Source organism: Haliotis asinina, chromosome 1 (genome assembly GCF_037392515.1).
Source record: "Haliotis asinina isolate JCU_RB_2024 chromosome 1, JCU_Hal_asi_v2, whole genome shotgun sequence".
Classification (NCBI taxonomy): Eukaryota; Metazoa; Mollusca; class Gastropoda; order Lepetellida; family Haliotidae; genus Haliotis; species Haliotis asinina.
Genome location: NC_090280.1, coordinates 8,828,181 through 8,959,975, shown reverse-complemented (window position 1 = coordinate 8,959,975; position 131,795 = coordinate 8,828,181). Strand labels below are relative to the sequence as shown.

General features: G+C 39.7%; 1 protein-coding gene across 1 annotated transcript; it reads left to right on the top strand.

The window, feature by feature from the left end:
• Nucleotides 1–19,014: 19,014 nt before the first annotated feature.
• LOC137288273 (uncharacterized) lies at nucleotides 19,015–109,113 on the top strand. The gene is made up of 8 exons (XM_067820778.1): nucleotides 19,015–19,072; nucleotides 19,237–19,521; nucleotides 42,737–43,020; nucleotides 64,298–64,311; nucleotides 106,805–107,106; nucleotides 107,406–107,518; nucleotides 108,004–108,078; nucleotides 109,024–109,113. Exons 1-8 carry the CDS (start codon nucleotides 19,015–19,017, stop codon nucleotides 109,111–109,113), a joined length of 1,221 nt encoding a protein of 406 aa, XP_067676879.1.
• The last annotated feature ends 22,682 nt before the right edge of the window (nucleotides 109,114–131,795 follow it).

The window sequence follows — 131,795 nt, the reverse complement described above, 5'->3', positions numbered from 1 at the left end:
ACATTAGCTGTATCTCCTTAGCTACAACATCTCTCATATGATGAGGAAGTGGATAGGGCTTGGATCGTATAGGCTCATTACATGTCAGCTTGATCTTATATTCCATACAATCTACCTTCCCTGGTAAATCACTCAGTACATCTTTGAATTCACTTATGAGCTCCTTCACCTCATTTTGTTGCTCCTCTGTCAAATCTTCAGAAATGTCTACATCCTGATACGTTTCCTTAGAAACTAAAGAAGGTGAAGCTATGTCTAACATACTCACCTCTTCAGCCTTGACATCCACCAGACCAGCACTGACATGCACAAGTTGAGCTATGCTGACGTCACATACAGCTGTGTCCTTGACCTCCTCTCTCTCAATGTACCTTTTCAGTAGATTGGCATGATAGGTTTTAATCTTGTTACCAACCTGTATTCTGTAATTGCCAATGCCAAAGGTATCCAGTATTTCATATGGCCCTTTCCACTGCAGCAACAGTTTGTTTGAATCAGTGGGCAACAGAATTAATACTTTATCACCAACCTTCATTTTTCTTGGCTTGGACTTCACATCAAAGAACTTTTTGTATTTACATGCTTTCTTTTGAAGTTCTTGCTGTGCTACGTGAATAGTCTCCTCAAGACGGTTTTGAAGATCTAGCACATACTCATATGTGGTTCTTACCTCTGGATTTGGTATATCTCTTGTCCAGATTTCCCTCAGAATCTGTACTGGTCCTCTCACAGTGCGTCCATATAAGAGTTCAAATGGGGCAAAACCCAAACTCTCTTGAGGTACCTCTCGGTAAGCAAATAACAAAGCAGGTACATACCTGTCCCAGTCATTTGGTCGTTCTGCACACATCCGTTTCAGCATCGTCTTCAGGGTTCCATTGAACTTCTCTACTAGGCCATTGCACATTGGATGATAAGGGGAAGTAGTAAGCTGATGTATGGACAATAGTCTACTTACCTCCTTCATCACGCCTGACGTGAACTGGGCTCCCATGTCTGTTAATATCTCCTTGGGGATACCAACCCTACTGAATATCTCGAACAGAGCTTCGGCAACATATTCCGTCTCTACTCTGGGTAAAGCTACTGCTTCTGGGTATCGTGTTGCATAATCAACCACCGTCAGTATATACCTATTACCCTTGTCTGTGACAGGATACAATGGACCAATCAAATCAACAGCTACCCTCTCAAATGGCACTTCAATTAATGGCATTTGTCCCAGTGGTATTTTCCTTACCTTTCCCTTCGGCATGGTACGTTGACAAATATCACAAGACTGAACATGTCTTCTGACATCACCAATTACTCCTGGCCAATAAAACTGTGAGATTACCCTATCTAGAGTCTTCTTGATTCCAAGATGTCCACCCATCAGTGCTTAATGACATACCTTCATTACCTGTGTGCGCAATCCAACCGGTACTACTGCCTGTACAACTTGTTTACCATTGTCCATTTTATTGGAAGTATGCTTCCTATACAGCATATCATTCTCCACAAAGTAAGAGGAAGTACTATGTCGGGTCTCCCTAATCTTACCTTCTTCCACTAATTTTCTCATTTTGTTCAGACTTGAATCCTGATGTTGTAGGGATACGAACTCACCTCGACTCAGTGTCAACCCAACAGGTTCCAATGTCTTCAAGGGTTCCATGCCTACTTGGCGTACTCTTCTCTGGCTCCTTGTCTCTACAGCACCTACTGTTTTAATGTCCTGCTTATCCCACATCAAGTCTGGATCTCCTGGCTCTCTAACTCCGGGAATATTGCCTAATATTAAGTCACAGATTGGTGTGTCCATACATGCTGCTCTCACCATACCCGTGTAAAAGGGCGTATTTACAGTAATCCATGCTACCGGAAGTGTCAAGATCCTGCTATCTGCTAATTTACAAGATTGTGTTTCTGAAGTCAAACATGCATCTTTTACCATTGACCTCCTCACTATTACACCGTTACATCCCGTGTCTCTAAGCACATCTACTGGAGTGTCGTTTACCTTTCCCTGATAAAATGGCATGCGGTGATCTTTGGTAAGCACACTCCCTGAGGCTACATCTGCGTTAGTAACCTCCTCTGAAGTTGCTGCATCACCATCTAGAACTTCATGTATGCAGGGCTCTACTTTTGTGTTATCTGGATGTATTAGAGACATGTTTGTGTTGTCTTCACTCACCTGGATACTTGCCACTTTAAACTTGGGTTTCTTGCACTGTGCTGCCAAATGCCCAGTTTGATTGCAGTTGTAACATGTCCTTTCCTTAATAGGAACAAATTGTTTGGAACAAGTACCATGTTTACCTGATGCGCTACCCTCGACTATTTTCCCTTTGGAAACCTGCTTGTCAGTTTGACCTGGAATAACTGGTCTATTGTATCTTCCATGACTCGTACCTCTAGCTTCTATAAATTGCTCTGCTAGTCTAGCCATTTCCATCGCGTCTTTTGGCTTTCTCTCTCTCAAGAATATACCCAGATCCCTTCCAGTCACATTCAAAATCTGTTCACGCAGCAGCAAATCTCTCACACCTTCGAACGTCTTTTGTGTACCACTTAGTTCAATCCATCTGTTGAAATAGTTCTCAATTCTAACTACAAATTGTGTGAAAATCTCACCTGTTTCAGTTTTAGCAGTCCTAAATTTCTGATGGAATCCATCCTCAGTCATTTCATAGCGTTTAAGTAATGCAGTTTTAACTGCATTGTAATTTTCAGCCTCAAAGGCATTTAACCGGGAGTATACTTCTAAAGCCTTACCTTTCAGCAGAGTACACAGGTAAGCTGCCCAATGGGACGGGTCCCAGCCTTGCGCTGTAGCTACACGTTCAAACCTTTGCAGATATGCATCAATATTGTCATTGTGGTCGTCAAATGGAGGCATTTTAGGCATCTTGGGAATGGCTGCCGATCTATTCTCTCCTACCTGCCCTTCTTGATTTCCTGCCGCACTCTTTTCTAACTTGGCTAGTTCTATTCTTTCATTTGACTGTATTTTACACTTTTCTTTCTCCAATTCTAATCGTTCTCTCTCTCGTTCCCATTCTAACCTTTCTTTCTCCTTTCTTTCCTCCAGTTCTAACTTTTTAATCTCCCGCTCCCTAGCTCTTTCCTCCCGTTCGAGCCTGTCCTTTTCTTTCTCATTCTCCAACTCCATTTGCTCTTTCACAAACACTCTCAAATCATCTTTCTCATACCCTAAACTCTGACCCAGTTTGATAAGTTTGTCAATGTCCATAATTGTCTGTATGAGGGCAAAGCAGGGTACACAAAAAGTCAAACTGTCTGGAATAAATAGGGATCCTACCAAGAATAAAACCGGAGGTGATTTCCCATATATCCCAATGTTCAAAATGTTCACGACGAACCAATGGCCTTAACTGACCAATAACCACAATACACCCTCCACCCTTGAATTCCAAATCATACACTCAAGGACGCAGAAGTGGTGCCGTATGTTCTAACCCTTCTTTATGGACACAAAGATTCTGCAGCGATATACAATCAACAACGCTACATCAAATGCGCTACAGAACACAACTAGGGTTCCCTTTGATAGTGACAAATAATCTAATTATCCCACCGCTGCCACCAAAATGTCACATACCAAAGTAACCACAACAGAAGAATAGTTTGTTTTGCAAAACTTTATTCCTCCCCTTAAGATATAAGTAACCCCAATACCTATACTAAACTAATTCTACAGGTGCAAATACAACTAACTAATCTAATTACCTAACCTAGCTACATATACAGTTCTGTCTACCACTTATATTGCTAAAGTTCTAATAATACTACTACTACTACTAACTACACTAAAATCCTAATACCCTCACTAATATAGATAATGATTACATATAATCCCAATCAGAAACTAAACAATTGAACTAAATAACAATAAAGGAATTAGCCACTCAGAGAGAACACTTTCTCTTTGCAATGTAATCAGAATGTCAGTGCACTGTGGTTCCACTTGGTGACGTCATGGTATTTGTGTGGTATCCCTCACACCCAGGCGATGGTTTCCCTCACGGAGTTTAAGGGGCCTGTGTAATGGTTGATGGCTGTGCCATCCACATCTCACATTACTAGGAGATACATGCTCCTTGTACAACAGGGAAGACTCTTGTCTGTCTCCTTACAGGCGGAGATAATACCCCTCTCCTTACTTTAAGGATAACCGGCCAGTTCCGGGACACTACAATACAATATAAGTAACTACAGTTACTCAGTAAGACATGTGTCAATGTCTTATACTTTATGCATGTACTTTACTCCGATTTACATATTTGAAAGTGGAACAGTTTTTGTGGAACGATAACATTCAAATTTTGAATGGCTTTGTGGCTATATAGTGTTACAATATGCACATATATCTAGAAATACTACATCAGTAAAACAATTTCTTGCTACATCTACTCAATCAATAAATACAAAAGTAATAATGATAATAAAAACTTACGCCAGCCAGCGTGAGATGCAATCCCATACAAAAGTTGAACCCATACAGGTGAACACAGTGGTGATTCTGGCTGACTGTGCAGATTACTACCCTTCCTCACTATTTATATTGACCTCCCATACCCAAGCTACTCAACACCTCTCTATTGTTTACAAATTAACACCCCAGCTCTCTGGCCATACCTGGTCACGCTTCCCTGAACATAACCCTGTTCCCATAGTATTACCGAACATAATCTAACAACAACTCCCAACAATATATAACACACTCTAACAATACCATACTACATCTATTTACAGTACCATAAACTAATTATATAAACGAAATCATCTGTGATCTTGACACTTAATATTTCAGGAAATTTTTCTCCCCCAATATGATTGTTATTTGTCATCGAAATGATTGCATGAGTTTCCTTATGTACGATAGTCACGCTTAGTTATATGACATAACTTTCGAACAACACAAGCCGCCTTTTCCCTAGTTTTAATGCCACTAAATCTCTCTCTCTCTCGCTCTTTTGTCAAACATCCTCTCTCTCTTCTCTTTGTCGTTGTCTCTCTCGTGGTCTCAACAAAGGTCATGCATAAATATGTATGTAAGAACATCTGGTATTGCGGAGTGCTATACACATCATGTTGACTTTAGTAAGGGAAGAAAAAACAATGTCATATCTCGTGTACAAATACACGTCAATATTGACTCATACCGGACAAGGAAATATGATATGGATACTAAGCGTGTTACGACTGTATAACACATCTGAGAATGATGAATGCATCTGCTCTGTGTCGATGCTTGCTGATACCCACTACATTTTCCCGAACACTGTGTCTCATTAAAGCGATTCATGAACACATACACTTTCATCGTATGACATGGTCACAATCCCATGCAAGTACAGTTGTTTAAGTGTTGTATGGAATAATACTTCACGGCATTCACTGAGAGAAACAACATTCAATCGTGGTATTAATTCATAGTCACTAAACGCCAAGAAGAAACGTTACCCTGAAAATAGGACAATTTAACACTTCTGAAAAAGGTGTACGTCACCATAATATGAATGTTTTTGAAATTGTTTTTTGATTTGCATAAAGCTGTATTGTTCAACTTATAACGTCTAAGATATATTTGATAGTTTTCAGAAATTCAATAGGGTAGGAGGCTAACGTTTCAGTTGACGTTTGGTATACATATGCATTAACACAGCAGATGTGGCGTGTTGCAGTCGGTTGCCGGATTTCTGTTGCCTTGACGGAAATCGCGCAATTACTTATTTGCGCATTCTGTAATCATGCAGCATTTACATGCCTCTTGTCAGCCAATGATGATGTTTTTGTATCACAATATAAACTTTTATTCTGGATACGTTTTTGTCACATTATGAGGATCGGTGTAACCAGATAAGTAATTCTATTTTGAAATCGAAAACTGAGAGTACATCACGTTTTGCTCATAACGGATGCTGAAGCCTGTCAATAATTATACGTCTCCCATTATTGGTGTTAGTAGTTTCAGCTTGTGTTAGATTTTCTTAGTCCAGTGATATCTTCGTGGATAGCGTTTCCGGTAGTTAATTGCGCGTTTCTGGAAACTTCGCATGACTGTGAAGGGGGCAAGATGCCTCTGTGATCCACATTACACTACGGGCACCCGTGAACGGCTACCTCCTCGTGGTGGGTGCTGGGTCACGCCAAGAGCCGTTCAAAGCCCCGTGTGGACCCGGGTCAACTAGGTCCATAGCACCCCATTGCTGGTTGCAAGGAGCAACCGAATTGGGCAACCTGTTTGCCGTGGGTTGCGTCCCGTGTCGGTGGAGGACGGTAGTCTGGTGGTTGAGGGCAGCAGGAGCCTGAACCGTGTTCCTGTTGCCCAACACACCACTTCGGCCCTTACTTCACCTAGACGGGTGGTAGAATCGGCCCGATTCTATCAATCGGCTGGTCACGCCAAGCCCTGTGTGTATGGACTAGACTTATTTGTCATCACACAATTTGGATTTGTTCATGTTAACCATTGGGTCTTGCTGAAATTGTTCATAACAGATGTTTAAACTTTTGAACAATGATGTTTTGCACTTTGCCTAGAGTCCTAAGCCAGAAGGCGGTGGCTCATGGGCCAATCTGGTGGATTTGTTATTTGTAACTCTTCTGCTGGAGTATATCATCCGAGTATCCTTGGTGCTGCAGGCTGGAGATCCGCTTGCTCTAGCATTGTCCCTGTGATACTCCATGGTGGGTGGGGAGCTCGGATGATGAAATGAAAAAACAATAACCATGGCGTATGAAACGCCCTACAAAAAAACAAAACGTCTCCTTGAAGATCATTCTGATACTGACCTTAGACTGTCCAATCCTACTGAATACTGGCCACGTTTTCTAGTTGTTGAGACTGAAGATAGAACACCCTTGAAATTAAACCCTTTTGCTGTGTCGAAGGGTATCCAAGGCATTGCTGGGGACGTAAAAAATATCAGAAGATTACGTTCTGGTGCACTCTTGATTGAGTGTACCAAAAAGCAACAGTCAACAAACCTGTTGAACACTAAGACATATGTCGGCATTCCCGTCACAATCACGGCACACAAAACGCTCAACACGAGTAAGGGAATTGTACGGGACCGCGATAGATTACTCGCTGACATGTCAGAATTAGATATTGCCTCTGAAATGAAAGATCAGGGTGTTCTTTATGTGAAACGATTCTCAACTCGTAAAAATAATGAAACTGTCACAACCAACACTTATCTGTTTTCCTTTTCCCTACCTTCTGCTCCAAGATCACTCAAGGCCGGCTATTGCAATCTAAATGTTGACACGTACATTCCGAATCCTCTCAGATGCTTCAAATGCCAAAAATTCGGACATGGTGTAAATTCTTGTACATTATCCGTTGTGTGTGCTCGCTGTGGTGAAAAGACACACACAACAGAGGATTGTGACAGTTCTGTTACAAAATGCACCAACTGCTCAGGGAATCATCCGTCTTATTCTAAAGAGTGTCCTGTTCAGAAACAGCAACTAGAGTACCTACAGTATCCACTAGCTGTCAGACAAACTTGACTTGGGTCAAAACGGATTCCCCAAACCTTTTCTCACCCGCTACATCTACTCAAACACGAGAATCACTTACTGGTACGTCCCAAATACAATTAGAAACATCCCCTGATCTAGAACCATCTTTTCTGTCATCGACAAAGTCTCAGTAAAATTAAAGGTAAACAGCAAGATTCTTCAAAGAAACTGAGTGGGAGAGCCCCGAAAGGGTCACAAAATAAAATTCAGCTATTCAATAAATACGGATCGCTTGAGGATATGGACGTGTGTGAAAACGTCCATTCTAGGGCTCACAGCTTGTCGCCCACCAAAAAAGTGCGGGGTAGATCCCCAATAAACCCCCCAAAAAGATAGGTTATCAGAATAATCTTTTACAGTGGAATTGTAGAGGTCTAAGGACTAATTTTAATGAGTTGCAGCTCTTAGTCCAGGATTTAACACCATCAGCTTTCTGTCTGCAGGAGACCTATTTAAAACAGACAGATACTTTTGACCTGTGTCATTACAAGGCATATCATTGTTTTTCACCTCCGGGTGACAGGGCCACGGGAGGGTCTTCCATCCTAGTCAAACAGAATATTATCCATAGCCCTGTTTCACTTACTACTGATCTTCAGGCCGTCGCACTGCGACTAACTTTGCATGTTGCATTTACATTATGCTCTCTCTATATTTCTCCGTCATCAACGTTTCACAAAACCGATCTTCAAGTGCTGTATGATCAACTCCCGAAGCCCTGTATCATAATGGGAGATCTGAATGGACACAACCCACTCTGGGGTAGTGTAACTACAAACACTATAGGTAAATTGTTGGAGGACATTTGTTCTGACAATGATTTATGCATTTATAATGATGGTTCCAACACATATTTACACCCTGGGACAGGGACTTATTCTGCTCTCGATTTGTCACTTACAAATTCAGAACTACTAAATGAATTTGAATGGTCAGTCCACGATGACCTCTGTGGAAGTGACCATTTTCCTACTATATTAAAAGCTGTAACTCCATCTGATGTACCTCCATCATCAAGGAGGAATTTTAAAAAGGCTAACTGGACTTTATATGAAACACTGTGTGCTGAAAAACTTCAACCCGAACGTTTTATTGACGCTCCTGATGCTATTCAATGTTTTTCTGAGGCACTGAATTCCATAGCTGATGAGTGTATACCAAAGTCCTCTGCAGCTCCACATATTCGAAAACCATGGTTCAGCGATGACTGCAAACAAGCTAGGAAGGCAAGGAAAAAAGCAGAACATTATTTCCGTCGCCATCCTATGGTACATAATTTAAATAAATTTAAAAATTTAAATGCTAAAGCACGGCGTACTTTTAAACAGAACAAACGCCAATCTTGGCAAAATTATGTATCCAAAATAAATTCTCGGACACCCATGTCCAAGGTATGGAACATGGTCCAGAAAATTAAAGGTAAAGGTACTAAATCTACTGTCCATCATCTTAAACATGGATATCAATTACTTACTGATAAATCAGATATTGCTAATAAACTAGGTGCAACCCTCGCAAAACATTCTTCCTCTTCTAATTATGTACCAAAATTCCAGCAATATCAGAAGCAACAAGAAAAGAAAACTATTACTTTCAATTTAGATAATGGGGAAGATTATAATGAAACATTTTCTATTCATGAACTCCATACTGCTCTTGATCAAGCTCATGACACTGCTACAGGAACTGATAACATACATTATCAACTCCTTAAACACTTACCGGAATCCTGTTTAGAGACGCTCTTATATATTTTTGATGATATTTGGACTTCAGGTAAATTTCCTTCTTCATGGCGTGACGCTATAGTAGTGCCAATACCTAAACCTGGACGTGATCATACGGATCCATCTAATTATCGTCCGATTTCTTTAACTAGCTGTGTTTGCAAGACCATGGAACGCATGATAAATAATCGACTTGTTTGGTACTTGGAAACAAATAACCTTATAACTGTTATACAGTGTGGTTTCCGGAAAAACAGAAGTACTGTCGATCACTTAGTGCGTTTAGAATCATTTGTTAAAAACGCACTAATTAATAAACAACATGCTGTGTCTATCTTTTTTGATCTCGAAAAAGCATATGACACAACCTGGAAATATGGTATTTTACGAGACTTACATGACTTCGGCTTGCGAGGTCGTTTACCTCAATTTATAGCCAACTTTTTAAATGACAGACAGTTTCAAGTTCGAGTGGGTTCTACCCTGTCTGATCATTACAATCAGGATCAGGGTGTTCCACAAGGCAGTATTCTGTCTGTCACACTTTTTAGCATCAAGATAGATAACTTTATCAAAAGTTTTAAACGATTCAATTGATGGATCGTTATTTGTGGATGATTTTAATATTTCTTGTCGTGGGAAAAATATGCATACCATTGCACGGCAACTGCAGCTTTGTTTAAACAAAATAAATAAATGGTGTCTTGAAAACGGCTTTAAATTTTCTAAATCCAAAACAAGTTGTATACATTTTTGCAGCAAATATAAACCACATAAGGACCCTGAACTATCTCTAGATGGCACTCCCATCAAAGTTGTAGAGGAGGCCAAGTTCTTGGGACTTGTTTTTGATTCACATTTGACCTTTTTTGCCACATATTAAATCCCTTCAAACCAAATGCTTGAAGGCACTCGATTTATTAAAGGTTGTTTCTAATTCAAAGTGGGGAGGGGATCAGACTACCCTCCTCCACTTGTATAGATCACTCATCCGCTCAAAACTTGATTATGGCTCAATCGTATACGGTGGAGCCTGTAAAAGCAACCTGAAACTATTAGATTCTGTCCATCACCAATGTCTAAGACTTTGTCTTGGTTCCTTCAGAACTTCACCTATTGACAGTCTCTACGTTGAGGCTGATGAACCATCTCTTGAGCAGCGACGTATTAAGTTAGCTTTACAATACATTACTAAATTATACTCTAATGAATCTAACCCTGCCTATAACTGTGTTTTCAATCCCCTTTACGAGGATGTATACAATAAAAACTCTTCTGTTGTTCCACCTCTAGGACACAGAATTAAACCATTTCTTGCTGCTGCCGGCAATGAGCTGGAAAATATAGCTCCTTCCCGTCTTCTCTCTTCTCCTCCTTGGCAGTTGGTTAGGCCCCAAGTGGACCTAACACTGACCACATTTAAAAAATCAGAAACCAATGAATTACAGTATAAACAAGAATATAATGAATTGAAACATAAATATAGCAGTTATAAATCCTTATTTACAGATGGGTCCAAGGACGGTGGCGCAGTAGCTTGTGCCACTGTCATTGGATCCAGAACAATATCTTCTAGATTACCAGACAACAGTTCTATTTTTACCGCTGAGGCTAACGCCATATTAACAGCTCTTAAATATATTCAAAGACGCCATAAACATAAACAATATATAATCTATTCCGACTCTCTTTCTTGCCTTCAGGCTATTAAAAATCTTTCTTGTAAACATCCACTTTTAATAGAAATTATTGAATTATATAATGATCTTGCTACTGGCCAATACGACATCGTCTTCTGTTGGTTACCCAGCCATGTAGGCATTTCCGGTAACGCAATGGCCGATCTTGCTGCTAAGGCAGCACTCAACAAATCTGTGACACCACTTCTTATTCCTTATTCTGACTACAAGGCTAGCATTAGAGCTTACACTCGTGATCTGATGCAGAAGAAGTGGGACACCCAAGTAGGTATAAATAAACTACATGAAATAAAACCCTACATTGGTTATACATACTTGGGTTGTCAGTCCAGATTTGAAGAAGTCATTTTGCGACGATGTCGTATTGGCCATACAAGATACACTCATGTATACCTTTTAAAAGGTGAGGATCCTCCGTTTTGTATCCCTTGTGATGAGAGAGTCACGGTCAAGCATATTCTGCTTGACTGTGTTGAATTCTCCATCACAAGGGATAAATTTTTCAATGTCAAAACTATCAAGAACCTTTTTAGCACTGTTAGTTGTCATTTAATCATTGGTTTTTAAAAAGAAATTTGGTGGAATTTTGAAAATTATGTTGTGTAAATAGATGCATTTTAATGATTGGTAGTTTGAATTAGTAACTTGAATCGTTGGTGGCAGTACCCTCAAAGGGGGTTGAAGTATTGTAAAATTATTGTCCTCCTGAGAGGTTACGTAAGTCCACAAACATTCACAGTAAATTTAAGTCTACCAGGATTTTAATCGTAGCATTCATGTTCTTTTAATTTCGGCTAACTTTTCATACAATTGCCAGCAGCTGAGGGATGATGTAAATCCAGCTAGGGACCATGCAGGTAGCAGAGGTACTGTAAGTCCCCATGGCCCCTAGTATGGTGATCTACCCTCTGTTGTTGGCGATCTATGGCCTGTTTTTATATTGTACTGTCCAAATAGTGATACTATTATTTTTTAAGTTTCCACACTAGTTGTAATAATAACTGTGATAGTCTAGTGGTTTTACTGTCCTTCGTCGACAGGTCCTTCATAATATGGATATATATTCTTTTTGTCACGTATGTTCTCGTCACGATATGGCTGCAATATTGCCGATGTGACGTTAAATATTAACTCACTCACTCATTACACTAGGACTGTATGCTACAAACGTGGCCACAGTAGCCATTTTCATTGGGGCAAAGTAATCCGTAAGCATTATGTAATGTTATTGAAACGTTTCTTCTCAAGGGTGTTGTCAAGCAAGCCACAGAGACTGTTTGTAAGGCTATGAGAAGAAATTCTAACTCATGCTATAGTAATAAATTCTGCATTGATTATAGGAGCAGATATCCACACTGTATTGCGTAGCGCCGGTTTTGGAGTGAAACGGTATTGTGTTTGGGCGTTTCATCGAGTGATACTTTGCAAACGAGTCGATCTTTCTCTGTTGTGTCCAATCCACCAATCTGGCTATTCATTTAGGTGATGACTTGTTGGCAAGTTTAAGGGTGTACTTTGCACATGAGTCGACCACAGGTGCACACACTCGCAACATTTGCTCTTCGTGCAAGGCATAAAATTGTATTGATACGTGAGACAAATCATGAGCATTACTGATTGATTCAGTTGATTGTATTCTGTACTTTAGAATCCGGTACCCCTTCAAAAAAATTTAAAAGTTGCTGTATTTCTGTAGCATGCTATATTCTGAAGAGTTACCTCCCTTGGGCCATTATAAAATTCATGTTTGTGGCAACTCAGATGTGAGCATGACTTGAACAGGGAAGCAGTTGAATGTCTCTCGTCAATTGGGGACTCTGAGTAGACATCACGTGAGTCAAACCGAGAATTTCACCGTTTCACTGTTGTATTCAAAAGGGACACGTCAGAATATGAGGCAAATTGTGAGGATGGCCACAAAACGAATAGTAATAGGAGAGGGTAAATAGGATGCAAGTTCCTTGGAAGTCATGACTCAGGTAAGCATATTATGTCAAATATCGTCTCCACCCATGGACGAATATCATGATCCTCTTTTCTGAGTGAATATTGTATAACTCTCCAGTCAGCATTGATTAAGCACCTGTATGAAATAGAAGCGTGACCTTCTAAACATATGTTTGGCAACACGTAGACAATCTTCAATTCAGAAATGAAGTAACTATTTGGACAATTTTAGTCATATGATATAAGTGAAGTACAAGTACATTCATATTACCTTCAAAATGTTCTACTACTGTAATTGTGCACAGTGTCAAAAATGTATATTTGAACAACGTCAAGAGTCATTAATTGTGGTTCAGTTGTGCACTTTGCATAAGATGTATGGCACCCGTGTATGGCACCCGTGGCGAGCCACCTCCTCTTGGTGGGTGCTGGGTAACGCCAAGAGCTCGCCGACACCCCCGTAGTGGACCCGGGGGGATATTTGGTACACCAACCCGTTTGCCGTGGGTTGCGTCCCGTGTCGATGAAGGACGGTAGTCTGGTGGTCGAGGGCAGCAGGAGCCTGGAACCGTGCTCCTATTGCTCAACACACCACTTCGGATATTACTTCACCTAGACGGGTGGTAGAATCGGCCCGATTCTATCAATGGTCACGCCAAGCCCTGTGCATGGTGACTGTATTTTGCACATTTTAACTATTATTGGGTATTGGCCGTTTCTACTGTGTTGAGTATTCCATCACAAGGGATGAGTTTTTTAATTCACGAACACTGAAGGGTCTTTTTAATAACACAAGCTCTCATTTAATCATTGCATTTTTAAAAGAATTAGATTTATTGACTGAATTGTAAATAAATATTTTATTATTGGAAGTTTAAATTCATAACTGTGCTTGTTAGTGGCTGTATCCTCAAAGAGGGTTGAAGTACTGTAAAACTATTGTCCCCCGAGAGGGTACGTAAGTCCACAAACATTCAAAGTAAATTCAAAGTTTCCACGTTTTTAATCGTAGCATAAGTGTCTTTTTATTTGCATGGCTAGATTTCCCAAATTGCTGACGGCTGAGGGTATGGTGTAAATCCAGCTAGGGTCCATGCAGGTAGCAAAAGTGTTGTAAGTCCCCATGGTCCCTAGTATGGTGATCTACCTTCAGTTGTTAGCAATCTATAACCCATTGTTATATTGTATTGTCCTCTATAGATAAATTATTTTAGGTGTAGTTACTAGTTTTACATTCATTTCTGTGATATTCTACTGTCCTTTGTTGACAGGTTTTTATAATGTATATATGATCTTTTTCATCGTTGAATGTTCTCGTCACGATATGGCTAAGATATTGCCGATGTGACGTTAAATATGAACTCACTCACTCACTCATTGGCCGTTTCTATGTCAAATATATACACTATTTATTTATTGAACTGCCTAGAGTCTTATGCCAGAAGGCGGTGGCTCATGGGCCAATCTGGCACTATTGACCTCCAGGTTCAAATTGTCATCAAATAAATGTAGGGTCTGAACCAAACTGACTTTTATTTTGTTTGGCAATATTTGCTACCTGTGTTCATATTGCATGAGTATAACATCCTTGTAGCCCTAGTGTTTGTCGTTGGGTTCCACTACAGCACTGTCCTCGTTGACACTCGATGGCGGGTGGGGAGCAGGGATGTCGAATGTTTTACCTTTCAACATGGCTTCCCCTCAAATCACTGGTTTTCGGTACACACCTAAGAGACGGCATATTGATATAGATACTATTTCGTCTTCTGACGATGAAAGCTTGGTCTTAAATGTAGAGTCATGGCCACGATTTCTGATTGTGGAAGTAATTCACAGTCCAGTTTCTCTAAACGCCCCTCTCCAAGCTGTTTCAGTACGTTTGACTCTGAATATTGTTTTCACCTTGTGTTCTTTGTATATCCCACAGTCCTATTCTCTTCACCAGTCTGATCTTCAGGCTCTTTATGACCAACTTCCCAATCCCTGTGTAATAATGGATGATTTGAACGGTCATAACCCACTTTGGGGCGGTAATGACACTAATGGAAAAGGAAAATTACTTGAAGGTTTCTTCTCAAATAACAATTTATGCCTTTTTAACGATGGTACTAAAACCTATCTACACCCTGGAACTGGCTCGTATTCCTGCTTGGACCTATCAGCTGTTGATTCCAGTTTACTAAATGAATTCGAATGGTCAGTTCATGATGACCTTTGTGGTAGCGATCCTACTGTATTCAAGTCAGTTACACCATCTGATGTTCCTCCGTCTTCGAGATGGAATTTTGCTAAAGCAGACTGGGCTCGCTATGAAACTCTTTGTGCAGAAAAGCTAACACCAGATGTTTTCATTGATGTTCCCGACTCTATACAGCTCTTTTCCGATAGGCTTCACAAAATAGCTGATGAATGTATTCCGAAATCCTCTATTATTCCCCACATATGTAAACCTTGGTTTACTGCAGACTGCAAACAAGCTAAGAAGGCACGCAAAAAGGCTGAGCAATATTTCCGTCGTCATCCAATTTTCCATAATTTAAATAAATTTAAAATACTCAATGCAAAAACCCGGCGTACTTTCAAGCAAAACAAGCGTCAATCGTGGCGAAATTATGTTTCGAAGAAAAATTCACGAACGCCAGTGTGAAAGGTATGGAACATTATCCAGAAAATTAAAGGTAAGGGTAGCAAACCAAGCATACACCATCTCAAATGCGGAGATGAACTGCTGACGGATAAATCTGATATCGCAAATAAACTGGGTGAAACACTTGCGAAACATTCTTCCTCAGCTAACTACATTCCTCAATTTCAAACATACCAAAAACAGCAGGAAAAGACAATTCTCAATTTTCATTCAGATAATGGGGAAGATTGTAACGAAATCTTTTCTATTCATGAGCTTCATACTGCTCTTGAACAATCCCATAATACTGCAACAGGAACTGATGGTATACATTATTAGCTCCTAAAACACTTACCAGAGTCCTGTTTAGAGACACTATTGAATATTTTCGATGACATTTGGACATCAGGTAAATTTCCTCCATCCTGGCGTGATGCCATAGTTATACCTATTCCCAAACCTGGACGTGACCATACCGATCCATCAAATTATAGGCCCATTTCATTGACTAGCTGTGTTTGCAAAACCATGGAACGCATGGTCAATAACAGATTAACTTGGTACCTGGAATCTAATAATTTCATCACAAATATCCAATGTCGTTTTCGTAAAACTCGCAGTACCGTTGACCATTTAGTTCGACTGGAGTCATTTGTCAAGAATGCCTTTATCAGCAAGCAACATGCAGTGTCGATCTTTTTCGATTTAGAAAACGTTTATGATACCACCTGGAAGCACGGCATCTTAAAAGACTTACATGACTTTGGTTTACAGGGCCGTATGCCTCAGTTTATATCACACTTTTTAACTGACAGGCAGTTTCAAGTCCGAGTGGATTCTACCCTATCTGATCATTACCATCAGGATCAGGGTGTCCCACAAGGCAGTATTTTGTCAGTCACTTTATTTAGTATCAAGATCAATAGCTTAGCTAAAGTTTTAAATGATTCAGTTCATGGTTCACTTTTTGTGGATGATTTTAATATTTCTTGTCGTGGGAAAAATATGCATTGACCTCATTTAAAAAATCAGACACTAATGAACTACAATATAAACAAGAATGTAATCAATTACATACTAAATGTAAGGCACATAAATCCATATTTACAGATGGGTCCAAGGTCTAGATTGCCATATAACAGCTCTATTTTCACTGCTGAAGCTAACGCCATCTCAGTGGCCCTTAAGTATATCAAAAGACACTATAAACATAAACAGTATATAATCTATTCAGATTTTCTTTCTTGCCTTCAGGCTCTTCAAAATATTTGTTGCAAACATCCACTTTTAATTGAAATTATTGAATTGCATAATGATCTTGCTACTGGCCAATACGACATCGTCTTTTGTTGGTTACCCAGCCACGTGGGCATTTCTGGTAACGCAATGACCGATTTTGCAACCAAGGCAGCACTCAACAAACCTGTGACACCACTGCTTATTCCATACACTGATTATAAAGCTTCCATTAGATCTTATATCCATGATCTGATGCAGAAGAAGTGGGACACCCAAGTGGGTATTAATAAATTACATGCAATAAAAAATTATATTGGTTTTACCTATTTGGGTTGCCAGTCAAGATTTGAAGAGGTCATCATGCGGCGATGTCGTATACTCATGCGGCGATGTCGATATACTCATGAATATTTATAGAAAGGTAAGGATCCTCCATTTTGCATCCCTTGTGATGAAATAATCACACTCATGCATGTCTTGCTTGACTGTATCGAATATTCCATCACAAGGGATAAATATTTCAAATCACCAACTATGAAGGATCTTTTAGTAACATAAATTCTCGTTTAATTTTTGCATTTTTAAAAGAATTGGATTTGCTAACGGATTTGTAAATAGATAAATATTTATGGTTCGAGGTTTAAATTGATAGCAAAGTGGCTGTATCCTCGAGGGGGGTTCAAGTAGTGTAAAATTATTGTCCTCCTGAGAGGGTACGTAAGTCCACAAGCATTCAAACTCTCTGCTATTTTAATCGTAATATATGTGTCCTTTTAAATGCATGGCTAGACGTGCCTAAATTGCTAACAACCGAGGAGATGGTGTAAATCCAGGTAGGAACCATGCAGGTAGCAACAGTACTGTAAGTCCCCATGGTCCCTAGTGTGGTGATCTACCTTCAGTTCTTGGCAATCTATAGTCCATTTTTATATTGTATTGTCCTCTATGATTAAACTGTTTTATAACTACTTACTAGTCTTAGATGGATATCTATGATATATACCAGTGCTTTTACTGTTCTTCGTCAACAGGGTTTTAGTTTCTTATATTCTTTCATTCCACAATGTCGTTCTTACTTGTTCCCGATGTGACGATAAAATTTAACTCACTCACTCACTCCTTGATATATGATCACATGGTAGAAAGTTTACTATGTAGTGTTAGGTGGTCTTTGTTATTAGTTATAAATACCCCCCGACAGACCCTTGTTTCGATTATGTTAGATTCTTGCCTTCACCATCCTTACTTAAGGCATTCCTTCTGGACTCCTGAATTATTTTTCTGCAATAGGACAGTTAATCAGATTTCCTGTACCTATGTCTATGCCCATTACAGTACTTGGATTTGTTTTCCTCTTATAATGTTTTCAGTGCTCTTAAATATCATTGTTGGTCTGCCAATAAACCGAATTGTATTTACCGGGAAGGCTGTCCACACGTCCGAACTCTGAATGTATATATTCATATAACATTGGAAACCACATGAATTGGAAAGATATATGTATCCAAAATGTATACAGATCCCGTCAACTGTTTGAGCATAAATTCACCCTCGAACTAACGGGATGCACTTTCGGAATGCTGTCTTGCAGCAATTGTTACTCCTTGCGCATGCGACAACCTTAGTTGGCTGTATTCCAGCTAAGGGTTAGCAAACTGTGCACTTTAGCCCAAGGTGCTCCATGTCTCTTCAAGTAGCCTGAGGAAAGTTCCGTATGTGCCGTTTGTACAACGTGGATTTGCTTGGCACAACGTACTTCATGTACACGGTCATATCTCCATTCTTTATGGATTGCGATAATCTGTGTATGATATTGGCGACGATCCATTGCACTTTTGTTACATTTTTGGGCGGGTGCACTAAACAATAATGCTGAGCAAATTTTAGCGATTGTCTGTTTGGGTTTACACGTTTGTAGAGTGTTGGTGACATTCTTTAGCACAGTAACGTTTGTAATTTTGAGGTAACGTCCAATATTTAATGGATACATTTCTTTGAGTGTCATTTACAAATAATTCTCATAAGACGAACTATATCACAAAGAATACACAGATCCGGAGAAAAATTATGCTCCGTCATCGGGCTCTTGTTCATTATCAGGTAATGAAGGAGTACCCCAAAACCTTTTTAGATGCTGACATCTTTTTTAGACTACGGCATCATCTACAACAGGTCTATATGTTACGTATTTAATAGTTCATTAGACTACTTTATGTGTCAATTATCCATTCCTAGGATGACAACCAACACAGCAGTGCCCAAGACCTTCCTGTTGCTGACACAATCACTTTACGGTCAGTTCAGTACATTTGGGGAAATCATTTCAGTAAATGACATTTTAACGAGTCCCTTTAAATGAAAATCGATGCAAATGTTATTTTGTATTTACGATACTTGAGTAATACAAAAGGGCTTGACAAACAATCACTAATCCACACTTTTGAAATATTCTCCACAGTATCTGCGTTACTCACCTGCTCACATTCCAACTATCTCGGGTCTTTTGGACAGCTGATATGTGGAGGGGAAGGTCGTGCACACACGTATACTAATCCCAATGGAGATGTCGCTGCTGAATGTGGATTGAAAGATAGATCATGCGACACTCAGGACGTATCAGCGTCTGTCATCAATAACACTCTCTCAGCCCTCAATATATCTCGTGTAGAAACAACAGATGCTGGCGAATGGTCATGTACTGCAGGACTTCATGGTGGCGGCAAGTGTATTCTTACAGTTGTCAGTAAGTATATTGTTACGAGTGTGTATTTTTTGTATATTTTGTTATTAATTAGGTAATAATTATGATGGGTCACATTTTACATAATATACACCTGGAAATTAATCAAGCAACACCCCAATTTTTTCTATTGGAGCAACTTTGAAGTGTTCTGACAATCAAAATATGCCGGGTTGATATAGTTTGACACTTTTTTATTCAACAGACGATCTCTGACAAACAACTTAAAGGGAAAAAGTATCAAGACTTTGCTTTATTGCAACGAAATCCAAATTCTTAAAACTGTCTTAAATTCATGAAAAAATGGACACAATTTACTATTCATCCACAGACGTTGTTGTCAGGTGTATTAACACAAATGTCACATGGAAAGAAAGAACAGTCATCTGAGAGTCTGCACACCGACTTTCATCAATATCTAGTGTGTCCTCCCTGCGCACGCACCACCGATTCCAGACGCCTCCTCATTCCTTGGATGAGTCTCCGGATCTGATTCTGGGGGATCCTGTTCCACTCCTCATGCAGGGCAGCCGTCAATTCGTTGAGATTATGGACTGGTGGGTCTCTCTGCCTCACACGACGGCCAATAAAGTCCCACAAATGTTCAATGGGGTTGAGGTCAGGGCTCATGGCAGGCCATGGAATTCTGTCAATTGCATTTTGCCGCAAAAAATCATTTACAGCATGCGCCCTGTGAGGTCTAGCATTGTCGTCCATAAATATGGGTCTCGTTGCCAGAGGATGGTTCTCAAAATGAGGTACCACAGCCCTGTCAAGAACCTCCTGTTGGTAACGAACACCGTTAAGGTTGCCACGGATGGTAATGATATCCAACTTGCAGTTCATGGAAATGCACCCCCATACCATAACGGAACCTCCCCCAAAGGCCACAGTCTCCTGGATGTTCCGTGGAGCCATTGCTGTGTTCCTCTGCCTCCAGACCCGAGTACGACCGTCCACCATGTGCAGCAAGAACCGGCTCTCATCTGAGAAATGGACCTTCCTCCAAGAGGCAATGTTCCAGTGCAAACGGTCATTACACCAGGCCAGTCGGGCTGCCTTATGGGCTGGAGACAGTCTGGGTCGCTTGATTGGCCTCCTTGCCCGGTATCCTGCAGCTTTCAGACGATTCCGAACAGTCCTGTTCGAGATGGGTCTCCCTGGAAGCCACTCCTGTCTCAACTGAGAGCTCGAGTCGAAGGACCTGCGCCGTACAAGTCTCAGTAAAGCTCTGTCCTCCCGGACTGTGGTCTTCCTGGGTCTTCCTGGTCTAGGCAGGTCTTTAACTTCATTAGTGGCCCGGTATTTTTTCAAAAGTTTTGAAATTATGGAATGATGTCGTCCGATTTGAGTCCCGATTTGTCTTAGAGACATACCAGCATTCCTCATGCCGATTATTTGCCAACGAGTGGCCTCTGATAATTTCCTACGTGCCATGACATTGAAATGAATGAAAAACCGAATGCAATCGACAACCTGCGCTTGTAAACACCCCAGGGAAAAAGTGCATTTTTCGAAAGTTGAGGTTAAAGCAATGCACGTGCGCTGTGCAAGCTTCACGCGCGTCATATCAACCCATGAAAAGCTCATGCTGTATGTCAATACATCAAAATTGAATAATCAATCATCAAAATTACTTCGTTAAACTTTGTTAAGTTTTTATGTGTCTTTGAATTTGGTGTTGCTTAATTAATTTCCATATGTATAGATAATCCGCATTTTTAGAATTCTCGCAGCAGGCTTGTCCGGTAATTATCTGCCCTTGATTTCCTGTTTGTTTACTTCCGGGAGATTGTTTCGAGGGCATTCTACGGCGTTGGCGATGGCCGTAGATGTCCGAACGTTCAGGTAATGACTGAATATATATAAGAAGGCTGGTTGCCGTTTTGCAACACGGACATTCACTGGAGTTTCAGATTTTGAAAAATGTGTTGAATCATTACATTGATGAGGGAGTTTTTGAAGATGATGTTTTGAAAATGGTGCCAGGGGAAGGTTGAAAAATCAACTGAAAATAAAGAAACTTGAAATTCAATTACAAATTCAAAAACAAGAAAATAGAAAAAAAGATGGAAATGAAAACGTTTGAGATGGAGAAGGACACGGAAAGAGAAAGGGAAGGGAAAGGGACAGAGACACAAAGGAATTAGAATTGAAGGAATTGCAAATCGACAAAGGAATTGCAAATCAACAAAGAAACTGCTCTGAAAAAAACTTGAAAACCCTTCTCAACCCAGAGATTCTTCATCATTTGACATTGCAAGGCGTACTAGGCTTGTACCACATTTTAATGAGAACGAGGTAGACAAGTATTTTCTACATTTTGAGAAAGTTGCTGAAAATTTCCAGTGGCCTAGGGAGTAATGGACTATGTTATTGCAAACTGTTTTGAAGGGTAAAGCTCAGTATGCTTATTCAGCTTTGTCAATACAGCAAAGCTCAGATTTTGATCTTGTGAAGAGTACACTTTTGAAAGCTTAAGAGTTAGTACCTGAGGCTTATCGTCAGAAATTCAGAAGTGCTCACAATAGGGATTTTCTATTCTATTTTCAATTCTACCTATTTTGATGGTTTGAGACAGTTAGTGCTGATGGAAGATTCCAAGCACAGTGTTCATGCTGACCTTAAGCCTTATTTGGATGAACAAAAGATTGATGACTTACATAAGGCAGCAATGTTGGCAGATAATTATTGTTTGACTCACAAGAGTTCTTTTAAGTTCTTGTAAGTAATACTAAGTTTTCTGGCCCAAAGGGCTTAAGACTTCAGGACATGCAGGTTACAGTGGTGGTAGAACAGGTTCAAATTCTAGTGGCAAGCAGTCACATACTTTTCAGTCTAAGCCTAAGACTACCAGTGGTTCTGATCCTGTTTGTGCGTATTGTAAGAAGCCAGGTTATTTGATGTCTGCATGTTACAAACTCCAGTTTAGAAATCAGGCTACAGGTTCCCCAAATGCTTTTGTGTCCATCGCACCTACGACTTTCTTTCCAGGTGGTTATGAGGAGAGTTTTGTCTGTGAGAGTATGTCTCCAGATTATGTAGTTCGGAAGGTGTTTTTGCATTTTGTGTATAAAGGTTCTGTGTCACTTATGGGAGATAATTCTACCATTTAGCCCATTATTATCTTGAGGGATACTGGAGCTCTTCAATCTCTGATTTTGAGGGATATTTTGCCTTTTTCTGATGAGTCTTCAGCTAGCTCGGATGTTTTGCTTCAGGGTATAGGTAGCATTTCTTCTGCTCCTCTCCATTTTGTGAATTTGACCTCAGAATTGATTTCAGCTGAGGTGAAAGTTGGTGTTCTTGACTCTCTCCCAGTTCCGGGTGTTGATTTGTTGAGCGGTAATGATCTTATGGGGTCAAAAGTTGGCGCTGATCCAATTGTCACTGTTTTGCCAGAGAGTTCAGTTAGTATTGAAAAGTTGGAGGATGAAATCTCAGGTTTCTTTCCTTGTGCAGTGACTCGTTCAATGTCGAAAGGCATTTCTTCCAAGACTTCTTTGGAGAATGATACCATTTATGATTTGTCAGGTACATTCATGGATCATTCCTTGTGTGAGGTGGAGACAGATGACTTCAAAGAGTAGTAGCTCGTCAGGACGTCTTGATAAGTCAGATAGTTTGTCAGGTGGTGAACACATTCTTTCCAGAGAGCAGTTTATTAGTGCTCAGCGTGAGGATGTTGAGGTGCAGACGTTGGCTGAGAAGGCTGTTTCTTTTGAGGAGGTTAGCAAGGTTCCAGTTTGTTACTACTACAAGGATGGTGTTCTGCGGAGGATGAATAGATTGTGCCATCAAATTGTGATACCAAAATTATTTCGAAAACACGTACTTTCATTATCACATGAAAGTCCCATGGCAGGTCATTTGGGTGTAAACAAAACTTGTGAGAAAAGTTTGGCACATTCCTTTTGGAGAAGTTTGAGACACGATGTGGCTGAATTTTGTAAGACCTGTCATGCATGCCAAAGTGTTGGAAAAAAACATCAGAAAATTCCTTCCGCTCCCTTAAAACCCATACCGGCTTTTGAGGAACCTTTCCGTAGAGTTATTATTGATTGTGTTGGGTTCAGTACCTAAGACTAAATCTGGTAATCAGTATTTACTCACAATCATGTGTGCCTCTACCAGATTTCCTGAAGCAATTCCGCTTCGTAGGATTCTGCGAAACGTTCTTTTCCTGAAGAGGGAGAGTGTTACGAGTGTGTATTTTCTGTATATTTTGTTATTAATTAGGTAATAGTTATGATGGGTCACATTTCGTATAAAAGATGATCCGCATTTTTAGGATTCTCGCAGCAGGCTTGTCCTTGACTTCCTGTTAGTTTACTTCCGGGAGACTTTTTTGAGGGCACTCTATGGTTTTGTCGATGGCCGTAGGTGTCCCAACTTTCAGGAAATGACTGAATATATATATATATAAAGGCTGATTGCCGTGTTGCAACACGGACATTCTCTGGATTTACATCATTGCCAACAATCCGCCAACACCTGAATCCTTGATAATGAAAGTTCACATTCTAAATTCATGTTATATATGTTTGCCTAGAGTCTGATGCCAGAAGGCGGTGGCTCATGGGCCAATCTGGAGATACTGACCTCTAAATTCTGAGCTTCTTAAGGGGAATGGCATGGGCCGGACCAGCCTGACATTTCGTCTTTTAGACATCTTAGCTAAATACGTCTGTATCTCTGGAGTTTAACATCCCTGTAGCTCTGATCGTGAAGTTTGTTTTCCACTGTAGGATCGTCCTTGTTGACACTCGATGGTAAGTGGAAAGAAAAGAAAAATATACGTAGACATCTTTCAACATCATCTGATGATGAAGTGTCTTCCGCAGAAGTGGATACTTGGCCATGAGTCTTGGTCTTTGAAGCAACAGATGGAAGTCCATTGAAACTGAATCCCTTTGCCATTTCTAAGGGCATCAAAGGTGTCTGTAATGAGGTGACAAACGTAACAAGGCTTCGTTCTGGTTCACTCCTTATTGAATGTGCCCGAAGGTGACAGTCTATCAACCTGTTAGGATTAAAACAATTCGCTAACACTCCAGTTGTTGTCTCTACACACAGATCATTGAATACTTGCAAAGGCATTGTCCAACACAGATCTCGTTGTCTGGATTATATGTCGGAGGAAGACATTGTTACAGAACTGAAACATCAAGGAGTGACGTCTGTACAGCGTTTTACGAGAGAAAAAAATGACTAACACAAATACCTACTTGTTTACGTTTGGACTGTCTACTATACCAAAAGCCGTTAAAGCAGGTTATGTCAACATCTACAGCATTTACAAGTACCGTCTACCCCATCTACGTCTGTAACGGATCATAATCCATTTGAACCTCTCGATATGGAGGTTACTCCTTCACAACCAGTACATGGGAGAAGTCGTACTCGATCCCCTGTTGAGCCGCCATTAATAGTACTACCAATTTAATACAATGGAATTGCAGGGGTCTTGGGAACAATTTTAACGATCTACAGTTATTATCTCAAGATTTTAAACCATCAGCTTTTAGTCTACAAGAGACATACCTGAGAAGTACTGATAGCTGAATCGCGTCAGTTCAATTCATATCATTCATTCTCACCCCCAGGAGATAACGCCACTGAAGGTGCCTCTGTTCTGGTGAGGCAGGGTGTTATTCATAGCCCTGTTCGTCTTAAAACCAATCTTCAGGCTGTTGCTGTCCGTCTTACTTTACAGATAACCTTTACACTTTGTTCTTTTATATTTCTCCTTCTTCGGTTATTCAGCAGTCCGATCTTCAGTATCTATTTGATCAGCTCCCAAAGCGCTGTCTCATCATGGGTGATCTTAATGGCCATAACCCTCTGTGGGGAAAGTCTGCAACTAACCATAAAGGTAAACTCCTTGAGGATTTCATTTCAAATAATAACTTATGAATATGTATTGATGGATCAGCCACATACATCTTGGTACAGGAACATAATCTGCACTTGATCTGTCACTAACAGAACCAGATATTTATAACGAATTCGAATGGTCAGTCCACGATGACCTGGGTGGAAGTGACCATTTTCCCACAATACTTTCTGCTATAAACCCTAATGATGATCCTCCCCCAAGAAGGCGGAATTTTAGAAGGGCCAACTGGACTTTATTTCGGACTCTTTGTTCCGACCAATTGAAATATGAATGTTTTGACATTGTTATAGATCCTATTCAGTTGTTTTCGGACAAGTTAAATGAATTAGCTGATGAATCTATTCCTAAGTCCTCTGCAACACCACACATTCGAAAACCATGGTTTACTGATGATTGCAAACAGGCCAGGAAATGTAGGAAGAAGGCAGAGAAATACTTTCGCCGGCATCCTACAGTTCACAATTTCAATAATGTTAAAATAAATAGTGCCAAGGCTCGACGTGTTTTTAAACAGAATAAGTGTCATTCATGGCGAAACTGTGTTTCCCAAATAAATTCTCGTACACCTATTTCAAAGGGGTGGAACATGATTCAAAGAATAAAAGGCAAAGGTTCCAAACCTACTTTTCATCATCTGAAATGGTGACAGTTTATTGACAGATACAGTTGACATTGCCAATAAGCTTGGGGAAACTCTTGCCAAACATTCGTCTTCGTTTAATTACAGTCCAGAATTTCAAGAATATCAGAAACAAGAGGAGAATAAGAGTTTGAATTTTAACTTCATTACATGAACTCCATACTGCACTTGAGCAAGCTCAAGATACAGCAACAGGGGCTGATGAGATCCACTATCAGCTCCTGAAGCATTTGCCCGAATCATGTTTGGGAACACTGCTACATATTTTTCATTCAAAATGGACTTCAGGGAATTTCCCAACTTCCTGGCGTAATGCCATTGTAGTCCCTATTCCAAAACCTGGCCGGGACCATACTGATCCTTCAAATTACAGACCAATCTCTTTAACGAGTTGTGGCTGTAAAACCATGGAACGAATGGTCAACAATAGATTAACTTGGTATCTTGAAACCAGTAACCTTATAACAAATATTCAATGTGGTTTCAGGAAAAATCGTAGTACCCTTGATCATTTGGTACGACTAGAATCGTTTCCTAAAAATGCCATAGTAAATAAACAACATGCGGTATCAATATTCTTTGATCTTGAGAAAGCGTATGATACCACCTGGAAGCATGGCATCTTGAAGGATCTACAAGATTTTGGTTTAAGAGGTCGTTTACGTTTTTTATATCACAGTTTTTAACTGACAGGCAATTTCAAAGTCGAGTGGGTTCTACCCTGTCTGACAATTATAATCAGGATTAGGGTGTCCCACAAGGGAGTATTTTGTCTGTTACTTTATTTAGCATTAAAATCAACAAATTATCAAAAATTTTAAATGATTCGATTGACGGATCACGTTTTGTGGATGATTTTAATATTTCTTGTCGTGGGAAAAATATGCATACTATTGAGAGGCAACTGCAGTTGTGTGTAAACAAAATTAATAAATGGTGTCTTGAGAATGGTTTCAAATTTTCTAAATCCAAAACTAATTGCATACATTTCTGCTGCAAATATAAACCACATAAAGATCCAGAACTGTTTTGAAATGGCACTCCCATCAAAGTTGTCAAGGAGGCCAAGTTCTTAGGTCTGATTTTTGACTCACATTTAACGTTTCTGCCACATATCAAATCCCTAAAAACTAAATGCCTGAAAGCACTTGATTTATTGAAAGTGTCTAATTCAAAGTGGGGAGGTGATCAAGCGACTCTCCTACATTTATATAGATCACTTGTCCGTTCGAAGCTTGACTATGGCTCCATTGTATATGGTGGAGCCTGCAAAAGCAACATAAAGCTGTCCATCATCGAGGTATCATGCTTTGTCTTGGCTCCCTTAGAACTTCTCCTGTTGACAGCCTTTACGTTGAGGCCGATGAGCTTTCTCTCAAATCAACGCCGTATAAAACTATCTTTACAGTACATTACAAAATTATCCTGCATTTGATTGTGTCTTTCGTCCCCTTTGTCCCCTTTATGAGGATCTGTATAACAAAAAGTCTTCCCTTGTTCCGTCCCTTGGAGTCAGAATTAAACCATTCATTGCTGCTGCTGGCATTGACCCGGAAAATATAGCTCCTTGTCGACTTTTTTCTTTTCCTCCTTGGCAGTTGGTTAGGCCACAAGTGGACCTAACATTAACTACGTTTATAAAATCAGAAACTAATGAATTACAATATAAACAAGAATATCATCAAGTAAAAAGTAAATATAGCAATTACAAAACCTTACAGATGGGTCCAAGGACGGTGGTGCAGTAGCTTGTGTCACTGTGATTGGATCCAGAACAATATCTTCTAGAATTCCTGATAACAGCTCTATTTTTACTGCAGAAGCAAACGCCATCTTAACAGCTCTTAAATATATTCAAAGACACCCTAAACATAAACAATATATAATCTTTTCTGACTCTCTTTCTTGCCTTCAGGCAATTAAAAACCTGTCATGTAAACATCCACTTTTAATAGAAATAATTGAATTGCATAATGATCTTGCTACTGGCCAATACGACATCCTCTTTTGTTGGTTACCAAGCCATGTAGGCATTTCTGGTAACACAATGGCCAAGGCAGCACTCAGCAAGTCTGTGACTCCACTTCTTATTCCTTACTCAGACTATAAAACTGTTATTAGATTTTATATCCGTGGTCTGATGCAGAAGAAGTGGGATACCCAGGTAGGTATAAATAAATTACATGCATTAAAACCTTATATCGGTTATACTTACTTGGGTTGTCAGTCTTGATTTGAGGTCATTATGCGACGATGTCGTATTGGCCATACGAGGTATACTCACGAATATTCATTAACAGATGAAGATCCTCCGTTTTGTATCCCTTGTGATGAAAGAATCACAATCAAGCATGTCCTGCTTGACTGTATTGAATATTCCATTAAAAGGGATAAATTTTTTAACTCACGAACTTTAATAATGTTACCTCTCATTTCATTTTTCACAGACTTAAATTTGCTAAATGAATTGTAAATAGATAAATATTTTATTCTTGGAAGTTTGAATTAGTAACTTAGAGTGTAGCAAATGTAAAGTCCCCATGGTCCCTAGTATGGTGATCTACCTTCTGTCGATGGTGATATATAGTACGTGTTTTATATTGTGTTGTCCACATAGTAATATTAGTTTTAACTTTCCACTGTAGTGTTAAATTGTAACTGTGATATTCTAGTTTTTTTACTGTCCTTTGTTGACAGGTTTATTTATGAAATACATATTATCCATTTCCGTGTTAAATGTTCTCGTCATGATATGGCTGAAATATTGCCGATGTGACGTTAAATATTAACTCACTGTCAGACCGATCGCTGTGTTTACATTCTGCACATATTTGATTCTCTCTCGCAGTAAGACTTTGGCGAGTTTACTATATTGCATCTTGTGACCCATTACCTTAGATTTTGTCTCACTTGCACTGTAATTGAGATCAGTGTTGTGAAATTGACTTGTGACTTAGTATACCTTGCTCTCTTTGTTTATTAGTAATACAGAATTTGAATGTTCATGACTTGTCTTTTTCTGATTTGCTGGTTCCTGGTGGATTTCATACATTGTTTGTCACGGCAAATTCTTAATCGTAACAATATTTCAATTTCACATTTCCGACTGTTCAGAAAGAAGTGGTATACGTTCAAATGATGCCAACGGTTTTTATGGATGATGAATGTTTGCACCTGACATCCGCTGAATCAGAGCTGTGTGTTATGAGGCCAGGCACGTTATTATTAACACACAGTCATTCTCCTGTTGATCAATGTTAGCACTGTGTCAATTTATGAAATATTCTGTATTGGATTATTTATTGCGTTTGGTTACCAGAAAGGTTATGTGGAATTGGATATTTAGGTAACCCGTAAAATAACATTCAGTTTGCGGTTTCAAGGTCAGTATGATCATTTTGACACTTTCCACGTAATTCCAAGCTATTGTAAATTCATACCCTTCCAAGACGAGTTAATATTAAAGATTGTTTCGATCGGTAGTGTCTCATTGTTGTATTATCCCCCATCAATAATGTAGCACGATCTGTTGTGATGCACAACAATTACATTGTGTGATGTATTACGTACGTCCCATTGTAGCCAATTCACCAGTGAATTGTTCTATACTTGTCGAATCAATGCTTGTATTTCCTCTTTTATCTCATGATGGCTCTTGGTGCAGTGGTGTGGCGCAATAACCATACGGTCATGTTTCCCCTTGTTAAAGAAGCAAATGGTAAGATAGCAAATGACAATTTGACAACACGACAGCTTTAAAAAAAAATAACATTGTCATGATTTCTTAAACCTAACTTGTATCCTATATAGTCTAAAAGGAGCAGGTCATCACATAAATTTATTCCTGCGATTGTTTGGTATACATTTTCCCTGAATTCGAAATGAATGAAAATTCTAACCGATATGCTCCCTCTTGCACCGGCGCTGAGTGGAATGAACGAGAACATTCCTCGTAGGCCTCTCTTGTCCATGCACGAGTGTTCCTCAGGCTGCCCTCCTTATAGGACTAGTCCCTAGTCCCAAGCTGATCATGCAGCATGCTCCCTTATCTACCCACGTGAGTACCTCAGAGTGATCAGTCTTCTTGTCGCACCACTGTGTTGACGAAATGAACTCAACTGCATGAACGTTAGGGTTTAAAACATACATGCACACGATAAGTTCTCGGCAACATACATTCTTGTCTTAGAAGACAATCAGCAGCACTGATTCGTTAAACTAGACGTACTCGATACTGTCCGAATATGTCTTGATTGATGACGCTACTTGTGTAAATCACTGATCTATCTGTCCTAAACTAGAATTTAAATTTTTTTAAACACAAATGTTGTTGCCTGTGGCGTTCAAGACACAAACGAAGGTTGTAGCAAGGGTTTTGCTGAGCCCATGTGTAACTACTTCGGTGCATGCACAGTTCATATACTTCTGTGAGACATATCAATGAAAGATTTAATTTGTTTACTCTACTTTCATTTATTAAAGCGAGGGTATCATTCTAAAGTTGGTAACGCGTGGTCTACTACTCCGAGGTCGGTCGCCGGTCGATCCCAGCTGATTGTAGCGCCTCCATAAACGGGAAATGGTTGTATGATGAACGTTAAAGTTCCTTGCCATAGATGACTGTGATCCGCCAGTTTCTAGATGTCCGATAGCGATGTTCCTGTCAGCTGCACTTAATCTTGGCATTTTCAATTCGTCGCTGAATGTCGTTGCACGCTAACTGAAAAGTGTTCACTGCCTTCCTTATATATCCTACATTCTGGTGCATAAATACAGCACTTTTCACGTGCTTAGCGCAAAAGGTATAATTTGCATGTGCACATCTCATGAATCATATTCATTTCAAACATCACTATTTCGTGAAAAGATGTGTGTAAGCGATTTTTCATGGACATTACCTAGGTTTGATTTAACAATACAATGCAGTGAATTTGAAGTACTATTATCACCTGTGCGTTTCTTTTTTGACAGAGTATATTTTCTTGTCTCAACAGACGACCAACCGAACCGATTCGTTAAACCTCCTCGTGGTGGGTGCTGGGTAACGCCAAGAGCTCGCCAACACCCCCGTAGTGGATCCGGGGTGGGGGGGGGGGGGGGGATATTTGGTCCACCAACCCGTTTGCCGTGGGTTGCGGCCCTGTGTCGGCGGAGGAGGGGATCCTGGTGGTTGAGGGCAATAGAGGCCTGCAATCGTGTTCCTGTTGCTCAATACACCACTTTGGCCCTGACTTCGCCTAGACGGGTGGTCGAATGGGCCCGGTTCGACCAATCGGCTGGTCATGCCAAGCCCTATGCATGGAGTATTGTTATATTTTTCACTGCACAAATATCATTTAGAATTGTTATAACTTTGGACTTGGCTATATTATCTAAAACATTTTTTATTCTGACATATGTTGTTCTGAAATTTGCCTAGAGTCCTATGCCAGAAGGCGGTGGCTCATGGGCCAATCTGGTGGAACTATTAATCTTTTAATTTTTCTGCTGGAGTATATCATCCGGGTATCCTTGGTGCTGCAAGCTGGAGATCCGCTTGTTTTTAGCATTGTCCTTGTGATACTCCGTGGCGGGTGGGGATCTCGGATGATGAAGTCTCAACCCTTAATATGGCTTATGAAATCCCCACAAAAAAAACAAAACAAACGTCCTCTTGAAAATGATGTTGATGATAATGACCTTCGACCGTCCAGATCAATTGAGTTTTGGCCACGCTTTCTTGTGATCGAATCTGCTGATAAAACGCCTCTAAAATTGAACCCGTTCGCAGTTACCAAAGGTATTCAAGGTATTGCCGGGAAAGTTAAGAACATTAAACGGTTACGTTCAGGTGAACTGCAGGTTGAGTGTGGGAAACGGCAGCAGTCAGTCAATTTGATGAGCATAGAATCGTTTGTTGGAATTCCGGTCACTGTATCTGCTCATAAGACGTTAAACACGAGCAAAGGGATCATCAGAGACCGTGAACGGTTGTTTTCTGACATGACAGAACTTGATATCATGACTGAAATGAAAGATCAAGGTGTGCTCGACGTCAAACCCTTTTCAGTCCGTAAAAACAATGAAAGTGTTCGAACCAATACTTATCTGTTCTCCTTTTCATCTCCGACAGCTCCAAAATCATTGAAGGCTGGTTACTGCAACATCAAGGTTGACGTGTACATTCCGAACCCGCTCAGATGTTTTAAATGTCAGAAGTACGGCCATGGTGTAAATACTTGTACATTGTCCGTTGTGTGTGCCCACTGTGACGAGAAGACACTCACAACAGAAGATTGTACCAGTGATTTTAAAAAATGCACCAACTGCTCAGGCGACCATTCCTCATTTTCGAAACAATGTCCTGTTTGGAAAGAACAAATGGAAATAAATAAAATCAAATTCACTCAAAATATCTCTTTTTCTGAGGCCAAAAATATAGTAAAAAGATCTGATCTTCCAGAAAGTTATGCTGCAGTAGCAAAAACAACACTGGAGTCACGCTCTAAAATAACAAAATCATCCACAGGCTGCCAAACTACCTTGACTTGGGTAAATTGCGATTCTCCACAGCTTTTGTACCCTGCTATATAATCACAGACTGAGGAATCACTCCCTAGTACCTCAAAGTCGACTTCTGATCACAAATCATCATCATCTCAGTCACATTCAAAGTCTCAATCAACATCGGCTAGTCAACAAACGGTGAAAAGTAAACCGAAGCCAAAGCCTGATGCTTCAAAACAACACAGAAGCAGAGCTCCTAAGGGGTCACAAAATAAAATTCAATTGTACAATAAATATGGGTCTCTTGAAGACATGGACGTTTCTGAAAACGTCCATTCTAGGGCACATAGCTTGTCGCCCTCCAAAAGTGCGGGGTAGATCCCCAATAAATCCCCCCAAAAGATAGTTTATTCCAATAATATTGTACAGTGGAACTGCAGAGGATTGAGGACAAATTTACATGAATTACAGCTATTAGTCCAAGATTTCACACCTTCAGCGTTATGTCTCCAGGAGACATATCTAAAACAAACAGATACATTTGACCTTCGTCAATTTAATGCATATCATTGTTTTTCACCTTCGGGTGATAGGGCCACTGGAGGATCATCCATTCTAGTCAAACAAAACGTTATTCAAAGCCCTGTTTCACTTAATACTAATATGCAGGCTGTTGCAGTGAGAATTACTTCACATGTAGCGTTTACGCTATGCTCTCTTTATATTTCACCATCTTCGGCTTTTGCCAAAACTGATCTTCAAGCTCTATATGATAAGCTCCCGAAGCCCTGTATTATAATGGGAGATTTAAATGGGCATAACCCACTCTGGGGTAGTGTAAATACAAACACGAGAGGTAAATTGCTGGAGGACGTTTGTCCTGACAATGACATGTATTTATAATGATGGTTCCAACACATATTTACACCCTGGTACAGGGACTTATTCTGCTCTCGACTTGTCATTGACAAATTCAGAACTATTAAATGAATTCGAATGGTCAGTCCACGAGGACCTGTGTGGAAGTGACCATTTTCCTACTATATTAAAAGCTGTAACTCCATCTGATGTTCCCCCATCATCAAGACGGAATTTTAAAAAGGCTAACTGGGCATTATATGAAACACTGTGTGCTGAAAAACTTAATCCCGAACGTTTTATAGACGTTCCTGATGCTATTAAATGTTTTGGTGAGGAACTGAATTTCATAGCTGATGAGTGTATACCAAATTCCTCTGTAGTTCCACACATAAGAAAACCATGGTTCAACGATGAGTGCAGACAAGCTAGGAAGGCAAGGAAAAAGGCAGAACATTATTTCCGTCGCCATCCTATGGTGCATAATTTAAATAAATTTAAAATTTTAAATGCTAATTGAGTGAGTTAACATTTAACGTCACATCGGCAATATTTCAGCCATATCGTGACGAGAACCATTCATGTCATACATAATAGAGAATGGTTAAAAAAAATCTGTCAACGAAGGACAGTAAAGTAACTAGACTATCACAGAAAAATATTTAAAACTAGTAATGAAAGTTAAAACAATTCAACTATAGAGGACGATACAATATAAAAACAGGCTATAAACTGCCGACAACTGATGGTAGATCACCATACCAGGGTCCATGGGGTCTTACAGTACCTTTGCTACCTGCATGGACCCTAGTTGGATTTACACCATCCCTTCAGCCGCTGGCGATTGTACGAATGTTTAGCCAACTTTAAAAAGAACAAATATACTACGTTTAAAATCGGGTAAGCGGAAATTAAACTGTGAAAGTTTTGGGACTTACGTATCCTCTCAGGAGGACAATAATTTTACGATACTTTAACCCCCTTTGAGGATACAGCCACTAACAATACTAGTTGCTAAATTACACTACCAATCATTAAAATATATCTATCTACAACAGTTATTAATCAAAATTCAATCATGAAATCAATTTCTTTCAAAAAAGCAATAAGTAAATGAGAACTAACACTATTAAAAAGATCCTTGATGGTTTTGACATTGAAATATTTCTGCCTTGTGATGGAGAATTCAACACAGTCAAGCAGGATATGCTTGACCGTGACTCTCTCATCACAAGGGATACAAAACGGAGGATCTTCACCTTTTAACAGGTATGCATGAGTATATCTGGTGTGGCCAATACGGCATCGTCGCAAAATGACCTCTTGAAATCTGGACTGACAGCCCAAGTAGGTGTAACCAATATAGGGTTTTATTTCATGTACTTTATTTATACCTACTTGGGTGTCCCACCTCTTTTGGATAAGGTCACGGATGTAAGATCTAATACTAGCTTTGTAGTCAGAATAAGGAATGAGAAGTGGTGTCACAGATTTGTTGAGTGCTGCCTTGGCGGCACGATCGGCCATTGTGTTCCCAGAAATTCCTACATGGCTGGGTAACCAACAAAAGACAATGTCGTATTGGCCAGTAGCAAGATCATTATACTATTCAATTATTTCTATTAAAAGTGGATGTTTGCAAGAAATGTTTTTAATCGCCTGAAGACAAGAAAGGGAGTCGGAATAGGTTATATATTGTTTATGTTTGGGGTGTCTTTCAATATATTTAAGAGCGGTTAATAGAGCGTTTGCTTCTGCTGTGAAAATAGAGCTGTCAGCCGGTAATCTGGAAGAGATTGTCTTAGACCCAATGACTGTGGCACAAGCCACTGCCCCACCATCCTTGGATCCATCTGTGAATAAGGCTTTATAGGTATTGTATTTACTTTTTAATTGATGGTATTCTTGTTTATATTGTGATTCATTAGTCTCTGATTTTTTAGATGTTGTCAGTGTAAGATCAACTTGTGGCCTAACCAATTGCCAAGGAAAAGAAGAAAGTAAACGAGAAGAAGCTATATTTTCTAGCTCAATGTCAGCAGCAGAAAGGAAAGGTTTCACTCTGATACCAAGAGGCGGAACAAGTGAAGACTTCCTGCTGTACAAATCCTCATACAAGGGATTAAATACACAGTTATATGCAGGGTTTGATTCGTTAGAATATGATTTTGTTACATACTGTAAAGTCAATTTGGCACGGCGTTGGGTAAGAGATGGCTCATCAGCCTCGACATAGAGGCTGTCGACAGGTGATGTTCGAAAGGAGCCAAGGCAAAGTCTGAGACCTTGGTGGTGAACAGAATCCAAAAGTGTTAGGTTGCTCCTACAGGCTCCACCATATACAATTGAACCGTAATCAAGTTTCGAACGGATCAATGATCGATAAAGTTGTAGGAGGGTAGCTTGATCCCCTCCCCACTTACAATTTGAAACGACTTTCAACAGGTCAAGTGCCTTCAGGCATTTAGTTTTGATGGATTTGATATGGGGTAGAATCGTTAAATGTGAGTCAAAAATTAATCCCAAGAATTTGGCCTCCTTGACAACTTTTATGGGAGATCCACTTAGAAACAGTTCAGGATCTTTATGCGGTTTATATTTTCTACAAAAATGTATACAATTAGTCTTGGATTTAGAAAACCTAAAACCGTTTTCGAGACACCATTTATCAATTTTATTTAAACACAATTGTAGTTGCCGTTCAATAGTACGCATGTGTTTTCCACGACAAGAAATATTAAAATCATCCACAAAAAGAGATCCATCAAGTGAATCGTTTAAAACCTTTGACAAACTATTGATCTTAACACTAAACAATGTGACGGACAAAATACTGCCTTGTGGGACACCCTGATCCTGATTGTAATGATCAGACAGGGTAGACCCCACTCGAACTTGAAATTGTCTATCTTCTAAGAATTGTGAAAATTGATATGAAAAGGGGTAAACGACCCCTTTAACCAAAATCATGGAGATCTTTCAAAATGCCATACTTCCATGTAGTATCATATGCCTTTTCAAGATCGAAAAATATTGATACAGTATGTTGTTTATTTAGCATGGAATGTTTGATGAAAGATTCTAAACGTACCAAATGATCGATCGTACTACGATTTTTCCGGAAACCACATTGAATGTCAGTGATGAGGTTGTTGGTTTCCAGGTACCAGACTAGACGATTATTAACCATACGTTCCATTGTCTTGCAAACACAGCTAGTTAAAGAACTTGGTCTGTAATTAGATGGATCGGTATGATCCCGGCCAGGTTTAGGAATAGGAATGATTATGGGAAATTGCCAGATGTCCAGATACTGTCAAAGATATTCAATAATGTTTCTAAACACGATTCAGGGAGATGCTTAAGGAGCTGATAATGAATATTATCGGGTCCTGAAGCAGTGTCATGAGCTTGCCCAAGAGCAGCATTGAGCTCATGAATAGAAAATAGTTCATTATAATCTTCCCCATTATCTGAATTAAAATTAATATTCTTTTTTTCTTGATGGTTTTTAAATTTCTGAAAAGTAGGTGAATAATTGGATGAGGAGGAATGTTTAGCTAACGTTTCACCTAGTTTATTAGCAATATCAGCTTTTTCCGTTAAAAGAGTGTCACCCTCCTTAAGATGGTGCACGCTCCTTTTGGAACCTTTACCTTTTATCTTCTTCACCATATTCCATACCTTAGAAATAGGCGTTCGTGAGTTAATTTTAGAAACATAATCTCGCCATGACTGTCGTTTACTTTGTTTAAATGTACGACGACCCTTTGAAATTTTAAACTCATTTAAGTTGTGGACGGTGGGATGCCGACGGAAATATTTTTCTGCCTTTTTCCTAGCTCTTCTAGCTTGTTTGCAATCAATAGTAAACCATGGCTTCCGAACGTGTGGAACCATAGAGGACTTGGGAATACATTCATCAGCAATCATGTTTAATTCATCAGAAAACATCTGTATAGGATCAGACACATTGAGAAAGAATTCTGGTTTTAATCTGCTTGTACATAAGGTCTCGAAAAAAGACCAATCTGCCTTGTTAAAGTTCCATCTAGACGACGGTGCAGCATCACTGGGGTTTATGGCTGAAAGTAATCAAGACTGGAGTATGAACCAGTCGCAGGATGCAGATATGTGTGAGAATCATCATTAAAAATACATAAATCAGCATTTGTGAAGAAATCCTCAAGAATCTTTCCTTTCCCGTTGGTGTTACTACTGCCCCAAAGTGGGTTATGACCATTGAAGTCTCCCATGATAATACAAGGTTTTGGGAGTTGGTCATAAAGCATCTGAAGATCAGATTGCTGTAGAGACGATGATGGCGGAACATATAAGGAACACAAGGTAACAACAATATGTAGAGTTACACGGACTGCAACGTCCTGAAGAGGGGTCTTGAGAGAAACATGACTGTTGATAGTGCTATGGTTCACTAAAATTGAAGATCCTCCGGTAGCTTTATCTCCTGGAGGTGAGAAACAGTTGTAGGAATCATACTGTTTGATATCAACTATATCCGTTGATTTGAGATAGGTTTCTTGCAAACATAATGCTGTTGGTTTGAAATCTTGAATTAATAATTGTAAGTCGTTGAAATTAGTTCTAAGGCCTCTACAGTTCCACTGAAGAATATTGAAAGAACAGTTCATGGAGGTTGAACTGGAGATATTGGTACTGAGGAAGATCCTCTCCGTTGGATTAGTGGAGATGGACTGACTTCCATGTCTAAAGGTTCAAAGCTGTTATGAACCACTACAGGGAATGTTAAGGGGGAAGGCACCTCTATATGTTGGAGGGTCCTTCACTCTTTCTTCTTCAATTGTTTCCTTTCTTTGCTTGTCAGTTTTACAGTTTGTTGTGATACCTTTGCTGTATTAGTTTCAGATCCAAGCCCTGGTTTAGATGCAGTCTGATGTTCGCTATTAATGTCAGTCTGTGATACAGACGTGGTAGATTTGTTAACTTGTTTAGCAATTGGAGTCAGTGATCGTTTGTCTGTGACCCAGCAGATGTCAGTCTGACATGCTCTGTCCAAAGTGCATTTTGGAGAGGAAATGGCAGCAGAGTACGAGATTGTGGAGGGAGGAGTAGGAGTTTGCTGAGTCAATAGTTTATCTGCTTCAGAAAAAGAAATATTATTGGTATACTTGAGTCTGAGTATTTGTGATTGTTTCTGATAGACTGGACAGGATTTTGATGAAGAGAAGTGCTCACCGTGGCAGTTAGCACGCCTAATGGCATCTGTACAGGTAGTGCCTTCATGATCTTTACTGCAACGGGAGCAAGTTCGGGACTTAGTACACGACCTGGCCCCATGCCCAAACTTCTGACAATTATAACATCGGAGTGGATTTGGTATGTATACATCGACTCCGATGTTGAAACAACCAGCCTTAATTGATGATGGTACTGTGGGAAGTGCAAACGTGAGAAGATAAGTGGTCGTTGGAACAGTTCTGTCCTGATCTTTCCTGGTGAATCTTTTCACAGACGTGACTCCTTGAGATTTGAGCTCTGATGCTATCTCATCCTCGGACATATCAGAAAGACATCTGGCACGATCACGGATGACACCCCTACATGAATTTAGATATTTGTGAACAGTGACTGTGATTTCAGTAGTCCCAAAATGATCAGCTTTGAGGAGATTAATTGACTGTTGACGCCGTGAACATTCGACAAGCAGAGACCCATTTCTGAGACGCGTTACATTCTTGACATCTCCACAAATCCCTTCAACAGCCTTGGACACAACAAAAGGGTTAACCTTGAGAGGTGCTCCATCAACTCCATTAACCACCAGAAACCGTGGCCGTGAGTCGATATTACTTTGAGAGGCACTTTCATCTTCAGAAGAAATGTTATCTGTATCTAAATGTCTTCTTTTATTTTTCGATCTAGAACCAGTGGTGGGTAAGGTTGCCATGATAAGGAAAATCGTTCAACATCCCCGCTCCCCACCCACCATGGAGTGTCAACAAGGACAGTGCTGAAATGGAAGCTGACTACAAACACTAGGGTTACGGGGATGCTATACTCCAGCAAAAGAGACACAGGTAGCTGCCATAGTCAAACAAGAGTAAAAGAAAGGCTGGTTCTGCCCTAGACATTTACCCGAAGACAAAGAGAACCTGGAGGTCAATAATGCCAGATTGGCCCATAAGCCACCGCCTTCTGGCATAGGACTTTAGGCAGAATTAGTTCTAACATGATAGTGTATATTAGAACACATCAAGAAATAACGTAATAGTCAATGGTAACAAAGTTAAATGCGTCCACGCTCAGGGCACGGCGTGACCAGCCGATTCATAGAATCGGGCCGATTCTACCACCCGTCTAGGTGAAGTAAGGGCCGAAGTGGTGTGTTGGGCATTAGGAACACGGTCACAGGCCCGTGGTACCCTCAACCACCTGGATCCCGTCCTCCACCGACACAGGGGCGCAACCCACGGCCAACAGGCTGGTGGACCAAATATTCCCCCGGGTCCACTAGGGGGGTGTTGGCGAGCTCTTAGCGTTATCCAGCACCCTCCACGAGGAGGTGGCTCGCCACGGGTGCCTTTAAATGCTAAAGCACGACGTACTTTTAACAAACAAACGCCAATCTTGGCAAAATTATGCATCCAAAATAAATTCTCGGACACCCATGTCCAAGGTATGGAACATGGTCCAGAAAATCAAAGGTAAAGGTACTAAATCTACTGTCCATCATCTTAAACATGGAGATCAATTGCTTACTGATAAATCAGATATTGCTAATAAACTAGGTGAAACCCTTGCTAAACACTCTTCCTCTTCAAATTATGTACCACAATTCCAGCAATGTCAAAAACAAGAAGAAAAGAAAACCATTAATTTCAATTCTGATAATGGGGAAGATTATAATGAAACGTTTTCTATTCATGAACTCCATACTGCTCTTGATCAAGCTCATGACACTGCTAAAGGAGCTGATAACATACATTATCAACTCCTGAAACATTTACCAGAATCCTGTCTGGAAACTCTCCTAAATATTTTTGATGATATCTGGACATCAGGTAACTTTCCTTCATCATTGCCTGACGCTATAGTAGTACCAGTACCTAAACCTGGACGTGATCATACTGATCCATCCAATTATCGGCCGATTTCGTTAACTAGCTGTGTTTGCAAGACCATGGAACGCATGATAAATAATCGACTTGTTTAGTACTCGGAAACAAATAACCTTATAACTGATATACAGTGTGGTTTCCGTAAAAATAGAAGTACTGTCGATCACTTAGTGCGTTTAGAATCATTTGTTGAAAATGCACTAATTAATAAACAACATGCTGTGTCTATTTTTTTTTATCGCGAAAAAGCATATGACACAACCTGGAAATATGGTATTTTAAGAGACTTACATGACTTCGGCTTTGAAGGTCGTTTGCCTCAATTTATTGCCAACTTTTTAAATAACAGACAGTTTCAAGTTCGAGTGGGTTCTACCCTGTCTGATCATTACAATCAGGATCAGGGTGTTCCACAAGGCAGTATTTTGTCTGTCACACTTTTTAGTATAAAGATAAATCGTTTGTCAAATGTTTAAACGATTCAATTGAGGGATCGTTATTTGTGGACGATTTTAATATTTCTTGTCGTGGTAAAAATATGCATACTATTGAACGGCAAATGCAGTTTTGTTTAAACAAAATAAATAAATTGTGTCTTGAAAACGGCTTTAAATTTTCTAAATCCAAAACTAATTGTATACATTTTTGCAGAAAATATAAACCACATAAGGACCCTAAACTATCTCTAGATGGCACTCCAATCAAAGTTGTAAAGGAGGCCAAGTTCTTGGGCCTAATCTTTGACTCCCATTTAACATTTCTGCCTCATTTCTGCCTGAAGGCTCTTGACTTGTTGAAAGTTGTTTCCAACTCAAAGTGGGGAGGGGATCAAGCAACCCTCTTACACCTATATCGATCACTCGTACGTTCGAAACTCGATTATGGCTCCATCGTATATGGTGGAGCCTGCAAAAGCAACCTTAAACTCCTTGATTCTGTCCACCATCAAGGCTTAAGACTTTGTCTTGGGTCTTTCAGAACTTCACCTATTGATAGTCTCTTCGTTGAGGCCGATGAACCATCTCTTAATCAACGTCGTATAAAAGTGTATTTACAATACATTACTAAATTATATTCTAATGAATCTAACCCTGCCTATAACTGTGTGTTCAATCCCCTTCATGAGGATTTGTATAACAAAAAGTCTTCTCTTGTTCCACCTCTTGGGCTCAGAATTAAACCATTTATTTTTTCTGCCGGTATTGAGTTGGAAAGTATATCGCCTTCCCGTCTCCTTTCTTCTCCTCCTTGGCAATTGGTTAGGCCACAAGTTGACCTAACATTAACATCATTTAAAAAATGGTAACACACTGGCTGACCTTGCTGCTAAAGTAGCACTCAACAAATCTGTGACACCACTTCTTGTTCCTTATAGTGATTACAAAGCCACCATTAGATCTTATATCCGTGATCTGATGCAGAAGAAGTGGGTACCAAGTGGGTATAAATAAATTACGTGAGATAAAACCTTACATTGGTTATACCCACTTGGGTTGTCAGTCCAGATTTGAAGATGTTATTTTACGACGATGTCGTATTGGCCACACTAGATATACTCATGTGTACCTTTTGAAAGGGGAGGATCCTCCGTTTTGTATCCCTTGTGATGAGAGAGTCACGGTCAAGCATTTTCGTACAATCGCCAGCAGCTGAAGGGATGGTTTAAATCCAACTAGGGACCATGCAGGTAGCAAAGGTACTGTAAGTCCCCATGGTTCCTAGTGTGGTGATCTACCTTCCCATGCTAGTTTTATTTGAAATTGTGATATTCTAGTTATTTTACTGTCCTTCGTTGACGGGTTTTTACAATGTCTATATGCTCTTTTTCATTGTTGAATGTTCTTGTCACGATATGGCTGAGATATTGCCGATGTGACGTTAAATATTAACTCAGTCAGTCGTTAAACTCTGTGTCGTACCCGACACTATCCGACATATCTTGATTGATGACGCTACTTGTGTAAATCACTGACCTGTCTTTCCCAAACTAGAATCTAAAAGCTAGCTTTCTTTTAACATAAATACTGTTGTCTGTTGCATCGACGCAACTGAACAAGCGAAGGTTGGAGCATGGGTTTGCTAAGCATATGTTTAAACACTTCTGAATGCACATCTCCTATACATCGTCGGTGAGAAATGTCAATGAAAGATTTGATTTGTTTTCTCAACTTTCATTAATTCAAACTATGTTCTTCTTCCTTCTCTCCTCACATCGCTCTCTCACTGACTTTTCAGAGACACCAACATGTAGCATCACCAGTAAGCAGGACACAAACTCACTTGTCCAGTACCAGGATCTGTCCCTCACGGTGGACGTACGAGACTACTACTGCTCCACCGCCCACAGCATCTCCCTCCAGACCGGAAATGTGACTACCCTGCTGATGGAAGCTGACTCTGTACCAAGTGTCACGGATAACACCTCATTAGTAACACTAAATGTGACCGACTCATTTCTGGGCAAAGTAGCACTGGTGTTTAGATGTGACAGCAGTCAGTGGAGTATAGAGTGTGCTGGTGTGACTAAATTCGGTTAGTTTTCACGCATCCAAATGAAGCAGATACAAAGAGTATATAATCTGTTGTTGATGTAGATTCCAAATATGATATATAAAATAGAATATCGTTTTAAAATAATATGGCACTCATCAAAATTATAGACTTATTAGCCTCTTACTTCAGTCAACTGTTCTAAAGTAGATTGAAAAATATTTCTATTATGTTTAAAGGTATTGTTTAAACATGAACAGATGTATTGTAAAACAAATTCCGGATGTTGAAAAGATAACTGTGATGAGTTCAGTAAATGATGAAAATGAGTTAAAATTGGAAATTTTTCAATGCAACTTGACATCAAAGCGCAGCTTTTACATGCACGATATCTGCACATGCGTTTTAGACATTTGATGCATCGTCCTCATGCAGTTCATATTAATAAAGTTTGCAGTTGATTTCCCCAAATTAGTGGAGAAATTATATACACTCTGAAGATCCTTAGCACACACATAATTTAATCAAATTCGACCGGTTTCACACTGTTGATGTGATCATCATAAGAGTAACTTTAGAGACCACACTTTGTGTGTAACGATATTGCTAAACTATGACGTCACTGAGATATAAAGTCTCACTCCTGAACGCCGGGAATCTCCCGTCTGTCCAATGTAGCCCGATGAATAGGAAGGAGCCATATTTGTGCAGTACCTTTTACTTGTTTGTAATGGGAACCATCAAAATGAAGAGCGTTATTGCTCAGGATGAGCTTTCTGTTTTCGGTAATGAATTTTTTATGTATTCTATCTGGAATCACAGTCGCATATTTTCCTAGCCAATAGCTCATAGCTTATATTCCTAGATCATGTGGACTATAGAAGTAGAGATTAACAATAAAGCTTACAAAGTTTGTACCTTCTTGTACTGATTTGGGGAGACTTATTGAAAGAATCAGTAACTGAAAGGTTTCAGTAGTATACTCTCTCAAAAAGGAAACGCACGGGTAGATGGTAATTTTTCAACGCACTTTAATCCAAGTCAAACTATAAAAATATTATGACAGCAAATTATATTGATTACATGTATAACTAAGTAATCAGTCACCAAAACACATCACTTGGTAAAGACAATAATCATAAATACGTAGGCTGACAGATTTGGATGGAGAAGTGCATCGATGTGGGCGAACATTTCTTATAACCCACGAACTGACTAAGTCCATATAGAGGGGAATCTCACCGCTATTCATTACAGAAACGAAATTCGAGTTTTCGACCCCCAGATAAAAATCTTCAGCCGAATAACGCCACACCCCATACAGTACGCATCACAATGAACTTCTTCACCAGTCAGAATATAACAGTGCTTCTATGATTCTCTGTATCCACAGATTTTAAACCCAATTAAACATCTGTGGGATTATCTCTATCGACGGCTTTAACGACGTCAGACGCTTCACAATGACGTGATTTTTGGAGAATGAGCTTTAGGTGTACTGTTACTTTTGTTCCTAGCGAGCGTCACATCTTCAGTACCTGTCATATTCAAAATGGTATTTATAAAAAATACTATATAAGAAGTAGTTTCCGAAATAATAACACAACTCGGATCTTCACCTACATGTTTCAATCGTGTATCTTAGAGAGAGCTCTAAGTGAGACTAATATTTTGATTGATGGGTTGTAAATTTCCATAATATTTGATTTAATGTTTACATCATTATAGCAACATATACTTTACGCCAATATTATACTACCCTGGCTTCTTAGTTTAGCCCTTTTCATTTAACAGCCCCCAAGAAAACAGAATGCAACATCACCAGTGACAAAGACACAGATATTCTAACCCTGCACGAGGAAGTGTCACTGACCGTGGACATTACTGCGTATTACGATATTCAAGGCTCCTACTGTTCAGCAGATTCAAACTTCACACTGCAGACAGGTGATGTCTCGCAATTACTACATGCTGGTGACCAGGGTCTTTCACCAATAACATTCAATGTCACTGAAACACACTTGGGTGGGGTAAGGCTGGTATTCAACTGTCAAGTGCAACACTGGGATCTCAGCTGCGGCGGTGTGACCCGACTCAACAACAGTGAGTAATGTGTGTTTCTTGAGTGAGTGAGTGAGTGAGTGAGCTAATATTTAACGTCACATCGGCAATATTGCAGCCATATTGTGACGTGAACATGTTACATATTGAAATGAAGACGTGCATATAGTAAAAACCTGTCAACGAAGGACAGTAAAATGACTAGATTATCAACATATTAACATATTAATCAAAATTCAACAAGAAAATCTATTTCTTTTAAAAAAACAATGATTAAAGGACAATTAACTGTGCTAAAAAGATCATGAAGTGTTTTCACATTGAAATATTTATCCCTTGTGATGGAGAATTCAACACAGTCAAGCAGGATATGCTTGACTGTAACTCTCTCATCACAAGGGATAGAAAACGGAGGATCCTCACCTTTCAACAGGTACACATGGGTGTATCTTGTATGGCCAATACGACATCGTCGCATGATGGCCTCTTCAAATCTCGACTGACAACCCAAGTGGGTATATCCAATATACGGTTTTATGGCGTGTAATTTATTTCTTCCCACTTGGGTGTCCCACTTCTTCTGCATCAGATCACGGATGTAAGTTCTAATGCAAGCTTTGAAATCAGAGTAAGGGATAAGAAGAGGTGTAATAGATTTGTTGAGTGCTGCCTTGGCAGCAAGATCGGCCATTGTATTTCCAGAAATGCCCACGTGGCTGGGCAACCAACAAAAGACTATGTTGCATTGGCCAGTAGCAAGATCATTATACAATTCAATAATCTCAATTAAAAGTGGATGTTTACAAGACACATTTTTTATAGCCTGAAGGCAAGAAAGAGAATCAGAATAGATTATATACTGTTTATGTTTAGGATGTCGTTGAATATACTTAAGAGCCGTTAATATCGCGTTTGCTTCTGCAGTAAAAATAGAGCTTTTATCTGGTATTCTAGAAGATATTGTCCTGGAGCCAATGACAGTGGCACAAGCCACTGTGCCACCGTCCTTGGATCCATCAATGTTGAGGTCAATGTTAGGTCGACTTGTGGTCTCACCAACTGCCATGGAGAAGAATGAAGTCGGGAAGGAGCTATATTGTCCAGCTCAATACCAGCAGCAGCAATAAATGGCTTAATTCTGAGCCCAAGAGGCGGGACAAGAGAAGACTTTTTGTTATACATATCCTCATAAAGAGGGTTAAAGACACAGTCAAATGCAGGATTTGACTCAGTAGAAAATAATTTGGTAATATATTGTAAAGAGAGCTTTATACGGCGGTGGTTAAGAGAAGGTTCATCGGCCTCAACGTACAGACTGTCAACAGGAGAAGTTCGAAAAGACCCAAGACAAAGTCTTAGGCCCTGGTGGTGGACGGAATCAAGTAATTGTAGGTTGCTCTGACAGGCTCCACCATAGACGATCGAGCCATAATCAAGTTTCGATCGTACCAACGATCTATATAAGTGAAGGAGGGTCGTTTGATCCCCTCCCCATTTTGAATTAGAAACAACCTTTAACAAGTCTAGTGCCTTCAGGCATTTAGCTTTAAGGGATTTAATGTGTGGTAAGAACGTTAAATGAGAATCGAAAATTAAACCCAAAAACTTGGCCTCCGTTACAACTTTGATGGGAGTGCCATTTAAAAATAGTTCAGGGTCCTTATGTGGGTTATATTTTCTACAAAAGTGTATGCAATTAGTTTTGGATTTAGAAAATTTAAAGCCGTTTTCAAGACACCATTTATTTATTCTGTTGAGACATAACTGCAGTTGTCTCTCAATAGTGTGCATATTTTTCCCACGACAAGAAATATTAAAATCATCCACAAATAATGATCCATCAATGGAATCATTTAAAACCTTGGATAAACTGTTGATCTTAATACTAAATAACGTAACAGACAAAATACTACCTTGAGGGACACCCTGATCCTGATTGTAATGATCAGACAGGGTTGAACCCACTCGGACTTGAAATTGCCGGTCTTTTAAAAACTGTGATATAAAAAGAGGCAAACGGCCTCTCAAACCCAAATCCTGTAAATCCTTTAAAATACCATGCTTCCAGGTCGTATCATAAGCTTTCTCGAGATCAAAGAAAATTGATACAGCATGTTGTTTATTGACGATAGCATTTTTGACAAAGGATTCTAAACGTACCAAATGATCAATGGTACTTCGATTTTTCCTGAAACCACATTGAATATTTGTAATAAGATTGTTGGTTTCAAGATACCAAATTAAACGATTGTTTACCATTCGTTCCATGGTTTTACAGACACAGCTCGTTAAAGAAATGGGTCTGTAATTCGACGGATCAGAGTGATCCCGACCAGGTTTTGGTATAGGGATGACAATGGCATTACGCCACGAAGATGGGAAATTCCCCAAAGTCCATATAGTATCAAAAATGTGTAGAAGTGTTTCCAAACATGATTCCGGTAAATGCTTCAAGAGCTGATAGTGAATATTATCATCTCCTGTTGCTGTATCATGAGCTTGCTCAAGGGCAGTATGTAGCTCATGCAGTGAAAATAGTTCGTTGTAATCCTCACCATTGTCTGAGTTAAAATTAATTCTTTTCTTTTCTTGTTGTTTCTGGTATGTCTGAAACTCAGGGACATAGTTGGTTGAAGAGGAATGCTTAGATAGTGTTTCACCAAGTTTGTTGGCAATGTCAGCCGTTCCTGTCAATAAAGAGTCACCATCCTTGAGATGATGAACAGAAGATTTCGAGCCTTTACCCTTGATACGTTGAATCATATTCCACACTTTTGAAATCGGTGTACGAGAACTGATTTTGGAAACATAGTTGTGCCAAGACTGACGTTTATTTCGTTTGAATGCACGTCGAGCCTTGGCTTTTGAAAGTTTTACTTTGTCTAAATTATGGACTGTGGGATGTCGACGAAAGTATTTTTCAGCTTTCTTCCTACACTTTCTGGCTTGTTTACATTCATTGGTAAACCATGGTTTACGAATGTGAGGATTTGCAGAGGACTTAGGTATTGTGTGATCAGCTATGGCATTGAGCTTATCTGAATTGGATCTTCGGTATTATTAAAATGGTCAGGAGTTAGATTTGAATAACACAATACCTCATACAGGTGCCAGTTTGCATTTTTAAAATTCCACCTAGATGACGATGAAGCAGCATGTGGGCTGGTCGCTGTCAGAACAGTGGGAAAATGATCGCTGCCACAAAGGTCGTCATGAACGGACCATTCAAATTCAGTTAATAAGTTCGCATCTGTAAGAGAAACGTCCAGTGCTGAATACGTTCCAGTGGCAGGATGTAAGTACGTGTTTGAATCGTCATTAAATATGCACAGATTATTGTCATTTATGAATTCCTCGAGTATTCTCCCTTTGGTGTTTGTAGTTATACTTCCCCAAAGAGGGTTGTGTCCATTCAGGTCCCCCATGATAATACAGGGCCTAGGAAGCTGATCGTATAGCTGTTGAAGATCAGATTGTTGCAGTGTCGTAGATGGAGGGATATACAGTGAACACAGAGTAAATACAATGTGCATAGTCAGCCGTACAGCAACAGCTTGGAGATTTGTCTTAAGAGGAATGGAGCTGTTTATGGCATCCTGACGAATCAAAATAGAAGATCCTCCTGAAGCCTTATCTCCGGGTGGAGAGAAGGAATGGTAACAGTTGTATCTTCTTAAAGCAAAGTCGTCGGTAGATTTAAGATACGTCTCTTGGAGACAAACTGCTATGGGCTGAATATCCTGGACTAATAATTGTATCTCATTGAAATTTTTCCTGAGTCCTCTGCAAATCCACTGAATGAGATTTGAGCCACTCATGGGGGCTGAACTGGGGATCTAGGACATGTAGAAGGACCACTCCCAGGCACGATACAGTGCGAGGAAGTGATATCCATCTCAAGCGGTTCAAATGAGTTATGAACCGTCACAGGGGTTTCCAAAGTGGAAGGCAGCTCCAAATGCATTAGCGTTTTACCCTTTTTCTTTGAATGTTTCTTTTTATTTCTTGATAGTTGACTTTTCTCATTTTCTTGGTCACTTGTAGAATGAAGCGTATGGACAGATAGCGGTTCAGGGAGATCGTCCGTCTGAGAGGCTGATGAAATTTCTGCAAAGTTGGAGATGAGATAAAGTTACCAAGGCTGATCTGCTTATCTGTCACCCAAGACAAATCTGTTTGACATGAGACTGATTGTCTTGTGACAACATGTGAAAATTGAGTTTGCTGAGTTAAAGAAACTGCAGCGGAGTAAGTAGAAGCAGTAGACTGTGTGACAGTGGAAACTAATTTTCTTGCTTCACTGAAAGAGATATTGTTTGTGTACTTAATTTTGAGGATTTTAGATTGGGTTTCAAATCTAGGACATGATTTGGATGATGCTAAGTGCTGTCCGTGACAGTTAGCACACTTGATTTCATTATTGCAGTCAGAGCTCTCATGCGCCCCGCTGCAACGGACACAGATAACCTTGTGATTGCAAGTCTTGGTACCATGACCAAATCTTTGGCATTTAAAACATCTCAGTGGTGTTGGTATATACACTTCCACAGCAATGTTATAATACCCGGCCTTTATAGATTTGGGCAAAGAGGACAAGGCAAAGGTAAGGAGGTAAGTGTGTGTTTTGACAATAGTGTTATCCTGTTTCCTAGTGAACCGTTTTACAGATGTAACACCTTGACTTTTTAAAGCAGCTGATATTTCATCTTCTGTCATGTCAGACAGACACTTTGCATAATCCCGCACTATTCCTCTACATGAATTGAGTGACTTGTGCACCGTGACAACAACCTTGGTGTTAACAAATTGCTGAAGGTTCAGCAAATTGACAGATTGTTGCCTCCGTGCACATTCAACAAGCAGTGAACCACTTCGGAGAACAGTGACATTTTTCACCTCTCCACATACACTTTGAATGCCTTTGGACACAGCGAAAGGATTAAGTTTCAGTGGGTTTCCGTCAAAAGAAGAGATAACAATGAACTTTGGCCAAGAATTAGCTACATCTGAAGAAACTTCTTCATCAGAGGATAAAGATTCTACGTGGCGACGTTTATTTGCCTTCAATGAACCAGGATTGGGGTTTTGAGACATGGCGTGTGAGTAATATTCAGCACCCTTGACCCCCACCCGCCATCGAGTGTCAACAAGGACGATGTTGCAGAGGCAACCATCTACAACGCCAGGGCTTCAAGAGTGGTATACTCCAGCAAATACAACGTGAATAGCCATATTTGCCTACCAAAAAGCACAGTCAGGCTGGTTCAGCCCTAAACAGGTAATTGGAGGCATACAGAATTCAGAGGTTGACATTACCAGATTGGCCCGTGAGCCACCGCCTTCTGGCATAGGACTCTAGGCAATTTAAAATCAGGAATAATTTGAAAATATTTGGATAACAGATATCAAAGACACCAATATCCAATGGACTAACTGTGCAAAAAATAGTTCTACGCACAGGGCATGGCGTGACCAGCCGATTGGTTGAATCGGGCCCATTCAACCTCCCGTCTAGGTGAAGTAAGGGTCGAAGGGGTGTGTTGAGCAAAGGGAACGCGGTCACAGGCCCCCAGTGCCCTCAACCACCTGGATCCCGTCCTCCACCGACACAGGGCCGCAACCCACGGCAAACGGGTTGGTGGACCAAATATCCCCCCGGGTCCACAACGGGGGTGTCGGCGAGCTCTTGGCGTTACCCAGCACCCACCACGAGGAGGTGGCTCGCCACGGGTGCCGTTTCTTGAGTGAGAGATCCTAAAACCACAAACATATGTCCCGTGCCAAAACACAATAATGCTTATATGTACCGATATCCTGTCATGGGTTGTCACTGTCCTGTCACTATTTGGTTTGTTCTTAATTGTATTCCATGTGAAGGGTATCCTTACATCATGCCCAGAATCTAAATGCTGAGTTTGCCATTTATGAATAATAAACTGGAGCTATCGATAGAACAACATCTTGTAAAAATGTCATTCCGTAAAAAATAATTCCGTAAATTTATTGTTTATCCAATAAACATTACTGTGTAGGTGTATTGGCATATTGTGAGTGGGCGAGTCTGAGCTTTACGTCGCGTGTATCGATATCACGGCGGAGGGCACCAGAGATGGGCTTCACACATTGTGTCCATTGTGCATTATGAACGTAATTGCACGATATTGAAAAATAATTTATTTATTCAAACCTACATGTCAATATTACCTTTGTGTGAATGATAGAAACTATTTTCAATATCAAACGATGATTTTTTCCTTGCACATAGCAGAAGTATTGTAGGCTCAGAACTGTACGATGCCCACGTACTATAACTGTACTCATTGTGCATGAGTAACACAGTAATCTGATTCAACTTATCCTCGCAACCCTTGGACACGACGCTGCGTGTATTAATTCAAAAATCGCATTTCCATGGTGTGACTTTACTTTCAACAATTCACTGTCACGTTTCATATCAGTCCTTGCCAATTTCCAAAACAATTCATATTTAATACATTGCCCTCATCACAATTTCTTGCCTTCTTTCGATCGACTACACGGTCGCGTGTCCCAATTTCTGCATATGCATATGCAGGAATCATGTCTTTATATGACTACCGCACGATATAAACCTCTCACAAAATGAGTGAGTTTGCCCCAGCTCTAGTTCAGAGAAAACTCGATAACTATTACACTTGAGTTGTACGATTGTACAATTGCACAAGTAGGATCTGAAGATCCACGTGGCTTGTGTTGGTACACAGCTTAGGTATTTGGTGTTTTAAGTAATATTTTACTTTTTATCTGGAAGTGGCGGCTGGTGAGATCAAGGACTTTCAAGTCCTGTCTGTTATAATGATAGGACGCCACAGCCTGTGTGAATATATAAGATACACGGGTATTCTAAGGATACTAATAGGGCTTAGCAGCCATCGACCGTATGGTAACTCAGAGGAAGGAGACTAAGTATGTTGCCATAATTGACAATCCATGAAAACAAGTGTAAAGTGGAAGTGTACACGAAAACTCACGTATCGTCGTATATGAACCAAAATAGATCTTTAACTACTTAATATCAGTGTTTGTAAACTGTATACTATTTTTCTTACAAAAAAATATATAACCTGCACTATAAGTGCTGAAGTTTATGCCGAGCTAAACAGTCGAGAGTTATCGCCCTGTTGATTCTTTCAAATAATTAGAATACGCTTGTGTTTACTGCACTTTTGCTACGATGTTCTTGACATGGATGATATAACACGTATACATCAGCAAGTGTATGCGACGGGTAGATAATCGGATCACTCACAGTATCAGAACAATACACAGTGTAAAAAGGTAATCCGAGATGGGCGTCATTTACATTTGAAAATAGTGGGTCTTTCACCGTGCACCATCTGATATATTTTGCTAGATGTTATTTTTGTACAATGTAACAGCGTGGAACCCACGTGAAATGGGTCCAAGACGTCAATCATAAATAATTTCGGCATCAATGACGTCATTTCCACGGGACATAAGCTATGATGTATTCATTGTGGACACAGAAATCTTGGTTAATGCAGAAACTTAACTTGTAACACCAGACCAAAAGTTAGTTACTTCTGATGTCTGTGTTGCTTTGGCTATAGAACCACCTGTCAAGGATATCTTATGATGAAAACGTGGAAGACAGAACGGTTCATTTTCGTGTAAACTCGCCCTTTAGAGGCATCCGTGGCGAGCCACCTCCTCGTGGTGGGTGCTGGGTACCGCCAAGAGCTCGCCGACACCCCCGTAGTGGACCCGGGAGGGTATTTGGTCCACCAACCCGTTTGCCGTGGGTTGCGGCCCTGTGTCGGTGGAGGAGGGGATCCTGATGGCTGAGGGCAATGGGAGCAAGACCAGTGTTCCTATTGCTCAACACAGAACTTCGGCCCTGACTTCACCTAGACGGGAGGTTGAATGGGCCCGGTTCAACCAATCGGCTGGTCACGCCAAGCCCTGAACATTACTGTATGTAATGTTACACAAAAGTTTGAGAATCGTAAGATGTATAATATTAGGTCTTGGCCGACTTTTGGATCTTCAGAATTTCCAATTTCATGCCCAAAAGGCGGTGGCTCATGGGCCAATCTGGTGGAATTATTAATGTTTTAATTCTTCTGCTGGAGTATGTCATCCGAGTATCCTTGGTGCTGTAAGCTGGAGGCCCGTTTACTTTAGCATTGTCCTTGTGATTCTCCGTGGTGGGTGGGAAGCTCGGGTGATGAACCATTTAAACTAACCATGGCTTATGAGAACCCAACAAAAAAAAACAATACGTCCACTTGATATTGACCCTGTTGATAGTGACCATAGACCGTCTGCATCGATTGAGTATTGGCCGCGTTTCATTGTGATTGAGACTCCTGACAAGACACCATTAAAGTTGAACCCCTTTGCTGTATCCAAGGGTGTTCAAGGTATTGCAGGGGATGTGAAGAACATAAGACGCTTATGTTCAGGTGCCCTGTTAGTAGAGTGCGGAAAAAAGCAACAAGCAACTAATTTGCTGAACATCAAATCTTTCGTGGGTATTCCGGTCACGGTTTCTGCACACAAAACCTTGAATTCAAGCAAAGGTATCGTGAGAGATCGAAACCGATTGTTTGATGATATGTCGGAACTTGATATAGGATCTGAAATGAAGGATCAAGGTGTACTCTACGTCAAGCGCTTTTCAACTCGGAGAAACAGTGAAAGCATTAAAACGAACACCTATCTGTTTACTTTTTCATCCCCAGGTGTTTTAAATGCCAGAAATATGGACAAGGCGTAAATACTTGCACATTGTCTGTTGTGTATGCTCACTGTGGTGAGAAGACACACACAACAGAAGACTGTGACAGTGATTATAAAAAATATACCAATTGCTCAGGCGACCATTCGTCATTTTCTAAACAGTGTCCTATTGGGAAAGAGCAAATGGAGATCAATAAAATGAAATTTACACAAAATATCTCTTTTTCCGAGGCCAAAAAACTGGTAAAGACATCTGAACTTTCGGAAAGTTATGCTACAGTAACAAAAACATCATCGGGGTGTAGCTCTAAAACAACATCAACCACAGGCTGCCAAACTACCTTGACTTGGGTCAATTGTGATTCTCCACAGCCTTTGTGCACTGCTATATCATCACAGACTGAGGAATCACTTCCTAGTACATAAAAGTCTTCTTCTGATCACAAATCATCATCTCAGTCACACTCAAAGTCTCAATCGACAGGTGATAGTCAACACACTGTGAAAAGTAAACCGAAGCCAAAGCCTGATGCTTCAAAACAACAAAGAAGCAGAGCTCCTAAAGGGTCACAGAACAAAATTCAACTGTTTAATAAATATGGGTCTCTTGAGGACATGGGCGTTTCTGAAAACGTCCATTCTAGGGCACATAGCTTGTCGCCCTCCAAAAGAGTGCGGGGTAGATCCCCAATAAATCCCCCTAAAAGATAGTTTATTCCAATAATATTATACAGTGGAACTGCAGAGGATTGAGGACAAATTTACATGAATTACAGCTATTAGTCCAAGATTTCACACCTTCAGCGTCATATCTCCTAGAGACATATTTAAAGCAAACAGATACATTTGACCTTCGTCATTTTGATGCATATCATTGTTTTTCACCTCCGGGTGATAGGGCCACTGGCGGATCATCCATTCTAGTCAAACAAAACGTTATTCAAAGCCCTGTTTCACTTAATACTAATATGCAGGCTGTTGCAGTGATAATTACTTCACATGTAGCGGTTACGCTATGCTGTCTTTATATTTCACCGTCTTCGGCTTTTGCCAAAACCGATCTTCAAGCTCTATATGATCAGCTCCCGAAGCCCTGTATTATAATGGGAGATTTAAATGGGCACAATCCACTCTGGGGTAGTGTAAATACAAACACTCGAGGCAAATGTTTGGAGGACTTTTGTTCTGACAATGATTTATGTATTTATAATGATGGTTCCAACACATAGTTACACCCTGGGACAGGGACTTATTCTGCTCTCGACTTATCATTGACAAATTCAGAACTATTAAATGAATTCGAATGGTCAGTCCACGATGACCTGTGTGGAAGTGACCATTTTCCTACTATATTAAAACCTATTTCCATCTGATGTTCCTCCATCATCACGACAGAATTTTAAAAAGGGTAAGTGGGTTTTATATGAAACACTGTGTGCTGAAAACCCGAACGTTTTATTGACGTTCCTGATGCTATTAAATCTTTTTTCTGATGAACTGAATTCCATAGCTGATGAGTGTATACCAAGTTCCTCTGTAGTTCCACACATAAGAAGTTTCCGTCGCCATCCTATGGTACATAATTTAAATAAATTTAACGTTTTAAATGCTAAAGCACGGCGTACGTTTAAACAGAATAAACGCCAATCTTGGCAAAATTATGTATCCAAAATAAATTCTCGGACACCCATGTCCAAGGTATGGAACATGGTCCAGAAAATCAAAGGTAAAGGTACTAAATCTACTGTCCATCATCTTAAACATGGAGATCAGTCACTTCCTGATAAATCAGATATTGCTAATAAACTAGGTGAAACCCTTGCGAAACACTCTTCCTCTCCAAATTATGTACCAAAATTCCAGCAATATCAAAAACAAGAAGAAAAGAAACTTATTAATTCCAATTCCGATAATGGTTAAGATTATAATGAAACGTTTTCTATTCATGAACTCCATACTGTTCTTGGTCAAACTCATGACACTGCTACTGGAGCTGATAACATACATTATCAACTCCTGAAGCACTTACCGGAATCCTGCCTAGAAACTCTTCTCAATATTTTCGATGATATTTGGACATCGGGTAACTTTCCTCCCTCATGGCGTGACGCCATAGGAGTACCAATACCTAAACCTGGACGTGATCATACGGATCCGTCTAATTATCGACCTATTTCACTAACTAGCTGTGTTTGCAAGACCATGGAACGCATGAAAAATAATCGACTTGTTTGGTACTTGGAAACCAATAACCTTATCGCAGACATAGAATGTGGTTTCCGTAAAAACAGAAGTACTGTCGATCACTTAGTGCGTTTAGAATCATTTGTTGAAAATGCGCTGATTAATAAACAACATGCTGTGTCTATCTTTTTTGATCTTGAGAAAGCATATGACACAACCTGGAAATATGGCATTTTAAGAGATTTACATGATTTTGGTTTGCGAGGTCGTTTGCCTCAATTCATAGCCAACTTTTTAAATGACAGGCAAATTCAAGTCCGTGTGGGTTCTACCCTCGCTGATCATTACAGTCAGGATCAGGGTGTTCCACAAGGTAGTATTTTATCTGTCACTCTTTTTAGCATCACGATCAACAGTTTATCGAAAGTTTTAAGCGATTCAATTGATGGATCGTTTTTCGTGGATGATTTTAATATTTCTTGCCGAGGTAAAAATATGGATACCATTGAGCGGCAACTGCAGTTGTGTTCAAACAGAATAAATAAATGGTGTCTTGAAAATGGCTTCAAATTTTCGAAGTCCAAAACTAATTGTATACATTTTTGGAGAACATATAAACCACATAAGGACCCAGAACTATCTCTAGATGGCACTCCCATCAAAGTTGTAAAGGAGGCCAAGTTCTTGGGATTAATTTTTGACTCACATTTAACGTTTCTACCACATATCAAATCCCTCAAAACTAAATGCCTGAAGGCACTTGTCGTTTCAAATTCTAAATGGGGAGGGGACCAAGCTACCTTCCTGCAACTTTATCGATCACTGATCCGGTCAAAACTTGATTATGGCTCCAGTGTATATGGTGGAGCCTGTAAAAGCAGCCTGAAAGTTTTAGATTCTGTTCACCATCAAGGTCTAAGACTTTGTCTTGGCTCCTTTCGAACTTCACCTGTTGACACCCTGTACGTTGAGGCCGATGAGCCATCTCTTGAGCAGCGATGTATCAAATTAGCTTTACAGTATGTAACAACATTATATTCCGGTGAGTCAAACCCTGCATATAACTGTGTTTTCAGTCCTCTGTGTGAGGACTCATACAATATGAAATCTTTGCTTGTACCGCTTCTTGGTTTAAGAATTAAACCATTTCTTGCTGCTGCCGGCATTGAGCTGGAAAATATAGCTCCTTCCCGTCTTCTTTCTTCTCCTCCCTGGCAGTTGGTTAGGCCACAAGTTGACCTAACATTAACGTCATTTAAAAAATCAGAAACTAATGAATTACAGTATAAACAAGAATATAATGAATTGAAACATAAATATAGCAGTTATAAATCCTTATTTACAGATGGGTCCAAGGACGGTGGCGCAGTAGCTTGTGCCACTGTCATTGGATCCAGAACAATATCTTCTAGATTACCAGACAACAGTTCTATTTTTACCGCTGACGCTAACGCCATACTAACAGCTCTTAAATATATTAAAAGACGCCATAAACATAAACAATCTATAATCTATTCCGACTCTCTTTCTTGTCTTCAGACGATTAAAAATCGTCCTTGTAAACATCCACTTTTAATTGAAATTATTGAATTATATAATGATCTTGCTACTGGCCAGTACGAAATCGTCTTCTGTTGGTTACCCAGCCACGTTGGCATTTCCGGTAACGCAATGGCCGATCTTGCTGCTAAGGCAGCACTCAACAAATCTGTGACACCACTTCTTATTCCTTATTCTGACTACAAAGCTAGCATTAGAGCTTACACTCGTGTTCTGATGCAGAAGAAGTGGGACACCCAAGTAGGTATAAATAAACTACATGAAATAAAACCCTACATTGGTTATACATACTTGGGTTGTCAGTCCAGATTTGAAGAAGTTATTTTGCGACGATGTCGTATTGGCCATACAAGATACACTCATGCATACCTATTAAAAGGTGAGAATCCTCCGTTTTGTATCCCTTGTGATGAGAGAGTCACGGTCAAGCATATCCTGCTTGACTGTGTTGAATTCTCCATCATAAGGGATAAGTATTATTCTGTAAAAACTGTTAAGGATCTTTTTAACACAGTCAGCGCTCATTTAATTATTGTTTTTGTAAAGGAAATTGATTTCTTGGTTGAAGTTTGAGTACTATGTTCTGTATATAAATGTATTTTAATGATTGGTAGTTTAGGTTAGGAACTAGAATTGTTAGTGGCTGTACCCTCAAAGGGGGTTGAAGTATTGTACAATTATTGTCCCCCTGAGAGGGTGTAAGTCCACAAACATTCCATGTAAATTTAAATCTACCAGGTTTTTAATCGTAGTATTCATGTTGTTTTAAGTTTGGCTGGCATATTGTACACTCGCCAGCAGCTGAAGGGATGGTGTAAATCCAACTAGGGTCCATGCAGGTAGCAAAGGTACTGTAAGTCCCCATGGTCCCTAGTTTGGTGATCTACCTTCAGTTGTTGGCGATCAAAAGCCTGATTTTATAGTGTAATATCCTAATGGTGATGTTGTTTTTAACTTTCCATGCTAGTTTTAATTCCATTTGTGAACAAGGGATAAGTATTTTACAGTAAAAACAATGAAGGATCTTTTTACCAACGTTAATTCTCATTTTATTATAGGTTTTTTAAAAGAAATTGATTTTGTGGTTGAATTTTGAATAATATGTTTCTGTAAATAGATGTATTTTAATGATTGGTAGTTTGAATTAGTAACTTGAATTGTTGGTGGCTGTACCCTCAAAGGGGGTTGAAGTATTGTAAGATTATTGTCCTCCTGAGAGGGTACGTAAGTCCACAAACATTCACAGTAAATTAAAGTCTACCAGGTTTTTAATCGTAGTATTCATGTTCTTTTAATTTCGGCTAACCTTTCGTACAATCGCCAGCAGCTGAGGGGATGATGTAAATCCAACTAGGGTCCATGTAGGTAGCAAAGGTACTGTAAGTCCCCATGGTCCCTAGTGTGGTGATCTACCTTCAGTTGTTGGCGATCTATAGTCTGTTTTTATATTGTATTGTCTAAATAGTGCTAATAATTTTGATATTAGATGTTCTCATCACGATATGGCTGAGATATTGCCGATGTGACGTTAAATTTTAACTCACTCACTCACTCACTCACTCGCCCTGTAGCACTGTTTAGTTTACTGTTGGTTCTGCTAAGAACCTGTCCTGTAGTGCGCTTGTTTTATGAAGACGTTAGCCTAACGTAAGCATATCGTAAGCTTAAGTTCTCGTAAAGTTTCTCGTAACATTCGTACCTCCTATACTGTAACATAGGACGTTCGAATGCTACCTGAAAAGTGACGATATCTTAGGCTTACTAGAGGTTTGTGAAACGGGGCCCTGGTTGTAAATACCATAGCGTGTCAGCAGCATGTGTACTGAGCTGATCTAAACGTAGTAACATTTTCACGAAGAGCATGAGTCAGTGAGTGAGTGAGTGAGTTAAGATGTTAAATCACATCGGCAATATTTCAGCCATATCCCGACAAAGAGACAAGTTATAATTTCATATTAAACAAATGAAAATGTATTAAACTGTGTCAAGGAAGGGAAGCAAAACAACTAGATTATCACAGGTTTCGATTAGAAACTAGCAAGTAACTCGCACTCATAGCTACTACAGATGATCTACTATAGAAACAGGTTATAGGTTGCAACAACTGAGAGTAGATACACCATACTAGTGATCATGAGGACGTACAAAAGTTTTGATACCTGCGTACACCCTAGCTGGACTTACACCATCTCTTCGGCTATGATTCTATGATTAAAGAGAAGTTACACTGACTTTGAACGTTTTGAGATTTATGTATCCTCTAAGGAGGACAAAATTTAATAACATGAACTTATGCGGGTCTAGGATTCATACTCCGGTGGAACAGCGTATCCTTGATAAATCTATGGCACGTCGCCCGACGGATCAAACAACTCACGCAATATAGAACTGAGACATTTTCATCTTTGTCATCTGTTAGATTAACGTCGCCTGTGCCCTGTGCCGTTCACATGGGAGGGCCTTCTGTCGTATTAGATTACACCCTTAATCGTCACAATAGCAACCGCTGAGTGTGGGAACACTCTTACCACAGAGGTCAGAATGTTTTTGTGTCATTTGAGATTCCCACAAAATAGGCTGCGTCTCATTCAAGAACCTGTCGTAAAACACGCAACATAAACGTTGATACCCGGAATAACCCGTTCATATGCTTCTTACGGTTGGTTGCCATGGTAATAGGTCAGAGTGACACCTGGTAGTTGTCTATTCAAAGTGTTACACTAGAGAAATAATTGTACAATCGACGCTGCTTTCAGCAGATATTTCTTCGAAGGTGGAAAGGGTTTTGTTGTCTCTGTTTACTCTTCTCCTCTTGTAGCGATAGGTTTTCCTCCATCACCTTGTCAATATTCACACAAATGTTTCGAATATGTTAGTTTCTGCCGCGACGTGCACTGTAACGTTTTCTGCCACGATCTGCACTGTAACGTTTATATCCGGTTGATGGACACCTGCAATATCGCCCCTCCCAAGAAGATGTGTTTTCAGGGAAGGATTGTTGATTCCAAATCCTCAGATATGTATGGATGACTTTTTGTCACGAAGCATACCCGTCTACACGCTGACAACAGTTGAAGTTACAGATTTGGGTAAATTTTTGTGTCGGGTTTGTGTTTTTTAAAGCCCGCTAAACAGGGATGTGATTAACGATGAGAGTATAAGGAGCCATATATGTAAAGAGATTTATAGATGCTGATAGCTTTCATTTAAGTCAGAACTGTGTGAGTGTTTTGTCTTTTAATCAACAAACATAAATAGTATCATGATCAGTGTGATGAATTTAGCACCTGAGTGACAAGTTAAGGCTAGACAGACACGCCAGGATGCAGTTAAAGTCATTTCTCTGTCACACAAACGGGTACATAATCAGGCCTAGATCAGACAATCCAGTGATCAACAAAATGAGCACAATCCATGTAACTAACATTCTATGGCATGTGTGAATCCGATCTGATGTGTGGTCAGTATTTGTGTTCCTGTTCTTCAGGTTGTTCCTAGTTGTACCATATGTTACCGTGTATTAAAGAAGAGCGATTGACTTGCTTTTGGCTGTTTTTCCATTTTACTTTCTTCATGGCAGGCACGATGAGCTTTCTCTAAAGTACCACTATTCAATAGTCGCGATAAAGTCGGAATCAGTCAATTGATATTTTTCTTATGAATATGGAAAAAGTGTATAATAGCATGAGGTAATACAATGCCCTGGCTACCTGTGTCGGTGATAATGTTGCTCACGTGTCATACAAGGATTTAATATCCCTGTGGGAGATTTCCCTGTTATCACCGAACCACAGAACTTCCTGACACACGAGCAATCGTTGTATTATTATGTATTGATGGGTGTAGCTGTTTCCCATGAATACACAGGAAAATATTTTACCATTTGGTAATATATTATTGATATCGTGTGCGACGGCCACAGCTGCCCACGTGTTTCTGCAACAAATATCTATTCAGCAGTGTTCTATCACCTCTAACAAAACCACGACCAACCACACAGTTAATCCTTTCACACTTACTGAAATCATGTAGCCATGGATACAGTTGTTTCTATCAATGGTCGAGAGGTAAATTATGAGTACATTGTATGAAATACAAAGCCTTTTCAAATCGTTTCCCTTACTTAGGAACGTAATTGTGTATGTAGTATGATCTATATTTCATTGCACGGAAGATATTTTAGACATGCAATAGGTGACGAATTACTTTAAAATTGATCTACGCGACTAGAGAGGTCGGGTGTTCAGGCTCGCTAGCATGGTTGGCAAAGTACATCATATCCCAGTTGCGTAATTCGATGACCATGCTGTTTGTCACTGGGTTGTCTGGTCCAAACTCGATCATTTACAGAGCCGGAATGTTGCAGGGTTACGGAGTAACAATACACTCACTCACTCACTCACTCACAACTATTAGGCATGTGACATGTCTGTGCATCACTGCATCTGAAGTCTATAGACAGATTGACACAATATACAACGCACTCTTTGGGGAATGATCATAATATACAGGTAACCAAGTCAGAGATCAACAAAAGCATTTTAGTAGCCTCGTGAACCCCCACTGGTAGTTAGGGAATACTTTACAGCGGAATGCCCAGTAGTGTTCTTGAAATCAAGAAACATGAGAAACTAAAGAGTCATCGTACTTCCGCTAAAACGCCAATGCAGGACTGTTACTAATCACTGATAAAATCACACGAGCCGGAACCGTCTTGTAGCAGGAAGTTCATCAATAACATAGTTGACCTTTTCCGTGCAATGAAACGGTCTCCACCCAACAACATTCGTCCATGAAATGAATGATAACAACTATCAGGAGGAAAATCAGCTCAATTTATTGTTTGTTATCGTGTCATAGTAGGAGGTGACAAATATCACTGATTCAGAACGGCGTGTTTAATAGGTGTATTGTATGTATGAAATATACTGAGCAGGAGGAAATACTTCACACCTATTGGTTTGAACTCTTCTCACGCAGAGTTTTAATTCCACTCGTAGGACCAAAGATTTCAAAACGAATAACAATATTAACTAATATGAGGAAATAAAATACCATCAAACAGACGCAGTATATCCATAGGGGCAAGTGCATTTGTTGAAAAAATATAATATTCGAATGAACAAATATCTTCCACAGATCTCAGAATAAAACATTAATAATATATATTGACGCAATGATACAAGTATACTGATGGAGAAATATGTTTGCATTTGTAACAATGATAGAAATAACAGTACCAACAAGTCCGTTCTACTAAAAAAGGTTTTCAACACACTGTATTTGTTCTAAGGAACATTAACATCATCCACTGCAGCGCAACATCTTAAGCACCTCATGTTGTAGATGACTTGAACAATAGATGGTTTTGAAGACCTGCATCAAGCAAATTGCTCTGTAATCCACAGCAAGATTTTATACAGATATCATTTATCTGGTATATACACATATTCCAACTGATTTTCACAAAGCATTTGCTGTAATGTTCGAACCCGTAAACAAACCCGAACACAAGGCAAATAGGCAAAATATAAAACCCAAACAAAGAAAGAATATAAGAAGAAATAACAAAAATACATGCGTACCATAAAAAGCCGGAGATATTGGATTTACAGGTTAACAATATGCGTATGATTAAGCCAAATAGGAAACAGATGGTGAAGTGAAATTAGGAGATAATGTGACAATTCTTTCCATTCCTTTGTAAATGGATCGCATGTGAGGATTTTTTAGACTTTTTCTCACATTGGCATTGGCTCGTGATATGCTCGCAAATGGAATATCCTCGACTTTCTTTAATATATGTGAAAGAGGTAGAAGACTCTCGTCACCAATGAACATATATGGTTACAATAGCTTCCTCTAAATACATTTTGAACCTCATTGTTTTCCCAGCCCTGACGATCCCGATCTGGCCCAGTTCTGAACCGTACACCCGACTCCCGTGGAGCTAGGCGAACAACGCACACACCAACATCCCCGCTCCACTTTCATTTGTATATAATGCATTGTTATCTGATTTTCGCATGTATAGAACAGAAAACACATGATTTATGTCTCGAATGATCTAAGGAATTCGTTTTTCATCGCAATACACCCTGTGCTCTCTCCATGCGTTAGAGCGGTAAATTGTTAGGCTTTGCATTACAGAAAACCTATGAGGGTGGAGGAGCTGTATGTTGTCACAAAGATCGATGAATTCCTTGAATGTGGATAATTCCAGTTCCGTCACGGCAACGGAAGTTTTCGAATACACTGTGCAAACAAATCGCCTCTAAATATGACGAATATACGTAGCAAATAGGTAGAGAAGCGCATCCTAGTTCTCCTAAAAAGTCGCAATTCAGTAATTCATTAATAAAATGGAATTATGCGTTGATATGCAAACGGAAGCTTTCACTAAGCTAGTATTTTATTACCACACGTGGAAGAGATGGGATTAATGCAGCCTTATTTCATCCTGTGATCGACTGTAAAATCCATAATTCTTTCACAGACTTATAAATATATCAGTATTTCATCATTGAAATTACGCCACCTCTATCACATCTAAATTATTTTATCAGTATTCAGTCGTTCTTTTAAAGCTAAATATTACTGATAACTGATCGCAGAACTGATCAAACAACTAACTGGGCGGCAAGATACATCATGTATTCATTGCGTTTGATGACATTTTGCCCTGTGTGCTCGTGGTGCAAAATCAAGACAAAAGAAGGAAGGATTGAAAATACTTCAGATGATTTGGTGTGCAGTGAGGTGAGTGAAGTAAAGTGAACCCAGGTTCTATGTCCATTGCACTGACATAAGTCTACGGTTAACAAGTGTAACGACATGAAGGTAACTAGTACTCGTTTCATCAACTCAGTACTGTGCAAGGTAATAAGAAGCAATAACTCTAATGGACGTTTTCATTTGTGCACTCTGGGAGAGAACCAACAGGTCACTGCACAATGCTTTCTTTGGTATGTGCAGACAATGTCATGTATTGAGTTCGAAGACAGTCTCATGTGGTTTAGTATATAGTGCAGTATGATAAGGGATTAAAAATTAATGAAAAAGAAAACTCCACCAAAACAGAAAACGTGAGGTGCAGTGTACTAGTTTCCATGAAACGTTCGATTTTATTTATAGAGAGTTTTCGTTTGATCCTTCACGTTAAAACATGTAAACAGATAATTGAGTCTCGAACTAATTCAGTTATTGATTTTATTATAAGGATTTCATGGCTTCAGGCAAATTTGCATTACGACGCATGTAACAACCAGCATAGATCCGCTAAACCCCGCGATACCGAAAACTCTAATTGAGAATCCAAATAGCTCGTGGCGTATTAGTGAGCATATTACTTTAGCTACATATTATCATGTTCGTTCCATACCAGCGTCTCTTAATGGGAATTATTGCATATATTCATTCACCAGACCTTCCCACATCTGAGTGAGTGAGTTAACATTTAACGTCACATCGGCAGTATTGCAGCCATATCGTGACGAGAGCATTCTTAAAAAAGGGATCTATATGTATATGATAAAAACCTGTCGACGACGGACAGTAAAACAACTAGAATATCACAATAAGAAATAAAACTAGCGTGAAAAGTTAAAACTAATATTCCTATTCAGACAATACAATATGAAAACAGGCTATATAGATCACCAACAACTGAAGGTAGATCACCATACTAGGGGCCATGGGGACTTACAATACTTCTGCTACCTGCATGGTCCCTAGCTGGATTTACATCATCCCCTCAGCTGCTGGTGATTGTATGCAAGATTAGTCACAAATTAAAATGACACATATTCTGCGGCTAAGACAAAATGGAAGATCAAATTTGACTTCAAATGTTTTGGGACTTACGTACCCTCTCGGGAGGACAATACTTTTACGGTACTTCAACCCCCCTCGAGGATACAGCCACTAACACTCTAAGTTACTAATTCAAACTTCCAAGCATAAACTATTTATCTATTTACAATTCATTTAGCAAATCTAATTCTTTTAAAAATGTAATAATTAAATGAGACCTAACAGAATTAAAAAGATCCTTCAAAGTTCGTGAATTAAAATATTTATATATTGTGATGGAATATTCAACACAGTCAAGCAGGACAGATCTTATAGTAGCTTTATAATCTGAGTATGGAATAAGAAATGGTGTACCAGATTTGTTGAGTGCTGCTTTAGCCGCAAGATCGGCCATTGTGTTACCAGAAATGCCTACGTGACTAGGTAACCAACAAAGGACGACGTCGCATTGGCCAGTAGCAAGAGTGTTATACAGTTCTATAATTTCAATTAAAAGCGAATGTTTACAAGAAATATGTTTAATAGCCTGAAGGCAAAGAAGGAGAGTCGCAATATATTATATACTGTTTATGTTTAGGGTGTCTTTGAATATATTTAAGAGTAGTTAATATGGCGTTTGCTTCTGCAGTAAAAATAGAGCTGTAATCTGGACGTCTAGAAGATATTGTTCTCGATCCAATGACAGTGGCACAAGCCACTGCACCACCGTCCTTGGAACCATCTGTAAATAAGGATTTATAATTGCTATATTTAGTTTTTAATTGATTATATTCTTGTTTATACTGCAATTCATTAGTTTCTGATTTTTTAAATGAAGTTAATGTTAGGTCAACTTGTGGCCTAACCAACTGCCAAGGAGGAGAAGAAAGGAGACGGGAGGGAGCTATGTGTTCCACCTCAATGCCGGCCGAAGAAAGCAAGGGTTTAATTCTGTGTCCTAGAGGTATCATAAACCGGATTGAACACACAGTCATAGGCTGGGTTAGATTTATTAGAATATGATTTAGTAATGTATTGTAAAGACAATTTTATACGGCTTTGTGAAAGAGATTATTCATCAGCCTCAACATAGAGACTGGCAACAGGTGAGGTTCTAAAAGATCCAAGACAAAGTCTTAGACCTTGGTGGTGGATAGAATCTAATAGTTTGAGGTTGCTTTTACAGGCTCCACCATATACAATGGAGCCATAATCAAGTTTTGACCGGATCAGTGATCGATAAAGCTGCAGGAGGTAGCTGGATCCCCTCCCCACTTAGAATTTGAAACGACTTTCAAGAAGTCAAGTGGCTTCACGCATTTAGTTTTGAGGGATTTGGTATGTGGTAGAAAGGTTAAATGCGAGTCAAAAATTATTCCCAAGAACTTGGCCTCCTTTACAACTTTTATGGGAGATCCATTTAGAAACAGTTCAGGATTTTTATGCGGTTTATATTTTCTACAAAAGTGTATACAATTAGTTTTGGATTTGGAAAATTTAAAGCCGTTTTAAGACACCATTTATTTATTTTATTTAAACACAGCTGCAGTTGCCGTTCAATAGTATGCATATTTTTACCACGACAAGAAATATTAAAATCATCCACAAATAACGACCCATCAATTGAATCGTTTAAAACTTTTTGACAAACTATTTATCTTGATACTAAAAAGTGTGACTTACAAAATACTGCCTTGTGGAACACCCTGATCCTGATTGTAATGATCAGACAGGGTAGAACCTACGCGGACTTGAAATCGTCTGTCATTTAAAAAGTTGGCTCTGAATTGAGGCAAACGACCTCGCAAACCGAAATCATGTAGATCTCTCAAAATGCCATATTTCCAGGTTGTATCATATGCTTTTTGAAGATCAGAAAAGATAGACACAGCATGTTGTTTATTAATTAGTGCGTTTTTCACAAATGATTCCAGTCGCACTAAGTGATCGACAGTACTTCTATTTTTACGGAAACCACACTGTATATCTCTTATTAGGTTATTGGTTTCCAAATACCAAACAAGTCCATTATTTATCATGCGTTCCATGGTCTTGCAAGCACAGCTAGTTAATGAAACTGTGACGGTAATTGGACGGATCCGTGTGATCACGTCCAGTTTAGGTATTGGTACTACTATGGCATCACGCCATGAAGAAGGAAATTTCCCGGAAGTCCAAATATCATCAAAAATTGATAAGACCGTCTCTAAACAGGTTTCCGGTAAGTGCTTCAGGAGTTGATAATGTATGATTACACGATTACTAAGAAAGTGAAATCCCAAATATGACATATGTTGATAATGTATGTTATCAGCTCCTGTAGCAGTGTCATGAGCTTGATCAAGAGCAGTATAGAGTTCATGAATAGAAAACGTTTCATTATAATCTTCCCCATTATCAGAATTGAAATTAATAGTTTTCTTTTCTTCTTGTTTTTGATACTGCTGGAATTGAGGTAAATAATTAGATGAGGAAGAGTGTCTAGCGAGAGTTTCGCCCAGTTTATTTGCGATATCTGATTTATCAGGAAGTGACTGATCTCCATGTTTAAGATGATGGACAGTAGATTTAGTACCTTTACCTTTAATTTTTTGGACCATGTTCCATACCTTGGACATGGGTGTCCGAGAATTTATTTCGGATACATAATTTTGCCAAGATTGACGTTTGTTCTGTTTGAAAGTACGCCGTGCTTTAGCATTTAAAATTTAAAATTTATTTAAGTTATGCACCATAGGATGGCGACGGAAATAATGTTCTGCTTTTTCCTTGCCTTCCTAGCTTGTTTGCATCGTTGAACCATGGTTTTCTTATGTGTGGAACTACACACTCATCAGCTATGGAGTTCAGTTCATTAGAAAAGCATTTAATAGCATCTGGAACGTCAATAAAACGTTCATGTTTAAGTTTTTAAACACACAGTGTTTGATATAAAGCCCATTTAGCCTTTTTTAAAATTTCGTCTTGATGATGGAGGAACATCGGATAGAGTTACAGCTTTTAATATAGTAGGAAAATGGTCACTTCCACAGAGGTCATCATGGACTGACCATTCAAATTCATTTCGTAGTTCGGAATTTGTCAATGACAAGTCAAGAGCAGAATAGGTCCCTGTCCCAGGGTGTAAATATGTGTTGGAATCATCATTATAAATACATAAATCATTGTCAGAACAATAGTCCTCCAACAATTTACCTCTAGTGTTTGTAGTTACACTACCCCAGAGTGGGTTGTGCCCATTTAAATCTCCCATTATAATACAGGGCTTCGGGAGTTGGTCATATAGAACTTGAAGATCGGTTTTGGCAAACACTGAAGACGGTGAAATATATAAAGAGCATAGTGTAAACGCTACATGTAAGGTAATTCTTACAGCAACAGCCTGCATATTAGTATTAAGTCTTTACCAGGTTTTTTGCCCCAGAAAAGGAGATATTTTGAGTGAAATTTATTCTGTTTATCTCCATTTGTTCTGTCTAAATAGGGCACTGTTTCGAAGAAGATGAAAGGTCGCCTGAACAGTTGGTGCATTTTTTATAATCACTGTCACAATCTTCCGTTGTGTTTGTCTCCTCCCCACAATGAGCACACACAACAGACAATGTGCAAGTATTCACGCCATGTCCATATTTCTGGCATTTAAAACACCTGAGCGGGTTGGGGATGTAGGTATCAACTTGTATGTTACAATAGCCTGCCTTCACTGATTTAGGAGCATTAGGACATGAAAAAGAAAACAGATAGGTATTAGTTTGGAATGTTTCATTGTTTTTTTCGGGTTGAAAAGCGCTTCACATACAGCACACCTTGATCTTTCATTTTTGATGCAATGTCAATTTCGGACATATCACCAAACAATCGATCACGATCTCTGACGATACCTTTACTAGTGTTCAAGGTCTTGTGAGCAGAGACCATGACCGGAATGCCCACGAAAGATTTCATGTTCATCAGGTTCGTTGCTTGTTGCTTTTTCCCGCATTCGACTAACAGGGCACCCGAACGCAAGCGTCTAATGGTTTTCACCTCCCCAGCAATACCTTGAATACCCTTGGATACAGCAAAGGGGTTCAGCTTTAATGGTGTCTTGTCAGGAGTCTCGAAAACAACGAAACGCGGCCAATATTCAATCGATGCAGACGATCTATGGTCAGTATCATCAGGATCAATATCAAGTGGACGTTTTGTTTTTTTGGTCGGGGTTTCATACGCCATAGTTAGTGTAATGTGGTTCATCATCCGAGCTCCCCACCCACCACGGAGTATCACTAGGACAATGCTAAAGCAAGCGGGCCTCCAGCTTGCAGCACCAAGGATACCCGAATGATATACTCCAGTAGAAGAATTACAAAGAATTAATCCACCAGATTGGCCTATGGGCCACCGGCTTCTGGGCATAAGACTCTAGGCAAAATTCGGAACTTTCAATACTTTCCAAAACCAGAAAAGTCGATGAATAATTCAGCCAAGACCGAAATTAAAAGTCCAAATAAAATTTGTGCAATGACATACATATATATATAATCCATGCACAGGGCTTGGCATGACCAGCCGGTTGGTTGAATCGAGCCAATTCAACCACCCGTCTAGGTGAAGTAAGGGCCAAAGTGGTGTGTTGGGCAAATGGAAAGCAGTTAAAAGCCCAAATGTCCTCAACCACCAGGTTCCCGTCCTCCACCGACACGGGACGCAACCCACGGCCAACAGGTTGTCCAATTTAGTCGCCTCTTACGACAAGCAATGGGGTGCTGTGGACACATTCTGTCCCGTGTCCACACGGGACCTTCCCACATGTAAATTCCCCCGTTAAATAATGTTATGGCTCGCATAATCACGTGTGTTATATCTATAACAATACATGTGACTGATTACTGGTTACTCGGCTAACGCACGTATTAAGACACTGTCATAAAACAACATCAAAATAGCAAGCAACAACAATACCAACAAAAGCAAACCTACCCTAACCAGGAGAGTACGCCTGAAGGGTTAAGGGTTGTCAACGCAGGCAGACTTTGATTATTACGAAGAGGTAGAGCTATTCTCATAACAGACATATCAATCTACTCGAACAGGGAAAACGCTGGATGCATTAGACTGCCACTTAAAAGGAAGGGAATCCAACATGCGGAGAAAAATCCAAACATGTTCCACTGATGATGATTAATGTAGATTGCAAAACAAATACGTAAGTTTCCTACTCGGATTGCATAATGGCAGAATGTCATTCATTTAGTAATTTACACCTTCAACGGATATAATTCACTGGATATATTTAGTCGGGTGGGTTGGCTCACAAGTTTCAACACTGATGAAGTCGTTCCGAATCTCCAGATTTAAGAGGGCCATGATCCATTCTGTTCCAGGTATAGTTGCCTAATGGATGACAGTAAACATGTAGAGGTTGAGTGTGGAGAGAGGAGTAAACACTAAAGTACTCTACCTCTTAAGCATCGCACATGGACACCCATAGTAACCTTCAACGGAATCAACTCAGTATATATACCACTAAATGTAAACCTGCTACATATACGTCTGACACATACAAAGAGATGACATGCCGCGCTAACACACACACGTGGAGCCTAACTAAATTGCTTCATATTGCAATATCATATCCCATCTCTCGTGCATTTCTGCAAATATATAATAAGTTGATTTTGAAGCACAGGCAAGACAGTAATTACGAAAGAGTGATACTTATGTTAGGATGTTAGGAGCAGGTGTTTGACATCCAGATCCATTGTTCTGGAGATTTCGTCTCTTCCTGGAATCAAATCGTTTACAGTGGAAAGTGTTAAGCTGTACTGCAGGAATCTCCCCAACACACAATATTCAAGTATTGGTCTGCCCAGTCCGTAAGAAAAAAGTAGACATCGCTTAATGTATATCACTGAGATACACGCTCAGCAAAACCGTCACAGCTGCCACCCCATCCTTTTAGTCGTTGAATACTACAAGCTCTAGTAATTGTTGCAGGCACTTTATAGGAACTATACTAAACCGCAAAAGAAACGCAAGTCGGTTTTCAAAAATCTTACTCTGCTATCATGGGTCCTCATAAACTTAATTAATTGAAAAACAACAACAGACACATGATTGTTGATGAAATGGTGCATGATTTCTGATGGAAAATTCATCTCTGTTAACAAAACATTCAGCACCCATGAACAGTAAAAATGACAAAACAGAGTCTCGTAATCAGTAACGCGTGTGACCGCCATTGCTGTCGACACAGGCAGTACAGCGACGTCTAATCGAGTCAACAAGTCTCTGGAAGAAGGCTTGTGGCAGTTGATTCCATTCCCTTGTAAACCGTGCTTCCGAATCCCTCAGGTTCTGAGGTGGACCAGCTGTGTGCATTCTTCTTCCAGTTTCTTCCCGCACGTGTTCTATCGGTGCCATATCGGGGGATAGTGAATGCCAGGGCAGCACATGAATGTTGTTTGCTCTCAGAAAGTCCATGGAGACCCGTGCCGTGTGAGGAATGAGCATTGTCTTGCTGGAAGATTTGGAGTGGACGCTGTGCTTGGAAAAGGGGTACAACGTGTTGTTGGGGAACTTGATCTCTGTAAACGACAGCAGTCACACGTTGACGAAACACAGGTGGTGTTCCGTGGTGGTAGCTGAAGCCTCCCCAGACCATCAGACTTCCTCCTCCCTAGCGGTCAGCCTTCACAACGCAGCAGTTGGCCTAACGTTCATTACGTCGTCTCCATAAACGTACTCGGCCGTAGGCGTGAGACATGTTGAACCTGGATTCGTCAGAAAACAACACTTGCTGCCATTGTTGATGCCGCCATCGTTGATGTTGTCTGGCCCACTGCAAGCGTTGCTGGTGGTGACACTAAAATCGGCGTAAGGACGTCGACATATGATGCCTGCTGCCCTCAGTCGACGACGAACGGTGTCTGCAGAGATGTGGTGACGTGGTCCTTGGATGGTTGAAGCCGTCTGCGTCGCTTTTTGTTGTCGGTTACGAAGGTGAGTAACCCGGATGTGGCCATCTTGAGCTGGCGTTGTAATCTCGGCCGTCCAGATCTTGGTCGATCCTGAACATTTCCCGTCTGTTGATGCCTTACCGAGAGCCTTGTGATTGTCTCAATGTGACACTGGAAGTGCCTGGCGACCGCAGTTGCTGTGGATCCGGCCTACAGCATCCCAATGGCGATCCCTCTTTGCTGCTGAGTTAGACTTGGCATCTTTTCTCAGCTATCTCTCGTTGCATTTGGTAATGTGCGATGTTTCTGAATGGCGTACCTTATAAAGGGCCCATCAAGCACGAAAAGCACATGTTTTGTGAGCAGCATGAAAACGTCATGCAAAAAGCAAAAATGCATCACTAAGGTCGCGTTTGCGCAATTTCACCAAGAAAAAACGGAAACAACATTAAAGTCATCGTGGCGACCGTGGTTTGATAATAGTTTAATATGCTTTACTGCGAGAAAAGTATTGAGCTGAATATTTGCAATAAAATGAACTTGCGTTTCTTTTGCGGTTCAGTATATTTTCGTAGTTCGTAACGAAATAGCTATTCCCTAAGTATGACGCGAGCGACTCAAAACGTATACTGTTTAAACAACGTAAATTGGTTGCTTCCAAGAACGTGTCCTGTCTTGCGTAAAGACTCACTATCCACCCCTACCCCACTATACACCCAACACAGATGCATCCCCAACTCTTACGTTTGTATGTATTGCTAAGGACCATCCCACTTCAGACACTTATATCTTCTTCACTGGTGTTCATTACCAATATCAGATGTTGTGCAAGGTGCTGTGACGGACAATCACAGACTATAAAACTACAAAAGAGGAGGTCGTGCGTTCATTGTTTTTACCCTGATACCGGTTATCTATCCAGTTAACTGATATTACGAAAACAACTTTCGTAATTTCAACAGCTGTCCGCTACTTTGGCTGGCAATCAACGAACCTAACCACACGATTCATGAAGTCACCCCTGATCACAGCATTGGGGTCTCTGGTTAGTGTGTAGTCTATACTGACAACACATGACATATATCTACACCTACATATGTACACCTGCACAATGAAGAAACAATCTGACCCATGTATATGGCCAAGTATTGGTAACCAGAATAACTGACATTATTTACATCATAAGGAATTCCCAACGTATTTCACTGTACCTACAATCTTACACGGTGTGGCTTTTCATTCCATGACTATACCTACAGAGTAATGAAACCATGTCCCTATCTAACCTCGCAATATTCCAGCAATATCACTGTGGGCGACACCAGAAATGGGCTTCTCAGATTTGGGGGAATCGAACCCTGGTCTTCGGCGTGACGAAAAAACTTCTAACCACTAGGCTACCTCACCGCCCATCAATTCAGTAGCAAAAAGATGAACTAGAGTGAAATTTAATTGAATTCCGAAACTTGAAACAGAACAAATCATACTGTTGATGCAATAAAATGATGACTTATCATACTGATGTAGTATCACTCTTTGTTGTCGTATACTCAAGCTTTTTCACAGAGGCGTACAGTTCATTAACAGATGTTTGATCATATTCTGGGACAATCTTCTGTACAATGACACCTATCTCCTTCTTAGGCCTATCTGCAGATGGTGGAGATAATTCATTAGATTCACCCCTTGGTGGCCAAGGACATGTGTGTTCACCGTTAGTGACGACATCTGCGACACTTGCATAACCTCCTGCATCGATCACATCTGCCTTGTGGGATCGACCTGGACCTGGACAAGATTGAACTGACGAGCGTTGTTTAATTCGATTTACCTTTCCCTTCACGACAAACACGATGACGATGACGACGACGACGATTAGAACCAGACTGCCAACTACAGAAGCAGAAATGATTAGCACTGAGGATGTCGCTACTTGGTCCAGTGGTTTTCTTTCTGTAACATAGGGGAAGTTTAAGCAAGAGCATGATATATAATTTCAATTACACCCAAAAGTGATATGAGATGAAATGTGGAAGAGGTTGTGGTTCACATCACATCAAAATATGGTCAACACGACGAGGACAACCCGTGGCAATGTTAAGGAGTATAAACATCTGCTACACTCAGCCGTCAGCCGAGAACCACCCGCCGCCGCCGCGCGGCCGCGGGGACGAATAAATGTGTTCATGAAGAAGAGGACGTGGATGAACATTTTGTTGCAATATCCAAATGAAAATAGATCAGCTAAAATGATTAAAGTGGAAGACTGCACCTCACACACCCCATTACATCCCACCGTTGCTATTGGGATCTCAGAGACATTAACACCAAGACCAGTTCTGTATGTGTATTGAAAAGGCGACAGCTGTATAGAGACGTAAACCTAGAGTGACATCGTTTGTGTATTCCATCAGACAACCTCGAGCTCTGTTTTTTGTTATGATTTATATGCAACACGTTATTTGTACATGTGTGTTTTTTATTGCCCATGCTAGTTTGTAAACGAATGATAATGTATATAGTATGTATCTCTCTCTCTCTCTCTCTCTCTCTGGTGTTGGTTTAACATTGCACCTCTGTGTCATTTTATTATCCAAACATGTGTTCCATAGGCGATATTTCTTTTTGTGAGATCAATCGATATTTCCTGTTTGACATCGTTTTGACCAAAAGTAGAAAACGTTGACCTGACATCCTCATTTATATGACATAACAATGCTTTGATGTCAAAAGCCTGATAAAGTCACATTGCTATGACATCGCTACACTGCAAGTCTAATGGCAACACCGTGGTCAGAGATGTACATTTTTTCATTGAAAACTAATGAAGGGTTACTTTTTATCACCAGGTATGTAATGCGGGGGGATATAGTCGACGCCTCGTCTTTCTGTCTGTCCGTCCGTCGGTCCGTCGGCCATTCGTAATCACTTTGTTTCCAGAGCATGACTCAAAAACTGTTCAATATTTTTGGACCAAAATTGATAGATATAATAATCTGAACATATGATTGTGCTTTTTGCTATGTACATAGTTTTGGCATTTTCACTTGTTTTTATTTGTTTTTTTTTCATGGAACCTTGTGGTCTTAGTCTAATGTTGGGGTGGGCTTCGTTTCGGAACCATAGCTAAAAAACTATTCACTATTTTTCTGCAAAAAAACTTGGTAGATATTCCATTAGTGCCTTTTTCTATTTACAGGTTTTTTGCATCTTGTTTGTTTTTTTAATTTTTCCATGGATCATTTTGGTGTTAGTCTAATGGACGGCGGGTTTCACTTCCGGAGCATAAGCCAAAATCCGTTCAATATTTTTTTTTCAAAACTTGGTAGATATCTCAGTCAGAACCTAAAGTGGTGCCTTTTTCTATTCACAGGTTTTTGTAATTTATTATTTTCTGGGTTACCAGGGAAACGTTTCGGACGTAGTCTCAAAATGGAGGGTTGGGCTTCTTTTCCAGAGCAGAACTAAAAAACTTCTTAATATTTTTAATGATTGTCATAAATCATACAAAGTGATATACAGGAGTGAGTGAGTGAGTGAGTTAACATTTAACGTCACATCGGCAGTATTGCATCCATATCGTGACGAGAGCATTCTTAAAAAAGGAATCTATGTATATGATAAAAACCTGTCGACGACGGACAGTAAAACAACTAGAATACCATAATAAGAAATAAAACTAGCGTGAAAAGTTAAAACTAATATCCAGACTATACAATATAAAAACAGGCTATATAGATCACCAACAACTAAAGGTAGATCACCATACTAGGGGCCATGGGGACTTACAATACTTCTGCTACCTGCATGGTCCCTAGCTGGATTTACATCATCCCCTCAGCTGCTGGTGATTGTATGCAAGATTAGCCACAAATTCAAGTGACACATATTCTACGGCTAAGACAAAATGGAAGATCAAATTTGACTTCAAATGTTTTGGGACTTACGTACCCTCTCAGGAGGATTATACTTTTACGGTACTTCAACCCCCCTTGAGGATACAGCCACTAACAATCTCAGTTACTAATTCAAACTTCCAAGCATAACATATTTATCTATTTACAATTCATTTAGCAAATCTAATTCTTTTAAAAATGCAAAAATTAAATGAGTGAGTGAGTGAGTTAAAATTTAACGTCACATCGGCAATATTGCAGCCACATCGTGACAAGAACATACGTGACAAAAAGAATATATATCCATATTATGAAGGACCTGTCGACGAAGGACAGTAAAACCACTAGACTATCACAGTTATTTTTACAACTAGTGTGGAAACTTAAAAAATAATAGTATCACTATTTGGACAGTACAATATAAAAACAGGCCATAGATCGCCAACAACAGAGGGTAGATCACCATACTAGGGGCCATGGGGACTTACAGTACCTCTGCTACCTGCATGGTCCCTAGCTGGATTTACACCATCCCTCAGCTGCTGGCGATTGTATGAAAAGTTAGCCGAAATTAAAAGAACATGAATGCTACGATTAAAATCCTGGTAGACTTAAATTTACTGTGAATGTTTGTGGACTTACGTACCCTCTCAGGAGGACAATAATTTTACAATTCTTCAACCCCCTTTGAGGGTACTGCCACCAACGATTCAAGTTACTAATTCAAACTACCAATCATTAAAATGCATCTATTTACAGAACATACTTTTCAAAATTCCACCAAAAAATCAATTTCTTTTAAAAAACCAATGATTAAATTACAACTAACAGTGCTAAAAAGGTCCTTGATAGTTTTGACATTGAAAAATTTATCCCTTGTGATGGAGAATTCAACACAGTCAAGCAGAATATGCTTGACCGTGACTCTCTCATCACAAGGGATACAAAACGGAGGATCCTCACCTTTTAAAAGGTATACATGAGTGTATCTTGTATGGCCAATACGACATCGTCGCAAAATGACTTCTTCAAATCTGGACTGACAACCCAAGTATGTATAACCAATATACGGTTTTTTTTCATGTAGTTTATTTATACCTACTTGGGTGTCCCACTTCTTCTGCATCAGATCACGAGTGTAAGCTCTAATGCTAGCTTTGTAGTCAGAATAAGGAACAAGAAGTGGTGTCACAGATTTGTTGAGTGCTGCCTTAGCAGCAAGATCGGCCATTGCGTTACCGGAAATGCCCACGTGGCTGAATAACCAACAGAAGACGATATCGTATTGGCCAGTAGCAAGATCATTATATAATTCAATAATTTCTATTAAAAGTGGATGTTTACAAGAAAGATTTTTAATAGCCTGAAGGCAAGAAAGAGAGTCGGAATAGATTATATATTGTTTATGTTTATGGCGTCTTTGAATATATTTAAGAGCTGTTAATATGGCGTTAGCCTCAGCGGTAAAAATAGAACTGTTGTCTGGTAATCTAGAAGATATTGTTCTGGATCCAATAACAGTGGCACAAGCTACTGCGCCACCGTCCTTGGACCCATCTGTAAATAAGGATTTATAACTGCTATATTTATGTTTCAATTCATTATATTCTTGTTTATACTGTAATTCATTGGTTTCTGATTTTTTAAATGTGGTCAGTGTTAGGTCCACTTGGGGCCTAACCAACTGCCAAGGAGGAGAAGAGAGAAGACGGGAAGGAGCTATATTTTCCAGCTCAATGCCGGCAGCAGCAAGAAATGGTTTAATTCTGTGTCCTAGAGGTGGAACAACAGAAGATGTTTTATTGTATAAATCCTCGTAAAGGGGATTGAAAACACAGTTATATGCAGGGTTAGATTCATTAGAGTATAATTTAGTAATGTATTGTAAAGCTTACTTAATACGGCGCTGCTCAAGAGATAGTTCATCGGCCTCAACGTAGAGACTGTCAATAGGTGAAGTTCTGAAGGAACCAAGACAAAGTCTTAGACCTTGGTGATGGACAGAATCTAATAGTTTCAGGTTGCTTTTACAGCCTCCACCATAAACGATTGAGCCATAATCAAGTTTTGTGCGGATGAGTGATCTATACAAGTGAAGGAGGGTAGTCTGATCCCCTCCCCACTTTGAATTAGAAACAACCTTTAATAAATCGAGTGCCTTCAAGCATTTGGTTTTAAGGGATTTAATATGGGGCAAAAAGGTCAAATGTGAATCAAAAACAAGTCCCAAGAACTTGGCCTCCTTTACAACTTTGATGGGAGTGCCATCTAGAGATAGTTCAGGGTCCTTATGTGGTTTATATTTTCTGCAAAAATGTATACAACTTGTTTTGAATTTAGAAAATTTAAAGCCGTTTTCAAGACACCATTTATTTATTTTATTTAAACAAAGCTGCAGTTGCCGTTCAATGGTATGCATATTTTCCCACGACAAGAAATATTAAAATCATCCAGAAATAACGATCCATCAATTGAATCGTTTAAAACTTTTGATAAACTATTTATCTTGATGCTAAAAAGTGTGACAGACAGAATACTGCCTTGTGGAACACCCTGATCCTGATTGTAATGATCAGACAGCGTAGAACCCACTCGAACTTGAAACTGTCTGTCATTTAAAAAGTTGGCTATAAATTGAGGTATACGACCTCGCAAGCCGAAGTCATGTAAGTCTCGTAAAATACCATATTTCCAGGTTGTGTCATATGCTTTTTCAAGATCAAAAAAGATAGACACAGCATGTTGTTTATTAATTAGTGCGTTTTTAACAAATGATTCTAAACGCACTAAGTGATCGACAGTATTTCTGTTTTTCCGGAAACCACACTGTATATCAGTTATAAGGTTATTTGTTTCCAAGTACCAAACAAGTCGATTATTTATCATGCGTTCCATGGTCTTGCAAACACAGCTAGTTAAAGAAATCGGACGATAATTAGATGGATCCGTATGATCACGTCCAGGTTTAGGTATTGGTACTACTATAGCGTCACGCCATGAAGAAGGAAATTTACCTCAAGTCCAAATATCATCAAAAATATATAAGAGCGTCTCTAAACAGGACTCCGGTAAGTGTTTAAGGAGTTGATAATGTATGTTATCAGCTCCTGTAGCAGTGTCATGAGCTTGATCAAGAGCAGTATGGAGTTCATGAATAGAAAATGTTTCATTATAATCTTCCCCATTATCTGAACTGAAAGTAATAGTTTTCTTTTCTTGTTGCTTCTGATATTGCTGGAATTTTGGTACATAATTAGAAGAGGAAGAATGTTTTGCGAGGGTTTCACCCAGTTTATTAGCAATATCTGATTTATCAGTAAGTAATTGATCTCCATGTTTAAGATGATGGACAGTAGATTTAGTACCTTTACCTTTAATTTTCTGGACCATGTTCCATACCTTGGACATGGGTGTCCGAGAATTTATTTTGGATACATAATTTTGCCAAGATTGGCGTTTGTTCTGTTTAAAAGTACGCCGTGCTTTAGCATTTAAAATTTTAAATTTATTTAGATTATGTACTATAGGATGGCGACGGAAATAATGTTCTGCTTTTTTCCTTGCCTTCCTAGCTTGTTTGCAGTCATCGCTGAACCATGGTTTTCGAATATGTGGAGCTGCAGAGGACTTTGGTATACACTCATCAGCTATGGAATTCAGTTCCTCACAAAAACATTAAATAGCATCAGGAGCGTCAATAAAACGTTCGAGTTGAAGTTTTTCAGCACACAATGTTTCATATAAAGCCCAGTTAGCCTTTTTTAAAATTCCTCCTTGATGATGGAGGTACATCAGATGGAGTTACAGCTTTTAATATAGTAGGAAAATGGTCACTTCCACAGAGGTCATCGTGGACCGACCATTCAAATTCATTTAGTAGTTCTGAATTTGTAAGTGACAAATCGAGAGCAGAATAAGTTCCTGTCCCAGGGTGTAAATATGTGTTTGAACCATCATTATAAATGCATAAATCATTGTCAGAACAAAAGTCCTCCAACAATTTACCTTTAGTGTTTGTAGTTACACTACCCCAGAGCGGGTTGTGTCCATTCAGATCTCCCATTATGATACAGGGCTTCGGGAGTTGATCATACAGCACTTGAAGATCGGTTTTGTGAAACGTTGATGACGGAGAAATATAGAGAGAGCATAATGTAAACGCAACATGCAAAGTTAGTCGCACTGCGACGGCCTGAAGATCAGTAGTAAGTGAAACAGGGCTATGGATAATATTCTGTTTGACTATAATGGAAGACCCTCCCGTGGCCCTGTCACCCGGAGGTGAAAAACAATGATATGCCTTGTAATGACGCAGGTCAAAAGTATCTGTCTGTTTTAAATAGGTCTCCTGCAGACAGAAAGCTGATGGTGTTAAATCCTGGACTAAGAGCTGCAACTCATTAAAATTAGTCCTTAGACCTCTACAATTCCACTGTAAAAGATTATTCTGATAACCTATCTTTCTGGGGGGTTTATTGGGGATCTACCCCGCACTTGTTTGGTGGGCGACAAGCTGTGAGCCCTAGAATGGACGTTTTCACACACGTCCATATCCTCAAGCGATCCGTATTTATTGAATAACTGAATTTTATTTTGTGACCCTTTCGGGGCTCTCCCACTCAGTTTCTTTGAAGAATCTTGCTGTTTACCTTTAATTTTACTGAGACTTTGCTGAGACTTTGTCGATGACAGAGAAGATGGTTCTAGATCAGGGGATGTTTCTAATTGTATTTGGGACGTACCAGTAAGTGATTCTCGTGTTTGAGTAGATGTAGCGGGTGAGAAAAGGTTTGGGGAATCCGTTTTGACCCAAGTCAAGTTTGTCTGACAGCTAGTTGATACTGTAGGTACTCTAGTTGCTGTTTCTGGCGCTCTTCTGGCAATGGAAGCATAGCTTTCTGTTTTTTCTAAGCTTAATACTTGTCTCTTTGCTTCAGCAAAGCTGATGTTTTGTGTAAACTTTAATTTATTTATTGCCATTTGCTGTTTCCAAACAGGACACTCTTTAGAATAAGACGGATGATTCCCTGAGCAGTTGGTGCATTTTGTAACAGAACTGTCACAGTCCTCTGTTGTGTGTGTCTTTTCACCACAGCGAGCACACACAACGGATAATGTACAAGAATTTACACCATGTCCGAATTTTTGGCATTTGAAGCATCTGAGAGGATTCGGAATGTACGTGTCAAAATTTAGATTGCAATAGCCGGCCTTGAGTGATCTTGGAGCAGAAGGTAGGGAAAAGGAAAACAGATAAGTTTTGGTTGTGACAGTTTCATTATTTTTACGAGTTGAGAATCGTTTCACATAAAGAACACCCTGATCTTTCATTTCAGAGGCAATATCTAATTCTGACATGTCAGCGAGTAATATATCGCGGTCCCGTACAATTCCCTTACTCGTGTTGAGCGTTTTGTGTGCCGTGATTGTGACGGGAATGCCGACAAATGTCTTAGTGTTTAACAGGTTTGTTGACTGTTGCTTTTTGGTACACTCAATCAAGAGTGCACCAGAACGTAATCTTCTGATATTTTTTACGTCCCCAGCAATGCCTTGGATACCCTTCGACACAGCAAAAGGGTTTAATTTCAAGGGTGTTCTATCTTCAGTCTCAACAACTAGAAAACGTGGCCAGTATTCAGTAGGATTGGACAGTCTAAGGTCAGTATCAGTATGATCTTCTTCAAGGAGACGTTTTGTTTTTTTGTAGGGGGTTTCATACGCCATGGTTATTGTTTTTCCATTTCATCATCCAAGCTCCCCACCCACCATGGAGTATCACAGGGACAATGCTAGAGCAAGCGGATCTCCAGCTTGCAGCACCAAGGATACTCGGATGATAAACTCCAGCAGAAGAGTTACAATTAACAAATCCACCAGATTGGCCCATGAGCCACCGCCTTCTGGCTTAGGACTCTAGGCAATGTGCAAAACATCATTGTTCAAAAGTTTAAACATCTGTTATGAACAATTTCAACAAGACCCAATGGTTAACATGAACAAATCCAAATTGTGTGATGACAAATAAGTATAGTCCATACACACAGGGCTTGGCGTGACCAGCCGATTGATAGAATCGGGCCGATTCTACCACCCGTCTGGGTGAAGTAAGGGCCGAAGTGGTGTGTTGGGCAACAGGAACACGGTTCAGGCTCCTGCTGCCCTCAACCACCAGACTACCGTCTTCCACCGACACGGGACGCAACCCACGGCAAACAGGTTGCCCAATTCGGTTGCTCCTTGCAACCAGCAATGGGGTGCTATGGACCTAGTTGACCCGGGTCCACACGGGGCTTTGAACGGCTCTTGGCGTGACCCAGCACCCACCACGAGGAGGTGGCCGTTCACGGGTGCCCAAAAATTAAATGAGAGGTAACAGAAATAAAAATATCCTTCAAAGTTCGTGAATTAAAATATTTATTCCTTGTGATGGAATATTCAACACAGTCAAGCAGGACATGCTTGACTGTGATTCTTTCATCACAAGGGATACAAAACGGAGGATCTTCACCTTTTAATAGATACTCGTGAGTATACCTCGTATGGCCAATGCGACATCGTCGCATAATGACCTCTTCAAATCTGGACTGACAACCCAAGTAAGTATAACCGATATAAGGTTTTATTTCATGTAATTTATTGATACCTACTTGAGTGTCCCACTTCTTCTGCATTAGATCACGGATATAAGATCTTATTGCAGCTTTATAATTTGAGTATGGAATAAGGAGATATTGTTCTCAATCAAATGACAGTGGCACAAGCTACTGCACCACCGTCCATGGATCCATCTGTAAATAAGGGTTTGTGATTGCTATATTTATGTTTTAATTGATTATATTCTTGTTTATATTGTAATTCATTAGTTTCTGATGTTTTAAATGACGTTAATGTTAGGTCAACTTGTGGCCTAACCAACTGCCAAGGAGGAGAAGAAAGGAGACGGGAAGGAGCTATGTTTTCCAGCTCAATTCTGGCCGAAGAAAGAAAGGGTTTAATTCTGTGTCCTAGAGGTGGAACAAGAGAAGACCTCTTGTCATACAAATTTTCATAAACCGGATTGAACACACAGTCATAAGCTGGGTTAGATTTATTAGAATATAATTTAGTAATGTATTGTAAAGACAGTTTTATACAGTGTTGTGAAAGAGATGATTCATCAGCCTCAACATAGAGACTGTCAACAGGTGAGGTTCTAAAAGATCCAAGACAAAGTCTTAGACCTTGGTGATGGACAGAATCTAATAGTTTGAGGCTGCTTTTACAGGCTCCACCATACACAATGGAGCCATAATCAAGTTTAGATCGTACCAATGATCTGTATAAGTGAAGGAGGGTAACTTGATCCCCTCCCCACTTTGAATTTGAAACAACCTTTAACAAATCTAGTGCCTTCAGACATTTAGCTTTAAGGGATTTAATGTGTGGCAAGAAGGTTAAATGAGAATCGAAAATTAAACCCAGGAACTTGGCCTCCTTTACAACCTTGATGGGAGTGTCATTTAAAGATAGTTCAGCGTCCTTATGCGGCTTATATTTTCTACAAAAATGTTTGCAATTAGTTTTGGATTTAGAAAATTTGAAGCCATTTTCAAGACACCATTTATTTATTTTGTTCAAACATAACTGCAGTTGTCTTTCAATACTGTGCATATTTTTATCACGACAAGAAATATTAAAATCATCCACAAATAATGATCCATCAATTGAATCATTTAAAACCTTGGATAAACTGTTGATCTTAATACTAAACAAAGTGACAGACAAAACACTACCTTGAGGGACACCCTGATCCTGACTGTAATGATCAGACAGGGTAGAACCTACTCGGACTTGAAATTGCCTGTCTTTTAAAAACTCTGATATAAAAAGAGGCAAACGACCTCTCAATCCAAATTCATGTATGTTGTTTATTTACGATTGCATTTTTCACGAAGGATTCTAAGCGTACCAAATGATCAATGGTACTGCGATTTTTCCTGAAACCACACTGAATATTTGTAATGAGATTATTGGTTTCAAGATACCAAACTAATCTATTATTCACCATACGTTCCATGGTTTTACAGACACAGCTAGTGAGAGATATCGGTCTGTAATTCGACGGATCTGTATGATCCCTGCCAGGTTTTGGTATTGGGACTACAATGGCATTACGCCACGAAGGAGGAAATGCTCCAGACGTCCATATTTTGTCAAATATATCTAAAAGTGTGACCAGACATGGTTCAGGCAAATGTTTCAGTAGCTGATAATGAATATTGTCATCACCTGCTGCAGTGTCATGAGCTTGGTCAAGAGCTGTATATAACTCATGTAATGAGAAAACCTCATTATAATCTTCACCATTATTTGATTCGAAATTAAGTTTTTTCTTATCCTGTTGTTTCTGATATCTCTGAAACTCAGGGACATAATTTGCCGATGAAGAATCTTTGGCAAGTGTATCGCCAATTTTATTTGCAATATGAGACTTGTCAGTAATTAAATTATCACCATCTTTCAGATGGTGAACTGAAGATTTAGAACCTTTACCTTTAATTCTTTGAACCATGTTCCATACCTTGGACATTGGCGTGCGCGAATTAATCCTGGAAACGTAGTTCCTCCAAGATTGCCGTTTGTTTTGTTTGAAGGTACGACGGGCCTTCGCATTGAGGATTTTAAACTTATTCAAGTTGTGGACAGTTGGATGATAGCGGAAATAATTTTCCGCCTTTTTCCTCGCTTTTCTGGCTTGCCTACAATCGGAATTGAACCATGGTTTCCGTACATGTGGAGCAGTAGAAGACCTTGGTATACACTCATCAGCTATTTTATTTAAAGTGTCAGAAAAAAGCCGAATAGGATCAGTTACTTCACTGAAACACTGCGGCCGTAGTTTAGATGTGCATAACGTTTTAAATAACGACCAGTCTGCCTTGGAAAAATTCCATCTTGTATAAGATGGAGAATCAGATGGATTAGTTGCTGTTAAGATAGTTGGAAAGTGGTCACTTCCACAGAGGTCATTGTGGACTGACCACTCAAATTCATTAAGTAGAGAAGGGTCTGCAAGAGACAGATCCAGAGAAGAGTAGGTGCCAGTTGCAGGGTGCAGATAAGTGCTTGAATCATCATTGTATATACACAAGTCATTATTGGCTATAAAATCTTCCAGTATTTTACCTTTAGAGTTTGTGTTTGTACCACCCCAAATTTGGTTATGTCCATTGAGATCACCCATTAAAATACAAGGTTTAGGAAGTTGGTCATAGAGAGCTTGAAGATCAGACTGCTGGAGTGCTGAAGAAGGTGAAGTATATAAAGAGCATAGTGTAAAGGTAACGTGAAGAGTTAGTCTCACTGCAACAGCTTGGAGACTAGTTGTGAGTGTTACGGGACTATGGATAACATCCTGTTTTACAAGAATTGAAGACCCTCCAGTGGCCCTATCACCTGGAGGTGAAAAACAATTATATGAAGTGAACTGATGTAGATCAAAAGCGTCTGTCTCCTTCAGATAGGTTTCCTGGAGACAGAAAGCGGATGGTGCAAAATCCTGGACAAGTAGCTGTAACTCGTTGAAATTGGTCCTTAGGCCTCTACAGTTCCACTGTACAATATTTTTGCAATGGATTATCGTTTGGGCGGGTTGATTGGCGATCTACCCCGTACTTTTTTTGAGGGCGACAAGCTGTGTGCCCTTGATTGGACGTTTTTTGGACACGTCCATGTCCTCAAGTGATCCGTATTTATTATAAAGCTTAATTCTGTTTTCAGACCCTTTTGGGGCTCTGCCACTTTGCTTTGTTGAAGAATCAGGTACAACTGGTAGTCTAGACTGCGTACCTTGTGTACCCATCTGATGAGTGTAAATTGGCACGGCTCCGTCGGCCGAAAGCTATGATTACACGATGCCATTTAGAAAGTGGTCAAATGCAACATATGTCATATTTGGGATGTCAGTCTCATTCAATTCATTTTTTAAATGTGGTTAATGTTAGGTCAACCTGTGGTCGAACCAATTGCCAAGGAGGAGAAGAAAGAAGACGGGAAGGAGCTATATATTCCAGCTCAATGCCGGCTGAAGAAAGAAAGGGTTTAATTCTTAAACCAAGAGGCGGAACAAGAGAAGATTTCTTTTTGTATACATCCTCATACAGAGAACTGAAAACACAGTTATATGCAGGGTTTGACTCACTAGAATATAATTTTGTTACATACTGTAAAGCTAGTTTTACACGTCGCTGCTCAAGAGATGGCTCATCAGCCTCAACGTACAGACTGTCAACAGGTGAAGTTCGAAATGAGCCAAGACAAAGTCTTAGACCTTGGTGATGAACAGAATCTAAAAGTTTTAGGTTGCTTTCACAGGCTCCACCATATACAATGGAGCCATAATCAAGTTTTGACCGGATCAGTGATCGATAGAGCTGCAGGGGGGTAGCTTGATCCCCTCCCCACCTAGAATTTGAAACCACTTTCAACAAGTCAAGTGCCCCCAGGCATTTAGTTTTGAAGGATTTGATATGTGGTAGAAAGTTTAAATGCGAGTCAAAAATTATTCCCAAGAACTTGGCCTCCTTTACAACTTTTATGGGAGATCCATTTAGAAACAGTTCAGGATCTTTATGCGGTTTATATTTTCTACAAAAGTGTATACAATTAGTTTTGGATTTAGAAAATTTAAAGCCGTTTTCAAGACACCATTTATTTATTTTATTTAAGCACAGCTGCAGTTGCCGTCCAATAGTATGCATATTTTTACCACGACAAGAAATGTTAAAATTATCCACAAATAACGACCCATCAATTGAATCGTTTAAAACTTTTGATAAACTATTTATCTTGATGCTAAAAAGTGTGACTGACAGAATACTGCCTTGTGGAACACCCTGATCCTGATTGTAATGGGCACCCGTGGCGAGCCACCTCCTCGTGGTGGGTGCTGGGTAATGCCAAGAGCTCGCCAACACCCCCGTTGTGGACCCGGGGGTATATTTGGTCCACCAACCTGTTAGCCGTGGGTTGCGGCCCTGTGTCGGTGGAAGAGGGGATCCTGGTGGTTGAAGGCAATAGGGGCCTGGAACCGTGTTCCTATTGCCTAACACACCACTTTGGCCCTGACTTCACCTAGACGGGTGGTAGAATGGGCCTGGTTCTATTAATCGGCTGGTCATGCCAAGCCCTGTTCATAGCTCACTTTTTGCACATTCAACATATTGGGTATTGGTTCTTGTGATTATCAATTTCAATATAAAAATCTTTTGTTACATTTAATTGCCTAGAGTCTAATGCCAGAGGGCGGTGGCTCATGGGCCAATCTGGTGGTATGGACCTCTAAGTTCTGAGTTTCTGAGGACTTATGTCATGGGCCGAACCAGCCTGGCATTTCATCTTTTAGATGTCTTAGCTATTTATGTCCTTATTTCTGGAGTATAACATCCCTGTAACCCTGGTGCTGCAGTCTGCTTTCCGCTGCAGCATCGTCCATGTTGACACTCGATGGCGGGTGGGGAGCAGGGCTGTCGAATAATATTCTAATACCATGGCTCTAAATATGCATTCTGGTTCATCAAAGACGTACAAGCGGAGACATCTTTCTTCGTCATCCGATGAGGAGGTATCCCCTTCAGTGAATGATTCTTGGCCAAGGTTTTTGGTTATTGCAACTGATGATGGGAGTCCACTTAATATAAACCCTTTTGCTGTTTCCAAGGGCATCCAGGGTGTCTGCGGAGAGGTAAAGAATGTCACTCGCCTCAGAAATGGTTCGCTCTTGGTAGAATGTATACGACGACAACAATCTGTCAATCTGCTGGGCTTGCAGCATTTTGTTAACAAACAGGTTGTTGTCTCCGTTCATAAGACACTGAATACTTGTAGAGGAATTGTTAGAGACAGGTCTCATTGTTTGTCAGACATGTCGGAAGAAGAAATTGTGGCCGAGTTGAAAGACCAAGGTGTGAAGCGTTTCATCAGGAAACAGGATTCAAATGTGGTCAAAACTAACACCTACCTTTTCACTTTTTGTATGACAGTACTCCCTAAATCTGTTAAAGCAGGATACTGTAATATCGGAGTGGAAGTCTATGTACCAAATCCACTCCGGTGTTACAAATGCCAAAAGTTTGGACACGGTGCAAGATCTTGCACAGGCCAGTCTGTATGCTCACGTTGCAGTGGACCTCATGAGAGTACTGATTGCACTGATACCATCAAGTGCGCCAACTGCAGTGGTGAACATCTGGCTTCGTCTAAATCTTGCCCAATGTTTGAATATGAAAGCCAAGTTCTAAACATCAAATACACAAATAACATCTCTTATTTTGAGGCAAAGAAATTAGTAAATACTCCATCTAAATCTTCTACTGGTCAAACATATTCAGCTACAGTTTCTTCGTCTGCTCCAAAATCTGGTAAGAAATCAGTTTCAACATCCTGTCAGACTTTAATATCTTGGGTGAATGCAACTCAGATAACCTTGGATGACAATCCTCCACTATCACATGAGTCTCAACGCTCCTCATCGTCCCAGACAGAATCTCAGCCAGAAGCCATGAATTCAACACAGGCGACAAAAGGCGTTGATCATATATCTAGCAAAGAAAAGAAATAAATGAGGAAAAAGACCAGAGCTCTTCAACATTTAGAAGAGTCACCATCAGTGACGGTTCAAAATCAGTTTGAAGCGCTTGACATGGAGATCACTCCTTCACAAACAGGGTGCAGGAGTGGCGCTACCAAACACGCACGGTCTCCAGTTGAACCTCCCTAGATATTTTTATGACATTAGTACAATGGAATTGCAGAAGCCTTAGGAACAATTTTAACGACCTACAATTATTATCACAAGATTATACACCATCGGCGTTTAGTTTACAAGAGACTTATCTGAAAAGTACTGATAAATTTGAATTGCGCCAGTATAATTCATTTCATTCATTCTCACCTGAAGGTGATACAGCCACTGGCGGTGCTTCTATTCTTGTGAGGCATGATGTAATCCATAGCTCAGTTCCCCTTAAAAGTAACCTTCAGGCTGTTGCGGTCCGGCTTACTTTGCAGATAACCTTTACGCTTTGTTCTTTGTACATCTCTCCTTCTTCAGCTCTTCAGCAGTCCGATCTTCAGGATCTATTCGACCAGCTTCCTAAACCATGCATAATCATGGGTGATCTTAATGCCCATAACCCTTTGTGGGGAAGTGCCGATACCAACAATAAAGGTAAAATTCTTGAAGATTTCATTGCAAATAATAATTTGTGCATATTTAATGATGGATCTGTCACATGTTTACACCCTGGTTTTGGAACCTATTCTGCACTCGATCTGTCGCTCACAGATGCAAACATATATAACGAATTCGAATGGTCTGTCCACGACGATCTTTGTGGAAGTGACCATTTTCCCACAATACTTTCAGCTATAAATCCGAATGATGAACCCCCTGCAACAAGGTGGAATTTTGATAAAGCTAACTGGCCATTATTCCAGACACTGTGTGCTGACAACTTACAGCCTGACTCTTTTCTCAATGCCCCAGATCCGATTCAGTTGTTCTCTGAAAAACTGAAGAATATCGCCGATGAAACTATTCCTAAGGCTTCTGCTAAACCACATATTCGCAAACCGTGGTTTACTGATGATTGCAAACAAGCTAGAAAGTGTAGGAAAAAGGCAGAGAAATACTTTCGCCGCCATCCTACTGTTCACAATTTTAATCATTTCAAAGTAAATAATGCTAAGGCTCGACGTACTTTTAAACAAAGTAAACGCCAGTCTTGGAAGACCTTTGTATCAAATATTAATTCACGTACACCAATGACAAAGGTGTGGAACATGGTACAGAGAATCAAGGGTAAAGGCAGAAATTCTAGTGTTTATCATCTAAAAGATGGACCCGAGGTTTTAACAGATAAAATTGACATTGCAAACACGTTGGGTGAAACTTTAGCGAGGCATTCTTCTTCCTCAAACTATAACACAAAGTTTCAAAAATATAAAGATCAACAAGAAAAACGTAATATTAACTTTCATTCTGATAATGGTGAAGATTATAATGAACTCTTTTCACTACATGAGCTGAATACTGCCCTATCGCAAGCTCACGATACGGCAACAGGTGCTGATAATATCCACTATCAGCTCCTGAAACATTTACCTAATACATGTCTTAAAACTCTTCTGAACATTTTTGATCATATTTGGACAACAGGCCATTTTCCTCCGTCGTGGCGTCAAGCCATTGTTGTACCTATACCTAAGCCTGGTCGGGATCATACAGATCCATCAAACTACAGACCTATTTCACTAACTAGCTGTGTTTGCAAGACCATGGAACGCATGGTCAATAATAGATTAGTGTGGTTTTTAGAATCCAATAATCTTATTACTAACATCCAATGTGGTTTTCGCAAAAATAGAAGCACTATTGACCATTTGGTTCGACTAGAATCATTTGTTAAAAATTCCATTGTCCATAACCAGCATGCTGTATCAATCTTTTTCGACCTTGAAAAAGCTTATGATACAACATGGAAATATGGTATCTTAAGAGATTTACATGATTTTGGTTTGAGAGGCCGTTTGCCTCATTTTATATCACAATTTTTAGCAGGCAGACAATTTCAAGTTCGTGTCGGATCATCCCTGTCTGACCATTATAATCAGGATCATGGGGTTCCACAAGGCAGCATTTTGTCTGTTACCTTGTTTAGCATAAAAATCAATAGTCTCTCGAAAGCATTACATGACTCAATAGATGGGTCATTGTTTGTGGTTGATTTTAATGTTTCATGTCGTGGTAAAAATATGCATACCATTGAGAGACAATTACAGATGTGTTTAAATAAAATTCATAAATGGTCACTTGAGAATGGATTTAAGTTTTCACAGATAAAAACCAAATGTATACATTTTTGTCGGAAATATAAGCCTCATAAAGATCCTGAACTGTTTTTAGATGGCTCTCCAATTACCGTTGTAAAGGAAGCCAAGTTTCTTGGACTGATTTTCGACAAACATTGGACCTTTTTACCACATATTAAGTATTTGAAGACCAAATGCCTGAAAGCATTAGATCTCCTAAAAGTGGTGTCCAATTTAAAGTGGGGAGGGGATCAAACTACCCTCCTTCATTTGTACAGATCACTCATCCGATCAAAACTTGATTATGGTTCCATCGTGTATGGCGGGGCCTGTCGAAGCAACTTGAAACTGCTTGATTCTATCCATCACCAGGGTTTAAGACTTTGTCTTGGATCTTTCCGCACTTCTCCTATTGACAGCATTTATGTTGAAGCTGATGAGCCTTCTTTAACCCAAAGACGTATTAAATTATCTTTGCAGTACACTACTAAACTATATTCGAATCAGACGAACCCTGCATATAACTGTGTATTCCATCCCCTCAATGAGGATCTGTACAACAAAAAGTCTTCTCTTGTTCCACCTCTAGGGATAAGGATTAAACCTTTCCTTTCTGCTGCTGGCATTGACCTAGAAAATATTTCTCCTTCTCGTCTGCTGTCTTCACCTCCTTGGCAATTGGTTAGGCCACAAGTCGACCTAACCTTGACTATATTTAAGAAATCAGAAACGAATGAGTTACAATATAAACAAGAATATAATCAATTACAAAGTAAGTATAATACATATAAATCCATATTTACAGATGGGTCCAAGTATGGTGGGGCAGTGGCTTGTGCCACTGTCGTTGGATCCAAAACAGTATCTTCTCGACTGCCAGATCATACCTCAATTTTCACAGCTGAAGCAAACGCTATACTAACAGCCTTAAAATATATCAATAAGCATTCCAAATATAAGCAGTATATAATCTTTTCAGACTCTCTTTCGTGCCTTCAAGCTATTAAGGGTCTTTCTACCAAACATCCACTTTTAGTAGAGATTATTGAATTGTACAATGATCTTGCTACTGGCCAATACGACGTCGTCTTTTGTTGGTTACCCAGCCACGTTGGCATTTCTGGGAACACACTTGCCGATCTTGCTGCCAAAGCAGCACTCACCAAAACTATGACATCACTTCTTATTCCATACTCTGATTATAAAGATGTCATCCGATCTTACATTCGGGATCTTATGCAGAAAAAGTGGGACACCTAGGCAGGTATAAATAAATTACATGAAATTAAACCCCACATTGGTTACACCTACTTGGGTTGTCAGTCTAGATTTGATGAGGTCATCATAAGGCGATGTCGTATTGGCCACACTAGATATACTCATGAATATCTATTGAAAGATGAGGATCCTCCGTTCTGTATCCCTTGTGATGAAAGAATCACAGTCAAGCATGTCTATCTTGACTGTGTTGAATATTCCATCACAAGAGATAAGTATTTTAAAACACGAACCATGAAGGATCTTTTTAGTAATGTTAATCATCGTTTAATTATCGCATAAAGTACGCCGTGCTTTAGCATTTAATATTTTAAATTTATTCAAATTATGCACCATGGGATGGCGACGGAAATAATGTTCTGCTTTTTCCTTGCCTTCCTAGCTTGTTTGCACTCATCGTTGAACCATGGTTTTCTTATGTGTGAAACTACAGAGGACTTTGGTATACACTCATCAGCTATGGAGTTCAATTCATCAGAAAAACATTTAATAGCATCAGGAACGTCAATAAAACAGCGAGCATAGCGTAAACGCTACATGTAGAGTAATTCTCACTGCAACAGCCTGCATATTAGTATTAAGTCATACAGGGCTTTGAATAACGTTTTGTCTGACTAGAACGGATGACCCGCCAGTGGCTCTATCACCCGGAGGTGAAAAACAATGATATGCATTAAAATGACGAAGGTCAAATGTATCTGTTTGCTTTAAATATGTCTCTTGGAGACATATCGCTGAAGGTGTAAACTCTTGGTCTAATAGCTGTAATTTATGTAAATTAGTCCTCAATCATCTCAATCATATTTGTGCAATGATATATTTATAATCTATGCACAGGGCTTGGCATGACCAGCCGATTGGTTGAAACGGGCCCATTCAACCTCCCGTCTAGGTGAAGTAAGGGTCGAAGGGGTGTGTTGAGCAAAGGGAACGCAGTCACAGGTCCCCAGTGCCCTCAACCCCCAGACTCCCGTCCTCCACTGACACAGGGCCGCAACCCACGGCAAACGGGTTGGTGGACCAAATATCCCCCCGGGTCCACTACAGGGGTGTCGGCGAGCTCTTGGCGTTACCCAGCACCCACCACGAGGAGGTGGCTCGCCACGGGTGCTCCGCACTCTTTTGGAGGGCGACAAGCTATGTGCCCTAGAATGGACGTTTTCAGAAACGTCCATATCTTCAAGAGACCCATATTTATTAAAGAATTGAATTTTATTTTGTGACCCTTTAGGAGCTCTGCCACTTTGTTGTTTTGAAGCATCAGGCTTAGGCTTAGGTTTACCTTTAGCAGTTTGTTGTCTATCAGCTGTCCATTGAGATTCAGTGCGTGACTGCGAAGATGATTTATGATCAGAAGGAGACTTTGAAGTTCCAGGAAGTGATTCCTCAGTCTGGAATGACATAGCTGGGTATAGAAGTTGTGGAGAGTCGCTGTTGACCCAAGTCAAGGTAGTTTGGCAGCTTGTAGATGATTTTGTTATTTTAGGGCTGCGCACAGACGATGTGTTTGCTACTGTAGCATAACTTTCTGTAAGGTCAGATCTCTTCACCAGGTTTTTTTTGCCTCAGAAAAAGAGATGTTTTGGGTAAACTTTATTGCCGTTTGCTCTTTCCAGATTGGACACTGTTTCGAAGAAGAAGAATGGTCACCTGAGCAGTTAGTGCATTTTTTAAAGTCACTGTCACAATCTTCTGTTGTGTGTGTCTTCTCACCACAGTGAGCACACACAACAGACAATGTGCAGGTATTTGCACCGTGTCCATATTTCTGGCATTTAAAACATCTGAGCGGTTTGGGGATGTAGGTTTCAACTTGGATATTGCAGTAACCTGCCTTTACTGATTTGGGAGCATTTGGATATGAAAAAGAAAACAGATAGGTATTCGTTTGGATTGTCTCATTGTTTTTTCGGGTTGAAAAACGCTTCACATACAGCACACCTTGATCTTTCATTTCACATGCTATATCAAGTTCGGACATGTCAGCACACAATCGATCCTGATCTCTGATGATACCTTTACTCGTGTTCAAGGTCTTGTGAGCAGAGACCGTGACCGGAATACCCACAAAAGATTCAATACTCATCAAGTTGGTTGCTTGTTGTTTCTTGCTGCACTCAATTAGTAAGGCACCCGAACTAATGTTCTTAACATCTCCTGCAATACCTTGAATGCCCTTTGACAGCTGATAGACAACAAATTGTTAAAACTAAACCCAAACCTAAGTCTGATGCTTCAAAACAACAAAGTGGCAGACCTTCTAAAGGGTCACAAAATAAAGTTCAATTGTTCAATAAATACGGGTGTCTTGAAGACATGGACGTTTCTGAAAACGTCCATTCTAGGGCACATAGCTTGTCGCCCTCCAAAAGAGTGCGGGGTAGATCCCCAATAAATCCCCCCAAAAGATAGTTTATTCCAATAATATTGTACAGTGGAAATGCAGAGATTTGAGGACTAATTTACATGAATTACAGCTATTAGTCCAAGATTTCACACCTTCAGCGTTATGTCTCCAAGAGACATATTTAAAACAAACAGATACATTTGACCTTCGTCATTTTAATGCATATCATTCTTTTTCACCTCCGGGTGATAGGGCCACTGGCGGATCATCCGTTCTAGTCAGACAAAACGTTATTCAAAGCCCTGTTTTACTTAATACTAATATGCAGGCTGTTGCAGTGAGAATTACTTTACATGTAGCGTTGACGCTATGCTCTCTCTATAGTTCACCATCTTTGATGTTTGCCAAAACCGATCTTCAAGCTCTATATGATCAGCTCTCGAAGCCCTGTATTATAATGGGAGATTTAAATGGGCACAACCCTCTCTGGGGTAGTGTAACTACAAACACTAAAGGTAAATTGTTGGAGGGCTTTTGTTCTGACAATGATTTATGTATTTATAATGATGATTCCAACACATATTTACACCCTGGTACAGGGACTTATTCTGCTCTCGACTTGTCACTTACAAATTCAGAACTATTAAATGAATTCGAATGGTCAGTCCACAATGACCTGTGTGGAAGTGACCATTTTCCTACTATATTAAAAGCTGTAACTCCATCTGATGTTCCTCCATCATCAAGACGGAATTTTAAAAAGGCTAACTGGACTTTATATGAAACACTGTGTTCTGAAAAGCTTAAACCTGAACGTTTTATTGACGTTCCTGATGCTATTAAATGTTTTTCTGATGAACTGAATTCCATAGCTGATGAGTGTATACCAAAGTCCTCTGTAGTTCCACACATAAGAAAACCATGTTTCAACGATGAGTGCAGACAAGCTAGGAAGGCAAGGGAAAAGGCAGAACAGTATTTCCGTCGCCATCCTATGGTACATAATTTAAATAAATTTAAAATTTTAAATGCTAAAGCACGGCGTACTTTTAAACAAAACAAACGCCAATCTTGGCAAAATTATGTGTCCAAAATAAATTCTCGGACACCCATGTCCAAGGTATGGAACATGGTCCAAAAAATCAAAGGTAAAGGTACTAAATCTACTGTCCATCATCGTAAACATGGAGATCAATTGCTTACTGATAAATCAGATATTGCTTATAAACTAGGTGAAACCCTTGCTAAACACTCTTCCTCTTCAAATTATGTACCAAAATTCCAGCAATATCAAAAACAATAAGAAAAGAAAACTATTAATTTCAATTCTGATAATGGGGAAGATTATAATGAAACGCTTTCTATTCATGAACTCCATACTGCTCTTGATCAAGCTCATGACACTGCTACAGGAGCTGATAATATACATTATCAGCTCCTGAAGCACTTACCAGAATCCTGCCTAGAAACTCTTCTCAATATTTTTGATGATATGGCACCCGTGGCGAGCCACCTCCTCGTGGTGGGTGCTGGGTAACGCTGAGAGCTCGCTGACACCCCCGCAGTGGACCCGGGGGGATATTTGGTCCACCAACCCGTTTGCCGTGGGTTGGCCCTGTGTCGGCGGAGGAGGGGATCCTTGTGGTTGAGGGCAATAGAGGCCTGCAATCGTGTGCCTGTTGCTCAATACACCACTTTGGCCCTGACTTCGCCTAGACGGGTGGTCGAATGGGCCCGGTTCGACCAATAGGCTGGTCGTGCCAAGCCCTGAGTATGTATATTCTAATGCATAAATTTCCAAAACCTTTTAAAGTTTCTCAAATGTCTTGGCTAAATCTTTATATATTTGAATTTCAAATGAGTTACTTCAATTTTGTGTTGTAATTTGCCTAGAGTCTTTTGCCCAGAAGGCGGTGGCTCATGGGCCAATCTGGTAGAGTAATTACTTTGTGATTATTCTACTTGAGTATATCATCCGAGTATGCTTGGTGTTGCAAGCTGGAGATCCGCTTGCTTTAGCATTGTCTTTGTGATACTCCATGGCGGTTGGGGAGCTCGGATGAAACTATACACTACAACATGGACCTTGAAACCCCTTTAAAAAAGAAACGTCAACTCGATAATGATCAAAGTACAACTGAAAGTTGCAGGAAATCCAAACAAATAGACTACTGGCCACGATTTCTGGTTATTGAATCTCCGGACAAACAACCAATCAAATTGAACCCGTTTATTGTTTCTAAAGCAGTTTATGGTATTGCTGGAGATGTCAAAAACATCAAAAGACTGAGATCTGGATCGTTGCTCATAGAGTGCAGCAAACGACAACAAGCAAACAACCTTCTTTCAAGAGATAGTTTAGCTGGATCTCCTGTTAAAGTGTCTATCCACCGGACCCTCAATTCAAGTAGGGTATTGTTAGGGATAGGCATCATCTTTTGGAGGACATGACAGACCTTGACATCATGTGCGAACTTAGAGATCAAGGTGTCACGTACATGAAACGATTCACTCGACGTGATTCAGAACTCAACAGTAATTCCAACGCATACGTACCTGTTCTCATTTGTATCTCCAACTGCACCAAAATCTATCAAAGCAGGGTATTGTTATCTGCAAGTAGAACAGTACATCCCAAACCCACTGAGATGCTTTAAATGTCAAAAATTTGGTCACGGGGTAAATTCTTGTTGAAATCCTATAACTTGCGGTCATTGCGGAGGGCAATCCCACGTGACAGAAGATTGTGAAAGCAACTATAAAAAATGCGTCAACTGTTCTGGGAAACATTCGTCAAAAGAGTGCCCAGTGTGGAAGAGGGAAATGGAGGTGAATAAATTAAAGCACATTCAAAACATTAGCTATGCTGAAGCGAAGAAACTCGTTCCATCCTTTGATCAAAGTGCTTCTTATGCTTCAGTTACCAAACGACCAAATCCTACTACAGCCTCTGTTGAATGTCAGACAGAACTGACACTGGTTCCAAATGAAGACCTTGCACAACGCGGAGAATTTGCTACACAGACTGACTCGTTACACTGATCTCAATCAGTTCAATAATTTCAATTAAAAGTGGATGTTTTCAAGAAATATTTTTAATAGCCTGAAGGCAAGAAAGAGAGTCGGAATATAATATATACTGTTTACGTTTCGGGTGTCTTTGAATATATTTGAGAGCTGTTAATATGGCGTTAGCTTCAGCTGTAAAACTAGAACTATTATATGGTAATCTAGAAGATAATGTTCTGGATCCAATGACAGTAGCACAAGCAACTGCACCACCGTCCTTGGACCCATCTGTAAATAAGGATTTGTAATTGCTATATTTATTTTTTAATTGATTATATTTTTGTTTATATTGTAAGTCATTCGTTTCTGTTGTTTTAAAAGTAGTTAATGTTAGGTCATCATGGAGCCTAACCAATTGCCAAGGAGGAGAAGAAAGGAGTCGTGAAGGTGCTATATTTTCCAGGTCAATGCCTGCAGCAGATATAAATGGCTTAGTTCTGATCCCTAGAGGCGGAACAAGAGAACCCTTTTTGTTGCACAGATCCTCATAGAGAGGATTGAAGACACAGTTATGTGCAAGGTTAGATTCGTTCGAGTATAGTTTTGTAATATATTATAATGCTAAATTTGTTCGTCATTGTGTAAGAGATGGTTCATCTGCCTCGACGTAGAGACTGTCAACAGAAGTTCTGAAAGACCCAAGACAAAGTCTTAGACCTTGATGGTGGACAGAATCTAATAACTGTACGTTGCTTTTGCAAGCCCCACCATATACAATGGAGCCATAATCAAGTTTCACTAACGGATTAGTGACCGGTATAAGTGCAAGAGTGTAGTTTGGTCCCCTCCCCACTTTGTGTTGGAAACAACTTTTAACAGATCAAGTGCCTTCAGGCATTTAGCTTTAAGGGATTTGATATGTGGCAGAAAAAGTTTAATGTGAGTCGAAAATAACACCTAAGAACTTGGCCTCCTTTACAACCTTGATGGGTGTACCATTTAGAGATAGTTCAGGGTCTTTATGGGGTTTGTATTTACGGCAGAAATGTATACAATTAGTTTTGGATTTAGAAAATTTAAAGCCGTTTTCAAGACACCATTTATGTATTTTGTTTAAACACTACTGCAGTTGGCGTTCAATGGTATGCATATTCTTACAACGACAAGAAATATTAAAATCGTGCACAAAAAGTGATCCATCAATTGAATCGCTTACAACCTTTGATAAACTGTTGATCTTGATACTGAACAATGTGACAGACAAAATGCTGCCTTGCGGGACACCCTGATCTTGATTGTAATGATCAGACAGGGTAGAACCCACTCGGACCTGAAATTTCCTGTCATTTAAAAAGTTGGATATAAATTGCGGCAAACGGCCTCGTAATCCAAAGTCACGTAAATCTTTTAAAATTCCATGTTTCCATGTTTTATTAATCATAGCATTCTTCACAAAAGATTCTAAACGCACTAAACGATCGATAGTACTTCTGTTTTAACGGAAACCACATTGTATATCCGTTATAAGGTTATTGCTTTCCAAGTACCAAACAAGTCGATTATTGATCATGCGTTCCATGGTCTTGCAAACACAGCTAGTTAGTGAAATGGGCCTATAATTGGAAGGGTCTGTATGATCACGTCCAGGTTTCGGGATGGGAACAATTATAGCATCACGCCAGGATGAAGGAACGTTGTCAGACGTCCAAATATCATCAAAAATATGCATGAGTGTCTCCAAACAGGACTCAGGTAAGTGCCTCAGTAGTTGATAAGGTATGTTAACAGCCCAAGAGCAGTATTGTGAGCCTGATCTAGAGGAGTATGAAGCTCATGGATCGAAAAGGTTTCATTGTAGTCTTCCCCATTATCTGAATTAAATTAATTGATTTCTTTTCTTGCTGTTTTCGATATTTTTGAAATTCTGGAACATAATTAGATGAGGAAGAATGTTTGACCAACGTATCACCAAGTTTATTTGCAATATCTTCTTTATCACTTAGTAACTAGTTTCCATCTTTTAGATGGTGGATGCTAGATCTAGAACCCTTACCTTTGATTTTCTGTATCATATTCCATACTTTTGATATTGGCGTACGCGAATTAATTTTTGATGCATAATTTCGCCACGAGTGGCGTTTACTTTGCTTGAAAGTACGCCTTGCTTTCGCATTTAAAATTTTACATTTGTTTAAGTTGTGGACCATAGGATGGCGACGAAAATAGTGCTCAGCTTTCTTCCTTGCCTTTCTAGCCTGTTTGCAATCATCGTTAAACCATGGTTTAACCATATGAGGAATAGAGGACTTAGGAATGCATTCGTCAGTTATATTATTTTGTTTATCTGAAAAACATGTTATGGCATCGGGAATATTATGAAAACGTTCAGTTTTAAGGTTCTCACGACAGAGATGTTCATACAAAGTCCAGTTAGCCTTATTAAAATTCCATCGTGACGATGGAGGAACATCAGATGGATTCACAGGTTTTAGCAATGTTGGGAAATGATCACTTCCACAGAGGTCATCATGGACAGACCATTCAAGTTCATTCAATAAGTTAGAGTCTGTAAGTGACAAATCAAGAGCTGAATAACTTCCTGTGCCAGGATGAAGATACGTGTTTGAACCGTCGTTATAAATGCATATATCGTTGTTTGAAATAAATTCCTCCAGCAATTTACCTTTAGTGTTTGTATTTATGCCACCCCAGAGTGGATTGTGGCCATTTAAATCGCCCATGATTAAACACGGTTTAGGTAGTTCATCATAAAGAGCCTGCCGATCGCTCAGTTGAACAGCTGATGATGGAGAAATGTATAAAGAGCACAATGTGAATGCAACGTGCAACGTAAGTCGCACTGCAACGGCTTGGAGATTTGTTGTGAGTCTAACTGGGCTATGGATAACATTTTGTCGCACCAGGATTGAAGCACCACCAGTAGCTCTATCACCAGGCGGAGAAAAATAGTGATATGCATTGAATTGACGTACGTCAAAATTATCTGTCTGTTTCAGATAGGTTTCTTGTATGGAGAGAGCTGACGGTTTATAATCTTGGATTAATAATTGTAAATCATTTAAGTTGTTCTTAAGTCCTCTACAGTTCCACTGTAGTACAGGCGAAGACATTACTTCTTCGGAGGATAAACAGGAGATCTACCCCTCTCCTTTCGTGATGGTGACAAGCTGTGAGTCCTGCCATGGCTTTGCTCGGACACATCCATGTCATCAACAGATCCAAACTTGCTACAAATTTGGATATGATTATTCGCCCCTTTCGAGGTTCTTCCACTTTGAGTCTTTTTCAAAATGTCACTATTTTGTTTTGACTTGTGTTTTGAGGCTGGTTGAACATTTGGTTCTGGGTTACGTGATCGTTTCTGAGATGTCAGCTGATGTCTGCGATTTAAGAATGTCTTTGGATGAGTCAATGGTTTGTGAACTACAGGTCACTTGTGAAGACCTTGACTGGACATTAGCAGATAGCAAGGTTAGAGCAGAAGTCCTTGCCCATGTGTAGTCTGCCTGGCAACCTACAGAATTATTTGTAATAGGTTTTTGCTTAGAGGTCTGAATAGATGCAACAACTGCGTTAGAGTACGTTGAGCCTGATTGTTCTTGTGAAAGAACAAGTTGTTTTGCCTCTGAAAATGACACGTTTTACTGATGCTTTATTTGTGAAATTTTATACTGAAGCTTCCAAGTAAGACACTCTTTGGAGGAAGATGGATGGTGGCCAGAACAGTTAACACAAGAAGGAGTTTTGTCAGAAAGGGTACCATCTTCACACTTTCCAGGACATCTGTGACATACAGTTTGATTGTGGCAAGACTTTGAACCATGACCATATTTTTGGCAGGTATAACACCTCAAAGGATTTGGAATAAATGTGTCAACTTTCAAATTGCAGTACCCCGCTTTTAGTGATTGTGGGTGTTTCGGCAGACAAAAGGTGAACAATTACATGTTTGTTTGGAAAGTTTCGTTGTTCTCTTTGGCAGTGAAGCGTTTGACATGGGTAACGCCTTGTGAGTGCAATTCTGTCACAATCTCATGTTCGCTCATGTCTGAAAGGCAACGTCCAACGTCACGGACGATGCCTTTACTGCTATTCAATGTCCTGTGAGGGGACACCACAACAGGAACATTCGCGAAGACTTTAGATGATTGCAGAATCTGCGATTGGGTCAGCTTTCGACATTCAATGAGCAGTGAACCAGATCTTAGTTTTTTTATTTCTTTGACATCACCTGCTAAACCTTCGATGCCTTTGGCCACAGCAAAAGGATTGAGCTTAAGAGCTCCACCATCTGGTGCTGACATAACAAGGAAACGAGGCCAGTTATCCGGGTTAGTGACAATTTCAGGAGTCTCATCCTCCGAATAAAACGAATCATCGGATTCATAAGAACGTTTCTTTAGGTGACACCAGGGATACCAGGAGGGTATACTCAAGTAGAATCATCAAGAAGATTTTCTACCAGATTGGCCCATGAGCCACCGCCTTCTGGCAAATTAAACTCTAGGCAAGTAATTTTGTATTTGCTTACAGTAAACAAGTGATGAAATTGAATTCAATTTTAACCAAGTCCAGAAAATACCCATTTATATAAATCAAATGTGTGCAAACCAACGTACATTGCACAGGGCTTGGCGTGACCAGATTGGTTAAACCGGGCCCATTCAACCTCTCGTCTAGGTGATGTAAGGATCGAAGGGGTGTGTTGAGCAAAGGGAAGCCCCCAGTGCCCTCAAACCCAGACTCCCGTCCTCCACCGACACAGGGCCGCAACCCACGGCAAACGGGTTGGTGGACCAAATATTCCCCCGGGTCCACTACGGGGGTGTTGGCGAGCTCTTGGCGTTAACAGGACCACAGGAACATCGGGCCCAGACTTGGTGGTACGCCTGAGAGTGTTCAGTGCAAGTTGTCGACCTTGGCCGCACATCTCTGAGTCTCCTCTGGATCTCGTTCCACGTGTGTTCTATCGGGTTTAAGTCTGCACTGAGGGTAGGCAATTGAAGACTCTGTATGCTCTGTTGCCTCAGAAAGTCTCTAGCTGCTCTGGCAGTATGGGGACGCGAGTTTTCCTGCTGGAAGACATGGTTTCAACGACGACCAAAGTATGGGGGAGTGAGTGAGTGAGTTTAGTTTTACGCAGCACTCAGCAATATTCCAGCCGTATGGTGCCAGTCTGTAAATAATCGAGTCTGGACCAGACAATTCAGTGACCAACAACATGAGCATCGATCTGTGCAATTGGGAGCCGATGACATGTGTCAACCAAGTCAGCAAGCCTGACCACACGATCCCGTTAGTCGCCTCTTACAACAAGCACAGTCACCTTTTATGGCAAGCATGGGTTGCTGAAGGCCTATTCTACCCCGTGACCTTCACGGGTCACCAAATTATGGCACGAGGAAGATCTCAGTGCTTGAACAATATAGGGTGCAGGTGTTCCATTTCCATTTCCCCTACCGGGACTAATATTCTGGAGCACAAAAGGGCCTAGTTTGGGACTGAGAGCAATAGCATCCCACACAATTGTGTTCAGACCTCACCACGAGTCTCTTTCCAGGACACAATCATCTGCAAAACGCTCCCGCGTCATCACTACACCCTCACTCTGCTATCAGTCGTCGAGAAGCAATACCGGCTTCCGGCGGAGAAGATTACAGTTCACCAATCCCGGGGACGAAAAATTCCAGTGATGTGCGAGTCGCTTGAGGCAATGTCGAACAGTAAGGATCGGACCCAGGTAAGGCCTGTCACATCTGACGTTTCTCTGCCTCAAACGCCTCCGCACTGTGTCGGTGGTGATTGGCCTATGGTGATTTCCAGTGCTTGTCTGTGCAGTTTCCATAAACCTAGTAGAACCATTTTGCAGGTGAGGATATATAATCTGCTGGTTTTGCCTCAGCATTGTCACGGGCGGTCTTCCACTGCGAGGACGGTCGGCTGTGCATTCAGTGGATTGGACTCGTTGCTGCAGGCGGTATATTGTTCGAACATGAACAGAACTATGATATCCAACATGTCTTTCAGTCTGGTCAGCATTCAGTATTCAAGTTTGGTCTCTCTGCTCCCTTGATAATGGTGGCCTGTTGCTACTGTCGAAACGTGAATGAGTCGGTGTATGTTCGGTGACTCTACTTATAGGGATGACATCTCGTGATGCAAGTGCATTGTCATTTTCATGAAATGCACACCAAAAATCTCGTCCAATCATTACTTTAGTAACAACGTTTTCACGACGTGTTTCTTTTTATCAAATACAAAACCTGAAACCAAAATTTCTTAAACTGTGGCCACGAACCAGATCTAGGTAACACATAAAAAGTGAAAAAATAGAAACTAAGACGAAACATAACTTAACATACAATTTCTCAGATGTTGTATCGCCACTTACAAACCTTTTAGAGGTAAAGGTAAAATTCCAGAGGGATATCAGTTGTCAGTCTGCTCTTGAAAATGTCAAAGCCATGCTCATGAATTTAGCAATATTGCAGGCACCAAAATTGGAGATAGTTTATGCCAGTGATGTAGGTGCAAGTGCTGTCCTGATTCAAGAGGAAGATTCAGGAATTGAACGTCATTTTTAAAAACTTTTCCAAGACATTTGACAAGCAGCAAAGGAATTATTCTTCCATTGAGAAAGAGACATTAGGCCTTTTCATAGTTCTACAGTATTTTGAAGTGTATCTAGGTACCACTGCATTATCAACTGCAGCGTTTACAGACCACAATCCATTGACTTTTCTTCATTAAGAATCAAAGACTTATGGAATGGAGTTTAACCTTGCCAGGGTTCATTTTTTTTATCAGAGACGTTAAAGGCAAAGACAATGTTTGTCCTGAGGCACCTTCCAGGTTGTAAATATGTTACGTCAGAACTATCTTGACAGAACGTCGTCGACAAGCTCGCCGATTGTGGTGTCTAAATCATGTCTGCAACTGTAATTTGGTGGGGAAGTGTCGTTTTTACAGATGAGTTCAGGTTTAACATTACCGTTGATGGACGTCAACGTGCCTGTAGAAGGGTGCGCGAACGTAATGCACAAGCCTGTGTCTTGGATATTAATCGCGTTGGCGATGATTCCATGATGATTTGGGGTGGAATGACAACATGTCAAAGAACCCCTTTTGTGATTTTTCAGGGCAACGTAATCGGTGTGGGCTAAAGGGATCAGATTACTTGACCTGTGGCAATTCCTTTTCTGCAACGTCATGGCCGTGGGTTAACATTCCAACAGGACAATGCCCACCCTCATACGGTAAAGGTTGCTATGGATTTCTTACAACACCACAACGTTGACGTTGCCCAGCATGTTTGGGACGAGACAGATCGACGTCTACACCGTCTTCTTCATCCTCCCTCATACAGCAAGGGTTTGCATGTATTTCTTGCAACACCATAACGTTGACCTACTGTCGTGCCCTGCAAATTCACCGGATCCCTCCCCGATAGAGCATGAGATGAGATGGATCGACGTCTACGTGGTCTTCCTCAGATAACGTCCTTGGCCTTGCAACAGAATTTAGCATAGTTTGGCGTGACATCCCGCAAAGCCTTCCTTGTACGTTTGATATGCTCTATACGTCGTCGATGCACTGCTGTTCTCAACGCCGATGGAGGCATTATTGAGCATGTGACATGGTCGTTTGACCCCTTTCTCATTTGTGGACTAGTTATGATTGACTTTTCAATTGAACTTCTCTATACTTGTTATGGTCTCATGATCCCTCCATTAAAGTTTATATGTACTTTTGACATAGTTACCCTACTTATCAACTGGGATAATATTGTTACAGTGTACAGTTTAAGTGGCTGGCATATAGTTACTGTGTTGACCACACACACACGGACACACAGGGATTTACTTGAGTTGTCATCATTCGGCCTATCTGCATATGTATACTTCCTCTTCCTAAGTCCAACATTGACCTCTCATCGTGTAACATTCAATATAACTGTTTGTCACTCTCAAACCAAGACGCAATGGCGCACACGCATAGGGAGTGAATTGTTCTATACCTGTCAAATCACTACGTGTATTTCCTCTTTTATCTCATGATGAGTCTTGGTGCACGTATGTAGCGCAGTAATCATACGATCACGCTTGGCCCCCCTCTCTAAGAAGCAAGTGGTAACATAGGGATGATAATGCGACAACATGACACACAGCTTTAAAAAAAAAGTAGCTTTGTCAAGATTTCTTGAAAATTAACACGTCTCCTATCTAGTCTTGTTTTCTAGTCATCGCATATATCTACTGTTATTAGGAATTGATCTTTTAGTTTTTGTATTTTCATTATTAAAAATGTTTGCTAAGTACGTAAAACTATATACTTTGCGTTATTTAGATTCGAATTTTCCACATTAACCAAGAGTTCTATGTTCACAATAAACACATCAAGGCTCATGTGTCGAATCCGTTACTTTATGAAGTTTCGCTGTCAATACTGGGACTAACAGAAACTAGTTGTAGTAATTTAGAGTAATGAGGTGAATGAAATCAGTTGAGAGAAATACAGGACAAGTAGCATTTTTTAACACTAATAACGCTTGGGATGATAAAATAAGGGTCTAGTGATTATTTGACGTGGTTGTAAAATGATTACAATCAAAGCTAGGGAGACTGGTAATGTAATCCACTGAGAAAGGCACAATTTTTCCCGTAGATAGTAGGACTAATTATCATGTGTGAGCCGTGGACTTTCAAAATTGGGACGACCATTTAGCTCATTGTTTGAATTGACTAGACTAATTAAAGACATGTGAAATTTCACTGTCAAAATTGGGAATTTATATAAACCCGTCAACAATGTTATACGTATGTGATATATTCTTTGAGGTGAGGTTAGGCATGAAAACACGCACGGTCATTCATATGTTTTGGTAAGCTTATATTTCAGCCCTAATGCTTTGTTCGTATTTTTACAACTGAGAATGCTTGAATTCTGATACTAACCCTAGACTGCGTTATGTAACGAAAGTTAAACAGATTATCGATTAACGATTAGATGTATATGCATTTCTAAACTTGACATCAGTGTGAGTACACTTAAACAATTTCGAAAATACTGACACACTTCTGGCAAAAAATATATAAATAAATAAAATAAATGCAGTCCTTTCAGTTCCCAGGACACCAGCATGCAACATCACCAGTGACAAGGACACAGAGATTCTAACCCTGCATGAAGCGGTGACACTGACCGTGGACATTACTGCGTATTACGATATCCGGGGCTCCCACTGTTCAGTAGATTCAAACTTCACTCTGCAGACAGGTGACGTCTCGCAATTACTACATGTTGGTGACCAAGGTCTTTCACCAATAACATTCAATATGACTGAAACACACTTGGGTGAGGTAAGGCTGGTATTCAACTGTCAAGTCCAACACTGGAATCTCAGCTGCGGCGGTGTGACCCGACTCAACAACAGTGAGTTACATTAAAACTCAAATGCTAACGAGGAGTATGTTATCACAAGTACTTCTTTGATTGCGATCCGTAATACGTAGCAGTACCACCTATAATGCAGGGCATGTTTTTCACCCTATTACGCCTTTTAGACTGCGTGCAGTCTGGATCAGTATTGAGTTTTCTTTTACACTGACGTTCCACACTGCATTGCAGCTGAGTCTTCGTTCTGATTGTTTTATTCAAAGTAAACCAACATATGTCTGTTTTCTGACGTATTGTCTGACCTTGTCTGAATACTCCGTTTGCAGAAGATAAAGCAATTGGACAAATAGCCACAAGCTCAACTATAGTTATTATTGCTGGAGTTGTCGGTGCCGCATTGTGTCTCATCGTCCTCGCCATCATCATTTTCCTTGTCGTCAAAAGAAAGGTAAACTGATTTGAACACGAGTCACTCTTCTTATCATCCTAATATACTTTTGAGAGTGTGGGGTATGTCACAACACATGTGTCACTATGCAAGCGAATGAGCAGTCACATGTTGTAAACCGGTAACATTTAATGAGTGAGGATATATCTCAAAATACCTAATGTTAACATGTCACTATGAGATACGAAACTAACTTTCCTCACAAATATTGATCCAAATTTGAATGATAACGACTCTTTAGGATTGCTTTGTAATTACACGCTGAATATGTGACATGGGAATATATTCATAACCTGCACTTGCAAGCCACAATTTTCGGTGCAGGTGTGGGTGTAGAAATTTCTTGCTTTGTAAATGACAACTGACGCTCACTGTTTATCCATATAATGGCATCACTCCTTAAATGTGCATAAATTAGCAACCTCAGGAAGCTGAATGTTTCTATGTTACTTTCTTGTTGGGTTAACAGGTATCTGAATTAACAGTACGCCCCCCTTCTGGAGGAAGTGGGCAGCAACCTGTGCACAATGTTGCAGTCAACTCTGGAGGATCTGCCTCTGGTAATAGCCAATACGTCCATGCACTGCATGTTCATTTTGGGTGCAAATCAGGTATTGTAGGTGTCACCTTTTAATCATATAACAGAATCATCACACGCGATAGGTCACAGAAATATATATGTTCAATCGGTCTGCAGCCAAATCCCCTGTTGACAAAATCCCCCCAGGGAAAAACAACAACCTTGGACCCCCTTAGGACAAAAAAACAACAACACGTAGAACAAGAAAACCGAATTAATAATGAAGGAAAAAAACTATTTAGCCGGCATCACACTTACAATGAAAAATAGCAAAAATTGGATTTTTAATTCAATACGTATACGAGACAGACAGACAGATGACAACCTTTACGTTATGGTATCAAGGAGAATGCCTCTCTAGTTCCTATAATATCACAAAAGCCACCTATATTGTCAGTAATAAAGGTGTATATCACACTGTTGTGTTCACATCACACTTGTTTTTACAAGTTTTTTTTTATCTGGCCTCATTGACTGATTATATACATACAGGGTTTTCAGTAAATCTAATTATCACTTCACATGCTGTATATCACTCTTCTGTGTTCATATCTCAGTGTTTGGGGATTTTGCCCAAAGGTTCTTATTTATTTTAGGGGGATTTGTTTCCTAATTGGTTTTGCCTTGAGGGTTTTTTGTCCAAAATGGTTTTGTTCTACAATCGCTCCGTCGTTCTAGTACACCACACAATTCATATCAGCCATTTCGTTCTAGCTGAAACACATCGTAGATGGAAATATGAATCACATAATTTCAGCTTGGTTTTATCACTCCATTTGTTTGTCTTGTCAAGTCACGATATGGCTGAAATATTGCCAATGTGACCGTATATTTTAACTCAGTCAGTCGTTCGTCTTGAGTCTATGTGCTAATATTAGATTTTCAGAAACAAATAGACTTTGCTAATTTCATCTAACTGTTTCAGGTGGTGATCACCTGCATCCTGAAGCTGGAGGAGAATATACGGCTCTGGATAGAAGTGCTGTCCAACCTTCAAACATATACGAACCTCTGACAACATACGAACAGATATCCAATATGTGAAGCGTTAAAAGTCTACGAAGACACCATATACCGCAATTTGACTTTGCATATGAACACATTCTCACCTTTGTACGAAAAACATTACAAACATCTTGAAAAACATTGCGATTTAGACTTATTACCAAAATCAATAATAATTACAATATAATATGTAAAACAAACACCATACTGAAACGATATAATGTGCAGTAGACAAGGGTGAAAACCTCCAGTATGTTGATAGACAAATGTATATCAGATCACGTGACCACATTATATTGTTGGACAAGCATGCGTATGTGTATGAATCCCATTCTATATAGAAGTAAATACACATGAGTAATATACTCAGAGCGTTTCCCTGAAAAATTAAATGTGCGAAAAGTCGATCTCTTAAACTTTTCCCTGCTAGGTGTGTCGTGACACCGGTTTATTCCCAATATGACTACTCCTAGTAATATGACTACCCGGCCAATACACAACTTGTCTCTGTCGAGTGTTGTTTTAATTACTTGCTCTCAAAAACTTTAAAAGTTTTGTTTGATTTGAGAGAAATATTAACGTGGAAAAGTTCTCTGCAGTTCGCAGAATCCCTACATGCGATGTCACCAGTGTCAAGGACAGAGGGACGCTTACACTGCATGTCGAAATGATCCTCAAAGTAGACACACTGCCCATTACTATGTACGAGGCGCTTTCTGTCCTCTTTCTCAGAATCAGCATAGTATGCACTGTTTAGGTAAATCGAACAGAAACCACAATCATCGGTTCAACCCTGCTGTACTCCGAAAGTATATTTGCAATGCAGTTTCGTTTGTGATTCTGTCAATCCAGAGCCTCTTCAGTTTCTCTCCTTTGCTTGATATCAGTCTCACATTCCAGTAGCAGGAAGAGCTGTGTCCATGCCCTAAAATACTGCATATTGACTGTGTATTTTCAAAATAGTCAAAATACGTTATATACTGATAGTATATACACTGTGACGTTGTGACTGCTTTGAAATACCTATATTTAGAATATAGTTGATATTTTCTTGGAAATTTTGACCGACTTCTAACAACATGGTGGTTACGCAGCATTTCCTACATAAAACGGCGAAAATAAAACCTTCCCTTTGAAAACGACGCCTCACTTTTAAATCTGGTGTTTTTTTTATAGTTAACTTTCAAATTTGCTGCGCTTTATGAAGTAAGAAGTATATAATCTGACATTGCCAACTTCAGTAAGTGCCCGTGTGCTGGTATCTAACCATACCTGATAAAGATAAGTGTCCTACTACTGCCACTTTTATTTGCCATTATACACGCACAACAGAATTTCCAGTTTGGACCTACAGTGTGCATGATCTATACCGTGTGCTATTTGCCAACAGACATGCCATTTACCAGGCATCTTTTACATTAGGTACTTGCCCTATATCCTATGTCTCTAGGTACCTTAGACCAACAAACAAAATATTACAATAATCTATTCGAAACAGAAATAGCACATGGAACATAGAGAGACCATGCAATTTTCTAAGGTGTGCATTAACTACTGAGGAACCGAATACCTCCGTGATTATGTATTTAAACAACGACAGTTTAAAGCACGAGTGGGCTTCATCCCACTGTTGTGAACACTTGGATCATTCTTTGATCCCAATTCCAATGCCACGTGCAAGAATATGCATACGTTATAAAAAGGAGACACAAAATTTTAAAATCGACCAACGACAATCGCGTCAAGTTTGCGAAATCCAAAGCAAATTGTGATGCTATTCATCACGTAAGCACAAACCACAGTAGGGACCTGAATTATCAAAATCAAGGTGGTTGAGAGCGCCAGATTCTCGTGTCTCACACACTACCTGCAGTCCACTGGTAAAAGACGTTTCGAGTTCTAAGTGGGGAGTAATGATGACACAAAGGTTGATGATCACTTACTTGATAATATCATACGAGGCATATTTAAGGCATATTTAAGTGCATAGGTGTAAGAAATATCCACGTGGTGTTACAAATATGTCAGGCTTTGGCACTAATTATACTGACACAATATTCCTGTAAAAAACATGTTTAGAAATCTGCAAAGCCTGATTCAGAATTTTATGGAATATTAATATTTAACAACACATATCTGCAGCTGAACTTGATCTCACTCTCAAGTGTCCTCAGACAGCTCCTGTCTTCTCTAACTTCACTTTGAAACCCATCCTTTGGTATCCTAACAGGATTATGACTAATTGCGCTCAATCTATACTCAGAAGTAAACGTTGATACGCCTTAGCGTATATTCATGGATATTCTTGTGAATAATTTTTCCCAACCAGAGCAAAAGTGTCTTAAGAGGCATTTGTGGTGGTGTATTGCAAACAATAAGGCCCTAGTTCATGGCTGACAAATTAAAACCATGGACATCTGCCCAGCCAGTACACTACAGCCCGTATCGACAGAACTTGAATTTATGTAAGGTGATGTTTCACCTATGAAACACGTCGGGGATTATCGATATTTCAGACGTTATCCAAATCCTGCAACAAAGCCACAGGAATTCCACCAAATCCTTCCTCTGATATAGAATGATCTTAACGGGGCGAAGTGGTCTGGTCTGTTTCTATGCGCACGGTGTGCACACTGGCTGCTACCTACAATTATACTTTGTGTATATGTTCTTCTTATGTATTAAGTTGCGTGTCACTTGCTTAATAACATTTTGCACCTACATCGGGATGTAGCATCTATTCTACACATGGATTATCGATAACAAGCAAAGTGGAAAACGACTAAAACCTAACCTGACATCAATGGCTTTCGTGAGATTTTGCCTAGGAATTATTAACCTTCAATCAACATATAAACAGACTCATCATGTTCATAAAGGTCATATTTTAGCCAACAGCTAAAACACTGTGATATTGTGTTGCTAATGATATTTCGTCTTTCCGTGTCGGCAGCATTCAAAGTACCCCTTAATATTTCACAGGAAATTTTTCTCCCCGATATGATTGTTATTTCTCATCGAAATGATTGCATGACTTTCCTTATGTACGATAGTCACGCTTAGTTACATGACATAACTTTCGAACAACACAAGCCGCCTTTTCCCTAGTTTTAATGCCACTAAATCTCTCACTCTCTCGCTCTTTCTGTCAAACATCCTCTCTCTCTTCTCTTTGTCGTTGGCTCTCTCGTGGTCACAACAAAGGTCATGCATACATATGTATGTAAGAACATCTGGTATAGCGAAGTGCTATACACATCATGTTGACTTTAGTAAGGGAAGAAAGAACAATGTCATATCTCGTGTACAAATACACGTCAATATTGACTCATACCGGACAAGGAAATGTGATATGGATACTAAGCGTGTTACGACTGTATAACACATCTGAGAATGATGAATGCATCTGCTCTGTGTTGATGCTTGCTGATACCCACTACATTTTCCCGAACACTGTGTCTCATTATAGCGATTCATGAACACATACACTTTCATCGTATGACATGGTCACAATCCCATGCAAGTACAGTTGTTTAAGTGTTGTACGAAATAATACTTCACGGCATTCACTGAGAGAAACAACATTCAATCGTGGTATTAATTCATAGTCACTAAACGCCAAGAAGAAAGGTTACCCTGAAAATAGGACAATTTAACACTTCTGAAAAGGTGTACGTCACCTTAATATGAATGTTTTTGAAATTGTTTTTTGATTTGCATAAAGCTGTATTGTTCAACTTATAATGTCTAAGGTATATTTGACATTTTTCAGAAATTCAAAAGCGTAGGAGGCTAACGTTTCAGTTGGCGTTTGGTATACATATGCATTAACACAGCAGATGTGGCGTGTTGCAGTCGGTTGCCGAATTTCTGTTGCCTTGACGGAAATCGCGCTATTACTTATTTGCGCATTCTGTAATCATGCAGCATTTACATGCCTCTTGTCAGCCAATGATGATTTTTTTGTATCACAACATAACCTTTTATTCCGGATCCGTTTTTGTCACATTATGAGGATAGGTGTAACCAGATAAGTAATTTTATTTTGAAATCGAAAACTGAGAGTACATCACGTTTTGCTCATAACGGATGCTGAAGCCTGTCAATAATTATACGTCTCCCATTATTGGTGTTAGTAGTTTCAGCTTGTGTTAGATTTTATTAGTCCAGTGATATCTTCGTGGATAGCGTTTCCGGTAGTTAATTGCGCGTTTCTGGAAACTTCGCATGACTGTGAGGGGGACAAGATGTCTCTGTGATCCACATTACACTACGACTGTATGCTACAAACGTGGCCACAGTAGCCATTTTCATTTGGGGCAAAGTAATCCATAAGCATTATGTAATGTTGTTGAAACGTTTCTTCTCAAGGGTGTTGTAAAGCAAGCCACAGAGACTGTTTGTAAGGCTATGCGAAGAAATTCTAACTCATGCTATAGTAATAAATTCTGCATTGATTATAGGAGCAGATATCCACACTTTATTGCGAAGTGCCGGTTTCGGAGTGAAACGTTATTGTGTTTGGGCGTTTCATTGAGGGATAATTTGCAAACTTTCTCTGTCGTGTCCAATCCACCAATCTGGCTATTCATTTAGGTGATGACTTGGTGGCAAGTTCAAGGGTGTACTTTGCACAAGACTGCAGGTGCACACAGTTGCTCTTCGTGCAAGGCATAAAATTGTATTGATATGTGAGACAAATCATGAGCGGTACTGATTGATTCAGTTGATTGTATTCTGTACTTTAGAATCCGTTACCCCTTCAAAAAATCGCTGTATTTCTGTAACATGCTCTATTCCGAAGAGTTACCTCCCTTCCGCCATTATGTTCATGACTTGAACAGGGAAGGAGTTCAATGTTTTACATTTGACACCATCTCGCAACGTTGGTAGGGTCTCTCGAAAGACGTCGGTTGGGTACGCATACACTGGTTAGACATCACGTGAGGCAAACAGAGGATTTCACCGTTTCACTGTTTTATTTAAAAGGGATACGTCAGAATATGAGGCAAATTGTGAGGATAGCCACTGAACGAATAGTAATAGGAGAGAGTAAATAGGATCCACGTTCCATGGAAGTCATGACTCAGGTAAGCATATTATATTTTTCAAATTTCGTCTCCACCCATGGACGAATATCATGATCCTCATTTCTGAGTGGATATTGTATAACTCTCCAATCAGCATTGATTAAGCTCCTGTATGAAATAGAAGCGTGGCCTTCTAAACATATGTCTGACAGCATGAAGACAATCGGCAATTCAGAAATGAAGTTAAAATGACCCAACAATACCTTTTCGGTCTCCTCGACATCCCAATAGAATGTGTTGTGAAGAGAATGTAACACGAATGGTCTTATTTACTCGAACTTACCTCTCATGTAATATCCTACCCACCATCTTGTCAGATATTACAAATGTATGAGGATTAAATAACCTAGGCCACAATAGCACCAATGACACATTCCGGTAAAGACGGCGGCGTGAAGTAACTATTTGGATAATTTTAGTCATATAATATAAGTGAAGTACAAGTACATTCATGTTACTTTCAACATTTCCAACTATTTTAACTGTGCACTATGTCTAAAATATATATTTGAACAATAGTGAGTGAGTGAGTTAACATTTAACGTCACATCGGCAGTATTGCAGCCATATCGTGACGAGAGCATTCTTAAAAAAGGAATCTATGTATATGATAAAAACCTGTCGACGAAGGACAGTAAAACAACTAGAATATCACAATAAGAAATAAAACTAGCGCGAAAAGTTAAAACTAATATTCCTATTCTGACAATACAATATAAAAACAGGCTATATAGATCACCAACAACTAAAGGTAGATCACCATACTAGGGGCCATGGGGACTTACAGTACTTCTGCTCCCTGCATGATCCCTAGCTGGATTTACATCATCCCCTCAGTTGATGGTGATTGTAAGCAAGATTAGCCACAAATTAGAATGACACATATTCTACGGCTAAGACAAAATGGAAGATCAAATTTGACTTCAAATGTTTTGGGACTTACGTATCCTCTCAGGAGGACAATAATTTTACAGTGCTTTAACCCCCCTCGAGGATACAGCCACTAACACTCTAAGTTACTAATTCAAACTTCCAAGCATAAAATATTCATCTATTTACAATTCATTTAGCAAATCTAATTCTTTTAAAAATGCAATAATTAAATGAGAGCTAACAGAATTAAAAAGATCCTTCAAAGTTCGTGAATTAAAATATTTATCCCTTGTGATGGAGTATTCAACACAGTCAAGCAGGACATGCTTGACTGTGATTCTTTCATCACAAGGGATACAAAACGGAGGATCTTCACCTTTTAATAAATACTCGTGAGTATACCTCGTATGGCCAATGCGACATCGTCGCATAATGACCTCCTCAAATCTGGACTGACAACCCAAGTAAGTATAACCGATATAAGGTTTTATTTCATGTAATTTATTTATACCCACTTGGGTGTCCCACTTCTTCTGCATCAGATCACGGATATAAGATCTTATTGCAGCTTTATAATCTGAGTATGGAATAAGAAGTGGTGTCACAGATTTGCTGAGTGCTGCTTTAGCAGCAAGATCGGCTATTGTGTTACCAGAAATGCCAACGTGACTAGGTAACCAACAAAGAACAATGTCGCACTGGCCAGTAGCAAGATTATTGTACAATTCAATAATTTCTATCAAAAGTGGATGTTTACAAGAAATATTTTTAATAGCCTGAAGGCAAGAGAGAGAGTCTGAATAGATTATATACTGTTTATGTTTAGGGTGTCTTTGAATATATTGAAGAGCAGTTAATATGGCGTTTGCTTCTGCAGTAAAAATAGAGCTGTTATCGGGAAGTCTAGAAGATATTGTTCTCGATCCAATGACAGTGGCACAAGCTACTGCACCACCGTCCTTGGATCCATCTGTAAATAAGGGTTTGTAATTGCTATATTTATGTTTTAATTGATTATATTCTTGTTTATATTGTAATTCATTAGTTTCTGATTTTTTAAATGAAGTTAATGTTAGGTCAACTTGTGGCCTAACCAACTGCCAAGGAGGAGAAGAAAGGAGACGGGAGGGAGCTAAGTTTTCCAACTCAATTCTGGCCGAAGAAAGAAAGAGTTTAATTCTGTGTCCTAGAGGTGGAACAAGAGAAGACCTCTTGTCATACACATTTTCATAAAGCGGATTGAACACACAGTCATAGGCTGGATTAGATTTATTAGAATATAGTTTAGGAATGTATTGTAAAGACAATTTTATACGGCGTTGTGAAAGAGATGATTCATCAGCCTCAACATAGAGACTGGCAACAGGTGAGGTTCTAAAAGATCCAAGACAAAGTCTTAGACCTTGGTGATGGACAGAATCTAATAGTTTGAGGTTGCTTTTACAGGCTCCACCATACACAATGGAGCCATAATCAAGTTTAGATCGTACCAATGATCTGTATAAGTGAAGGAGGGTAACTTGATCCCGTCCCCACTTTGAATTTGAAACAACCTTTAACAAATCTAGTGCCTTCAGACATTTAGCTTTAAGGGATTTAATGTGTGGCAAGAAGGTTAAATGAGAATCGAAAATTAAACCCAGGAACTTGGCCTCCTTTACAACCTTGATGGGAGTGCCATTTAAAGATAGTTCAGGGTCCTTATGCGGCTTATATTTTCTAGAAAAATGTATGCAATTAGTTTTGGATTTAGAAAATTTGAAGCCATTTTCAAGACACTATTTATTTATTTTGTTCAAACATCACTGCAGTTGTCTTTCAATAGTGTGCATATTTTTACCACGACAAGAAATATTAAAATCATCCACAAATAATGATCCATCAATTGAATCATTTAAAACCTTGGATAAACTGTTGATCTTAATACTAAACAAAGTGACAGACAAAATACTACCTTGAGGGACACCCTGATCCTGATTATAATGATCAGACAGGGTAGAACCTACTTGGACTTGAAATTGCCTGTCTTTTAAAAACTCTGATATAAAAAGAGGCAAACGACCTCTCAATCCAAATTCATGTAAATCCCTCAAAATACCATGCTTCCAGGTCCTATCATAAGCTTTCTCAAGATCAAAGAAAATTGATACAGCATGTTGTTTATTTACGATTGCATTTTTCACGAAGGATTCTAAGCGTACCAAATGATCAATGGTACTGCGATTTTTCCTGAAACAACACTGAATATTCGTAATGAGATTATTGGTTTCAAGATACCAAACTAATCTATTATTCACCATACGTTCCATGGTTTTACAGACACAGCTAGTGAGAGATATCGGTCTGTAATTCGACGGATCTGTATGATCCCTGCCAGGTTTTGGTATTGCGACTACAGTGGCATTACGCCATGAAGGAGGAAATGCTCCAGACGTCCATATTTTGTCAAATATATCTAAAAGTGCGACCAGACATGGTTCAGGCAAATGTTTCAGTAGCTGATAATGAATATTGTCATCACCTGCTGCAGTGTCATGAGCTTGGTCAAGAGCTGTATATAACTCATGTAATGAGAAAACTTCATTATAATCTTCACCATTATTTGATTCGAAATTAAGTTTTTTCTTATCCTGTTGTTTCTGATATCTCTGAAACTCAGTGACATAATTTGCCGATGAAGAATTTTTGGCAAGTGTTTCGCCAATTTTATTTGCAATATGAGACTTGTCAGTAATTAAATTATCACCATCTTTCAGATGGTGAACTGAAGATTTAGAACCTTTACCTTTAATTCTTTGAACCATGTTCCATACCTTGGACATTGGCGTGCGCGAATTAATCCTGGAAACGTAGTTCCTCCAAGATTGCCGTTTGTTGTGTTTGAAGGTACGACGGGCTTTCGCATTGAGGATTTTAAACTTATTCAAGTTGTGGTCAGTTGGATGATAGCGGAAATAATTTTCCGCCTTTTTCCTCGCTTTTCTGGCTTGCCTACAATCGGAATTGAACCATGGTTTCCGTACATGTGGAGCAGTAGAAGACCTAGGTATACACTCATCAGCTATTTCATTTAAAGTGTCAGAAAAAAGCCGAATAGGATCAGTTACTTCACTGAAACACTGCGGCCGTAGTTTAGATGTGCATAACGTTTTAAATAACGACCAGTCTGCCTTTGAAAAATTCCATCTTGTATAAGATGGAGAATCAGATGGATTAGTTGCTGTTAAGATAGTTGGAAAGTGGTCACTTCCACAGAGGTCATTGTGGACTGACCACTCAAATTCATTTAGTAGAGAAGGGTCTGCAAGGGACAGATCCAGAGAAGAGTAGGTGCCAGTTGCAGGGTGCAGATAAGTGCTTGAATCATCATTGTATATACACAAGTCATTATTGGCTATGAAATCTTCCAGTATTTTACCTTTAGAGTTTGTGTTTGTACCACCCCAAATCGGGTTATGTCCATTGAGATCACCCATTAAAATACAAGGTTTAGGAAGTTGGTCATAGAGAGCTTGAAGATCAGACTGCTGGAGTGCTGAAGAAGGTGAAATATATAAAGAGCATAGTGTAAAGGTAACGTGAAGAGTTAGTCTCACTGCAACAGCTTGGAGACTAGTTGTGAGTGTTACAGGACTATGGATACCATCCTGTTTTACAAGAATTGAAGACCCTCCAGTGGCCCTATCACCTGGAGGTGAAAAACAATTATATGAAGTGAACTGACGTAGATCAAAAGCGTCTGTCTCCTTCAGATAGGTTTCCTGGAGACAGAAAGCGGATGGTGCAAAATCCTGGACAAGTAGCTGTAACTCGTTGAAATTGGTCCTTAGGCCTCTACAGTTCCACTGTACAATATTTTTGCAATGGATTATGGTTTGGGCGGGTTGATTGGGGATCTACCCCGTACTTTTTTTGAGGGCGACAAGCTGTGTGCCCTTGATTGGACGTTTTCGGACACGTCCATGTCCTCAAGTGATCCGTATTTATTATAAAGCTTAATTCTGTTTTCAGACCCTTTTGGGGCTCTGCCACTTTGCTTTTTTGAAGAATCAGGCATAGGTTTAGTTTTTCCTTTAGGAAATTGTTGGACATTTGACAAAGATTGAGACCTTGCAGGTGGCTGTGATGATGAATCCGAAGCTGGCCCTGATTGACTTTGCGACATGCGAGGAAGTAGCTCAGTGGTCTGAGTGGAAATAGCGGGTGAAAAAACCTCTGGGGAATCAGTGTGCACCCAAGTCAAGTTTGTTTGAGCAGCTGAAGAAGACGTAGAAGCCTTAGAGGATGGTTCAGATGATGGTTTTGTTTTAGAAGCATATGTTTCTTGTGGATCGCATCTTGGAACAAGTTGTTTCGCTTCGGCAAAGCTGATATTTTGAGTAAATTTTAGTTTGTTTATTTCCATCTGGTACTTCCAAATCGGACACTCTTTTGAGAAAAACGAATGGTCTCCTGAACAATGGGTGCATTTCTTGTAATTACTGTCACAATTTTCTGTTGTGTGGGTCTTCTCACCGCAGTGAGCACACACAACAGACAATGTGCAGGAATTTACACCGTGACCATACTTTTGACACTTGAAACATCTGAGTGGATTAGGAATAAACGTTTCCACTTTGATGTGACAGTAGCCGGCCTTTATTGATTTTGGAGCCGTTGGAGTGGAAAATGAAAATAAATAGGTGTTGGTTTGTTGGATCTGGTTGTTTCTTCGGGTTGTGAAACGTTTCACAAATAACACACCTTGGTCCTTCATCTCTGCAGCGATGTCAATTTCCAGCATATCAGCAAATAGTCTATCACGGTGTCTCACAATACCCTTACTAGTGTTAAGAGTACGGTGAGGAGAGACTGACACTGGAATGCCTACAAATGATTTTGTTGAAAGGAGATTGGTTGCCTGTTGCCTCCTATTACACTCAACAAGCAAAGAACCTGTTCGTATACGTCTAACGTTTCTAACATCACCTGCAATACCCTGTATGCCTTTTGATACCGCAAAAGGGTTCAGCTTTAACGGAGTGTTGTCAGTGGTCTCAATTACAATAAACCGTGGCCAGTAGTCAATGGATGTGGACAGTCCTTGGTCTTCAACATCAGGATCAGTAGTATCAAGAGGACGTTTTGTTTTTTTGAGGGGAGTTTCGTAAGCCATGGTAAGTTTATATTGTTTCATCATCCGAGCTCCCCACCCGCCACGGAGTATCACAAGGACAATGCTAAAAGCAGGCGGGTTTCCTGCCTGCAGCACCAAGGATACCCGGATGGTACACTCAAGCAGAATAACACAAAAGTATTTATTCCACTTGATTGGCCCATGAGCCACTGCCTTCTGGACATAGGACTCTAGGCAAGTTACGAAATTTGAATTGTACAGTCGAAATACAAATGAATCATCATGAAGCCAAGACAAAAAATTACATATTTTCTCAAATTTGTGAACAACATTTACATGTACAGGGCTTAGCATGACCAGCCGATTGGTTGAAGCGGGCCCATTCAACCACCCGTCTAGGTGAAGTCAGGGCCAAAGTGGTGTGTTGAGCAATAGGAGCAATAGTCCTGCTCCCATGCTCTCAACCACCAGGATCCCTTCCTCCACCGACACAGGGCCGCAACCCACGGCAAACGGGTTGGTGGACCAAATATCCCCCCGGGTCCACTACGGGGGTGTCGGCGAGCTCTTGGCGTTACCCAGCACCCACCACGAGGAGGTGGCTCGCCACGGGTGCCAGACATTGTGGCCTAACCAACTGCCAAGGAGGAGAAGAAAGAAGGCGGGAAGGAGCGATATGGTCCAGCTCAATGCTAGAAGCAGCAAGAAATGGCTTAATTCTGACCCCAAGAGGCGGAAGAAGGGAAGACTTTTTGTTATACAAATCTCCATAGGGAGGATTAAAAACACAATTAAATGCGGGGTTAGACTCATCAAAAGCTAATTTTGTAATGTATTGTAAATATAGTTTGATACGACGTAAGTTGAGAGAAGGCTCATCAGCTTCGACATATATACTGTCGATAGGAGAGGTTCTAAAGGAACCAAGACAAAGTCTTAGGCCTTGGTGGTGCACAGGATCAAGTAGTTTTAGGTTGCTTTGACAAGCGCCACCTGGACGATGGAGCCGTAATCAAGTTTAGATCGGATCAGTGATCTATATAAGTGGAGAAGGGTAGATTGATCCCCTCCCCATTTTGAATTTGAAACTTCCTTTAATAAATCGAGTGCCTTCAGACATTTGGCTTTAAGGGATTTAATATGCGGCAAAAAGGTCAAATGTGAGTCGAAAGTAAGTCCCCAGAACTTGGCCTCCTTGACGACTTTGACTGGGGCACCACTGAGAAATAGTTCTAGTTCTTTATGGGGTTGGTATTTACGACAGAAGTGTATACAATTAGTTTTTGATTTAGAAAATTTAAAGCCGTTTTCAAGACACCATTTATCAATTTTGTTTAAACACAGCTGCAGTTGCCGTTCAATAGTATACATATTCTAACCGCGGCAAGAAATATTAAAATCATCCACAAATAAATATCCATCGATTAAATCGTTTAAAACTTTAGATAAACTGTTGATCTTGACGCTAAAAAGAGTGACAGACAAAATACTGCCTTGTGGAACACCCTGATCCTGATTATAATGATCAGTCAGGGTAGAACCCACACGGACTTGAAATTGCCTGTTATTTAAAAATTTAGCAATGAATTCAGGCAAACGACCTCGCAAACCGAAATCATGTAAATCTCTCAGTATGCCATATTTCCAGGTTGTGTCATATGCCTTCTCAAGATCAAAAAAGATAGACACAGCATGTTGTTTATTAATCAGTGCGTTTTTCACAAATGATTCTAAACGCACTAAGTGATCGACAGTACTTCTGTATATCTGTATATCTGTGATAAGATTATTAGTTTCCAAGTACCAAACAAGTCGATTATTTATCATGCGTTCCATGGTCTTGCAAACACAGCTAGTTAATGAAATCGGACGATAATGGGATGGATCCGTATGATCACGTCCAGGTTTAGGTATTGGTACTATTATGGCATCACGCCATGAAGAAGGAAATTTCCCGGAAGTCCAAATATCATCAAATATTGATAAGAGCGTCTCTAAACAGGATTCTGGTAAGTGCTTCAGGAGTTGATAATGTATGTTATCAGCTCCAGTAGCAGTATCATGAGCTTGATCAAGAGCAGTATGGAGTTCATGAATAGAAAATGTTTTATTATAATCTTCCCCATTATCAGAATTGAAATTAATAGTTTTCTTTTCTTCTTGTTTTTGATATTGCTGAAACTTAGGTATATAATTAGAAGAGGAAGAGTGTTTAGCAAGAGTTTCGCCCAGTTTATTCGCAATATCTGATTTATCAGTAAGTAATTGATCTCCATGTTTAAGATGATGGACGGTAGATTTAGTACCTTTACCTTTTATTTTCTGGACCATGCTCCACAATTTGGACATGGGTGTCCGAGAATTTATTTTAGATACATAATTTTGCCAAGATTGGCGTTTGTTCTGTTTAAAAGTACGCCGTGCTTTAGCATTTAAAATCTAAAATTTATTGAAATTATGCACCATAGGATGGCGACGGAAATAATGTTCTGCTTTTATCCTTGTCTTCCTAGCTTGTTTGCACTCATCGTTGAACCATGGTTTTCTTATGTGTGGAACTACAGAGGACTTTGGTATACACTCATCAGCTATGGAATTCAGTTGATCAGAAAAAGATTTAATAGCATCAGGAACGTCAATAAAACGTTCCGGTGTAAGTTTCTCCGTACACAGTGTTTCATATAAAGCCCAGTTAGCCTTTTTAAAATTTCGTCTTGATGATGGAGAAACATCGGATGGAGTTACAGCTTTTAATACAGTAGGAAAATGGTCACTTCCACACAGGTCATCGTGGACTGACCATTCAAATTCATTTAGTAGTTCTGAATTTGTCAATGACAAGTCAAGAGCAGAATAGGTCCCTGTCCCGGGGTGTAAATATGTGTTGGAACCATCATTATAAATACATAAATCATTGTCAGAACAAAAGTCCTCCAACAACTTACCTTTAGTGTTTGTAGTTACACTACCCCAAAGTGGGTTGTGCCCATTTAAATCTCCCATTATAATACAAGGCTTCGGGAGTTGGTCATATAGAGCTTGAAGATCGGTTTTGGCAAACGTCGAAGACTATGAAATATAAAGAGAGCATAGTGTAAATGCTACATGTAAAGTAATTCTCACAGCAACAGCCTGCATATTAGTATTAAGTGGAACAGGGCTTTGAATAACGTTTTGTCTGACTTGAATGGATGATCCGCCAGTGGCCCTATCACCTGGAGGTGAAAAAGAATGATATGCATTAAAATGACGAAGGTCAAATGTATCTGTTTGTTTTAAATATGTCTCCAAGAGACATATCGCTGAAGGTGTGAAATCTTGGACTAATAGCTGTAATTCATGTACATTAGTCCTTAATCCTCTGCAGTTCCACTGTACAATATTATTGGAATAAACTATCTTTTGGGGGGATTTATTTGGGATCTACCCCGCACTCTTTTGGAGGGCGACAAGCTATGTGCCCTAGAATGGACGTTTTCAGAAACGTCCATGTCTTCAAGAGACCCATATTTATTAAACAATTGAACTTTATTTTGTGACCCTTTAGGAGGTCTGCCACTTTGTTGTTTTGAAGCATCAGGCTTTGGCTTCGGTTTACTTTTCACCGTTTGTTGAGTATCAGCTGTTGATTGAGTCTTTGAATGTGACTGAGACGATGATGATTTGTGATCAGAAGACGACTTTGAGGTTCTAGGAAGTGATTCCTCAGTCTGTGATGATATAGCAGGGTACAAAGGCTGTGGAGAATCACAGTTTACCCAAGTCAAGGTAGTTTGATGTTGTTTTAGAGCTAGAACCCGATGATGTTTTTTGCTATTGTAGCATAACTTTCTTTAAGATCAGATCTCTTTACCAGTTTTTTTGGCCTCAGAAAAAGAGATATTGTGTGTGAATTTTATTTTATTGATCTCCATTTGTTCTTTCCAAATTGGACACTGTTTAGAAAAGGAAGAATGATCGCCTGAGCAATTGGTGCATTTTGTATAATCACTGTCACAATCATCTGTTGTGTGTGTCTTCTCACCACAGTGAGCACACACAACAGACGATGTGCAGGTATTCACACCGTGTCCATATTTCTGACATTTAAAACATCTTAACGGGTTGGGGATGTAGGTATCAACTGGAATATTACAGTAGCCTGCCTTCACTGATTTGGGAGCATTAGGACATGAAAAGGTAAACAGATACGTGTTCGTTTTGATGGTTTCGTTGTTTCTGCGAGTTGAAAAGCACTTGACGTAGAGTACACATTGATCCTTCATTTCAGATCCTATATCAAGTTCCGACATATCATCAAACAATCGGTCGCGATCTCTAACGATACCTTTGCTGGAGTTCAAGGTTTTGTGTGCAGAGACCGTGACCGGAATGTCCAAGAAAGATTTGATGTTAAGCAAATTAGTTGCTTGTTGCTTTTTCCCGCACTCTACTAGTAGGCCTCCTGAACGTAAGCGTCTTATGTTCTTCACGTCCCCTGCAATACCCTGAATACCCTTGGATACAGCAAAGGGGTTCAACTTCAAAGGTGTCTTGTCTGGAGTCTCAATTACGATGAAACGTGGCCCATACTCAATCGATGCAGACGGTCTATGGTCACTATCAACAGGGTCAATATCAAGTGGACGTTTTGGTTTTTTTTTGTTGGATTTTCATAAGCCGTGGTTAGTTTATTTTGGTTCATCATCCGAGCTCCCCACCCACCACGGAGTATCACAAGGACAATGCTAAAAACAAGCGGGCCTCCAGCTTGCAGCACCAAGGATACCCGGATGATATACTCCAGCAGAAGAGTTAAAAGATTAATAATTCCACCAGATTGGCCCATGAGCCACCGCCTTCTGGCATAGGACTCTAGGCAAATTGCAGAACAACATATTTCAAAATCAAAAATGTTCTAGATAAAAAAACCAAGTCCAAAGTTACAACAATTCCAAATGGCATGTGTGCATTGATAAATATAAAAAGTACTTCATGCACAGGGCTTGGCATGACCAGCCGATTGGTCGAACCGGGCCCATTCGACCACCCGTCTAGGCGAAGTCAGGGCCAAAGTGGTGTATTGAGCAACAGGAACACGGTTACAGGTCCCTATTGCCCTCAACCACCAGGATCCCCTCCTCCGCCGACACAGGGACGCAACCCACGGTAAACGGGTTGGTGGACCAAACATCCCCCCCCCCCCCCGGGTCCACTATGGGGGTGTCGGCGAGCTCTTGGCGTTACCCAGCACCCACCACGAGGAGGTGGCTCGCCACGGGTGCCTTCTTTAACAGGTAATGGCGGAGTACGAACTTTCACCAAAACGTGAGGTTCGTTAGATTATAGATGTTGACATCCACAACGGGTATATCTGATACGCCTCCTTATTTAATAGTTCATTTGAACAGTTTTTGAATTTTCCATTTCCAGGATGACAGCCAACACAGCCGTACACAAGACCTTTCTGTTGCTGACACAATCACTTTGCGGTCAGTTCAACACATTTAGGGAAATCGGTTCAGTAAATGACATACTAACGAGTCATTTTAAATGAAAATCGATGCAAAGGTTATTTTGTATTTAGATAATGTAATACCTGAGAAATTCCAAAAGAGTTGAGAAACAAACAATCAGTAATCCACACTTCTGAAATATTCCCCACAGTTTCTGCTGTACTCATCTGCTCACATTCCAACTATCTGGGGTCGTCTGGACAGCTGATCTGTGTAGGGGCAAATCGGGAACACGTGTATGAGAACCCCAGTGGAGCTCGCGTTGCTGGATGTGAATTGTCAAATGGATCATGTAAGACTCGGAACGTATCGGCCTCTGTCATCAACAGCACTCACTCAGTCCTCAACATTTCTCGTGTAGAAACAACAGATGCTGGAGAATGGTCATGTACTGCTGGAATTGATGGTGGCGGCAAGTGTTTCTGACTGTTGTCAGTAAGTATATTTCAATTTAATTTTTCCCAATGTTCGGACAGAAGAGGTATAATTTCAAAAGATGCCAAAGGTTTGTATTGATCATGAATGTTTGACCTTACATCCGTTGAATCAGAGCTCTGTGTTATGAGTGAGTGAGTTAACATTTAACGTCACATCGGCAATATTGCAGCCATATCGTGACGAGAACAATATAAGTTATAGTAATATTAAGATGAGAAAAGAGAAAAAGTAAAACCTGTCAGCGAAGGACAGTAAAAACACTAGAGTATCACAGAACATAAAACTAGCATTGAAAGTTAAAATATTGGAATTAAAGAAGACAATACAACATAAAACCGGGGCTATAGATCGCCAACAACTGAAGGTAGATCACCATACTAAGGTCCATGGGGACTTACATTACTTCTGCTACCTGCATGAACCCTAGCTGGATTTACATCATCCCCTCAGCTATTGGCGATTATCCTGAAATTTAGCCATTGCTTAAAACAACAAATATTCTACGATTAAAAACTAGTAGTAGATTTAAATTGACTATGAGAGTATTGGACTTACGTACCCTCTCAGGAGGACAATAATTTTACAATACTTCAACCCCCGTTGAGGGTACAGCCACTAACAATCTAAGTTACTAATTTAAACTACCAATCATTAAAATACAACTATCTACAGAACATATCAATTACAATTCAATAAGAAAATCAATTTCTTTTAACTCATTAAGGGCGAGAGCCGCATATATGCGGCAAATTAATTAATATTGGGGGTTATGAAAAGCACCTCTCATTCAGCGAGAGCCGCGTATTGGGGGTTTTACATTTTAAATTCGTACATTACCTATAATTTCAATCAATTTAGCAGTAATGATCAAAGATTAACCTTTCTTACGAGAGAGATTACTTTCTGTGTTAATCAGAAGAACTATTAATGTGTTTTGATAACAATTGCTTGCAATGTCGGGGGCTTATACAGGCAAATGAACACATGTCTGCGAGAAAAGGGATTATGAGATGTTGTTACAGGAGGTACTTGTTTGTTTCTCGTCATTGGGAGTGAATACTAAGATACTGTGCTTGCACATTGATTGAATTAACGGTGACAAGGTTTCGAAACCTTCTTCTAAATTAAATCATTCATTCACTCATTGTAATAGTTCATATAATGAATCGTAGACATAAATAGCAATATTGTATTACACTCATGTTCGTGTAGATTTGAAATAAACCAAGTTACCGATTTAGACCTAATTCATTTGCGACTATTGATTTTTAAACGTTGACAATAATACATAATCGAATATGAAGTGATAACTCTTGCATCTACTCATAATATACATATATAGTACACATAAATCATACAAAGGTAACAGGGGTATTTTGTTCAAGCTGTTTCATGCTTATTTGAAATGTGATTTTTCAATGCAGTTTACATAAGCATTGTGTAAGAAACGTTTGTATTTGATCTCTGTAATTATCTTATCCTGTGTAATGATCACGTGTATTAGATCCATCGTCAATAAAAGGAGGAGAATATATCAGTTACGGAATTGATGCGTATAATCATTCAATCAGACAACACTAAATATATGAACACCTCTTTCAACCTGAAAATAACAGCCTCTGGTCGAATGCATGTCCAGGTAAACTTTTGTCCTGTGACAAGTGTAAAACAAACTTATGCGCTGTGACATCATTGGACATCCTGTTTTGTGGAGTCACGCCCATTGCCAATCTTCTGAACTTCGTTTGCTTTCAAAACAAATATAAGAATGCCCATCTTCATAAATATTTGGGGAGATTCAACTTCAAGTGTATACGTCACAATAAATCAGTATCCTGTTACTTTTTTTAATTCTATAATACATGTACTTGAATTATGATATTTATTTATAACAATGTACAGATTATACTGAAATGTTCAGCAAGCCATTATGCTTGATGTACAAGTAGTGTGCGCAAAAAGTATACGCAAATAAATACTATCTCTACTCAATGATTGGATTGGGTTATCCGGGGTAAAAATAATCGGATTGTACCGCTTTGAGCGCTTAGAAAAAAAATAAACTTGTCAAAGTGCTTGTTAGTCCTACGTGAACATTTCAGGCATTCTTACGATTATGTATGTTCACGATACACAAAGTTTTTCATGATAGCTAGAGTTGATAAAGCCGAAATCTAGCATATCGATTGGTCAACGATCTAACCAATAGTCAATCTGTATCCAAGCTGTCTAGTGACCGAACGTACTCTTCAGCAATTTAGCCCACGCCCCATCACCTGTCATTTCCAATGTGACAGGTATCTCATGATACGATTGGTCATAGATAACAAATCAGGGACTATATTGAACAGTTAAGATACAAAACTTCCTATTCGGGAACTTTGATGACGCCCATCCCATGACCCTTTGTCTTATGTATGTGCAAGGAATAGCATTATACAATATGTATGCATGTATGTTCTTACATTTTCTGCGTTAAATCTAGATGAACCAAAGCGACAAACTGAATCTGTTATATGTAAGTCACAGACTAGCTTATTAGTACTTTCCTTTAAATATTCAGTATACACTTGCAATGTATCAGCAAAAACGCTTCTTTCATAGATTATTATGCATGTGCGTAAATTCGTCTTTACTGCCATTGACATAGATGTTTTGAACAATTTAATCTCTCACAATGATATGAGAGGGACATCATTTGGTTTAAGTATGTCTTACATACAATGAAACGGACTGGCAAACGTCGAGACATCAAATGCAGATGTTCAAGCTGTGATGTGTTTTTGTGTGTTGACTGTTTTGAGGCCTACCATAAAGACTTGTTCCAAGGACGATAACGCTTTATGCACTAGTTGTGTTGTACAAATGGTACCGTATACCATTCTTGTCAGTTGTTGGGCACAATGTGTGAAGCCCGCGCGATACTGCTGGAATATAGCTAAAATCGCTGTAAAAGTAAATTAAAACATTCTCTTCAATTGTTGCATTTCAGTCGTTATTCTTTTACATGTCCAAAATACTAAGAACATGTGTGTTCACCATCTGAGAACGAATACACTCATCATAGTGTCAGTCTACTCCCATACGTCTTATGTGTTTCTTTCATGCATCATTACAGTAACTGATGTTATGTTTACAATACACAAATTGTTGCATGATAGTTGATACAGCCGAAACACAACATAGCCATTGGTCAACGATAAAGTCAATAATCAATTTCTACCCTATCACTTTGAGTGTCCAAACGTGCTCTTCAGAAATTTAGGCCACGCCCCATCACCTTGCCCTTCCTATGTGACAGGTTCTCACGATACGATTGGTCAAAGTATCAGCCAATATAATGAGTAACTGAGATAAAATGCGTTACAGTCGGGATATTTTATCCCTTCACATGACGGGAAGCTTTGTTTAGCATCGAGTAATGATAAATGTATCATGCAGTATGTATGTGTATGAATGGTGATGTATGTTTGCAGCGTCAAGTTAAGATGAATAAAGTGCCAAACTATAAATCTCTATATGTTCCATGTTACTTATACACCTATTGATACTTTCCTTGAAATAGTCAGTAAGCACGAGCAATGTATTGGCAAAAAATCTAGACGATTATAATACAAGTCCGCCTCTTTTTAAACTCTATCATAAATAATATATTAGAATTCAGTCCATACGATGAGAGAGACAGGAGGAATGTGTATATATGTTCATCTCGTACGTACAAAGACCGCGTAGGTGTTGATAAAAATACAGCACACACTGGCAAAGGGGTATGAGAGACACAGGTAATAAATTACATGAAATGCTGTAATATATGTATTCACATCGGCCTCTTTCCCATTTACATCTTTACGACACAATTAAATAATCAGTACTTGTTTGTGAGACTAGACAGTTTCCTGTCATATCCGAGACCTGCCAGGGAAATCAGGCATGATTAGCACTAATTAGCCTCGTCGCAGCAATCAGGCACTCAGCGAGGGGTGCCAGGTGTTGGGCAGTGGAGCGGCTCCAGGGCTTAATGAGTTAAAAATCCATGAATTAAATGAGTACCAACTGTGCTAAAAAGATCCTTCATTGTTTTGACATTGAAATAGTTATCCCTTATGATGGAGAATTCAACACAGTCAAGCAGGATATGCTTGACCGTGGTTCTCTCATCACAAGGGATACAAAATGGAGGATCATCGCCTTTTAGTAAATAACTGTGGGTGTAACGCATAATGACCTCTTCAAATCTGGACTGACAGCCCAAGTGAGTGTAACCAATATAAGGTTTTATGGCATGTAACTTATTTATTTACACTTGGGTGTCCCACTTCTTTTTTCATCAGGTCACGAATGTAAGTTCTAATGCTAGCTTTGTAGTCACTGTATGTAATAAGAAGTGGTGTCACAGATTTGTTGAGTGCTGCCTTAGCAGCAAGATCGGCCATTGCATTCCCAGAAATACCTACATGGCTGGGTAACCAACAAAAGACGATGTCGCACTGGCCAGTTGCAAGATCATTATACAATTCAATTATGTCAATTACAAGTGGATGTTTACAAGACAAATTTTTAATAGCCTGAAGGCAAGAAAGAGAGTCAGAAAAAAATTATATACCGTACGTGATTAGGATGTCTTTGAATATATTGAAGAGCCGTTAATATTGCGTTTGCTTCTGCAGTGAAAATGGAGCTGTTATCAGGTAATCGAGAAGATATTGTTCTGGATCCAATGACAGTGGCACAAGCAGCTGTGCCACCATCTTTGGACCCATCTGTAAATAAGGATTTGTATGTACTATAATTATTTTTTAATTGCATAAACTCTTGTTTATATTGTAATTCGTTTGTGTCTGATTTTTTAACTTTGTTAATGTGAGGTCAACTTGTGGCCTCACTAATGGCCAAGGAGGAGAAGAAAGAAGACGAGAAGGCGCTATACTTTTCAGCTCAATGCCGGCAGCAGAAATGAATGGTTTAATTCTGTGCCCAAGAGGCGGAACAAGAGAAGGCTTTTTGTTGTATAAGTGCTCATAAAGAGGATCGAAAACACAGTTAAAAGCAGGGTCGGATTCGTTAGAGTATAGTTTTGTAATATATTGTAAAGCTAATTTAAACTTAAAAAAATTTAATTAAAACTGATTATCTTTTTTTCCTGCTGATCCTTAAATTTCTGAAAGGCTGGTAAATAATTGGACGAAGAGGAATGCTTACCTAACGTTTCACCAATCTTATTAGCAATGTCAGATTTATCTGTAAGAAGAGTATCACCCTCCTTGATATGGTGAACACAACATTTAGACCCTTTGCCTTTAATCCTCTGCACCATATTCCATACCTTTGAAAGAGGTGTTAGTGAGTTAATGTTAGAAACATAATTTTGCGTTTATTTCTTTTAAATGTGCGGCGAGCCTTGGCATTTGAAATCTTGAATTGATTTAAGTTATGGACTGTTGGATGTCGTCGGAAGTATCTTTCCGTCTTCTTCCTCGCCTTTCTAGCTTGCTTGCAGTCACAGTTAAACCATGGTTTGCGAATATGTGGAACCATAGAGGACTTGGGAATACAATCTTCAGCAATCATAGTCAGTTCATCAGAAAAAACTTGAATAGGATCAGAAACGTCCAGAAATATCTCGGGCTTTAATCTTTTATTACACAAGGTCTTGAATAAAGACCAGTCAGCTTTTTTTAAA

Coding starts and splice junctions, on each gene's coding strand:
- LOC137288273 (XM_067820778.1), top strand. CDS start 19,015: ATGACAACCAACACAGCAGTGCCCAAGACCTTCCTGTTGCTGACACAA. Junction 19,073..19,236: donor GCTGACACAATCACTTTACG/GTCAGTTCAGTA, acceptor TATTCTCCACAG/TATCTGCGTTACTCACCTGC. Junction 107,519..108,003: donor TCCTTGTCGTCAAAAGAAAG/GTAAACTGATTT, acceptor CTGAATTAACAG/TACGCCCCCCTTCTGGAGGA.